This window comes from Hermetia illucens, chromosome 1 (assembly GCF_905115235.1).
Source record: "Hermetia illucens chromosome 1, iHerIll2.2.curated.20191125, whole genome shotgun sequence".
Taxonomy (NCBI): Eukaryota; Metazoa; Arthropoda; class Insecta; order Diptera; family Stratiomyidae; genus Hermetia; species Hermetia illucens.
Window position 1 is genome coordinate 140,865,534 of NC_051849.1, and position 125,575 is coordinate 140,991,108.

Below are 125,575 nucleotides of genomic sequence, written 5' to 3' on the forward strand. Positions count from 1 at the left end.
TCCGAAATTTGTTCCATACCGATTGCTATTCAAATAAAGTTTGTCCCCCCGCTTAAGTTCTACTAGAATCATAACAGAATCCTAAGTTTCGTGGAAATAGCACTTTTACTAACAAAATTATAACAGCTGAAAGTTGTCGCTTCTGTACAAATTCAAGACTATGAATGTTAGTATCACGCGAAAGTGGATACTCTCATATAATATGCATAAATTATGTGCAAGGTACAAATGGGACAAATTTCCACCCAAATGTTTTCATAAAAGAAATACACAAAACCTTTCATACCTGAAGCGTCCAGCTTCCGGTTTATCGACTTGTCTGTGCTGTGTTATGATATATTAACATATAGAGATCATTGGCATGGACCACCCTCAACTCGATATTGGTGTTTGGCATTTCCAGATTTTTGGCAAAACAGTGAATGCCAATTTAGCCTCTTGATCTACATCAAATTCAGAGCCGCAATCAACAGATATGACGTTTCCTAAATATACAAACTGATCAAAGTTTCAAATAGGAGAAGTATGAATGCAATTGCAAATAGGAAGCGTGCGGTGACCCGTCAGACTGAGAACCTTTATTTTGTTGGTATTTATCTTCAGTTCGACATTGTTTTCCCCTTAGTTTTTTTCAAATTTCTACCCTCCTCGGTCAAATCCTTAATACGTGAGTTCAGAAATGAATATTTGGCCAGTGTAGAAGAGTCGCAAAAGCGCTGAAACCTTTCTGGTCCCACATTCGCAACTCCCGCTGTCCTGCCCAGCTATCACCCCCCCCCCCCCCATCCATCAACTAAATTCTCTGGCTCCTCAGCTAACTCCCCACAATTATCTTGTGATTTACTCTGCTGCTACTTTTCCTCAGTCTATGTTCCCCTTCCTTCCTCCGAATCCCTTCCGATAGTGGATGTTGCCTCCCCAGCATCGCCTGCCATTCTCTTTCTTACCCCTATCCTTGTCGAGTACGTCATTGGCAAACTTGATGCCAATGTCGTACTTGGCTACTATCGGCTTGTGGAAAGAGGCTCTCATCATCCCCATACACAAAAGTGACGATCGTACGCTTGCCGAGAAATACCGTTCCATTTGTCTCCTCTCCTCCTGTTCCAAAATCCTGGAAAGATATGTCAGCGACTGGTTGTCCGCCCACTTTGGCCACTACATAGTGAAAGGGCAACACGGCTTCGTTAAGCGTAATTTCACTGCCTAGAACCTGCTTGACTCTACCAATTTTGTCGCCAAATGTCTTAATTCACGGTAAGAAGTACATACCATTTACAATGGTATCGCTAAAGCCTTCGACACTATAAATCACAAGATACTTTTATCCAAACTCTCGTCTCTAAGCGTTCCCATACCACTTGTTTTATGGCTTGCCCCTTACCTTTCCCATCGACTTCCCGTTCCTTCCCCCCCTCCTCTGGCGTCTCACAGGGATCTATTCTGGGCCCTTTGTTACTCTTATTTTTTATTAACAACCTTCCCCCCTCCTTACTGTTTGCTCTATGCACTCGACCTTAAGCTGTTTTCCGCTATATCGCCGCCCTTCAATCTAACCTAGACACTCTGGTTCGTTGGTGCTCGACTAATGGCTTAGCGCTAAACGTCAGAAAGTGTCACTCTATGTGCTACTCTTTAACATCCTCGCCCACTTCTTTCTCCTACTCTCTTAACGGACATTCCTTATCCTGCTTAAATTCCACTCAAGACCTCGGAGTCACTTTCGACAATAAGCTCCGCTTTGACACCCATTACCTCGAAGTCACCAATCGAGCAGCAAAATTGTCAGACTTTATACCTCGCTCCTCCTCCGATTTTGACTCCATCCAACCCTCCTTAGCTCTCTTCCATTCCCTCGTGAGGAATACCCTCGAGTACTGCTCCGTGATCTTGTCACCCTCCTGTAACTTTAATTGTCTTGCTCTCGAAAATGTGCAACGTAAATTCACCAGTTTCCTCTTCTTTAAGAAAAGCTTCCCTCGTGTGGGCTACCCCTCCCGTCTCCGCTTCCTGAACTTTCCCTTCCTACAACAGCGTAGATCCTATCTAGATCTATGCACATTTTTTCCCCGGATCTGATGGACTGCTCCGCCGCTAACGACATCACCCGCCGTCCTGCGTCTTGTAATACGCGTAGCGCAGACATTTTCAACGTGCTCTTCGCAGAGCTAGAAGTCTACTTTCATTCCCTGAGGACAACAAGTAATTGGAGTTTACTCTGTTTGTTGTCCGTTAAATTAAACAAATAACCGTTTGGGCAACAATCCAATTTGATCAGGGCCTTGAAGTGTGTTAGAGCATTTCATTCAAGACCGTAACGGTGCACTACAGTACACTCTAGGAGGGAATGTGGTCAGCATTGCGTTCGCTCGAGATTACCCTGATTTGACACAGGTACTCATTCACAGCTGAGTCGACTGGTGCCCGACATCCAATCACGATAGCAAAACCTTCTGCCACCAATGAGATTTGAACAGCGACCTTCCGCAATGGCAGCCGAGCGCTCTAACCACTTGAGTCATCCGAAAACACAATTTTGAACAATAAATCCTACAAATGGCAATCACGGCTCTCTACTTCCACTAGTTGATCTAGACATACAAATTTTCAACGACTCAACGCACCATTTCAAGTGTATGGCGTAAATGGTGGCTCGAATATTGGCTTAAAATTCATCAAAAGTCTTTGGGTTGGCCTGTCAGAAAATAGTCCAATAATGTTAAAGCGCATAATGTTGTGGCCAGCTGTGAGGGGTTTTTCCCGAAATGAATGAATCACTAAACTTTCCGTGCAATAAATATATTGTTCAATAACAATTTTGATTAACTTCCATGTTCCATCGACACCAATTTGCGAACTCACGCCGTAAACTATGGACATTGTGGCAATATCATCTTATAAAGATATACCAGGGTAGTCATGGGAGACACAATTGATCACTCTTACGAACCCCGTCCACCGGAATATCCCGTATTCATTAATATATTACCGGATTTCCGTTAGTTGATGTGAAGCTACCTGCTGCAACTGGAGTACATCAGCGCCAAAGATCTAATGTCTGATGTGTCCATAGGCGGGGCACTCACCTAGAAAATGTTCCGTGGACCCCGCATTCTCATTACATGATGGACACGTATCATTTTGGAGAATCCCTATTCTGAATATATCCTCATATCAATCAGAATGCCCACAATATTTCTGAAGTCCTCCTGATTCTCGACAGGATAAACTTTGTAGTATGTTTGTTTGGTTCTCACTAGAAAAGTTTGATGCGTTTGGCAGCATTAAAACCTTGCCACCTGCCATTATGGGAAGCTTGTTACCAATTTTTGATAGCAGCATTAGCCAATGCTATCGACACCACAATTGCTAGTTCCAGTCCGGGCAAGGAGGAAAATATACCTTCTTTTGCTAGGACATCAGAGATTTCATTTCCCTCTACACGACAATCGTCACCCAGAATAGCTCCACTGTATTGAATCTAGAAATAAAGTCCAACCCGTTTCTACATTCCTGGACGATTTTTGAAGCAATTAAAGGACTGTTCAGTATCCTCAATGCAGCTGGCTTTTCAACGGTTCGCTGCCCTTAGGATCGCATGCACTTCAGCCTGAAAAACTTTTGCATATTATCTCTCATTTTTACTTGAGAGGTAAACTTTTACTCTAGAGCCCTGTTCTGTTTGTGAACCATCGGTGTATATCCCGCCATGCATTCTTCATTCCAGGATAACTTCATATCTTCTACCAACCAGATACATGGAGACCTGAAAATCAGGTGCATTATAAAAACTGAATCCATTTTGGCCATAATTCTTTCGTTCCCTCACTTCTGTTCCCCATAGATCTAAACACTTTGAATATAAAGGAGTAATGCTTTTAGAGCTGCGCTGGACGGTGTGTTCTTTTCAGTGTGGCTAGTTTACACCAAAAACTTTTTTGTCGCACCTTAACCCATCCCACTACAGATACATAAGCGAACATCGGCCTAATGAACGTTTATGCACATTACTACCTCAAGCCTAAGTCCCAATGTTGAGAGAAGGGTCTGCCGGCGCACCCCCAAAAGCAACTCCTAGATATTTCATTTCTTCGGGGAGCTGAAGGGTTGTACCCCTCATCACTGGGTGCAGGCTGAAGTGGAAAGCATCTCTTCCATAGGTTTCTCCGTGGAGGGTATAAGAATCTGGTGAGGCTTTCAAAATGTGCCCTTACCACGTCTTGATTCCTCAAAATCGCGGTTGGATTCAAAGTCTGTGATTCCTTACCATTTTAGTAGTTACAATCCGTTGCTTCTATCTTCATGTGCTTTGGACACCCTCAGTGTAGTAGTAAATTACTACAGCCTCCCCATCGCGACATGGTGGTGCCCGAGTGGAGTAGTCACAACACAACTGACACTAGATATCAAAATCCTATCATCCGCCTGGTAAACCCTTTACATCCACAGAGTCCCACTGCGATGCGCATAACCGCAAAGACGTTTCACGAGCTAGGCATTGACTCAGAACAGGGATCGAGTGCAATTTTCTTCCACGATACAAATTCAACAATGCGCCGGGAGCTGGATTTCCTCCTCTCCCCTCACAACAGCCATTTCCACGAGAGAAATGAAGCTCCCATTCTACTTCCCAATATATGCAAATCAAACACATCTAGTGGTTGCAGAAGTATTGAACTTGTTTATTTAATGGATGATTTAAAAATTACATTTCTATTTATAAATATCAGAGACACTCCATAAAAAAGATGAGAATTTCAAGCCGTTAAAATCTGAAAACTCTATTTAAAATCAAAATCGAATGAAAACTTAAATTTCATAATATACCATAATCTTAAATATGTACGCTCGGAGCGATGGCAACGATTCAAGTGCGCTTCCGCTTGCTTCAGTGCAACATCCCCAGTGGAGCAAATCGAAGCGCAGTCATCGAGTTGCCACCACTCCCAGCTCACTCAATATTTCTTCAAATACAAAATATTCATTCGTCTTTTCATACAAAGTATCTCAAATGTATCCTTCACAATTTGTATGAAAAGAAGATCATCGACGAAGTTGTGCAAATTTTGTGGAAATTACACGATTTCAAATCACTCTGACGAGCGAATCCAAGTTAACAGTTACTCTACCAGTTTACGTTTAAAATTCCTTATACTTTACTAAGTTAAGCGGTATCAGTTTCAGAAAGTAAGAAAAACTAAAAAATCACTTATATTCAAAATATAAGAGATTTCATACGTGCATATGAAATCCGTTCGCGTCGAAGCAACTCCGTACACGAGATAAATATTTTATTGCTGTCAGGGCTGAAAAGAAATTCAAAAAAATTTATTAAGTGTGAAAGGGAGGAAAATTGAATACTTCTTCTAGCGACACTTTTTCTTGTTGTCAATACGGGTGTTAATCAAGCTGAAACGACAACTCTACCGACAACGTGCACTTTCTTCTCATATTCCCTCCGTTCCCATATAGTTTCAATTATGGCCTTTTAATGTTGTTTAAAATAATGCACGTATTCAACCCAAGCTATTGGTTTTCATGGGAACGCGAAAACCCATTTTTGGTTCTTTCTTGTCGTTGCGACTTAGTATTTCTTAAATGTGCGTCGATTCAGGTTTCGGCCGCCTCCGCCGTTCGGCTTGGATCGCATCCGATTTCCATTGTAATTCGAAACTTTAGCCGAATACTTTCCGGAGGGTGGTATATACACTCGTTGATCGGTGTTTGACTTTTGCCGTTTCAACGCCTCTGCTTTAGCGTTTTCAGAGAAGGTGATGGGCGCGTGCCTTTTGTTTACGAATTTAGACTACAAAGAGAAGCTGTTAATTCTGAGGTCACGCGTTGCTGAAACAAATCTGACTACTTACACTTTTGCGGGTCACCCACGATAATTGAATTTCTGTCTTGAAACTTGGCGGCGAATGGAACAAATCGCGGATCAACGCGCTGATGTTGGACGTCGTCTTTAATGCTGTGAGTTTCAGTTGATTCTCCTCCGTTTTCAGTTCATCGCCAGTCTTGTCTTTCACGGCTTCTTGTAGCTTTTTAATATACCTACAATATATTCACGTTAGAAGTGTAACAATAAGGAAAAGATCGACTTAATTAACTCACCCTTGTGTACCGCGGGCCAAAAACTGAAGTCTCGATCTGAAATCCTTCAGTTTAACTGGATCATTGGTAAATGCAAGGCTGTCAGGATTCTGTTTCCCAATCGTATGCAAAGCGTACAAAAGACATTCCGCATGGGAAAATTGGAATGATGGAGTGTTGTTGATTCCATCGTCGTCTAATTTCGGAAGCGGCATGTATTCCTGCAAGTTGACACCAATCATTTAACTCAAATTCAATTATTCCACCTGATTACTGAATTCTCTTACCAACAACACTGTGTAGATGGCTTCAGTTCGGCTGGATGCATTCTCAATGGGTCCGCAAAACGCACACATTTCAGCGAACACCTTAAGTAGTCGCAATTGCACTTGATCCTGTTGTTCCGCTGTAGCAATCATATTCCATGTACTCAATGGGAGCAACTTATCACACACGAATAGAATGAATGGCGTGGATTTGATCTGTGACTGCAATATTGAAAACAATAAAGGGACTTGTATTGAGGTGTTCACGAATTGAGAACATAAAAAACTAGCAAACACACCAGCCATAAGACAAACAGAAATGTGAAACTTACCGAAAAATATGGCATCGCATGATTTGCACACTGAATGAATCGTTCTACAATTTCGTCCTCTATTGTTATAGCGTCGATATCAGCTCCAAGTTCGGCTTGTTCGATTGCTAAGTTAACAAGTTCCACATGACCCGTAATGGTCGAACCTAATTTTGTTGAGCTCAAAATGTTCATACACAAATGAAACTCGTCTGCCGTGACGTCCTGTGAAATTGAGATATGGAATAAGGGCCAACTATACAAATCTCTTCATTGTTACCTGCAGAACATTCTTAATCTTCTCTATAATAAAATCCTCCACCTCTTTCGTTATTACTTCGGGCCCAAGTGCGAAAAGTTTCGTCGCTAAAAATTTAAAACACTTCTCCCTCGTTGCCTCGTCTCCTGAAGTGATTTGACTGAAAATTCCGGTCAACGCTCCTTTGGGATCAAACTGTCATGAAAAGCAAAGAATAATTATTGAAATCAGATTCTTCAACCAATGTCAACCTACTTTAAGAATTGCTTGTAGGGACATGTTAACTTGCTGCAGCTCCGTAGGATCCTCTAAAATAAGCAATTGGGCCAGCGTATCGCCGATTTTCGGCGTATGCTCTTTTGTGTCTTTGCATAGTTGCGGAAGATCTTTGATTGCTTGTCGTCGAATCTGCAAAAGATTTCAAAGAAGATTACTTTTACTTTTCAAAAAATGTTGACCATCGGATTATATGAGCGGTAAAATTATAGTAAGAGAGATGAGCGACGATGTTATCTACAACATCGTCGAGCGTAATTTCTATGTGAAATCCCACTGTAAATAACATTAACAGCTCTACAATTTTAGCTTTGAATTAATTGATAACTGAATGTTATGTTTAAAACACCAAACGGATTGTGAAAGTTGATCTTGCCGGTGCAGTTTGGGGGTTAGATGAGACAATATCGGAAAACGAAACTCCCTAGGGACCCAGGAGACAATACAAAATTAGATGAATCAAACTGCAGCGGCTTCTTCTTTCGCGTTTATTCCTTTCAGTACCGGGGTCGGCTTGCTTGGATCATTTGGACCATTTTCTCAGTCATAGGCTTGTCTTCGGCGCAGCGTGTATTACGTCCGCAGTTCTTGACAAACGCGGCTCACGGTAATTTAACGAGATCGCGAATGCATCCAAAAACCTTCATGATTTTGGATACTAACAGAATCAAACGGTAATTCTGCTGGACTGTCCTTTTTACATCTTAGGACGGTTGACCTTTTTTATCAATCAGATGCTTTTCTACCCTCGTTCACTCGTTAATGTTTACGACCAACGTGAAATATTCTCGATTTGGAGGACACAAGCAGCAACTGGAACCGCGAAGTTGACATCGGATCTTTTTTATAAATTCATGCGTAGTAGCTTTCCCTTACATATAACCTATTGCATTCAATTGAGTTCATTCAACGAGATGAGCAGCAATTACCGAACGACGCTGGTTGGAAATTGTATTATATTTACTGGTGTAGCAAATAAAATTTTGAATATTTCTTTACATTAGCTGCTGCAAAAAACTGACAAATGAAAATTTTCCAAAAATGTATGTTTTAGGTAGTGTCGGGTAATTCGCGCAATAAAGTGGATTTCAATTGGATTTAGAGGATGGCTACCTGCTTGATATTTCTTACATAAATTGTTTGTAAAATGAATCCTTGGTTAGTTTAAAAAAAAACCGGATCCACGTTCTAGAATAACTTCGACAAGAGAAAATCGAGTGCTTCATCGGTTGTCGTTCCGGGATCGTTTTAAAACCAGGGTTGATTTAAAAGAAGAGATGACTTCGTCTGAAAGTGTACGTTCATCATGGCGTCGACTATGAAAGCACTGACTCCCTGGACAAAGGCCGTCGGCCATGTCGAGTGGAGTAGGGAGCGTTGAGATCGAGTCATCTTTTCTGACAAGTGTAAATTTGATTTACACGGACCCGTCGCCCCTTTATCTAAGACGCAAAGTCGATAACATATGGCAATTGCCTACACTTAAAAGCTCACAAATAAGTTGAAGTAATGTGGGGTTGCTTGCCCCAGGAATGCTGCCCATTGTAGACCGTAGCATAACTCAGAATAGTTATAAGGATGATAAGGCCTCCCGAAGGTATTTGAATTATCACATACGCAGGATACAGCTAAAGACCATTCAAGAACTTTGGAATGCAGTACTTCAAACTGGGAACAAAATCCTGGAGGAATACTTTAAAAATCAATGCCAACACCAGGCAGGGCACTTATATCTATGAGCAGGGGCTACTTAATTACTTATTGCTTTGCACTAGTTCCTTAAAAATATTTTAATAACCAAGAAGGGCTTAAGAAAGCATCTTCCCTAGAAAATATTGCGTTTATGTTTCTTTACCGGTCTTCCATTTTCCACGGTGTTTTGCCAGCCCTGTGAGTTAGGACTTAAGAATACACTCATAGTCTTTCCTGCTTGCCATAACGGGCGACTAAAAGGAATAGGAATTTTTCGACTAAATCTGCAAATTTTGAGACTTGCTACCGAAACGTCAACATCTTGGATAGAGACTGGTTTCTGGAATGTGTGCACGCTGCTCGATAACGGTAGTGAGGGCCCCAGAATGCTCGTTTTTCCCAACTCGAACCGAAATTCCAATGACATAAGTTGAACAGTCTAGGCCTAAGCGAAGTAAGATGGTGGGACTCTGGAGGGTACTGGAGCGGTAGCGGGCGCGAATATCGTGTTGGGTTCTTTCTGATTTCTATCGCAGGATGTGTTGTCTTCACCTGACAGACTACACGATTTCGGTTCAAATTAAGGAGCATCAAAATTGTGCAGCGCTGCATCAACGGCACGGTGGAGAGGGATGCCTTCTAGGAGCAATTACACACAGTTCAGGTGAGGCTTCTTAAAGGTGACATTCAGATCACCCATCGCGACCATAAGTGATGGGTGATCTAAATGCGAAGGTGGGCTCTGACCACACCTTCCTCGGACATGTAATGGGTAAACACGATCTTGGCGAGCATAACGTTTTGTTGGAGATTCATGGATTTCTGCAACTTTCACCGCCTCATCATGGGTGGAACGTTGTTCGAGCATAGAAGCTACCCTAAGGTCAGTTGGACTATTCACTATTACTTTCAGCTGGCCGATGAGAATTTACCCAAAACATCTCCTACTCGTTATAAAAGGCGACTAAGAGAGATGGAACATTGTCAACCAGCAACTTCATTATCTTCAACTTTGTGCTTTTTCTTTGGGGAAATACATTTTCTTTCTTTAGGTTTGTAACCATTGTAAGATAAAATATGGCAACTTTGGGAATTTGTATGATGAAATGCATTTCAAGTACAAAGTGCTTATTGTAAATGCAATAAATGCGGTCATTTAAATGAGGTGCAATGCTCTGTTTAAGTATATATATACAATTAGATCGGGGCAATGTTTCAACCGTTTGAATGAAATGAATGGAAAACGTATCATCAGTGCAAAAACCGAAAAAAAAGCTTATCCCTTCAAATGAAAAGGGCAAATATTAAGTAACTTCCGTTCCGCGAAAATACAATGTGCACGATTAGGCAGTAGCATTGAACAACCAAAAATGGAAAAAGCAACGATTAAGAAACTTGCCAGTCAGTGGAGATATGCAAAAGCCAAAGCAAACGAGATAAATTCACATTTCAAAGAGATCTCCGATATATTTAGCGTGAGTTAAATCGGTGGTCGGCTTACTAGGTTCAAAAACAGATACGGAAGCCGCCACTTGAAAGTGTATCTGCAAATAAAGACGCGGGAGATCCATTCATAAGCAATTTTTAAACAAAAAGGAGGATTTGAATTTATTGGTCCGGCAAATCTCGCTTGCGCGAATGCAACGGGTGGTCACAAAATCACACCACTTGTCATTGGTAAAGCTCGGCGCACGCGAGCATGGATACATGGATGACGGCAATTATCTTTAAAACTTGGTTCTTCGAATTACTAAAAATTATATAAAACATGAACACGGATTTCAGGTTGAAGCGTTTTGCAAACGTCGTGGCTTACCGGCCAATGCCCTTCTTCTTTTGGATAACGAACCGTACCATTTTGAATTGCGAACGGAAAACGGTAATATTCAAGTAACATTTGTCCTCAAACGTGTCAGCATTGGTCCAACCTATGGACCACCATGTTATCCCCGTATGACGAAACTGCAATATCGCAATGATTTGCTGTCCACAATTGTTGCGTTAGAGAATATCGGAATAAGGGAAGCGTTAAAGAAACTAACAATCAAAGATGCAACATTAAACTAAAACGTTGACCAGAGACAATCGGAAAATATTGGAATAACGTTTTGAGATCCGATTTTACGGAAGACGACAACAAGGACAATGTCCTTTTGAGTATTTTAGCTGAAAAGTGGAGCGAAGAACAAGCGGACATCGCGATTACGGTGGATTTGCTCCTTACTATCGATTCAAATGTAATGGACTTATATTTCTTATGCAACCCTCTCACTTCTTCATAATATATTTCTAGAAATCAACACAGGCTTAGAAATCGAACTTTGGAATTTGGATGAAGCCGAAACCGACTCTAGGAATATTGGTGACTGCCAAATATTATCAGATGACGCGTCAAAAAATACCTTTTACAGGACATTTTAAACAAGGTATTAGACTGCACAGAGAGCAGTGAAATTATAACTTTTCGAAATTTACGGCAGAAGGCTGTCTTACAATCTCGAAAACCTGTTCTCCAAACAAAAATTACATCCCTTTTCCAAAGATTGTGCTCATTTTACTATATAAAATGTCGTTATAATAAAAAAAGAATAAAACTTCAATGTTTTCCCCCGTTTTTTCTTATATTCATTTTACATCTCCCTCAAAAAATTGATTCGAAATAACGAACAAGCTCAAAATAGCGAAAAAGTCCTGTTTTTTGTGTTCGCTATTTCAAGCGTCTACTCTAACTCAATAAGGTCCAATTTTGTAGCAGGTGGCTGCAAGTCACTCGTTGGTCCCGTAAAGGACACAAGATTTCTCGTGCACGGTGCCAAACATATGAGGTAGCAACACTCATCATTAAATTCTGAGATATTTTCTAATTAGCAAGAGGAGGGAATGATGTAACAGATTCCAGAAAAGGGCACCCGTCTTGAATGTGACAATCGGATGGATATTTGTGCGCTCTCTGCCGTCGCAAAGAAAATAGCTAAATTATCAGGGGCGAACCCCCCATAAATTCAGAAAGGCGTCATTAGCTTCTGAGGAACTGACAAGGCTCAAAAGATCTGCTCCCTCCCCCTATAGTTTGGTCATAGACAATCCCATGGCTAAAAATGGTCGATCGATAACTTGTAAGAATTTCCAGGAAGACTTTAATAACTTGAAGATCTATGAGGCCGAAAAAGAGTGCGAAACCTGCTTGTCGGAACAGGGAAGGAATGGGAACATGGGTTTTGACCTATATGTAACTGATGCAGCAACATTGGCTGTAGCCTCCAGCTATGCGGTAGCCTCTGGCCACTCTCGAATCAATACTGACTACAGGACGCAAACAATGACGGTCCTCTCTACTGAACTGAATGGGATAAAGATGGGCACGCACATAGCAAAAGAAAGACCAAAAAAGAAGATAGCGATAATCACAGCGTCACAAACAGCCTGCACTCTTCTGGAGAAACAAGACATCAGACATCCCATTGTCCCGGAAATAATTGACGCAATAGCGAATTCTAACTTCGAAGAGATAATAATACCTTGGCGCCCAGCTAAAAGTGAAGTTATGTTGAACAAGATGGCGCACTCAGCAGCAAGGATTGTCCTAATGAGCGGAAGCGCAATGGTTTCATCCTTTGCGGCTGAGGATGTACTATGGGTGATGCATAATAAAATTAAGAAGGACTGGCAAGATGAATACCAGGCAACGTCGAGATCAAAATACCAGATTTCATCTCAACAAATAGTGTAGCAATTGTAAAAACTTTCAATAGACGTTACTCAAGCCATGTCTACAGCAAACCTTTACTTCGGAAGATTGACAAAATCAACAATGACAATTGTCTAAAGTGTGGCGCGCAGAAAACAATAGACCACCTTATTTTTGGGTGTGGGAGGCACAGTGTGGCTAGGAACAAATTAAATTGGAAACAGTCTTTCAATTCCCTAAGAATTTTTTAAAAGAAGGAAACCAATCGATTGAGGAGTTGGAGCTTTAGGACTATCCGTCTACTCTCACGTTTCATTTCATTTACCAGGCGTTTTGTGAGAAAATGAATACCGCAAGCGACAAGGCATTTTCTACCCCAAAGCACATTCGTAGTTCATTCCATCCACCCGAAATATCAATTATTTTATCTGACATCATAGTGGGCGGGACCAGAGCACTTATCTCTCTCTGTTAATCTGCCGGAACCGCGTGGGACAACTGTTTCCTCCTCATCTACTCTTCATTGACTTTGGGAAGATTCTCGACAGCGTCGAACATCAGTAATCCAAAATGTTAATTATCGGAATGACAGAAAGGAAGAGAATAATGGCTACTATCAGAGCCACATATGGTGGTACAAAATGTCGTATATCGTTCAGAGTAACATCTCCAAAAAATCTGAAGTCGAAAGCGGATGTCGCCAGGGTAATATCTTATCTTTATATTTATCGTCAATATTATCCCTTTTTTTTTGTCAGTGGCGCTATATAGTGTCTCTTTCGAAGGACGTGGAGACGTGCTCCTAATCGAGAGTCAAGACTTTGGCCAAATGTCGACGGTAATATCGAATTCAAAGTTACCCCGACGCATTAACACCGTTTCCGTTTTCAGATGTTGGGTCGAAAAGCAGCGGGCACGCCTGTTACTCCATAAATTCTAAGAATTAATTAATAGCCCTCTCCTCTTGTACGATAGTGGTGCTCTAGCCTACACAATCGCAAATGAAGAGCTACATCGCCTTACAAAAAAGTTGCCGTAAAAACCTCGGTTAGAAGACTGAAGTAGCAGTGAAAAAGCCATACATAAAGCTATACCATGTAAAGGAATTCACTATCGTGAAGTGACCGACGAATTGATCATCCTACAAACAAATTGTGAAGGTGAGTTAAGGGAGAATACAAACTCCACGGAGGGTCTTGAAGGGTGCTGAAACCCATTGAAGTGAACCCGCAACGCGTAAGTGAAACCGAAATAACGGCAACCAAATAAAAAGCAAAATTGATAGCCGAAAATCCCATCCTTCGAACATCATGAAACCTGAGAAACTACTTGGTTAATAAGAACTCAAGAAGTGACGTCTCTCAGTTTTTCATTCTATTCAGATCCAGATCCAATTACAATATAACTGCTCAGCGGATTCACAACGCAACTAACTGGGCAGGACAGCAAACTTGGAATCAATTTATGCTGCAAAGCCACCCATTGACTTTCGTCAGCATTCAGTTGCCTATAAGACACAGATGCTTTTCTAGAGTTTCTGTCATTTTGGGGGATTCCGACATAACCAAACCAAGGCTCAAATTTCAACTCATTTCAAGGTCTCCCGTTATTTTCAGTTTTTCTTACTTTCGTACCTCGGCAAAACTTGCATACCAAGCTCGAGTTAAATCACTATTTATGTGTCGGATACTGTCGCATATATGCTTTTACCGAGCCTAACTATGAATCATTCCCGTTCCGATTCAACCCACACTTCTTTTATTAGGCTATATAGAGACTCTGCAAATGTACGAAGAACCGCCGGGTAGTGAAAAATTTGCAGCTCTAGCCCATGTTACTCAAAAGCCCGTTAAATCTACTAAAAATGCATTTTACCATTATCCGAAGAAGTGATTTGAATGACCTTAGAAGTGAAAGGTTTTTGGAGAAGAGTTTTGTAACATCAATTACCCAAGTTTTTGAATCATCAAATCCAAGTAAGCATCTGGCGGGGCAGCTTTAGCCGCTTTTCATGCAATTAAAATATCCGGAACCGGTCTAGACACTTCTGCTGCATATCTTCCGCCAATAGATCAACCGAACTCAAGCTAAAAGCTTAATCTCAACTAAACCTCAAACTCACCTGAATGTCTTCATCTTCACACAAATCGAGCTGTGCATCGATGGCTCCATCCGCCAAATTTGGAAAATGTTTAAAAAACTTCCCAATAAACTGTGAGGCTAATCGTTTCTCCTTGGACGAACCTTTCACTGCTTGCAATATTTCTTTATACTCCGATTCGTGCTATCAAATAAAGTAGAAAAGGGAAGCGAGACCACAATGAAAACTTAACCTCCATGTTAGCCCAAAGATGACATACCTCAGAAATTTTATCGCCAGCTTCCGACAATATCTCGTAGCATTTGTAAAGTTTCTCAATGCTATCCATCGTTTCGGCTTATCGACAATTCGTCCACAATACTCTTATCCAAACACTTCCGTGGCGAATACGAAACTAAATGAGTACTTGATAAACAACGCCGACAATAAGAATAAATCACCGTCAATAGCCGTTCAACCTTGTTTTCACAATTACTCTTCTTCTTGACCGATTATTGACAGCCGTGTTGTTTATCAACTCAGAACTCATCTCAAAAGATCTTTCGAAAACAGTTCTGATTTTTATTTTTTTTCGAAGTCGAGATAATATCGAAAGCAGCTTTAATAAACGAATTATATGAAACCACATTTCACATGACACTTCATTTTAAGGTTTTGTGCATTTTTTTCACCAAATATAGTCATGTAGAACATCAAATGAAAGTTTTCGGTTAGTACTTTCCGAAGCTGGTCATAGTTTTGACATTTGTTGGAAAGGTGGGGAGTGCGAGGAGTTGAAAGTGATCATTTCTTCAACGGGCCCATTATCTGCCTAAGTTTGATGGAAATCACACTATTCCTAACAAAGTTATAATAGATCAAAGTTGTTGTTTCTTTACAAATTCAAGACTATGAATGTCAATATCACCCGAAAATGGATACTGTCACATAATATATGCATACATTACGTGCTACGTATTAATGGGGCAAATGCACACTCAAATGTCTTCATAAAAGAAATACATAAAACCTCTCATGCCTGAAGTGTCCAGCTTCCGGTTTCCCGGCTTTTTTTACTTAATTGAAACAGTAATTCGTTCGAAATCTCACAAACTTGACTTGGATCAAAAAAAACTCTAGACCTATATCGCTCAGATCTAAGTTGGCTGTAGAAAGGTCTTTTAGACTAGTTTTTATATTCTAATATAGGCTTTGATTTGATTTCATTTCGAGTTTATAAGTCTCTGTGTGTAGTCTTTGTTCTAAGTCAATCTCTAGATAGATATTTTCTAGATGGCAAGACTTCGTTTCATTTATTTTTACTCTACACCGGGCCAACCATTTTGCTACTATTTAAAAGCAATTTCAAAGTTTCACCGATGTTATACTAGGATCGGAATACATACTTAATATCGCTGTATCGCCAGCAAAAGTAGATGTAGGTATATATGTAAATAAGTATTCGCATGAACTTTCCACTGCCATTTTAATTGCCCCTAACGGTCAATGCCTCTTTGTACGGCTTCCATTGTACTCATTATTTTTAACTGGATCAAAATTAGAGCGAGAATCATCAAAATCAAGGGAGGAGGAACATCTTCCTTTCAGCAATCTGCTGGGAATTTTACATACGAATTTATCTTGCTCTGCCACCATAAAGTGGAGTTCCATTTAAGTCCGTCCTCATAGGCTTTCACTTTTCCACCATGTTATTAAAATACAATGCAGAAAAAAAAAATAATGCTAACCATTTCATATACAGTGAGCGTCAAAATAAAGTGTACACTTTCAAGGTTTGTCTGCTTCATTTCAATACTTTTCAAGAAATATAGCAGATTTCTGTAAAACAATATTTAAACCTTTAATTAATTAGAAACGAAGTTTCTAATTTATTCCCCAGAATAGTAATAGAAAGTAATGCGACAAAAAACAAAATTCTCTGCATATTGATGGCATCCAAATAAAGTGGACACTTATTACAGGGACTGAATGATAGTTTAGAAGAAAAATATATCCCGTTTTATTTCATATTCCTGATGGCGACTCTTTCTTTTTCTTCAGCCTTTGTCCCGTTCACAAACGGGGTCGGCTCGTCGTGATCGGATATTCCTGATGGCGACTATCAATTTTAAAATGGTCATTCCACATGGTTTATTTTGATTCATCAAAATTTTGTGAGAAAAGTGTAAACGAAATTAAAAAAAAAATACGTAAGCAAACTTCTCTTGAAACACGAGAACTTGTCATAAAATTTCACGAGGAGGGGAAGTCGCTACGTGAAACTGCTCCAGTCATTGATCGAAGCCATAATGCAGTTACAGAAATTATAGATAAGTTCAAGCAATCAGGGAGGCCGAAGCGACTCACTGCAAAGGAAATACGCTCCTTTGTAAGAACCATTAGACAAGGCTCAACAACCAATGCGGTGAAAATATTGGGTTGGGGAAAAAGAAATGTCGTATTTGTGATCGAAATTTGTGGCTCCATTTAACATACTTAGAATTATCCGATTTAAGTCAAATATGCGCCGTTTTGTTCGCAAACTTGCTGCCATTTAGAAGGCGCAAGCCTCTTTTGAGGTCAACTTAGTAGCACCAAGAACGTTTTGCATGGACCGGAAAAGATGGTAATCACTTGGTGCCAGGTCCGACCTATACGGTGGGTGTGATAGGACATCCCATCCGAGCTCCTGTAGTTTTTGGCGGATCATTAAAGATATGTGAGGCCGAGCGTTTTCCTGGTGGAACACAACACCATTCCTATTGACCAATTCTGGCCGCTTCTGGTCAATCGCTTGCTTCAAACGGTCGAGTTGCTCACAGTAGAAGACCGAATTGAGGGTTTGGCCATAGGCCACGATCTTTTTCGCTTAAGGTTGTCGTACGTGATCCACTTTTCATCAGCAGTCACCATTCGCTACAAAAATGGGTCGAATTCGCTCCGTTTCAGCCGTGCATCGCAGGCGTTGATTCGGTCCAACAGATTTTTTTGCCTCAACTCGTGTGACACCCAAACATCCAGTTTTTTTTAAATATAATTTTCGGCAAATGGTTCCAAACGGTTTTATAGTCCATGCCCAGTTCCTGGCCAATCGAGCGAATGCTCACATGTCGGTCTACTTGGATGATTTCGACAATTTTACCGGTTTCTACAAAGATTGGCCTACCAGTACGGGGTGTATCTTCGACAGCCACTACATCAGAACGAAATCGATCGAACCAACGCTGTGCTGTATGAATCATTATATTATCGGGCCCATAAACTTCACAAATTTTTTTGCCCACCTTCGTTGCATTTTTACCTCTCGGATAGTAAAACCGTAAAATATGACGAAATTCTTGCTTGGTGGACTCCATCTTTGACGCGCTATAACTTGAGATTGAAACGTACAATCACAACACTGTCAAAGAGACACTTATAGCACAGATTATCGTCTTCCAATCGCCGTATAGTATGACCGGATGCGATAAGTACAACACAAGATATGTTTAAATGTCGCCATCTATTGCCAAAATACGACATTTCTTTTTCACAAACCCAATATCACGGGGGCTTAGAAGCACAGGAATAAAAGTTAGCCCCAGTACAATTAGACGGACGTTTTTACGAATGGTTCCGAGGAAGAAGGCATTCATTTCGAAAATTAAACAATAAAGGCGACTAAACTTTACGAAAAAAATATAAAAATTATGATTTTTCGTTCTGAAAAAAATGTGGTGTTTAGTGATGAGAGTAAGTTCCAAGTATTTTGCAACAAAACACCGCCCAAATTTTGGAAAGGAAAAAATCAAGGGTACCGCTATGTAAGCGTCTACAGTGAAGCATGATAAGGGTTTAATGATACTGTGCCAAATTGATGTTTATTGAAAGCACGAAACAAAACAGGCTACTTCAATATTTTAAAAGAAAACTTACCTGATAGTGTAGAGAAATTGTAATTATGCCGCTGCAGGACCTTCCAGCAAAATGGCTGAATTATACCACAAAACAACTGGATCAACCCTCACAATCACCCAATCCAATAGAGTATTTGTGGGAACATCTGGACAGGAACATTTTGAAAACGAACATAACTAGCATAGCCTGTCTAAAATCTAGTATAATGGATGAGTTGCAGAAAATATCACCAGCAGTAACAGCGAAGTTAATGAAATCAGTGCCGAGGAGGCTAGGGGCAATTCATAAGGCAAAAGGAAAACAGATGAAATAATAAATGTTGAATTTTAATTTTTTTATTTATATTTTTTAACTGTACAATTTATTTTGATGCCACGAATATGCACAGAATTTGGTTTTTGTTGCGGAATAAATTAAAAACTTCGTTTCTTAATAATTAGGTTTTAATATTGTTTTAAAAAAACTGAAATATTTCTTGAAATCCACTTAAAGTATTGAACAGCAATGTAATTGTCTCCCATTTTTAATGTCCGACCTATCCACTGTCACTTCCGCCTTCCGATCACAACCCCGGGCCTGTACGTCGACCAAGTTTTTCCTTTGCAATAGTATTAGGGCAGCGTACCTTTTCATGTGCTACTACCATATAGCATCACAGAAAGAACACTTGAACTGAACAGTTTCAAATTATTCTTGATGTTGACATAGTTGCAATTCCCGATTTTAGACACAGTAGCCAAAGCGGAGCTGGCGCTGTAAATGCGTCGGACAACGTTCAGTTCGTTGCCATCGTCGGCGGAAATCATGCTTCCTAAATATATAAATTGATCGACACCTTCGATGCCCTGCCCATTAATGCAGATAGGGAGGGATAACATGATTTTATTAAAAATAAAACTAGGTAACTTTCTCCTACTACAATATATTTTAATTGTTAGTAAATACGTATTTCGAGAGCTACTTACTCTCTTCCTCAGTACTTAAGCTATTTTTTATTTTTATTTAGAAGAACTACAAGCATCGGAACGATACCTATTTTAAGATGGTTTTATTGTTGTTTATCTTTAGTCTAACTCTACCTGCCTCTCTTCCCAAGTCCAGGGACATTTGGTCGAGGACCATGACTCGGTGACAGAGCAAACAGACGTCATGAGGGTAGTCGAGGTGTTTGAGGAAAGATGTTACCGTCCAAGCCCAGCGGCTTTACTCCGCTTAAGTGCATTGATGGCCGCTTTGAGGAACAGTCCGTATCAGCATGTTACGATAGGTGGCCATTTCATCCACGAGAGGTGGACCTTCACCCGATGTGACACGGTTAAGAACCAATCGTTAAAAGCTACTAAATAGAGGAAATATTCTTATTTGCATCCAGGTTACTAACTTGAAAGTGAAGTTTCTAAATTTGCTCCCATATATTTTTAGAAAAATATTTTTTTCCTATAATCTGTATTTATTAATTAAAACATCTAAAAACTATCTTAAATATATTCAAGTGAAACAGTATAAAATTACCTTTAAAACCAAGAAAGAATTAATAATTTATATTAAGCCTTTGCTGTACATTCAAACGTAGGAAGTGATACTGACAAAATGTCCGGGAGCAAAACTTCTCTCAAAGGCGAACCAACACTGTTGGCAAAGGGAGCGACTAAAAGTCAGCAGCACATAAGTCGGAAACATAGAGGTATCCTACATAGAAATTCAGGGGGGGCTAGGATTTCTATGATCTGTGTTGTTCGAGTCATAAGACGAATTTAAATTTCAAAACGTAAGCAGGGGATCTGAATTAGAAGAATTAGAATTACAGTAGTTCTGGAAACTAATTCGTTCATTTCTTTCCGATTAGCAGACGGAGTGGCCAACATTGGACTGTGAAAACGTTTGAGTTACACGTTCTACGACTTCTCCACGTATCCGAACTCCAGGACCATGGAGAAAAACCCGGGAATTATTTCATGCACCACAGAAGTATTTTATACCAATATACTCAGAAAGGCTGCCCGATTACTGACAATATGGCGAAGTTGTGGAATTTTGTGCCACATACGTTCGTACATACAAGCCGAATATGCCAGCGATTCAGAGGGAGATTTGATAGCATTCGATGAGAGTACTTATATAAGCACTTGCCAAGCAACCTGAAAGAAGTTCTTACGAAGGAACAAAGTAAATTGGTATGGTTCAGAAGGCGATAAAGAAAATGATACAAGAGCAAAAATCACTTTAAACGTACTTGTCAGCTGTAGAAAATGTGCCCAAATTCAAAACGAGCTCGATACCTCCAGTCTTGAGAAGTAGCCGGGGTAAACGAATGGAAATATTGTGGACAATAGAGCCCCATGTTTTGATGGCATTCCCAGCAAAACTTTTAAGCCAGCAGTAAAACTTAGGTTCAACATATTCACAAACACCTTCGAAGCGGCCCTTAGAGAGGGAATATCTCTTTCCAGTAGTAGCAACAAAAATTTGTGCTACTACATAAACCGATTGAATCACCGCCAGCATAGTACCGCTCCTTGTATATTGTGACTAACATGCTAACATACAAGAGCCACCGTCAATTCAGTTTCTGGCTCAAAGCTGAAATATTTATTTCTGAGCACTTCTCCGGGCTGGTCGAAAACTATCTTTCAGGGGACCTCTTGTGTATAAGATTGGTATGAATATGATACATAACCGATTTTCACGTCCCTTGTCCCAGAAAAGGGCACAATTGTAGGCTTCAAGCATGATCTAGCAATGCTTGTTAGCACAAAACAACTGTAAGATGCAAACAGTAAAAACTAATCCTGGCTGAAAAAGTTGGTTGGGTGTTGGCGAATAAGAAAACAGACAACTCGGATCATGCGATCCATACAGATGTATGCATCAACCGCATGCACCATGTCTTACTCATTATTCTTTTTAGCTGAACTTATCTTAAGATGCCACAATATTATTTTCAGCCACAAATTCTCACTCTCAAAATTTTCAGCTTATAAGAACCTTCTAGTCCTGTTCTGGCACTTTTAAAATCTCACTTTAGACAAAAATAACTTCTTAAATTCAAGGCTCATTATCGGACTTTGAGTAGTAGTAGTACTACTTAGTAAGGAACTCCAGACTTCCCGGTTTTGCGCCAAGGTCCGCCCATTCAATATCCCTAAAAGCTGTCTGGGGCCCTGACCTATAGACTTTCTGGGTAGGGTCGTTCTCACGCATACGGATTTGGTGACCAGCCCACCGCAACCTGTTGAGCGGGATTTTATCCACAAGCAGACGGTCGTGATATCGTAGGAGGCCAAAAATTCTTCTCTCGATCGCGGCCAAAAGTTCCCAATTTTTCTTGCTAAGAACCCTTGTCTTGTACAATAAGGGCTTTGACCCTATGGTGAGACGTTTCGAGCGGAACAATTTTTTAAGCTGAAATAAGCTCTGTTGGCAGCCAACAACCATGCATAGATTTCACCATCATAGCTGTTATCGGTTGTGATTTTCGACCCTAGATAGGTGAAATTTTCAAAGGTCTCAAAGTTTTAGTCTCCTATCTTTATTGTTCTTGTTTCAATATAGTCAGTGTAGGCCAGTAGTTGGGTGAACTTGAAGAGGATGATGCCTCGTGCATTGACATCTGCATCGCGGATCAGGGCGGTTAGGTTACAGAGGACGCATGATAGGGCATCACCTTGTTGATGTTGAATGGCCTGATCCTGCTGTTTTTATCTGGCCTCGCATATTGGTCAAGGTCAGCCTAATCAGTCTTATCAATTCCGTCGGGATACCGAATTTTCTCATGGCGGTATACAATTACAACCGCTGAAATAGTTGATATGTTAAACCATTTTCAGTCGCATGACTTTCTCCTTCTTCCTTTTTCTTCGATTATAACGATTTCTCATTGGAAAATCAGCTGGTAGAATTCGTATCTACCTGGATCCCCCATGAGGGCAAAATATTCCAATTTGCCTTTTCTTTCGTTGACAAAATCTCAACTTGTTTTCCAATTACTACAATATTTTATTTTCCTGCTTATCCTGAGAATATGACTATATTATCAAATTTCGAAGGCTTCAGCTTTTTTCAACGTCCTTCTTTCAGCACATATAATAACAAACAGAATTCAAAAGCGGAGTTAATTACCTACGTGGCTACGGAACACAGCCAGTACCTTTTCGGTTCTGTATTTTGTCTCCTGGGCATGATCGCAACACCGCAGGTACGTGGTTTTATAGGTTCCAATTCCTGTTTTTTAGTATCTCATGTAAACTATTTGTACAATGCAAAATGTACATAAAGTTTTTGCTTTTCTTATATTGATATTGAATTTATTTCCTTTTTATACATTATTTTTATATTTCTTAAATGTTCATTTTTTCTATTTATATTTCTTAATTTTTCTTTTTTTCTTTCATATATATTTTATTATTCTCTTTTTGATTATTTGTCCTCGTGATACTTTCATATGAATTATTGCTTCTTTCATTTTGATTTTAATTTTCTGATTGTTTCTGATTTTTATTTTAAATAGAATAACAGGAATTCCAGCTAAATTCCTTTTGATTTGAGAACTGCCTCTTTGAGCCCGCAGAACTCTCATTATGAGAGGCATCCTTCAATATGATGGCCTGAGGATTCCAAGATGGTACATCTGAGGCGGGAGAAGCATTGAGGATACGATCCGTCGTGGATTTTATCTTTTGATCGCGGCACTTGGGTCCGAAGTTGTACAGCTCCACGCGTGAAGTCGAGCCGTTATTTTTTTGCTATTCTATTTTTCAGGTTTAGTTCACGTGATGATGTTTCGGTAGGCTTGCGCTGATTCCCATGTGTGATGATATTTCAGGATCCGGCGTAAACCCACGCATCGGTAAAGGACACTTGAATTATTGTATAATGACACGTGCGGAATCGAAGTATTGAAAGGACCACCCCCCCCCCCCCACCCGTCAGCATTCCCGAGCCTGGCTAGCATAGAGATATGCAAGCACGTGACGACGGAATCCTTCGATGCAGCTTCAATATTTGTGGGCGGATCTTCACGGTCAATTTCGCCATCTTTCTAGGTTTTTGGAATAGCATTCTCCTCTTGGTCGTCTCCGGCTACACAGGATGGTTATTTGACCATCACTAATCGCATTTTGTCATTACACATTCTAGTCATATATCCCGTTACACTTGTTTTTCGGAATATATTTCTTTATTAAGAACAGGCTTCGCCTTCTGGTTCGAATATAGCGTTTAGATGAAAAATTATTGTACTCGTAAATTACTGTCGCTAATTATCATTCATTTAAAAGGACATAACTGATTAGATTATTTAGGCAATAGACCTCTATACTTTTTATGGGAATGTATGATATATGACACTTTGAACATTTTATCGCGCGCTTTTCTGATACAAAACAAAGAGTTTGGCAAAAGCTCACCATCCCTGTATTAGAAGCTTTTGATCGTATACTTTTGGCCTATAAAGTCTCGCTTAATAAGATGCAGGAGTTAGAAGTCCTATAGGATACAGATGCCCTGTCTACATGTCGAGCATCTAAGTCTAATAAGAGATTTCTTTCTTTACGGCCTTTTTGGTGATGGGCGTACACATGCCTTTCGCGAACAATTCCTGATTTTGGATGAACATATTGAACAAAACAACAAACCATGTGAAAGTATTATTGTTAAGGAGAATGTAATAACTCAATGGGATTGACTGTGCTCAAAGAGACCAATATGAGTGGCCGGAATCGACCTAGAGAGGAGAGGCATCCAAAAAACCTAAAAAATTGGCAAAATTAACTGTGAAGATCCGCTCGCTAATATTGAAGCTCCGGTGCGTGAGTAAAAAAAAAGTAACGACTCGACCGCGCGCATGGAGTCATACAAATCCACGACTGCCACGGTCTAGAGAGAAGATTCATGATGCTTCTCCTGCCTCAAATCTTCATGAAGTGCAGCCTTTGGTATTTCCACTTTGCCTTAGCACCTTCAAGCCATAAGATTGGATGATGTCCTTTATTATTAAGTTTCGCGAGTTAGAGAGGAGGAGGGGGAAGCGAGTCCTCAAATTGAAAGACCTATATTACTTGCATGTTGCTATTATATAATTCCAGAAAAGTAAAATCCAAGCAAAAAATATGGAAAAATGCAGAACCAAAAATTAAAAATAATTATAAAACTCAAGAAATATCGATACGAGATATAAACTTGAATAAGAAGAAGAGAAAATATAAATACTCAGAAAAGTAAATTGAACGGGCAACGTAAAAATGACTAAGAAGAATACCGATGGGAAATATTGAACTGTCTAAAAAATGTTCCTTCGAATTGGAAAATTTAGAACAGAATGACGTAAAATTCATTTCATTTTCGATAGTGTCAAATCTCTAGAGTAGTTTTACAGACTTTACAATTGAAAAGTATAGGCACAACACCAACGTTATAAAGATATGTTCCAAAATCTTACTTTATTGAAGAAGCCCAAATTAGCACACGTAACTGATACACGTTTTACTCATATAGCCAAAATATTTTCCGTTAAATGTGTTGTTGGTAACGAAAAGGACACTCATCATCAACAACGGCGCACCAACCGGTATAAAGTCTAGGCCTGCCTTAATAAGGAACTCCAGACATCCCGGTTTTGCGGGCTTGCGTCCTGACCTATGCCATCGCTCCATCTCAGGCAAGGTCTGACTCGTCTTTTTTTTACCATAGATATTGCCCTTATAAACTTTCCGGGTTAGATCATCCTCATCCATACGGATTAAGTGACCCGCCCACTGTAACCTATTGAACTGGATTTTATCCACAACCTGGCGGCCATGGTATCACTCATAGAATTCGTCGTTTTGTAGGCTACGGAATCGTCCATCCTCATGTAGGGGGCCAAAAACTCTTCGGAGGATTCTTCTCTCGAACGCCGCCAAAAGTTCGCAATTTTTCTTGCTAAGAACTCAATTCTCCGAAGAATACATGAGACATTGTTTTGTACAGTAAGAGTTTTGACCCTATGGTGAGACGTTTCGAGCGGAACAGTTTTCGTAAGTTGAAATGGGCTCTGCTGGCAGCCAACAACCGTGCGCGGATTTCATCATCGTAGCTGTTATCGGTTGTGATTTTCGACCCTAGATAGGAGATATTATCAACGGTCTCAAAGTTGTATTCTCTTATCTTTTTTCTTCCCGTTTGACCAGTGCGGTTTGATGTGGTTGTTTGGTTAGTTTTTGAGGCTGACATTGCCACCATATATTTTATCTTGCCTTCATTGATGTGCGGCCTAACATCTGGCGCCGCCTGCTCGATCTGGATAAAAGCAGTTTGTACGTCTCGAGTCGTTCTTCCCATGGTGTCGATATCATCAGCATAGGCCAGTAGTTACCTCAGCATCACGAATCACTTTCTCCAGGGCCAGGTTAAAGGGGACGCGTGATAGGGCATCCACTTGTCGTAGACCATTGTTGATGTCGAATGGTCTTGAGAGTGACCCTGCTGCTTTTATCTGGCCTCGCACTTTGGTGAGGGTCAGCCTAGTCAGTCTTATCAATTTCGTCGGGATACCGAATTCTCTCATGGCCGTGTACAGTTTTACCCTTTTTTCCATCACTTGCCACAGAGAGAAAATCTGATCTGTTGCTGATTTGTCTGGAGTGAAGCCTCTTTGGTATGGGCCAATGATGTTCTGAGCGTATGGGGCTATCCGGCCTAGCAATATAGGGGAAAATATCCCTATAGATGGTAAAAAGACACTATTGCTGATAAATGCACTAACCTTCATCAGCCAACTGCGATATTCTTAATCCGGCCGTTCGACAATGTCGAAAATCCCGTTATCTAACGGCACTGGTTTCCACTGAAAAATGCGTTATTGCCACTGTTTGCACTTTCGTCTGAAAATTAATGTTTTGAGGCAGATTCACGCAATACATTCCACATCAAAGCCAGCAAAGTAAGAAATTAAATTATTTTTCTTTGAGTCCGCAACCACTTGATGTCGGACCGAAACAATTGGAAAAAAATATTCTTCCACACTTGTGATCCAAGAACCTCCTTTTTTGAGCTAAATTAAATTACAATTTGGTGGGCATGTAATTCTAAACCCAAGTATACGTTGTAAGGCACATTATAGACAAACTTACAAGAAGGACAAGAGCGAGAGGAGAGAAAAACGAAATGAAAAAGTTGGTGCTGGAAAAGAATGAAGCAACGATTCTATAGTACTTTCCACCTTGCACTATTGGAAAAATGATGCAGGTGAACCTAAAGCAATTTTGTTCTACGATGCAAGCAAATCAGAGGTTCAATTTAATGGTCCGAATGATCGCAACGAAATGCTCAACAAAACGTTGGACATTGGTTTTTTTCTTGTTTCTCTTGTTCTAAGTTCTCGAACGAATGTGTTAACGACACTCCATTTGCTTCATATGTACAAAGCGCGATCCAGGATTTCATAAGTAATTTCGATTTATAATTACAGCAGCGTTTCAAATAGAAAGTAAAAATTAATCTTCTTCTTCTTTTTCTTCAGCCTTTGTCCCGTTCACAAGCGGGGTCGGCTCGTCGTGATCGGTTTCGCCATTTAGCTTTATCGAATGCCTGATCTGGGTGCAATCTCGAGGCTTTTAAATCCCCATCCAGCGAATCAAGCCACCGTTGTTTCGGCCTGCCTTTTGGTCGTCTACCATCGACTTCGATATTCAGACCAATCTTGGCAAGTGAATTCTCGTTCTTTTTCACGAGTAATTTTTTTTTCACATTATCTTTCCTTTTTATATCTACCTGAGTAGATCATTGAACATATGCCAAAGTCACCGCAAATACGAAACAACGAAAAAGAACCTATGTGCTAGATAAATGCCTTTGAAAACACAATATTGTCATACAGTCGTATGCAAATATGGACATAGGAGTCTGATGAGAGGTTATTGGAATTAATGCCCAAACGGAGAGTCAAAGACAATGTGCTGAAGAATTTCTATGCAAATTGAAGTAATGTACATGCAATTTTCACTATGTCGCTCTAAAGTGTAGAGACTAGCATTCGCAAAAGTAGAGCGGTTGGAATCTGTAATTACTCAACTGCATTGTCTCCAATTGTGATAAAGTCCCAATGATTTTAAAGTGTAAAATGTGGTAATTAAAAAATATGCAACGTATTTTACCTCAATTAATATGTTTTATTTCTTCCTTTTTATGACTTTTTCTCACTTCAAAATATAATTTTAAATTGTTTCCGTTTTTTCCGCCAGTTATTAACTAAAATTATACAATGCGTACATTATATTGTATTCAATAATATTATAATAATGTATTCGTATAATAAAATATGTCCAAATAATAAACAATGCTTAATACAAGATACACCATAATATAGATAATATCTCCTTAATGTATAAAGCCTACAAAATTTGTTGCGATTGTAAATAATTTTCTTTTTTTTTGCAACTATTAATGATATAGATGGCGTTTAAATGCTGTATGAATTGATGGGAAAATACGCAATTTAATTTGGGCAGAATATACTAATAAGAGCGTACAAAGCAAGATTAGGTTCACCTGAATAAAAACTATATTAGGAACATTACAGGAAATAATCTGGGGAGTCAAGAAAGGCATGCCAAGCTTTCAAAGTAATTAACAAAAAATCCTACCAAAACAACTTTAACGGACAAATAGCAATGGCTATAATATTCCTGTTCACTCGTCTTGCCTGAGCAGTGAGTATATCAGGGTTCCTCGATTTGCCGCAACAATTGATTTGCCATGCAGACACCTCAACCAACTTTTCCTCCACTATTTCAGAATACATAGAGATTATGATTAATTTTTATTATTCCTTTCTCAGATTGCTATCTAATAATTATACTTTAATTTTGTTTTATATAATCTGCTTTAAATTTCACATTAACTTCAAGTGTATATAATTTACCGTATTTTTATTTATACATTATAAAGTTTCATCTCATTTTAAATCTACTGTACTTTCAATTTGGGGTCAATGAATTTGAGTGTTTCCTTCATTAAGTTTTCTTATTTTACGTTTTCTTTTCTCCGCTATATTATTTCAGTGACGAATCACAAAAATGTTTGTTAGAAATCAATCTAAATGTAGCCATTTATGCTAATCTATAGTACGAGTGTCACTAATCTTACAATAATGAAAAAATCAGTTTCTCATCCTCACGCTTATCCGAACGCCCCTCATTATCCGCTTTGCATAAATAAATCAATTTATTATTTCTAATTTACTCGGTATGTTTCTACTAAATAATTCCTCTCCTTACGTAATTTCACAAATTAGTGCGTATACAAAGATTGTTTTAATTTGATTTTGTCATAGAAAGTTCTCTGATTCAAACGTAAGCAAGTTGATCCAAACGCGCCAATCTAATTTTCTAATGAACATATCTAACCAAACTGTCTAAACTTCTGTCTATTCATATTCAATTCGAATCCTTTGAATGAGAAGTTCAATCTGCTGCTTTTCCAGCCAAACGAAAACTTTCTACAATACAAGGGACTAGCACTTATGAAACATGGGAAATTTTGAGAGACTTTGAACTCCATCTTCCATTCAAATTAATAATGATTTAAATAATTATTTGCGATTTTTGCGTCACTTTTTATTTTCCAGTCAGCGAAAAATATTTTTTAAACCCTCTTCGGTCAAGGGTTCGATGAAAATTCTAAAATTTTGAAATATGGTTTTATTTCCATTATTGGAATGCTTGCTTTATTCTTATTAATTTACCTTTAAATAGAATATGTGCTATTCTTACAATTACGTATGCCTAAATATTAGAAATATGCCTAAAATTGTTGTAGCTAACGAACGAAAACTGCTAGAAAGTTCTCTTTTCAATATTTACTTAAATCCAAAAAGTATGAATTTGCCTTTGTTTTTTTCTGCATTTATTCAGCGGAATTCGCCTAATAATATATTAATGTAGTAATTAGAGTGTTTGTTGCCAAACTTCTTGAAATTTAGCTAATTTTGGTTTCCTTTTCATAAATAAGCCATTCGTTTGAGTTCCTTCATTCAGCGTCACACCTTATAGCAAAAATCGCAAATTGCTTTCAACTCCACAAAGTAAACTTCACTTTCGAATTGGCCTTTCTGCTAATACTTATCATATTCTAGCATTCATTGATAGCTTGTAAGATTTAAACAAAGTTTGATACGATGAAAACATTTCTTTCATGCAATTTATCCAATTTAGTTATTGGAAATTCATTAAAATGATTATGAAGAACTTTAGTACAGTATAGGACACACATTACAATGGTCGAAAAACGTCAATAGTCAATTTCCCCGATACCAACAGCCTGGCGAAATGTAAACATCTCTTCTTTGCCTTTCTTGGTTTTTGTATCTGAATTCAACATAAAGTTTTCAATGTACAAAGACATTATTTCGAAACCAAAAGTATGTTATGAGATAAAGAATCGGGTTCAGAAATGACCGGCAGCCTTAAAGGACCAAATTTGGGGTTTTTTTGGGTTGTCCGGTAGTTTGACCCTCATTTTTGGCAAAAGTAAACTCATATTTTACAAAATTTCACCGACAGCAATCCATCTGCACGAAATTTTCGCGACTTAAGATCAAAGCTAGACGCTTCAGGCATGAAAAGTTGTATGTATTTTTTATATAAAAATATTTGAGCTGGCATTTGTCCCGTTAGAACCTACCACGTAATAAATGCATATATTATGTGATACTGACGTTCAAAGTCTTGGATTTGCATAGAAACGACAACTTCGACCTGTTATAAATTTGTTAGTAATAGCTCGTTTTCCACAAAATTTGGCAGGATCATGCTATATATCATAGCCTACATTACTACAATTTCGTAATGCTAGGATGAACTCAAGAGGGGTTTTGCAGCCAATTACTAAAAATTATAACAATTCACTACTATTAACTTGATTTGGACAGATATCGTTATGTAGGGTATTTCGGAGCCTAGGTATCACAAAGTGGCAGCCTCTTGATTTTTTTCAGATTTTTCAGTTGGGTAATGGGGAATGGGCCCGTAAAAGAAATGACCAGTTTCGGCCCCTCGCACTCCCCACTTTTCCGATAGATGGGAAAACTAAGGCCGGTATACGAAAGTACTAACCGATACCTTTCATGACTATATTTGGTGAAAAAAAATTTGCATCCCCCTTTTCCATATATGGAGACCCCCTTAAGTTCAACCTAGAATGATATAATTCACTGTATGCGTGAGCGCTCACAGTTACCATCTCTCCACCGAATTTGTTGTCAATCGTTACTACGGTTTCCAAGAAAAATGCCTATGACAGACAGACAGTAAACTGAATTTAATAAGATTTTGTTTTGCACACTCGTGTTTGAGACCATAAAGCCATAATTTTGACTGAATATATGAGTCACGAGGAGACCATCAACGGAGCAAGATACTTGCTGACCATTAAGAAAATTAAAAGAACGTTTCGGAACGAAAAGAGGAGTATGCTTAAAAAGGGAATTTCTGACAGACTAGGATGAGCCGTATTGAAGCACCCCTGCATTCTCCTGAACTGGCGCCTTCAGATTACCATCTGTTCACTGTTTTCAACGGACGAGGGGTTAAAAAGAGGAGGAGGAGAACTGACCGAACGAGTTAACGAGAGTTTCGATCGAGGCAGGCATCAAAACATTGATGCCCGCCTGATCACCTGCATCGAAAAGAATGGCAACTATGTTGAAAAATAACTTACATATGTACAAATTTAACCATCACACTTTTTTTTTAAATATTTTTTTAAGCCTATACGAATTAGGTACACTAAATTTCTGGACACTTGTTGACGAAAGACACGCCTGACATCATACTGAACAACAAGAGGCCGACAAAGATTCAACGTCACCAGGAAGACCGAAACGATCCTCACAGCAAGTAGGCCATGGCATCAAGGCACCGAGAAAATTCTAATGAACATCATCGAAAGGAAATACCGATGCAAAGACATTATTGGCTAAAGCGAGAAGATTTTGGCCAACCTACTTTTAGGGAGCAGAGTGTATCATCTAGAGTAGTCCTTGTATAAAATAATACAATCTGATGGTTGATGTTACCAACGTCTGAATGAGGAGATACGAATATTGGGGACAGGACTACTTTCCAGAACAAGACCATTGACGTGGGCGGCGAAGGCAATATTTACTTATAATCATTGCCTACATTAATGAACTGGTTGTACTCTCAAGAAACCACAGAAAAACGACGGGGTCGTGGAAGCACCCATGTGTTTATCAGTCACGACTCGGCACGGCAGCACGCACCCACCGATGACAGGGTTATTATTTCTTACGAGTCAAGAGTATAGAGTCAGAACATCTGGCAGATTCTAAGCGATGCTTACTAAGAAACAATTCATCTTTCGCAAACGCATTATAAATTTGTAAATTGTAAAATGGGGTTAATTATTTGCATTATAATCAAAATTATTTGCGCACCGTAGAAACAATTCTCAGAAGATTGACGGTATTTGTTCATCTTTGTTTCTATCAACCATGGAACTGGGACCATGGCGGGACATCATTTGGTGATAAATTTCATTGTGATAAACAAGTGAATAACAGTTGCGACGCCTTGAAACGAAGAGGACGAGATCAAAGGAGGGCAACAACTCAAAGGGACCATAATGAATTAGGATAGTAGTGATATTTGCACAGACAATTTTCTAAAGTCATCATATTTCTCATGCACTGTCCATTATCCAAAAATTAAACTTTTAGTTTACGCATTTCCTTGCAAAATTATTGCCTACGTGATGGAACAGAGCTTATCACGCCGATGAGGGAGAACATTTACAATGTAACAGAAGAAAATGAGACAAATCGAATAGAAGATATAAATATCTTTTTAAGCTCAGTTGTACGTCTTTTGGCATTATTTCAAGATGCTTCAAAAAAGAAGATAGCGAATTTTCGACAGTCCACCTAGTTGTGCTACATTAAATAAGACTACCGACCGCAAAATTGATTTAAATGGCAACATTTACTGAATTAACCAATAAAGGACCAGATGAGATCCCAGCTAATGTTGACAATTATTTTGCGAAGTCAATTGCCGATAACGGTGGCATTTGAACATTCCTCATACTTTACAAAAGTATACCCGCAGACAGTTCTATTTCTTGAAAGGCATTTCCAGGCAAAAAATATCGTTGTCTGCCAGTATCATACTTATTTTTCTTATCCCTTCTGCTGCTCAAAGAAGTTTTATCAATATGGAATGATGAAATTTACACACAGCATCTTGCATTCATTAAATTGTAAAATTTCTTGGAAAAATTCACAATTGCAAATCCCATTGAAAAAAGAAGTCAACCGAAATTCACACAAAAGATTGCGGTAGATAACTCCGCTGATTTTTCTGATTTCAGTTAAGGTAATTTTGTGAACAAAACTCAATAAAATTGAGCAAAATAGGTCCCCTTCTGTTTTCCAATTTTATGATTTTATATCCACCATCATACACAGTATGTCTAAAAAGTGTCCGAGCAAAAATCTTATACATAAGTTCAAGTATTGCGATCTGTATGAAAACGTACGAAGCATGCAAGTCTAGCGAAAGAGTGCACGAAGTTTCAGCAGTGTTAGTTGCCTAAGAGCCGAAAACGAACGAACGTGTGTTACAAGTTTTATGTGTGTGTGTGGGAATTACAAACAACAAAGGGCCGTGATTGAATTTTGTGTCAAATTGCAAAAAGCCTTCACATCATTCAAAATGATTCAAAAGCGTAGGGAAAGATGTTGTCTCATACAACAGTGTACACGTGGTTTACTCGGTTTAAAGATGGTAAGGAATCGGTAGAAGACGGTGCAAGGAGTGGTTGACCGTCAACACAACACATGGAAGAAAGCGTTGCTGTTGTCCACGCCTGCTTAACTGCTGAGCCCCATTTAATACGTTTAATAAGTCAAGTTACACATGAAAAAACTTTTTTTCAAGATGCGAACTCAATCAAGACGACGGTGACAAAGTATTTCTCTATTCCTATCGACGAGTATGTGCATAGCTTCACAATCATTATATCGACATTTTACTGATTGTGTAGCTCGGAAAGAGAATTATATTAAAGCCTAACATAAATAAATTAATTTATTATATATTACGATTTGCATCTGTTCGAATTTTTGTTCGGGAACTTATTAGTCATACTGTGTAATTTCACCCTCTACCGTTAACTCATACATTTCACCTTTTCTTTATTCGAATGTAACTGCACGAATAACAAGAAGAATAGTGATTGGCGAACTGACAGATAACAGGTAGTCTGAAGAGGAAGCGATGACGAAGATAGAAGAGATAGACATTGGTCCCAACCAACCCTTTACACAGCTTGCTCAGAACACGCATATCGACCATTCCCTTACAGCCTCAATTGCAACGCGGTATTCAATTCCATGGGAAACAGTTCTAGTATGTAGCAAACAACAATTTTCATAAAAACTAAGTTCCAAGTTCCAACCAAGGGAAGATTATCGCATATGTCAGAATGGGATGTATTTTGAGGCCTAGATTTCGTATAGATATACCATTTTACCACTTTTTTAGATTTCCCAACTGGATAAGTTCTAAGAACGAAACCTGTTCCACTTTTTGGGACACATATTTTGAGCCCTTATTCCCCTATGTTTCCCTCAATATCAGAAATAAGGTCAGTTTCGAAAAGTACTAATCGATTCACTTCATTTGACACCACACATTATCATTCACATTCTGTGAAAAAAAATTTACACCCCTTTCGGGACTAAAGAGACTCACAGACCACATTTTCTCGCCGAATTTCGTGACGATATGTTCAGCCGTTTCCGAGTAAATCGGGTGTGACAGACATTGAATCCATGTTGTTACTTCCCCTCCATTCCCCTCTTTTTAAATTAATTCCCAGATAGACTTATCAGGATAGTATAATCACAGAACTTTAGGATTTAAAATTAGATATTGTGCGAAAAAATCATATTCCATTCCTAAAGAATTCAAATTGTTCAAGATTTATCCCATTCAGACTTTGAATTAGGCAAAATTAGATGATATTGAGATTTCGTACATATTCTTTCGAAACGAAGACCATTTTCATTGTCAAGATTCTTTTTCGTAGGTCTTGTAGGAATCACGCAATATGACTTAAACGTATTTCTCTCAGTATTTTTTCCTATAAATCTTCAGGGAGTGGATTTTCGGATTAGTGTAAAAAATCGAGCAGGACTCATTCTTAAAATAATCATTTCTCTCTAGATCGGCTCTCGGCCCTCTGTACGGCGCCTACAATAGGGCCCACGAAAAAGAACCGGCCGCTAGCAACCGTATGCGTTGATGATTCTCCTATTTTAACTTTCCGTTCAATCAAATATAAGTTTCACGGTCTGTATTCCAGACCCATTCAGTTGTAGGTTTCGTATTGTACTGAATTTCAGACACAAGAAATTTTGTAGATGAAGCAAGAAGGACTGAAGTATCCAAAAGACTCCCAGGCATTCAGGAGCCTAACTGGCATATAGGAATATAAGCGCATGTCGACTGGACATTTCACATTAACTACACATTAGTTATTGTGAACTTGCACTTTTAATCTTCGTCACTTTTCAAGTTATTGGAATAGCTCTGCCTTTGTATTTCGCTCTGGCCGCCTAAATTGCAAAGCATAATTCAAACTCCTCGGCCAAATTTCCGTCAGCAAAATGCATTTTATTTAAAGCTACCCAACTTTCCCAATTCATAAACAACGAAATTAAAAAACTAACACAATAAAAAATGGATATATTATACTTCACTAAGAACGGCGCGGTCACTGAACGGCGAACATTCAGTATATGGAATAAAGCCGCATCAAAAATAAGTCCTTAGAAAAATCCTTAGAGCAAAGCATAAGAAGGATAGATGCATCTAATCAAGGAATAAAAGTTCAAATACTTTTGCTACATAAATAATAAAACAAGTACTAGCGCGAGTCAAGTCGGCGTAAGATGCGAATGATTCTCCCGTACTACTCCTCTCCACCAGCAGCACAACAGGTGCGGCAAAGTATGTGGTTTGGAACAAGCATGTACTACGATCAGTATCCGCAGCATAGTGGAATCGGCAATTATGGAACTTTGTTGATTCTTGAAGGACAGTAAATAAAAGTATAGTCGAGAATAGGGAGAGTGTCTGCCTCAGTCTAAAGTTGGACAGGGAAGGTTTCTAATTTACTTCAGGCCGTTGTTGGGGTTAGAGCTGCTGGCCTCATACCTAAAGCTATAACTAGCTAAGCGTAACAATATCCGTAAACATCATAGATTATTGTGTTACTACTAATAAAAACTAAGTGAACTTTTGAGTATCTTCACTGACCGATATTAGTGACTTTCTAAGTCGAACTCGTACGGTGATATCAGGCATACAAAAGAAGAATTCTCTTTTCATTTTTTCAAGCTGGTCTAAGAGTAAAAGTAAATTTAAATAGGAGTAAAACTCCAGATTAGATTAGGCACTATCCGTACAACTGAAATAAGCAAGAAAGCTAGCAAAATATTTGTACAGCTGCGCATCGGGGAATAGTTCCAAAGGTGCAAGGTTGCAGTACATAACAGACATGTACAATATATCCGAACGGCAAATATCTTAGTAAAACATACAAATTACAGCCAATAGATCAAAGGCGGAGCAGAGCAAACGTACACAATTTGCGAGTAGCGTTGGCTATGACACCGAGAAAATTATTTTACGATATCAAGAGAGTAGAGTTCTTCAGCCTAAATATATGAAATTTGCCGCAGAATTTATTGAAATACAGCCATATCCGTTAACGTATTCAGCGAGTTAAGCTGAGTGTACTGTGCATTCACATTGGAATGATTCTGTCAACAAGAGTTAGAGGATTAGAAACACCTTTCACCGAAACTTAACGTTAGAAATGGACTGCAATGATGTAAATAATGACATATGAATAGCAGTAGAGCTGAGTATGAAAATTAAGTTGAATAGAGGAAGTAGTATATTTCTTCTGACAAAAAAAAACATTCTCGGGGGAATCTTATTATGTCCTTGCTCTAAAACGTCAATTACAATGTCGTAATGTATTAGACTTCATCAGTTCTCGGATAAAAACAAAATAGCTAACCCAGACACCGTCAAACCTCAACAAAAAACTCGTCGGGATATGGTTTTTTAGTGCATCATACTTTGATGCAAACCAAAGGGTGGCAACACTAAACATTAATATCAAAAACAATAGTAAACAAAAAAATACTATATACATATAAATCTAAGATCTACTGCTATAATATTATATATAATTTTTTGATGAATACATCATCTTTCATACTGAAAAATATATTTTAATAAAAACTTTACCAAATTTTCCAAGTGTTTGTAATTTTTGGCGAAGGACTGGAATTGACAGTAAACCTGAACAAACAGCAGAAGTTAATCAAAAACAAAAATCAAACATTCAATGAAATTACAACTTTCTGCCCAATAATATTGGAAAGAACATTTATATATGATAATCAGAAGGGATTTAGCAAATGTGCAGGATGGACATGCGTTTTTCATAAATCCGTCCATATCTCCCCACTGCAAAGTGGAGAAATCGGAAGCACGAAGAAGTAATATACGACTTAATTCGGTTTTTGACTGGACAAGGCGAATTCCAAACTATCCGAGCTCGATTTGCCCGATTAAAACACGCATGCGGGTAAGGTCCTCTAAGTTCTGGTCAATATTACTTTCAAAATAGAAATAACCGATCATATGGGGCAAATCAAGACTTGAAATGAGATCATACGGCAACTCTCAACGTCAGATATTCACTTTACAGTTAGTTTAGAGAACGAATCGGAAGTTTGGGGAATAGTTGATAACACATTAATAGAAGCTATACAGATAATAAGGGCGTAGTTGCAGCATGAGATATGACCCAAACTGGTGCAAATGGCCGCAAAACAAAAATCTTCATTTTTTCAGTTGATAGAGGTCAACCAATCCCAAACTTGAAAAGAAACGACTAGTCAACTAAAGCATAACAATTACTCAAAGATCACCGAATCATTGCATTGCTTGGACAAAATTCCCAAGTGTACATAGACAAAATGGTTTGGTGTCTTGTGAAACCTTACGAAAAACATCAGTTGAAATAATTGTGCACACAGTAAAACATCCCCAAAAAAGTGCACATCTAAGGGCTCTTATAGGAACGATGCATTTGATACTGTACCCCTTTTGCATACTATAAATGCAGAAAGAATGCCCCATTTATACCAACCAATTATATTATCGACCACCTCCAACAAGGTTTACGGAACCATAAATCAATATTATTAATTATTAGGAGATAATACTGAAGGCCTACAAAAGGTCTGGGAGCTGGAAAACGATCCACGTACTGGACTGAATGGAAAGAGAACAAAAATGAAATTAGATTGCAGTCACCAGATTGCAATCCGAGCAAAAAGGCGTGGGCAATTATAAAGGCAGGTTTGCGGATTAATTATTCAGAAATTTGGAATAATTCACCCCATTCCTTTTATGCTCACAGAAAATATTTCCGACAGAATATATTTGAAATCTAGACCAAAGTATACCATCTAAATGTGACTGCTTCATTGAAACATTACACGAATGAATAAAATATTGGTAGTATGGTGCGTTACCTAAGGATCCAATAATGGCATTTATGCATAATCAAAAATTCGCCTTTTCTGTTGTTTTCAGTACATTTTTGAAAATGTGCATACTGTACGTGAAAATTGTTCTAAAAACGTTGTTCGATCTATGTAAAAAGCTGCTTGTCGAGGAAATCGTTCTTCGCATTGCATTTCCCCTGTAATACCAAAGATGAATCATAATCTTAGTCTCAAAAACTTTAAAATAATAATTACAGCCACGTTTACTTCTCGTTCATGACTCCTATCCAAAAGCATTTTCAGCGAGTAAGTCATTGTTCGGCTACCAATTTCAACTGTCTATAGATTCGACGTGGAAACGTTCAGTATTACTCATAAGTAGCTTTTTAACAAAGTTAATAATTTATAGTTTGAAGTTGATAATTTGAAAGTGTTGATATCTTGTCAAGGATGTTTCTGACTAAAGTGAAAGAAATGTTTTCTCGCTCGAATGCGCAAACTAATTGATGACTTTTCTGATAATCTCCTCCTCCTCCTTTTACTTTGGATTTTTTAGCTTTAAATAAATTTGTTATGATTTCTGAAAATTCAGTATTACTTTAAATACGTTATAAATATACATTTTATCATTACTTCAGCGTTCGATTGGTTTTTTCATTTAATCTTGTGAAATGTTACTTTTCAAAAAATAAAAATCTTTCACTCTTGTTTCGTTACTTCTCTCAAATTTCTTCACATTCCATTCTCGTCTATTTACTTCTTACTTCACGATATTGCATCACGTGAACGACTTCGTCACAAGATTAAACCAAGGCAAAAAGAAAAACAAAACGTTAAAATAAAAAATGTACTTTATTTTTTGTTACTTCTTTTATTTTTAATTTTACTCGTATCTTGTTTTAACAGGAAAACAAAAGAAAATTTTGAATTTTTTCCTCGTCTCTATAGAGTAGTCGTAGTGTGTATATATTAAACTAAATGAATGTTTCTGATTCTTCGTTTGTTTGTTTCTCTTGCGTCGTTTCTTGCTTCTCCTTACAAGCAATACAATGCAATTTTTAAAAAGTAATTTGTAGTATACTGTAAAATATACAAATCCAAAACTTTAAAAATAATAAGAAAATACATTATACAATAATGAAAAAGGAAGAAGTATTTTTCAATTATAATTATTATAATATTAAACAGAGAAGAAAGGAAACTTTGTTTTTCTTTTTATAATAAAAGTTATAGTAATAAGAGAAATTAATGAAATGCAGACACATATTTTTGCTGTTGCTGATTCCCTTGATGAGTTTGATGACACTTCTTATTGCGATTTTTTGCTGCAGACGTCATTGATGCCATTGCTACCTCTTTTCGTCGCCCCTGGGCCGGTACTACTGACTTCGGAGCTACAGATGGACTTGCTACTGCCTTCGATATTGATAGCGGCACAGATGATTGCGGCGATGACGACAGTGAAAGTGACGAAGCGGGTTTTGATGACATTGGTAATGACGAACAGTAAGTAGTCGAAGTTGAATTAGGAGAGTTGAATTTCTTATGATTGAGTGTCATTGATTTGTCCAATCAAGACGAGATTTGCTTTGCAACAATGACACCCGGTCGACATTGCTTCAGGGCAGCAGCTATTGTCACAGGTGTTGAAGTTTGCGACGATGAGGACGCTGATGATGAAGCCGATGCTGTTGGCGCTGACTGAGACTGAACTAGAGCGGGTGCTGTACTTACTGGCGTCGCAACAGATACTGCCGCCACCGAGGCGGGTGCCTGCACTTTCAAAGTGCCGCTTCCAGCTACCAAATAGGTTGTATTCGAGCATGTTCCACTCACGCTACTACTATTATTTGTACCCACACTACTAATACTACTACTGCTACTACTACTACTTTTCGCCGTCGTCGATGTGTTTCCGGCAACTGCCTCCACCGAAACTGCAGGTGCTTTCTTGAGTTGAAGGAATGGGCTTAGATCAACTGACAATTGCTTCCGCTGCGATGGCTTGTTCGTCAGGGCAAGAGGCACTTCCTGCTGAACGGTCACAACTTGCGCCTGTGTTGTTACCTGCTGCTTCTTCTGCTGTTCCGTCACCCCAGTATTCTCAGCGAACAGATGATCACCTTCTAAATGCCGGATAGCTTCCACGATCGTTTCCAGGTTCTGTCGAGATGTACTCGTTAAATACATTCGACCACTGTTACCCTGCTGACTGGCATCTTTCGCATCATCTTTCAGTTTTGTCAAAGTTGCATTAATTCGCTCTACTTCCACTTTTGGTTCAGCTTTTATCGCCGCTTCCAGAATTGGTTGTAATCTCGATGGAACTTCTACATATTCTGCAATTTCTTCTTTTATGATCACTTCGTCGCGCATATCTTCCTGTATCATGTCCTCTGTTATTGTTTCAACCACTTCGTCCTCTTGAATGTCCATCACCTCTCCCAATGGCGAACATACTACCACCTGTGTCTGCCCAACTGCGGGTAGTGCATCAATCTCAACAACCTGCAATTTCAACGGATCATTGATGATTGACACTGCCATTTCATGCTCTTCACGAATGTTGTCAGTGTGCTCAATTACCTCGCCCCGATGAACAGCATATTGGTTTGCCGTTGCCGTCGTTGCAGGGTAATATTGTCCAGTCACTTGTCGTAAACGCTCTTCAGCGAGCATTCGACGTTTACGTTCTGTTTCAAGACTTGCTTTCAGCTCCGTTAGCTCCTTAGACGTTGTACTGATGTAAGCTGTTGCTGCAACTGCTGTGCTCTTTGCTGCATTGTTCAGTAACGTCACAGGTTCAGGCGACATTGAGCCAAGGCCCTCGTCTGACGAATCCGATATTGTTTGAAGAGTTATAACATTATCCGTCAGTTTTCGTTTCTTGATAGCTCCACCTTGACCAGCACACGCAATCTCGTTACCATCGCCACTCGCCAATTCATGTTGTCCCAGTGTTCGTTTCAGTTGGCTGTTTTGAGAAAGCAAATGGGTCTTTTCACGCTCCAATTCAATGATGTACTGGGACGTTTGTTGTAATATGGCTGCCTAAAAAGAGAGAAAAAAACAGAAAAGCGTGTCAAATCGATTTTTCTAAAAATTAGCAAACGTTATAATAAATTGAGCTGTGCGCGACATACGAAGCATATTTTAAAGGAGTAGAAAAGGATAGATAAGCTGATGCCATTCCATTATAAGAGAAGATCAACTGAAAATCATCGAAAGTTGAGTATAATTTTCATCGTAAAATTGCTTAGCAGCAAACTTGCTTAGTTGCGTCGTTTTGCTAATCATAATAATTAAGGTTTAACGCATACCTATCAATATTGTAGTATGTCGATCAGTCCTATAATCGACAAAAAATTTAGGATGTTTAACAATGTACCATACCATTATATCGGTACCTGGGTACTATCTGCGTCATAAGAAAAGTAGACGAGTTTTACATTGCTACAGAATTTGGCCCTTACGCAATTCCTATGCACTCGAAATTTCATCGAACTATATCTATTAGAACCGAAAAAGTTGGCTGACGGTTTCGTCCAGGGCAGAGACAACTCATCAGACGCTGCCTCACCTCTGCCCTGGGAGCAACGTGACCGAAAGTGACGACAGATGGTAATCGCTCCATCGTAGCTTAACAGTAGTGAAAGTGACATGTTCAATACATCTGTCTACAGCGTGTTTTCGATTTCTTACAATTTTAATAATAGAATTGAACTTTTTTTTTGCTTTCCATGGCTGGATTCGACCAACATTCTCAAAAGAGTCATTCCTGAAGACGAAACTTCAGTTTATTTAGGTGAGTAGAAGGTACTAAAAATGAGCCTAAGAGCGTAAAAACATTCTTCCTCAGTCGAACTTCATCGATTACAGCGAAGTCGCGCATTATGAATTTTGCCAAATCAGACAGTAAACAACGTAAATGATTTGGCGTTTATAAGAAGTTTTTGTGAAGCAATGCGTCAAAAACAAAAAGATTCATGGCCAAAAAAATGCGTGGATTTACCACCACGATAATGTACCGTCTCATGGTGCCATCATTATTTACGCCAGTAACTGATTTCACCTAATTTGGCTTCCTCCAATTTCTTTCAATTCAGTTGATTCAGAGAGCCACGTTTCAATAAATCGAAGATGCCTTTGATAGACACATCAAACATCACGTGTAAAAATTGCCTTCAAATTGCCCACCCAATCTCCCATAGCATCTAAAATGCGTTAAAATCAACGAAAAAAACTAATTTCGATTGAGGTTATGCACATACATATTTAAATAATTATTGCAACAATATGCTTTCATATAATCACTTCCTACTGAAAATCGCTATGAGAAATACCAACCAAAAATAAAATTGTCCCGCCCAACACTTAATAGAAAAATGTTATCAAAGATGAAGAGAACTAGAAAAAATAATAGAACGAAAATAGAAAATCTCTCTGCCGGTTCTTTTTTCCACTAAATACATAATATATTTACATAAATTAGCCATTGACCGATCTGAAGGCCAAGCAGCACGTGTAGCCAACTATCATGATAGTTTCCATATACACTTTTGCTAATAGTTAACAAGCGCAAACCATCCATTGATACTAAATCATCTAGCATAGCCGGGAAAATGGGAGTTTCGAACACCACGCTGTGCCTGCAGAGGTCTCGGCGAAACCACAGTTCTTTGAATCAGTTGATGAATCTCATAGAAAAGATTAAATCATAGTTTTAATCGCTTGAGGTATTTCGGTGCTAGATATTTTTTTAGTTCCATAAACAAGTTAGTGAAATCGGCGCATGTATTTCAGTGTGTAAAACCCAAATACTCTTAAGCGATTCATTCTCGAAATGGAATTCAATAGGCCGAACAATTTGCGATTGCCTACGCAGAAAGAACATGACCACGAAGAATTCGACCACGTGGGGGTTTCCATCTGATGTACCGTTTATGCGCTGACATAACATCAATGATGTTAGCTTTTTTCAACTGGCTGGTTAGCGTGACTACATAGCCATTTTTGCGTATTAGCTATGATTACAAGTTCTTAGTGAATATAAGCAAACGAAGTTGATAGAGTTTTACTTTTGATGACTGGTTCAAAACTCATTATACACCTTGGCCCGCATATATATACATATAGATGGGAAATGACATATAACTGTTCCTTGAGTATGCAAGTATGTAGTTGGAAGGATAAAGATTTGAGGAAGACAACCCTTTAATGCCGAATTCTACTTCCTGCTGATTATTAGATTAATAACAGTAATACACTAAGCCTCAAAATAAGATACACAGTATACTTCACAACGGGGTTTCTAGAAATAAATCTGTTTTTTGTAAAACGATATTAATCCCTTTAATAATTAAGAAATGCGAGTTTTTAATTTATTCTACAAAAGCAAAAACAATAAAAAAATAAGGCGGCAAACCGTAAGCTGGGCGCTTCAGGTATGAAAGGTTTTGTTTGCTTCTTCTGTGAGTATATATGAGTGTAGAACTATCCCATTTGTGCGTAGCTTTTATAACTCTGGGATAACTTAAGGGAGGTTTTACTCAATTTCTCCAAAAATATGGTAATATAATATTATTAACTTAATTTGAACAGAAATCCATCCATAGAGGCAGCTTCATGAATTTTTTTAGATTTTTCGGTTGGATAGTTTCTGAGAATGGGCCCGTTAAAGAAATCATCACTTTCCAGCCCTCCCACTTCCCGCCTTTCTAACAAATCTCAAAACTAAGACCGGTTTCGAAAAGTACTAATCGAGACTTTTCATTTGAGGCCCCACATGACTATATTCAGTGAAAAAAAATTTTACACCCCCCTTTCACATGTATGGCACACAACAAAACCTTAAAAACGTTATCTTCCTCATTACAATTTAATTTTCTGTTGGCAGATACGTATTTCGAGAGCTTCGGTCTTCAGTAATTATGTTTCTACCAAGTACCAAGTATATAACTTAGCACTGAGAAGACGGGAGCAAATCACTCCCCAAATTTTAAATAAAATTTCCAATTATGATAGGATTTGAGAAGACGTTAAGTGCATCATGCCAGCAACGACCGGTTTTGAGTCGTCTTTAATGTTCTGATTACTTTTGCTGCATATAGAATATAATGGCTTTTGCAAGGTGAAATAACTATTGATTTTTTAATCATTCAAAATTTGAGCTCTGCATTGTTAGCATTGACCTATTCATCACAGAGAAATAAGATATTCCCGATCAATTCAACCCCCCAGTCTGAGGAACTATTTCAAAACGGAGTCGATTACCATCAATAGGTCACACATTTTTTCACCACGTCGATTCAAATCGAGAATAAATTGAATTTCATCAAAACCGTAAGAATGAATGGCGTCGTTACTGGAATTTTTCCACCTTCTCCAGATGGCGACCATACGACCATGTTCAGAATGAGAGCTCTCTTGCATAAATAAGACGATATAATCCCCTTCGATCAGATTCCATGCTACCGAGAATGGTTCGTGGGCAAATGCAATGATCAATCCAGAAATCTTCGAGACTGCTTTCCCGCCTTTTAATGCCACGTACACGACGCTCCAGGTATTCTTGGGGCGACATAGGCGTCGCTTCCCCCCACAACTTTGCCATCTTAAACCCTCACCGTCTCATGGTCGTGAAGGACACAAGTTCTTTCACCTGAACTCATGCGGCAAAGATGTTAAGTGATATGGCTGGCGCGCGCTCAATCTTTCAATGCGCCATATTTCTGAAGGCGATGCAGCGACATTGATATGCCGTAAGAATGTTTGTTATATTTCTGATGCTCGTCTCGACTGTATTGCCTGGCGTCTGATGGAGTTATTGTGAACAGTCTTTCAATACAATAAACATACAAAGTGGTTGTGTGGTTTCAAGAAAAGAACAAATCTCTTCATTCAGAGCTTATTCACACCCGAGAACACTTACCCTGCAATCGGCCATCAAACTAGCAAAGAATCTGCGAAAATCCCCAGCAGAACGCTAGTAACAATCAAGAACCGTACAACGACTTGGAATTCATAAGAAATTCTTCAACGTAGGTCTTTCAATACAGCACTCACTCGATACCTGTTTGGCCATAAAAAAGTTCACTCAATCGAGGCCTGCAAAGTAAAAAACAAAAGTGGTAGGAATTCCTCAAATCGGGCCAATGTTTCGCTGGTATGTACACAAAACACAGCAGCAAATAACTATATTATTCAATCGTGGGATAGCGAGATGAACGTTTCGTGCCATGCATGCCACATTGTAAGAGGTAAAATCATGAAAAAGCTTCACTACTGCACATTTGAAGGTCGTTCATTGACTCTACGCCACTGTAGTAGGTATTCATGAGCTTATGCTAGTTTCGCGTCTAGTCGAGTATCCGATGCTTGCGGCATTTGTGTGTAATTTATTTATTTCTTGCGGATTGATTTTTATCAATGATGCTTTCTGCTTTTATAAAAAAAACAATGCGAAATAAAACTGCAGATAATTCGAAATGCTTGTGAAAAGACGAAAGGATTAAAACAGAACAGTCAGAGATGTCCTTGTGTATCTGAAAAATATGAAGAATCATCACGACGACCGTGTTCTCAATGAACAGATGGTAGTTTTCTGCGTGAAAGTTCAATTGACCATAAGAAAAAAGAGAGCTTGGAAACTAACAGGCATCGTGGGGCATTCATATCGAACTAAAATTATTACCTTAGTTTATCAGATATATTTCTTAAATACGAAAAGGGAAGCAGTATTTTCTGAATATAAATTAATATAAGTTCTCGCCTCTTCTCACTCGGTTCCAATGAAACCTTTGAAAAATGCAGCTCCTACTTATCCAAATGGGATTTGGTGCAACGAGAATCAAAGTAGATTGTTCAATTCGATTCGAAAATCTCCGCGTTATGTTATGAAAATCTTAATTGAATGATTGATGCCACTAACATTGCACATACCTCTGGCTTTATGAATGGACGCGACGGGACTGTTGCAAGTGACATTAATTAGTGCCTCACGCAGTTCTTAAAACGAATTCATTTAAATTATGCATTCAAAACGCAGCCGAAAAAGAAAAGCGCCGCCAAATTACATATGGTGCAATCTGTCATCAGAACGAACCTTGCCGACCTGAAATCTTCACTGTACATTGAAGCTGTATGCGGTTCGCAGCTTCTCTCATCCGCATTCCGCACGCAGCATCGTAATTGTGTTTCCCGATTCACTTCCACCGATCAATGGGTGGAAAAGCGTTACGGGAATCGATGGCAATAGTATTTTGATAGAAAATATGTGCACATTCTTAGTGACATAGTAAGGCCCTTTGGCATCATGCCATGCACCAGACCTAGGATAGGCTCTTCTAAAACCCGGACTGGTAGCTTCCCGCAATCGACTGAAATAAAGAGAAATTATGTCCCGCATAAGACGGTTAGATTGATATTTTCACTGTTCCTCAAGTGCACATGAAGACGCTAGTACATTTGACAAAGCATTGCTCCTTAAAACATAACCAAGAAAATCGATGCGATGGACTACAACAAAGCTACTAAAAATAAGAAACGTCCTTGAATCTCATATTTAGGCCCACAACTTTCTTTACAATGGCGCGAGGAGGCAGCATAACGGGATTATCGTAGTCTAAGAACTTGGAAACACGGTTTGACCATGATTTTATTTGAAAGTGTCTTTTAACTTCCGGATTCGAAATTGGTATTTAAAATGGAAATCAGGTAAAGTTCAACAAATTCAATTCCTTTACTTTTGTAAGTATCAGATCCCGCGTGCACGCGGTTTCGCGATAATGAAAATGCCGCGTTCGATCAATGGAGAGTACGCTATGCTCTCTTCCAAAATGTCTCTTAATTGGAAAAAAAAGTACTGCAATTAACAAACAATAAAAATAACCACACGCCAATGCAAATATTTGGAAGCATTATAATAGTGTTGCGTTTAATCTGGGTATACCCATAAATGGCAAGAGACCAATTTTTTTGATAATTAGTCGAGCATTTTCATTTTTTTCGGGGAGTTATATTAACTGTTTCATTCTAGTATCTATTTAAATAACCTTAATAATAGTAGATTGTCAGTTTTCAAAACGACCGAAAACCCCCCTTAAGATCACCCTGGGAATACCAACTTTCTCCTTTTTCCTAAAAAGCCATATCACGCATAATACTGAAAAGTTTCACACAAATCCAGTTAAATTCTAACTGTTTTATTATGAAAATGCAACTTTATTATGAAAGAATGGTTACAAATGAGTTATTCAAGGTATTCCTCATCACTAACTACAACTTTTTCGCATCTTTTCGGCAGAACTCGAAGAAGTGCCCAGAGGCTATCCACGCACCACGCTATTTTTTCATGTTTTCATATGAATGGAACTGCTGATTAGCTAGACCATATGCCACAGAATGGATCAAGTAATGATCGGATAGTGCAATATCCGATGAATATTGCAGCACCAGTAAAACTTCCCATAGTAGCACTTTCAGGTAGGATTTAACGGTTTCGGCAACTTCAGGTCGAGCATTGTAGCATCACTGTGCCTCTGCTCGTATTGTAGCCGTTTTTCGCGCAGCACTAGGCTGAATCGCATCAATTTCAACAATAACGATTTGATTCGGATTCAACAGCTCATAGTAAATAACACCGACTGGTCCTACCAAATTATATCACAGTGTGAACATTCGACCAAGCCGATGTGATAAAAGCAGGATCATCGGTTATGATGCGATGAAGAAAATCTTTCCTTTTTTGCTGCGAGAGCAGTTGTTCACAGTTGAAAAAAAAAAACGACGCCCAATACTCATTTCAAATTATAAGGACTCAGAATTCCTTGATTTTCAACCTTCCCCAACGCATGCAATTGCGGGAAAGTGAGCTCCCAAAGCTGAAATAAGCTCTTCTTGCGTTTGGCATGGATTCAAATCGAGCAATGCCTTCAATTCAGTCTCTTCGCAGGTTCAGATCTTACTTCACGTCAACAGTTGTCAAAACTGAAATCACCGTCTTTGAAAGCAGCAGCATCTCTGTAAACTTTTCAGAGCTCTCGATGTGATGACCAACACTTTCCGCAAATGACGATTATTTGGCAAAAAATCAGACATTTTCACACAACCAAAAGTATACCCAAAACAAAATCACTAATATGCCAAAACGGGGTGTTTGCTATAGCTAAGTCCCATTTGGTTTTCGCGAGCGCAGTGAATGCCGGTTCGTTTTCTTGCGAGCGTTTATCTGCCAAAACGAAATTTTGAGAAGGTATTTATTTAGGAATACTTTATATAATTGTGTGTAATTTAAAATTCGCCTCAATGTTTCAACGCGAAGCGCGATCGAAAACTGACTGTTCAACTGATGAGTTTGCTGTACTTCAATTCTAGTTGATGAAGCCCACACGATAGCTCACACCCAGGCTAATGAGCAATTGGGTGGCAATCAATTTCTTTTTACCGAACAGCTTGAATAATTCGTTGGTCGTTTCTTTAGAAGAAAAAATTCTTCGTACTTATCATTCAGAGAAATGAATCACCCACCTGTGGGGAGTTCCATTTCCGAAAAATACTGCACCAACGTCCCTTTCCATGATCTACGTGCGACGACGATATCCCATTTCAATCCTAAGCATACCACACCAGCATTGAGTAAACATTTCACATGAGCCGCACGCCCAGCTGATTTTCATCTCCTAATATTTCAATCCAAGCCTATCGAAAACGAGGGAGAAATTAATTTCATCCCATCAGCCCGCATTGACCAAATTTGCCATTCGCCTGAAAATGTTTTGACCACAATTTTTTCCTGCACGAATACATATCGTCTCGTATCTCAAGTCCCAAAAATAATCATGTGTTGAATGTGCAAAAAAGTATCACACAACCGACACAGTGCTGTTGCTTTTCGCAGTCGCCGCTACCCTCTGCCTCTCACCTCTTATATTACGCTCTACATAGCAGATGTTTCTAAAAATAAGTCGCAATTTCACATACAATACTACGCACATCCAGTAAACCTTACACAACCTCTGCACCAATCAGCCGACGAGTGCAAGAAATACAAAAAATAAATTTCCCAAGCTCTCAGGTGACGACCACGCTACAATGATTTTCACAGGGGAATTTCAACTTCACCTGGCAATGCCTTCGGCTCAGCTGAATCCGTTCCAAGCGTTTCAACCGGGCCGGGCCTGACCCCCTCGAGACTCTTCGGCGTTTCCTTCACTTGCATGTACCATGGCTACTCGCGTTCTATCTCGTGCTCGCGTCTACGATAAAGCCACACGAAACCACCGTAAAAGAAACCTTGACGGAATCATATGTGAACGCCAGTCAGCGCACACACAAACTCACGACCAACGTGCTGCCGACAGTGCCCAGTGCGCATGTGTGGTGGAGAATTGATAATTTTGCCGTCGTGTAGTCGTTTTGTGGTGACTGTACTTTTTTCCCGAATAGTATCGGGAACCAGTCATCGCGTAGTAGCGTCGTAGCGTCAAGTTTCATCGCATGCTGACGCCGACTTTTTCTGCCATTATGACTTTCCGCCTTGTAGTGGGTAAAGCGCACAGTGGAGGAAGCTAGCAAGTGACAGACCTGAATGCTCGGTACCCAGCGTTAAGTATTCCAAGGATAAAGTGACTGATGGTACCACAGTACAAGAAGGAGCAGTTCGAATTGAAGCTTGGGGTGCAAATTCTGATCTGTTTGGTGGGAAAATGTACCCGAATCCGCATTCCATCAATGAAAGCGAGGAAAAAAGCTATAACCATGGAAACGTCCAGAACGGAGTGTATTGCACAAGTTTTACAGCGAACCACTGTAGTACGCCAGCAACGCTACTACTTTTGCTCAAAGAAATTATTCTCGGTGGAAAGGTGTCGTGAGGGCAGCAAGTGTGACGAGGACGACGCCGACAAATCGAACGGAATCTGCGCATCCACTTCTGAATTGAAATGCCGACGCTGCTCGCCACGACTCCAGCCAGACGATTTTGCACATTCTACGGCGGCACGGGATGCGGGCGGTGAGCCGGCCGCTAAACCCAGCTGGTATGTATGCTATGCTGCCGCGCCCGGCTCAGCTACGAGCCTCGTTCGGGACCGTATTTGCCGGGTGATTGCGAGGCGTTGGCGGCGAACAGCAACCCAGCCGCTAGCCACGTACAATGCGAAAGTAAAGTCTATTTATGCACTGCCCGCACTGCCATAAAATCACGTGGTGTTTGTGTATCAGGGCGTCATGCTTGGCGGCTAATGTCGCTCGATAGGAACAGCTGTTGTTACTACAAGTGCCCGGGATGGCTTTCGTCAAACAACTTTCCACGGCCGAGCCAACTCTCTGCCGTGGGCTGACTCCATCCATAGTGGCGAAGGCAGAATGGAGAGGAATTCCAAATATGTAGTCGAACGAATTAAGAAGGCGAATGCTTGGCTTCAGTGCAACTCACTCTGCCGGAATTGAGTGGGCTAGTGCAAATTTCTAACGGGGCAGATATTGCAGTGGAACTATGATATATGCAGTGTCGCGGTACAGTGCAGCTGCATTCTTCGAATAAGAATTATTTCCATTCTACATGGAAGTTTTGGGGATGGGCATAGGCGTGAGCAACTCTAAGAAAATTGAAAATTTGGTCGAAGGACTTAAGACGAAGTTCATCCTTTGGGAAGTATAGTCTTTTGTGAATCTGAAGATGTTTCCTGAAAGCCGGGAACGGGCGCACAAATTCTTCGTAAAAGAGACTTGCTAGGTATTTTTGGCTTGAGTCTAAGCAAGTCAACCATAACAAATAAAGTGCACAATCTCTTCCTCTTTTTTACTTTGGTTTCTCCAGGTGACAGTCGAAAAAACAGGGCCATGTTTCTAGAAATTCTACCATAAGGGAGAGTTTTGTAGAGTTTAAGCAGCACTGGGGACAGTTTTCCACCAATTTACGTGTTGGATATGGTGTCACCATTTAGTGCTGATAGTGCCCTTTGCCTGTTGAAACCACGAAACTGAATTGATCCTTCAGGCTCCAAAAGAGCTGTAGAGGGCAGAGAACATTGCTATTTTGACCAACAGCCAAGCGGCTATCAAAGCACTTGAATCCTACCAGATAAATTCTAAGCTGGCATGGGAATACCTTGATAAGTTAATACGTTTGCATAACGTCTGGATTAGACCATATTGGATTAGAAGGCAATTGAAGCAGCGGAAGAAATGACCGCAAAAGGAGCAGGGATGCTGCTATACAGACCTGAATTCTTTTTTGGAATCGGAAAGGGGTTGTTGCTACGACGCTAAAAATGAAGAGGAACAGCTGAATGAATTTTATTCGGAGAACCTACCAGTAATGAAACAATCCAGGATGCTCATATGGGAATACGAACTAAGATGCTCGAAGAATTGTTTAAAGCTCACCAAAAAGAGCCTTAATATCACAGTTGTAATAATCACTTGTTATTGCAGGTTAAAATATCACCTGGGGATTAGGTATACTATATTTACGGACACTCTCTGCAGATTCTGTGGGGAGTATAAAGTAGATGAGGGTACCTGCGAGAATACTTAATACCAGCTATCAGACTGAAAGATCTGGAAGTGGCAAACATATTACAATTCCTGTCGATTATAGGAGGAAAGTTGGAACGATTGGTTTGCTGCAAGTATGTGAACATGCTCAGAGACAAACTCTATCGAGCGGAGAAGCGACTTCAATCATGAACGCAAGTCTTACGAATAAACCAGTAGGATATTTGACATCATCAGACCATGAGAAAAAGGCTTCACTCCAGACAAACCAGCAACAGATCAGATTACCTTTCTGCGGCAAGCTGTAGGAATATAGCCAGGGCAAAACTTGCCAAATTGATAAAGCTAACTAGGCTGACTCTGGCCAATGTACGAAAGCCAGATAAAAGTAGCAGGATCACTCTCGAAATGATTGACAAATTTGTTCTATCCAGAATCGAAAATCACAACCGATAACAACTGTGATGATGAGATCCGCGCACGGTACTTGGCAAGAGATTCATCTTGTCAGTCCTTATAGATTCCTCAAAAACTTGTGTTCTTAGCAAAAAAAAATTTGTGAAATCTTAGCAGGGTTCGAGATAATCCTCCGAATATTTTTTGGCCCTCTACAAAAGGCTGGACGATTTCGTATCCTATATAACAACGAAATCTATGAGCGATATCATGACCGTCTGGTTGTGAATAAAATCTGGTTCATTGGGTTGCGACGAACGGGTCACTTAATCCGTATGGGTGAGGATGATCCAAGCCGGAAAGCCTATGGTAGAAAAAGAAGAAAACAGCGTGGCAAACCCTGTTTGAGATAGATCGATGGCGTAGCAAAGGGGGCCAGATCGATATATTTGTCTGCAGTTCCTTATTAAGGCAGACCTAGACTGGATACCATTTGTTGCGCCGTTGATGATGATGATATTTGACATAAACAATTAGCCTCAAAACAAATCACGTTTCATTTATACAACGTTGAAAGAGATGAATTTTTTAACACATGCGGTTGGGATATATTATAAGAAATTATAATATAAACAAATCGAGAAAACGGAAGTTAGACGCTTCACGTATCTCAAAGGTTTTGTGTATTTCTTTTATAAAGAGATTTGAGTGTACATTTTACCCATTAGTATCTAGCACGTAATATATATTATGTGAAAATATCCGTGATATTGACATTCAAAATCTTCAATTTGCACAGAAGCGACAGCTTTGACCTATTATAACTTTGTTACTAATAGTGCGATTTTTAACAAATTTGGTAGGATCATGCTCTATGATGTAGACAACAGTGATTCTAGGATGAATTATAGTAATGTACTATTATTAACTTTATTTGAACAGGTATCGGTATGGAAATTATTTTGGAGCCTAGGCACCGTACAGTGGCAGCCTCTTGATTTTTTCAGATTTTTAGGTTGGGTAGTTTCTGAGAATGGGTCTGTTGAAGAAATTATCACTTTAGACCCCCGCACTCCCCACCTTCCAAATAAATGTTAAAACTAAGACCGGCTTCGAAAAGTACTAACCGAGACCCTTCATATGAAACCCCACATGCCTATATTTTATGAAAAAAGTCCATTCAACTGCTGGCGCTGATGGTATTGACATAACAGCAGGATCAACACGAAATATACAAACGCCTCCATTTAAATCGAGCAGGCCATGATCGTGGACTTCACGTTAATGAAGTTAAGACGAAGTGCATGGTCAACACTAAAAACAACATTTAACTACACTGGTTAATTAAAAACAAGGTTTAAAAATCACAATCGCACCTTTTCCGTCTTCAGTTTTCGTCCCTCTGGGTAGGAGGGTCGGCTCGTCTAGATAGAATTTGCCACTTTTTTCAATCATAAGCCTGGCTCACTATAAACGATAACAGCTTTCATGGAGAAACTCGCACACGGTTGCTGGCAACTTGACCTATTTCAGCTAACAAACACTCGTTGGCTTAAATGTCTGCTTATGTACAAGACACTGATCTTTCCTCCTTATGAACCACTACTAATTGAGACCTTTCATATGATACCCCGCACGGTGTCATTTGCAGAAAAACACGTACACAACCCTCCTCCTCTGTATAAATCGCTAACTCTCTTTAAACTACTCTGAAATTAATGACATTTCATATTTGTGATATGTCACCCGAATTTCGTTTCAATCGATATAGCCGAGAAAAGTGCGGAAGAAAATAGGATAGACATGCAAACAGTAACCGATTTTAATAAGGTTATGTTCTTCACAACACCCTAATAACCATTCGATATGCTTCTTCACCGTACTATGTAACGTGTTGAGTATGAAGGGGAACGATACGCGTTGACCCATTATTGATTAAATGTCAGCATCTAAATCTCATTGCCAGACGTTCCAATCCCGGTTAGTCATGGATGTTTGTGTTCCTTTTGGTGTTTGTCATGCTGCTGTGAGATTATTATCTACACAGTATTAGATCTGATGAATATGAAATTGAAATAACGCCCTCATGAAAGTGAAATATTAGAATAAAGATATCCTAGAAGAACTATGGTACTTCCTTTACTGGTTATAGTACATCTATCAACTATGGTATGTCAAGCAATCCTTTAACTGACAGGATTTTCATTATATTCTCTATTTCCAAATAATTCAACTTGGTGTTTGGTATTAAGTGCTCTCCCAGGTGCCTCAGTCTACTTTGCACAAGCGCCAGGCACTGCCTCAGAGCATGTGTGGAGGTTTCGTCACCCTCCTCACAGAATCTGCAGACGTTGTTCGTAGATATCCCTAGCATCCCCAGGTGATATTTTTGTCTGTAATGACCATTGAGTATTCCCGTAGATTTTTCTTGATGCGGTTTTAATAATCTTTAAAGCGATTGGCTTAGTATCCCCTCAAAGAGCATCCTGAACTGTTCCATTCCTGGTAGATTCACCCGGTATAGTTTTCTCAGCTGTTCCTCTTCATTTTTCAACGTTGTAGCTATGAAACCATTTCCGTGCGCCCCCATAAATACGACCAATTTGCCCAGAGACCCTGGAAATTGGTTTACGCGACAATGCTCAGCTCTGAACAATATAACAGCTTCATTCAAATGTATAACAATCATTTTTTCATAAAACTTCAAATTCATAGACGCTAACGGAATCCCCAAAAGCTTTCTACATTGAATCATCGCAATTAATGTCCTCGTCTCCCACTTCCTATTCAGGAAGACCTTTTTCAAATTTTCTTTATTATTGAGTTTTAATAAACTCGATGTCGATGTTATAAAATATTTAGATTTTAAATCAAATTAAAAAATTAAATCAATGTGTGAAGTGTAATTGACAAAAACGTGATTACATTGACATATATAATACATGAGGAAACTGTTCTGCTCCTCCTCACGGAAACTGCTCCCCAAGGGACTCATTAAAATCCCACATGTCTTTGAATTCCTCCAGACCAATTAACACCGAAACGTTTTCAAATGAATTTCATTCGGCTGATATTGAACCGCGCCTTAGCAAACATACTACCCCCACATGCCTATATTTCCAACCTACGTGACTCACACGGCATATATACTATGCTAGCCAGAAATCTGAAGGACATTATGTAACAGTTCAACAAATTTCCACCGGATAAGTACTTGAAAATTTCCCTTGTTCAACTCCACGAACATTTCGGGAGCTGCTTTTGCCTCCACGCGTCTCGAAGCATAGTGAACAGAGCCTCTGTTTGGTCTATATATTTTATTAATCGAATTTTTTTTTATTCGAGCGCACAATTTGCACCATTTGGTTCATGTAGCAAATAGACCCAGAGAAAAGGCCACACAGCATAAAAGCAACCAGACGGCTGGCAATGGATCGATACAGGTTGCCATGACGGCGCGCCCCTCCACAGAAAATGTTGAGAGCTTTGAAAAGCGCAAGATTGTCTACTCCCGGGTTGAAAATGGAGGAATGAGACACTCGAATAATGAAGGCATGGAAAGTTGTAGCGTACAATAGTGGGAACTTGAGAATATAATCTTCCCACCCCGGCCTCCACCTCTAATTGCAAATATATATTCCAGCTTCCATTCTCCATCAAATTTTATAGATTTCTCATTTATTTCCCGGCCAAACATTTTTATAGTACAAACTTCGTACAACTTTCAATGCCATCCGACTGGAAACATCTTAACAGCCCAAATGGAGTAGTTTGAGAACGAAGGTGAAAATTGCTATGAGTAGTGTTTTTATTCTGTCATTTTACCAGAAATTCAATCATAGTTTCTTCAATGTTTCAAAATCTATCCAAATGCGTGCTTCCTTCACTAAACCCTATAAAGGCTACAAAAACTTATATGGATCCAAGTATAGCAACGTCTCCTCCCCAGTACATTACTACGCAGGCGAGTGTCAACTACAATAGACATTTGCTTGGGACAAATAAATGCGAGATGAAATTCGTGCCTTATCTTTGCATTCTTTGCAGCACTCGCAAAGACACATCAGCAAAATTACTTTTTGCCAGTAAGCATGGATAGTACTCGAACAAATACCTGCGAGCTCTATTGCTTTCGCAAACAATCAAGCATAAGTGATGGTGTACACCAGCGAAAGACATGCTGGACTTATTAACCCGAACCAACAGGACATTCTTTAAACAGTTTGCAGCCGATTGTTGTTTTGAATTAAGAGTCGATGGGTGGGCGTATTCCATGCAAATATTAGCTAACATGTAAGATTCTACTTAGTGATTTAGGCAAGTGAATAATAAGTTCAAAGTGATTTATTTCCAATGTGCTAGTATTTAGTCAGGAAATTAATAACGGAAATGACGTTCCTTTGCAAATAAGACTCTAAAACAGGATTTGCCGGTATTTAACTTTGGAAATTTTTTGAATACTTTCAAAACCTGACGCGACAAACATCTTTTTTCGACCCCGTATAAAAATTTAGTTAATATAAATAGACTAATTAGATTTTGAACTATTTGAAGCCTTTACTTGAGAAGGTGGTGAGAAAGGCAGAACTATTTGGAGCCTTTACTTGAGAAGGTGGTGAGAAAGGCAGAAGAGTGAATGGGTTAAGCTAAATGCGGTCATTACGATAGGTATAATAGAACGGAACCAAAAATATATCCAACGTGTTGGTAATGGTTGATGTATTTTACCAGCGACTGATAATAGTGTGCTTAAGAAGTATATAGTTGCGTTCATCATTCATCTCATGTCAACCAATCATCCTTAACGCTGGTTGATTTCTAAATACATTAGCCAAAAACTATAAATGGTTAATTTATGTTTTTTTTTGAAAATCATTTCTTTTCAAAAATAACGATCATTACTTAATGATGGCGACCTTTAAAATGAAAAATATCTTTAACCCTCCAGATATGAGACTGAATCATCGTGATTATCTGATGAAAGTCCTGGGGGGTTTAACGTGAGTACCTGCCGTGAAGGCATAATCCCACGGTCCTCTTCGGACACGGATTGATTTTGGAATCACAATCAGAGCCCCGCCATGCAAGCACAGCGGTCCTGGTTTACACTGAGAGCAGGCGCAGCATTCATACCAGTGGATGCGAGGCCTATCTAACACCTCTGCCGCAACTAAGGAGTACGTCACCCGAGTTGTACAACGCAACTCTACGCTCGAGCTCCGAAGAGCTCTGCCCGCGATGTAGGCATAACCACAACCACCATGAAACTCCTACTAGGGGGCCAACCGCAAATAACCAGGCCGAGAACACATCCTCCAGGAATTCTCCTGGAGCATATGCTCTCAGAGGGCCATCCCGGTTCCCATGATACCAGGTAACCTCCGATGAGGCTTCGTGACAGAGCCACTTCAGATGAGTCCCTTGCAGACTCGGGTCTGATCGCCCTCCTCGAGTATGTGGGGACGAAACGTGATTATCTAATGTTAAAAATCTAAAGTTCTAATCATATAATAATATCCCCAATACTATTTTTTCTTCTCGTGGAGGACATATGAGCGTGGCGTCTCGCCAATTCGATGTTCCCCTGAAACGTTGTATTTCCTTGCCCTTCTTTGTTCACGTACCTCAGAAAACTTATCATTTTTATGTCATATTGCGATCTTAAGTTCCGTAGGTGATCATCTTGTCAGAAGCCTCTGTAAATAAGAGTGTCCTTTGGGACTTTTAGCTAAAAGGAATTTCAGTTCGAGTTTCTAAATAGTCTCCTTTTCCTACTATGTATCTTTCCTTGGTTTCTTTTTCTTTGGTTGTGATTCAGGGGATAAATGTGTTTGAACCATTGTTAGACCACGGGGATAGTTGCCTTGGGCTACACCTTTTACGCAATCAATTATTCACCCTAAGTCAATTCTGAAAAGGTGTTAGATCGAGCTAGTTCAGACCTCAGTTTTATAATAGTATGTAGTAATATGAATACAAACAATCCAGCAGGCACTGAAATGGTGCGACTCATATAAACTAAAACCGAAAAAACAACGTCAAAGTCGCTCAAGAATGAAGGTTTCACCCACTGTTTTTTTATAAGTGATATTCCCACTTGAAATCTCTTTCAGTGGGTCAAACAGTGAATTAACAATATTATTTAACCATTTAAAGCTTCTGAGAGGGAGGGCGCCCTTTTTGCATAATGGCAACGAATCTTCTGTCAAATTCATCCTTTGTTAGCAACTTTTTAACCAAAAATATTCTCCAGATATGGCACCCTTTGCCTGCCTATACCTCAAAAATTAATCAAGGATTGTCGGTTAGAAAAAATATACATCTTCAAAAAGACCCTTTTTTGTAGACTAAATAAATTTTGTGTCCGGATAGCTGAGTGGTTAGAGCACAAGGCTGTCGTACGGAAGGTCGCGGTGGCAGAAGGTTTTTTATCGTGATTTAACGTCGGATACCAGTCGACTCAGCTGTCAATGAGTATAATAATCTCGGGCGAGCGCAATGCTGACCACATTGTCTCCTACAGTCTACTGTAGTGTACCGTTACGATCTTGAATGAAGTGCTCTAACACACTTCAAGGCCCTGACCCAATATGGATTGTTGCGTTAACGATTATTATTATTAAATAAATTTTAATGATATTGTGAGTTTTGTTGAACGAGTCTCAGTTATATTTCAGCAAAGTGCATCTGTTGTCATTTATTAAATTACTAACACCTATTCACTTATTACTAATCATATCGTAATTCAATAATTTTGCCCAGATGCATGAAGTTCATACACGAAGAAGCACAACATCTTTTTTACAGCAAGTTTTGCATGATTTATGTTCACGTCAAAAGAGAGGCGCACACTTCTTGAGCGCCAATTTAACCAACGAGCAAAACTCTAAGTTTAGCTTGAAGCGTGATTCATATTCCACCAGGATTTTAAGAATCCGTGATCAGTTGCTGCTAGTAGAACAATATGTCCAATTGCATATTATAATACTAAATAAGGCATTCACCACCAATCACTTCGTAGAGACAGAGACTTCCCTTCAGTATGGAGCAGACTGCCAATTGCACCAAATTCCAGAACAATTAACATTTTGTAGATGACTTTAGAGGGATTGAAGGATCCAAAGGACCCTCCGATAGTCTCGGGCCTGGTTAGCACGACGCATCACTGCAGTAAAACTTCTAAAAGTTTCGCTACTTTCCAGATATTGGGTTAGCTCTTCTCCCGTAACTCTACCCGCATTCTTGTGTTAAAACACGTTTTATGGACCCGAATAAATTTATTAATATCATCGATTACTTTTACGAATGAAACTTGTACAAGGATGAAGGACCAACGGCTCACGATATGTAAACAAAACTATCAATATTTTCACTTTTGTATTTTGGAAAAATCATCAGAATACGAGAAAACTAGCTGATTTTCTCATACATAAAGGAGCAAGATCAGGCAGTTGGGGTACTTGAGGTCAACCTGGCCGGTAATATCGGACAAGCAGAAAATAGAGGATAGGAAGTTACTGCAAAGAGAATTATCTAGCACAATTCGTAACCATACTACAATTGGAAGGAATCCGCAAATTATCCGTACAAAAGGCGCCCAAGATTTGAAAGCATAAGAAATTTTGAAACGAAACTAAAATATCGGAAGGTCGGTAATAAGAGGTAGATCGTAAACACAATGTTAACATGAAACAAGTTGGGAAACCGGAAGCTAGCTGCTTCAGATATGAAAGGTTTTGTGTATTTCTTTTATAAAGAGATTTGAGTGTACATTTGTCCCATTAGAATGTAACACGTATAATATGCATATATTATGTGAAAATATCCACTTTCAAGTGATATTGACATTCATAGTCTCGAATTTGCAGAGGAGCGACAGTTTTGACCTAGTATAACTTTGTTAACAATAGTGCGATTTTCACCAAATTTGGCAGGATTATGCTCTATGCTGTAGCCTACATTGTGATTCTAGGGTGCACTTAAGGAGGGTTTTGCAGCCAATTACTAAAAATTATAGTAATGTACTATTAACTTTATTTGAACAGATATCGATGTGGAGGGTATTTTGGAGCCTAGGCACCATATAGTGGCAGCCCCCTGATTTTTCTCAGATTTTTCGGTTAGGTAGTTTCTGAGAATGGGTTCGTTCAAAAAATTATCATTTTCAACCCCCCGCACTCCCCACCTTTCTAACAAATGTCAAAACTAAGGCCAGCTTCGGAAAGTACTAACCAAGACCTTTCATTTGATACCCCATATACTATATTTGATGAAGAAAAAATTGCACCCTCCTCTTGCATGTATGGGGACCCCCCTTAAATTCGATGTAAGAGGATGTAACTCACTATATGCGTGAGCGTTCACAGTACCCACCTTTCTACCAAATTTGGTGCCAATTGCTACAACCGTCTCCGAGAAAAAAGGCGTGTGACGGACAGACAGACAGACAGTAAACCGATTTTAATAAGGTTTTGTGTTTAGACAACCTTAATAAAATGGTGGGTAAGTTCTGCGAACAGTTCACAAAAATAAGCAAAGATTATATTAATGCAAAAAGTAATACTAGAACGAAGGTTCTCCCCGTTCGAGAAAAAAATATATGAGAGGTTCTGAACAACATCTGACACATACGTACGTACATAAGTTACAGATGTGATGCATTGAAGGTCGGCAACAAAAATGGCAATAGTGACAATGTTAATAATAGAACCATCGACCGCAAACAACAATACAATCGGAAAAATTGTTCATCAAGAAAGTGATAATATTCAAATTTCTCCGATGCAATCCACAATAAAACCTCCACGTTTTATTAAAACTGAATGCTATTCTTCATTTTTAGATAACGCTTTTATGTTTTAACCACAAGAGAAAGGTTTCCTCATTTAGTAAAAATTGTATATATTATCGCTTACCGGGTTCTACATATGAGACCAATCTAAAAATCGCTCAAATAAGCACCGCCATGTCGCTGGGATTCAGCGAATTGAGTTCAATACACAGACTCCCGTTGAACATTCCAACAGAAACTCTCCTCTGTTTTCCCGTGCAAACCAAACATTGCTACATTCTTCAAATGCCATATGTACAAAATAGTCTATAGGAACACAAGCAGGTTTTTAGAGTACTAAGCTTGTGGCGACCGTCACTATTTCTGCGACTTTTCTATCTGCACACATTCAATTTTACGACCGAAGAATGGAATTTCAGTACCGTTTCTTTGCAATAGATTTATTGCAGTTTTCTCTATGCTCTTACGTATAAACCCATGTGATGATGTGTGACAACGACCGTCGACTGTGCAGCCACCGATTACGTTTTCCATTAGGTTTCATTGCAAATTCAAACGGTCTTTCTCTCATTCTATTAACAACCACGTGAAATTGTGGCGTCCAATGTTTGGTTTTCGGATTATTGCATTTATGCTAATAGATTGGTTAATGAACTTTTCCAAATATTGGAACAGCTCCTTGGCCGGTGTAAAATGCAATTGAGTTAAATAATTTACGCTAACCTAGTAGGAGCTCAGGGCAGAACTTGATGCATAAACTTTTTTCAAATCACTAAAGAGCGTTAACCGACGGTTTCTGGATGAGACGCTGAAAGAAACATACGCACCGCAGCTCATTAATATGGAATAATAATAAGTGAGAGTTTTACTACCCACAGTTTTATAAAGACCATCTAAGAAAGACTTCTTCCAATAAGTAAATATCATGCCACGTACTTGACCGAATCAGGATAAGGAGCATATTATATCACTCACTGAAGGATTGAAACGCAACACCGTCTCCGTCGCTGCAAATATCGATATTTCGGGAACAATTTATTCTCTTCTTCAGTGCTGGGTGTGACGTGTTGCCTTTCAACTCTTTGGTGAACACAAATTAACTTCTTACTGAAGACTCAATTGTCATCAATCTGGTTTCAACAATAACGCCAATAGGGCAGGATACCTCCTTCTTTATGATTACCCACATTACAATAATATTCAGTTGCTTTCGTCATTGTTTCAACAAGAGCGTTTTCATTGATAGTGATAAATCCTCATGATAAAGTTTGTAAAGCATGGATTGAGAAAAGATTTTCTAAAAAGCTAGGAAGATCACTAAGTCCTGAGATTCGCCACTTTCCCAATTGAAGACATTATATGAGGCAGTAGAATGAACACTCGAAGCCTGTCCCAGGTGCGATATCAAAATTATACTTGGAGATTTTAACAGTCAAGTAGGGACGGAGCCCCTATTCAGGCGATACGTTGGCTCTCATGGCTTACATCAAAATATAAATGATAACGGACTGCAGATTATTCAATTAGCAGTGTCACACGAAACGGTTGTTGGAAGTACCTGGTTTGCGCGGAAAGCAGTCACAAACAAACGCGGGCCTCTCCAGACGGGACCACTTTCAAACAAAATTGAGCACGTGTTGATCGAACGCCGCCACCTTTCAGCCTTGATGAATGTCAGAACATATAGGGCAACCAATTACATTGGTTGCCCTATATGTTCTGACATTCATGACTTGGATCACTGGTGGTCCGTCTAGAAAACACTCTGACAATCAGGTGAGAGTTAACGCTGAAGCCGTCCACACCACCTATAAGGGGGAAATGGATACCGCAATAACCGCATTCAACAGAGATCCTGGAGATCGACAAATGATCTTCACAATAATTTGAAGAATGTTTTCATTGGTACGGCCACAAACATACTTGGTCCAATCGTAAAAAGAATCGAACCGGCTGATTCGATGCTGAAGGTAAGTTAGCAACGGAACGGAAGAATGCTGCATACAGAGTAATGTTGAATTCTCTTACTTAGACTTATCACGAACTCTGTCGAGCAGAGAAGCGACTTCACAAACGGAAAAAGGAATCCCAGGAAAACCAACAGGTCTGTGAACTCGAAAAGTATAGGGAGCAGCTCCACCAGGCGCGAACGTTTTACCAAAAAGTCAGTAGGATGAAGCTTTATACATCTCGATGCTCATTCTGCCGGCAAAACGAGGGAAATTTGATTTCCGACAGAATGGGCATATTGGAGTGATGGATTGAGTATTTTGATGAGCTGCTCAACAACCAGAACACCGACAGTCCTGCCAACGGAAGACAACGGACAAATGCTGCCACTACCAACTGCAGAAGAAACAATCCTTGCAATTCAATCGGGTTAAAAGTCATCAGTCGCTAGGAGCCGATGGAATTACAGCCGAATTGGTTAAATATGAAAGCGACCAATTACACCAACCGGATCATCAATTTATGTTCAAGGTGTGGGACAGCGAATCAATGTCCGACAACTAGTGACGAGGCATTATCTGTCCCATACAAAAAAAAAATATCACGCAGTGCAGCAACTATATTGGTATCACGTTGCTAAGTCTATAAGATCATGTCACATCATTGGCACATTCCAAAGAGGCTTCACCCCAGCCACATCTGCAACAAATCCGATTTTCTCTCTGCGGCATCCGATGAAAACTGTGCTGGAATTTGGACATCAGTTGCACCATCCTTTCGTCGAATTTAAGATCGCCTATGATAGCATAGCCAGGGTAAAACTATACAAGGCAGAGAATTCGATATCCCGACGAGACTGATAAGACTGACCCTGAAAAATGTGCGAGGCTAGATAAAAGCAGCAGAATCACTCTCTTGACCATTCAACATCAACAATTTTCTAAGATAAAGGGATTCCCTACCATGGGTCCTTTTTAATCTGACCCTGGAAAAAGTGATGCTGAGGTAAATGCGAGAGGCGCCAATTCTGGTTAAGTCCACTCAACTACTGGTCTATGCTGACGATATCGACATCATGGGAAGAGCGACCCGAGACGTACAAACTGTCTTCATTCGGATCGAGCAGGCGGCGCACATCAATGAATGCAAGAAGAAATAAATGGTGGCAACGTCAGCACTAAAGAACGCGACATCAAATCGCACTGGTCACACGAGAATAATAAAGATAGGAGACTACAACTCTGAGACCGTTGATAATTTCTCCTCCTATTAAATCACAATCACACCGACGATGAAATCCGCGCACGCGCATCGGATCAAAGCTCTTGCTATACAAGAAAATGATCTTGCCACTCCTCATGTATTCGTCGCAGATTTGAGTTCTTAGCAAGAAGAATTGCGAACTCTTGGTCGGTGGGCGGGTCACTTAATCCGTATGGATGAGGATGATCCACCCCGGGAAATTTATAAGGGCAATATCTATGGTAGAAGAAGAAGACGAGGCAGACCCTGTCTGACATGGAATGATGGCGTAGGCCAGGACGCTAGATAGCTTTTAGGGATATCGAATTGGTGTGCCTCGGCGCAAAACTGGAATGTCTAGACCGGATACCGGTTGTTGCACCGCTGATAATGATGATGAATATTTCACTACTCGACCTGGTTAAGAGATTACTGGTATTCTATAACTTCATCCCTAGCTAGTATATATAGTAACTTCCAGATTGATTGCTCTGTTAAGATACGTTTGAGAACTCATTGAAGACGACTCTTCGGTGTACGTGAAAATTAAAAATGCTAGCATCAAATACTTTTATTCGAAAGGCATAACACCACTTTCAATCAAAGAAGAAATAGATTTACCGCTGAAAGAGTCTTCTCTTCTCCATCATATGCATGCATGCATTAATAACGCACGACGTTCAGAATGTCCCGTTAACGTCACAGCTGTCGAAATGACTAACAAAATTCCTAAAATCGTGGTAGAGGACCGAAAACTAGAATTAACTCAGATAGCCGAGACAATTGGGATATCAACTGAACATTTGCGCAATATTAACACGAACATTTTTGCATCAAGTCCTCCACTAGGTAAAATAAGGGATGCTAACCTTCGATTAGAAGCTGAACCGACGCCATTTTGGGTTAAGTTTAAGGGGCGGCTCCCAATACATGTGAATGGAGGGTACAAAATTTCTTTTCACAGAATGTAATCATGAAAGGGCTCATTTAGTACTTTTTGAAACTGGTCCCATATTTGATATCGGGTGAAAGGTAGGGGAGTGAGGGCTCATTTAGTACTTTTTGAAACTGGCCCCATATTTGATATCGAGTGAAAGGTAGGGGAGTGAGGGCTCATTTAGTACTTTTTGAAACTGACCCCATATTTGATATCGGGTGAAAGATAGAGGAGTGAGGGCTCAAAATATGACCTCCAAAGAGTGTAACAGATCTCGTTCTCAGAACCTACCCAACCGCAAAATCTGAAAATCACAGTGGTGTATCTAAACGAAATCTAGGCCTAAAAAACCCGTTCCGATATCTGAACAAATAAAGTTAATAATAGTATATCAGCATATTTTAGAAATTTAGCCGGAAACCTCCCTTAAGTTCATGCTAGAACTACAAAATTGGACATTTTACAGTATTCGGTAATAGGGAATGTTTGTTGAGCATAATATGTACGTATATCTTGTACTTTGGAAAAATATGAAGAAATATTTTGGGTGTTTAGCCATATACGAATGTAAAAATGTGCGTAGAAAGTTTTTCACTTAAGATGAACACAAAACCTTTATACTCGAAGTGCCAGTTTTCCAACTTGTTTAATGTAGCGTATAATGAATAATTAGTCATTTGATTATAGGGTATGATGATGAAATATACCACGCACCCTCCTCTCATACTAGCTTTTCAATACCAAAGCCTTCTTTTGTTGTTTTAAACCATATTTACTCATTCTTCCTCCTTTAATTATTTTAAGTACTTTGAAGAACGCTTTTGGAATCTATATACAGGACAAAGTGGAAGCATCGGCCAACTTTATAACTTTTGAATGTGCTGTCAGTTTGACCATTACCATACAGGGCTGGAAGCATCAGACTGAGGAAATGTATACCATCCACAGGGTTGGCCTTTTAACATAGAAGCATTCGGCGCATTTACTACGTCGAACGTTCGACATTCTCAGGAGTTAGGGATACAAAATCCAAATAGCTCCAAAACCACGAGGACGAGAATAAGCAATAACCCTCAATAGAAACTTTCTTCAAGTAGAAACCAAAGTGGTTGTATCCTCGAATCGCGGAAATCCTTAAAATTTAATCCCAAATCTCATCCTTCCTAGTGAAACTGTTCTTTAGTATTGTCCTGGCAAGAAGAAGGTAATTTCATATGTAGTGAGTCCACATGCTCACTTTTCCGCACAAACTTACTAAATTTTCTCATGTTTCTCAGTAAGTATCGAGGGCCGACGATGAACTAGCACGATCCCAACAAGTCACTGACCTTATTTAGAGAAACCCATGATACTACATTGCTCCCTACTTCAATCAATCATAAGTCATCGTCTGAAGCATCATCCACATCATTCAAACTCTGCAGAGACTTAATTCAATGGACGGAGCTATGGCTTTATTTATTGTTGCTGAATTGTATTCAGAGTAATTTCGATCCACTTAAATAGCGTGTAATTATATAGTCAGTCACTTGATGTGTTCCAAATGTTTCGCATGCTCCGACTGTGACTCACACTCAACAGTGACGAGCCACAGCTGATGATGCAGGCTGTGGTGGTACGATCGACAGTGCAGTCGTCCGCTCCCTCATAGTTCTTTTGTATACAATACATTACTTCATTCATATGTATGACCCATTATGGATTGTTGTTATGAAATTGGAAGTGCGCTTTGTTAGCTTACTTGAATGAATGGAATTGAATGTTTCAAACAAGGGTGGAGGCTGACGAGTGCGTCCAATGCGGTTGTGGTTCGCAAAACGCCTTCTGGGACTTTGTATATTTCGCAACTTTTCCTCTGTGACGACTCATGATAATTGAAGTTTAAGCAATTTATTTAAGAGTTGTAGAATAGTTCGGGGCAGCCGCTGCACGAGGCATAGCTTTATTAATTTTCTAACGATTCGGATTCATAAGGGAAACACGGGAAGAACTATGACAACATTCTCCAAAAGTACTAGTTACATTTGTTCGGTTTTCTAATTATAATTCCGTAACAGTACACTATGACATAATGTGGTCATATTAATGATCGCCTGGACTTTTTCCCAGCTGATCCGACTGAGATCGGACATCTTTGTTAGAACTACTAACTTATCCCGATATTATAAATAAATTACAGCAGCTTTCCACAAATCATCTTCTTACCATTTAGACGGTGGTTATATCCACATACCGACAATATCTATCAGAATAGTTCCAGCAATCAACTACTCTGCATTTTTTTAATGGTTAGCAGTGATTGGGCAACCTTCACGGTGCTCATTTCCTGTACATGTTCCACACAACCTCATCTCCTGGCACCAGGATGCATTGTAGTACGAGGGGAGAGTCTTCTACCATTTTCCTGTCGGTGTGTATTTCTTTAGCAGATGTTTCTACCAAAAGTAAAGGTGACAGATACTATTTCAATTTGACTCTGGTGGGTCTATAAATAAAAAAATTAACAAGACTGGCGTGTAAACAATCATGACATCGCAACTACCTTTCCACTGACCAGTAAAAAGTTTAATGGATGCCGAAAAACTTTCCTGTACTATATGCCATTCGATGGTCTATTTGGCTTTTAAAATAAAATTAAGTGACTTTCCAGTAATTTGCGAAATGCAGAAACGTGCTTTTAACTTCATTTGAGCAGATATTGTTATGAAGGTATTTTGCGGATAAGATTTCAAAAAGTTTGGTGAATTTTGAAAATTAACCAAACCGAATACAACCAATGTCAACATTTAGACTTGCATCGTGTAGTACTAATCGGAATCATGGTTGTATTCAACGGAAAAATTTTAAGTGCATATTTTTGATCCCTCATTTCCTCCGTCCGCAGCAACCAATAACATTTTATTATTAAAGTAAACTTGATTTGTCAATCTAAACTCAATGGGCATTGAGAGGAGGTAAGGAAGAATAGAAGGACCACTACTCTTCTCCTTAAAAAGTTACAGCACTCCAAAAAAGGAGTATTTTCATTTCGTTAATAAACCTATTGTTAAGGCAATTTGAAACGGTCATCCCCACCCCAAGTCTCTCCCTCCTACGCTCGGACTGAAAAAGATCATGTTTTCTAGAAAGAACATTGGATCTAACAGAAGCACGGAAGGTTTAATCGAAGAACTGAAGAGAAAATAGAAGAAGCGAGGGAGACACAGTTGCAAACACTATCGATTCGCATGTGGAAAGGTAATGCGCGGTTTCCCTCATTAACCAAAACAGGAGTTAGTGGGTCGTGCTAGAAGGTAGAAGTTTGATAAGCGACATACTTTCTCATTCCGGACCAGTAATAGATACGCGTTAACAATTCCGACTGCTATTTGACTCGATGACTAAAGTATGGGCAGCGGTTGTTACCCATGAAAAGCTGAGAGCTGCCATACTGTCTTTTGAACATTTCAAAGCACCTGGCATGGATGGCATCTTTCCGGCAATGCTAAAAGAGGCTATGGAGCATTTAGAGCGACCTTGCCTTCCTCTTGGCAATAGGTTAAGGTAGTCTTCATACCGGAACCTGGGAAAGATGACTATTCTAATCCAAAGAACTTCAGACAGATCAGCTTGGCTTCATTCTTGCTGAAAGGTTTGGAGAGACTGGTGATAAGTGTCGAAACACACTTAGGTCACACCCACTTTGTGAAAACCAACATGCTTACTAACGTGGAAAGTCCTGTAAGTCTGCTATTCATTCTGTGGTCACATCTTTGATGAGGATGAAACTTTGAATGGTGAGTACGCGATGGGGATGTTCGTGGACATTGAAGGGGCTTTTGACTGTGCGCCCTTTCAAAAACTTTGTGATGCCGCCAGAGCGCATGGTGTTGATGATGCCTTAATTAAGTGGATCCATGCTATGTTAACGCAGAAATTGCTGCGCGCTGAGGTGGATGTCGATCGCTACCTGACTGCAGAAGCAACGAAGGGCTGCCCCCAAGGAGGTGTGCTTTCGCCACTTCTGTGGAGTATGCCGATCGACTCACCACTATGCGAACTGAGAAATTTGCCAATACACGCCCAAGCTTATGCTGATGACGTGGCTGTGCTTGCTGTTGATCGAGATCTTGAAACGGTGTGTAGGAATATACAACGTGCCGTTGATTTGATAGACAGCTGGTGCCTAAGACATGGTCTGCCAGTTAATCCAAATAAAACAACAATTGATTTATTCACAAAAAGAAGAAAACTGGATGGACTTTATCTCCCTGAGATGAGATGTACTACCTTTCAACTCTCTGAAGAAGTGAAATATCTGGGAGTCGCTCTAAATAAAAAACTTCTTTGGAACAAACATGTAGAGGTAAAGATGAAACGAGCTCTCACAGCTTATGGGCTGTGCAGACGGACCTTTGCCTCGACATGGGAACTCAGGCCTCATGTGGTAATGTGGATATACGTTGCCATGATTAGGCCGATGGTCGTATATACATCCGTAGTGTGGTGGGTTAAGGTGAGATAAAAAGGTTTCATCGTAAACTAGCCGCACTGCAAAAAACTGTATGTCTGGGTATCACTAGTGCCATGAGCCCGACATCCGGCGCAGCACTAAATGCACTACTCAATTTGCAGCCCCTGGATATATTTATTCAAAGCACTGCAATGCAAGCAGCTCATAGACTGATTCGATTAGATCTATTAGAAAACAACGGATGTGGTGGCACTGAGCTTTGGAAGAGCTACTGAGAGAACTGAACCCAGTTCTTACAATGCCTTCCGATTCTCGTGTCCCCACACATCTGTTTGGTAGAAGATATGAAGTTACCCTGAAGCGTAGAGAGGACTGGGACGACCCAGAGGAATGCGTGGCGGGATATACGGAAGTCTTCTACACAGCTGGCTCAAGAACAGAAAAGGGTTCTGGAGCCGAATAAATATGCAACGGTTTCCTAAGTGCGGCAAACTGGGTGATTGACGAGCGGTTGACGGACAGGCGCATCGCAATCTGCAGTGACAGCCAAGCTGCATTGAGGGAATTGAGTAGTCCTTTGAACACCTCGAAAATCGTTCAGGAATGCAGAAACCGTTTGAACTCTACCTCTAGATTCAATGCGGTGGAACTACTCTGGGTACCTGGTTACTGTGGCGTAGAGGGAAATGAAATCTCGGATGTTTTAGCGAAAGAGGGGTTAATCTCCCCTATGCCGGGACCGGAGCCAGCAATTGGAGCATCAGTAGCATTGGCTAAGTCTGTTTTCAAAAACTGGGAACAAGCTTCCCATAATGACAGGTGGCAGAGCCTAAGTGCTGCTCAACACACTAAACTTTTCCTGCCAGAACCGAACATGCGTACCGCAAAGTTTATCCTGTCAAAAAGCAGGAGGACTTGCAGGTGTATTGTGGGCATTCTCACAGGCCATAATTCACTAGCTGGGCATATGTTCAGAATAGGAATTACCGAAGATGATACGTGTCCCTCCTGTAATGAGGAAGCGGAATCCACGGAGCATTTCCTATGTGAATGCCCCGCCTATGGACGCATCAGGCATCAGATCTTTGGTGCCGATGTCCTCCAATTGCGACGGGTAGCATCACATCCACTAACGGAAATCCTGCGATACGTTAACGAATTCGGAATACTCCGTTACACGCGGGTGGCGAGTACAATGGGCCAACGCGGTCTGAGTGCTCAGAAGCTCTAGCTTCTCCCCCACCATACATACACATGCACACACACATGGGCATCCATTATTACTTGCTAGAGTTTAATCGGGCGATTACTATGTTGTTTTACTTACTGTGTGTTAACACTTAAATTTCCTGTACAAGATGGAAAAACCTTTTATTTCACTATTGGATCAACATTTTCGGTGTCCGTGCCCAGATGGCTCAGTGGTGTCAGCATTAGGGTCTCGCACTGAAGATCCTATACCTTGAACATTCAAGCAGCAGAAGAGTCAGGAAATGCAATTGTCAATAATGAGCATGAGCAATAAACATTCAAATCCGGGAAGGAGTATGCATGGCACAATGGAAAACAAGGACAACCTCCACAATCACCATAATGTATAATCGTCTCACAGACTTGGTTGAGCTTATCGAATCCGCCGACAGCTGTCTTATCTCATTGCAAATATAGAATTGCCATCATTGTTGAACTTTCATTCTGTTTATTTACAATTTCATCCCACAACCACGAGTACGTTGCGAAGGTCTTTACCTTGAGACAACACACAATTGAATATTATCGATCAACGTGCAATATCTTGCTCCCCATGCATAAACATATGCAGGAAAGCGAGCAGGCAGGCATGCTACAACCAGACGTACTTGAAGACATGAATGGCCACTTAACGTATGCCGCTTTCATATAATTTATAACCCATTTTCTTTTCGCAAGATGCATCACAAAGAATACGACCGACTTCTTTCCAATTTACATTGCAAACCGTATGAAGAGCGACAAGAATATCTTCAGCTGATATTGAACGTATCGAATTGCATGGCTCGGTGGCTGGGCAAAGTCGTCGAGTAGGCGGACAGAGGCGGAATTTCAATTAAAAGCCTCACGGTCACTTAAACAGTCGAAGGTAGTGCAGTTTTTCTAGTTTGATTATTCGAACGTACTCGAGATGTGTACATACGATTGGCGAGCTTATTAATATTCTATTCTTGGGGTAGGACAGGGTTGTTTAATACTTGAACAGGCAGTAACTACTTCCGCAAGCGGTGCCGTCACTAGAGCGGTACACTATGGCGCAGGTCACGTAATGAGCAGCGGTAATTTTATTCAGGCTTCATCACATTTTCATTGCACTAGCTTTGATGGCTGGGAAAAATAAGATAATACTATATGTGTTTAGTGCGCACTTACCTTGCTCAATTTTTCACCTTCGTGGTGTGGCAATAATGATCTGAGACTTTGGAAACCAGCATTTATACTCTGCATTCGACGTCGCTCATTACTGTTTGCAATTTCTCGTCGCATACGCTTCTCATTCTCCATTGCGCTTTTAGAAATATTTTTTCCACCCGGTGGAATCATATTCGTTGCAGAGATTTGTTGAATGCTTCTGCTGCGCTGATGCCCAATTTTATCTGGATACCTGCTCTGCGAATATTGTTCTCCTCCTGAATCCTCGATTGTTAACCTGAAATTACACAAAAATATATTAAGTGTGAGAATAGGAATTTGAAGTACTGAAACATAGAAACTCGTCATCCAAAATAGATCAAAATTAAACCTTTGAACAAGTAGACATCAAATGATCTAAATTACTTCAATTTGGTACTCATACAATAAAGGGGATTTCCCAAATGTCGTGCGAAACAGAGCTCAACCCAACAAATTACTCCTCGAGGATTAGAAATTGCAGGCCCCGGGAAAAGGTTTTATCAAATTTCATATCAATTGGAGTAATCGTTTCTGAGGTATAAGGTGTGACAAATCTGTGAGGAGTGGCCAGATCTCCCATCAGGCGCGACTCCAGCTGGCAGATTGGGGCATACCTATTGATGTCTAAATATGTGTTCATGCACTTTTTTTCTGACTGTGTATGGACTAGCGTTTGCTTATCTCTGGTGCGCGGACCAAAATAGTTATGGGAAACATTCCCGGAACATAAAACCACTATAGAAGACGTGAGAAGGAGGAAACATACGGTGCAGAGGCTCGGAACCCCAGTACTAGCGGCATTTGGAAGTGCTACATGCATTTTAGATTTGGAAAGATGAATTGAAAGCAGATCGCTGGATGTCAAAAACGGCAGGAGGTACTTCAGGACCAGGAAAAGGACTCATTCAGAGCAAGTTTGCCAACTTTGAATCTTCTGCTCATGCCAAATATCATAAAAGATAAAACGGAGGGAAGGTCAATGAATTCCAAATGTGATGGACTATTTAAAAGTAGTAATCCGATTAGGACTCATGGAGAGCAGAGTCCTGATCCAGAGGAATTACCCTCTACACAGTTTGGTAGTTGTAGTTGCGCAGTCCGGGAAATCAGCAGGCACTTAAGGGGAAAAAGGCCATACAAATAGCTCCGAAAAATGGAACTAAAAGCACCAAAGAGAGAAAGCAGGTCCCCCAAGTGCGAGCTCCGACAATCATCATCATCATCATCATCAACGGCGCAACAACCGGTATCCGGTCTAGGCCTGCCTTAATAAGGAACTCCAGACATCCCGGTTTTGCGCCGAGGTCCACCAATTCGATATCCCTAAAAGCTGTCTGGCGTCCTGGCCCACGCCATCGCTCCATCTTAGGCAGGGTCTGCCTCGTCTTCTTTTCCTACCATAGATATTGCCCTTATAGACTTTCCGGGTGGGATCATCTTCATCCATACGGATTAAGTGACCCGCCCACCGTAACCTATTGAGCCGGATTTTATCCACAATCGGACGGTCATGGTATCGCTCATAGATTTCGTCATTGTGTAGGCTACGGAATCGTCCATCCTCATGTAGGGGGCCAAAAATTCTTCGGAGGATTCTTCTCTCGAACGCGGCCAAGAGTTCGCAATTTTTCTTGCTAAGAACCCAAGTTTCCGAGGAATACATGAGGACTGGCAAGATCATAGTCTTGTACAGTAAGAGTTTTGACCCTATGGTGAGACGTTTCGAGCGGAACAGTCTTTGTAAGCTGAAGTAGGCTCTGTTGGCTGACAACAACCGTGCGCGGATTTCATCATCGTAGTTGTTATCGGTTGTGATTTTCGACCCTAGATAGGAGAAATTGTCAACGGTCTCAAAGTTGTATTCCCCTATCCTTATTCTTGTTCGTGTTTGTGTTTGACCAGTGCGGTTTGATGTTGTTGGTTGATTCGTCTTCGGTGCTGACGTTGCCACCATGTATTTTGTCTTGCCTTCATTGATGTGCAGCCCAAGATCTCGCGCCGCCTGCTCGATCTGGATGAAGGCAGTTTGAACGTCTCGGGTGGTTCTTCCCATGATGTCGATATCGTCAGCATAGGCCAGTAGTTGGGTGGACTTGAAGAGGATCGTACCTCTTGCATTCACCTCAGCATCACGGATCACTTTCTCGAGGGCCAGGTTAAAGAGGACGCATGATAGCGCATCCCCTTGTCGTAGACCGTTGTTGATGTCGAATGGTCTTGAGAGTGATCCTGCTGCTTTTATCTGGCCTCGCACATTGGTCAGGGTCAGCCTAGTCAGTCTTATTAATTTCGTCGGGATACCGAATTCCCTCATGGCCGTGTACAGTTTTACCCTGGCTATGCTATCATAGGCGGCTTTAAAGTCGATGAACAGATGGTGCAACTGTTGTCCATATTCCAACAGTTTTTCCATCGCTTGCCGCAGAGAGAAAATCTGATCTGTTGCTGATTTGCCTGGAGTGAAGCCTCTTTGGTATGGGCCAATGATGTTCTGGGCGTATGGGGCTATCCGGCCTAGCAAGATAGTGGAGAATATCTTATAGATGGTACTCAGCAACGTGATACCTCTATAATTGCTGCACTGTGTGATATCTCCCTTTTTATGTATGAGACAGATTATGCCTCGCTGCCAATCGTCAGGCATTGATTCGCTGTCCCATACCTTGAGCACAAGTTGATGAACCACTTGGTGTCCGACAATCGAATCGGCAAAATCTAAGGGGAATGAAAACGGTGGATGGACCAAAGTAGTTAATAAAATGGTGAAGAAAAAGGCAAAAATGCGTATTCGCCCAGAAGCAATTGTAATTTCCAGCAAGGAAAATTTAGCTGCGAAGAAAAAGGTCAAAACTGACACCGACCTAAAAGATCTAGGCGGAAATGTCAGCAAGATTCGAAGGATCCAGAAGGGTGACCTCATGTTCCAACTTGGAAAAAACTGATGGCTTCCAAACTCAAGAGCAAGTTTGGGGAGAATGTCACTGGACGGACCCAAAAATATGAGGTCTATATACAGTGCAAGAATCTTGATAAAGTGACATCCAGAGGAGAAATTTGCATTGCCTTGATGGAACAGTTCAATCGGAAGAACTCGCCGAGGAGTCCATTATGAGATTGCGGAAATCTATGGCAATACTCAAGCGCCCACATTTTGATTACCAGTGGACGCAGCGCAGAAGTTATTGGCGGCCGGGAATGTTTGAATCGGATGGGCTGTTTGCCGTCCGAGAGAGCAGATTTCTCTAAAGAGATGCTTCAAGTGTCCGCGTTTGGTCATTTCGCGAAGGCATGTACCAGCGGCATTGATCGGTCCGATCGATGCAGAAGGTGTGGAGAGAAAGGCCTTATTGCCAAAGAGTGCAATAGGCATCCGAAATGCTTATTGTGCGAAAGAAGGGAGAGAGAGGATTAACGACATATTGCCGGAAGTGCTAAATGCCCGGAATTTAGGAAGGGGCTAACTTTAATGAAAATGAAAATAAACCGCAATCATTACAGGGTCGCTCAGGATTTACTCGAGCAGATCACCTATGATTCAATGGGCCCCAGCCAGTTGGAAATAATTCTGGCCAACAAAGGTTATAACATTTGTCAACCCTGCACTGACACGCGGTATTTCCTGTTGCGTCGGCAAGGACTACACCCACAGCGATCACCAGGCAATATTCTTTGGGCTATGAATGGAGTCACCGGGCAGAAGACCATTATGCCCGAAACCGAGAAAAATGTCAGGCTGGGCTGCTAAAACTCTGAATGAGCCCAACTTCATAGAGATGTGGCTAGCCCAACCTAATAAAGCGGCGCCTCTACGGAAAGAGAGGTCCATGTGGCCCAATGCATCGCCAAAGCACGTGATGCTTCCATGCCTAGGAGATGCTCATTCCCCAGTAGAACACCAAACTACTGATAGAATACTGAATTGGCCAGCAGCCTGCCACCGAGGAAGGAGAGCGGCTCAGAGCGTGGTAGGCAAAATCGACCAACGGAAGCCCGCAACACCCTCAAGCTCCCCATGCAACGGAGCAAGATGAAATGCTTTAAGGAGCTCTGCCCGGAAGCCGACGTAAACGCAAGGGGGAGCGTCTATAAAATCGTGATGGGGTGATTCAGAGGCCGTTAATCTCCACAGATAACGTGCCCTTCACTCTTGTTAAAAATAATCCAGGGGTTATTCCCCCACCAAAAGAAAGGCACTGACACCTTCCAGGGATCTCGGAATGTGACAGCAATAACGCTAGTCACCAGTGATAAGCTGCTGGAGATCCACACTAGAATAGAAAATAACAAGGCTCCGGGTCTGGATGGCTTGGCGAATATAGGGCCCTTAAGCTTGCCGTGAAATTCAGACCGGGCATGTTCACTCAGTTGTTCGAAGCGAGCATTTCCCAGGGGATACTTCCTGCATTATGGAAGCAAGAGAAGTTAGTATTACTGCCTAAGGCTGGTAAACCTCCAAGCGAGCCAACCACCTATAGACCTATATGTCTTTTGGACACTATGGGGAAAAGCTAGAGCGAATAATATATAATAAGTTACTCCCAGTTGTTGAGAGCCAGGGAGGCCTCTCAGATCAGCAGCACGGATTCCGATTTTAAAAGAGGTGTGCAATGCTCCGATATTCATTTTTTGAATATCCAACGAAATAGCTGAACTCTGAAGGATATGTTTTAGAAGCAGACGCAAATCCACGAGAACCAAAGATTACGGGCCACTACGGAAGAGAGACTAATAAAATGGTCAAAAACCATTAAAAATTGCGATAACACCAGCCAAGGGACAAAATGGGGAAAACCCCGAAATTACGTTAATAACAATCTACGGGACACCGGATAAAGTACAGGCATCCTAATCAATAAGCTATGAACAAGACCATAACTTCCTTTTTTATTGTGAATAAAAGGAAGAAATAACGCTTCAAACCGTTGATTCAAGAAGAGCTTCTCCCCGTTTAAAAACAATAAAACCCCAAACATTTACGAAAGTGTTAAAAGTTACTACAAATCTTCTTAAATATGTACAACGAATGCTTGTTAGAAAGTATTTTTCGGAAAATATGATAAGATGTAAAATCTCACTTTGTTTAGCAATTAGAATCCGTCGTACTTACGGTCATAGAACATTATAAGCCACATCAGGAGCCGCCCATAGAAGCACGAAGAGTCGATCCACTGGCTGCTGAAAATATTCTGACCACTATACTGACATTCAGAGAGTGCTAGGGAGCTCTTTGCTGAGACGGAGGGATTTATGTGTCATTCAGGACGGCGTGGTCGCCACCTGAGCTTCGTAATGAAAGAGCGGGTGGAGAACGATCAGTGCAAAATGTGTGGTTCCGCATTAGAGACGTTGGACCATCTCAATTCTGGTTGCACTATCATGGCACCGGTGCAATACATCAACAGACATAATGCTGTATGTACAGTAATTCACCGAAACCATGGACGGGATCATGTCCGGCTTACCGGTATGAGCCGCAAGCAGTACTTGATAGTTCTGCTTATAGCATGTATTGTGACCGGCAAGTTCTAACTGATCGCTACATACCACACAGAAAGCCTGACGTGCTGTTAGCTGACAAGACGTTTAGCTCCGTCTATATTATTGATGTTTCGTTCCCCCATAAAAGCAATATTCAACGAAAATACGTGGAGAAAAACTGGCTCGGGAAATCAAAGACATTTGTCGTCTCGAGAAAGCGGTTGTATTTACCATAACCTTGTAAGTTACGGATATTGTATCAAAATCCCTCACCACTTGATGTCCTGGGACTCTCACACAGTCTGGTTCAAACCAAGTAGAATTACACCATTCTGCATACGTGCTCGACAGATTCTCCCACTAATTACCACTGGCCGCCACCACCAGCGGCCCTTTATCTTTTAAGTAAGTAGGATCCTCCGAGCCTAAATGCTTGGCACTTTCAGCGCAAATGCCGATATTTTGGGAAGTAGCATGAAAGAAAGGGACAAAAGGGACAATAAAGCGTCAACAACGATTATGTACCCCAGTAATATCACCTCGTCGAAACAGGTTCCACTCCCTCCACGAAACGTATCATACATTGTTTCAATTATTGATTCGATTATTAGAAATACCGTGAATACAGTACAAGTCCGACAATGGACTGACGATTTGGTACCAAATATGACAAAATCAATGAAGACAAACAAAGACGTACCGCTCCATCTGTTCAACGAATAGCAAACTTTCGTTCGGCCCACATTGAGCTCTTCGGTTCCCTATACGGTTATCTTGCAATGATCCTCATCTCCCAAACTTGTAAACATTGATATTTTCCGAAATCATTCCTTTCACAAATCATTTTAACGTACTCCTTGTCAGGCACATGATGTTATATTCAAACTTCGTATCTTACTAGTATCATCCGAAGACCGGTTGTAAAATGAACACAATACTGTGATCACATATTCTACCTGCCTGCCGACTGCCTACCATCCAGCGATGAATGGGACCGCATCGTACGTTGACTCCACTTGTACAGAATTCTTGATGTTGCCGATATTAAAAGAAATTGTTGTGCTGCTGCTCAAACCCGACATTCCAGTCGAGTAAATCATACTTGGGAAGATTGGAATGTCTTGTTTTGAATCCAATTCTCCTGTTCCCGCCTCTATTCCTTCAACTTGATCATGAGACAGGTTATAAGATAAGCAAGCTTACATGGAAGACTAGACAAAAAACTAGTAGGGCATTGTATCTATCGTAGACTTGGTCTTTCAATAGAAATAATAAATGCGAACGAAGCGTAGAAACGTGTGTGGAAATGCTTTCCCTACGGGGCAGCGAACCGTAAGCTGCGTGTATCCAATTCTAGTTGTTGTGATGATGCTTTTCCCACTTTGATGTTCTTTTACCGGCTTCATTCATTAAATCGAAAAACAAGAAGATATAGAAATGGGATTTTATTTCACTCTATTTTTTGCTTTTCAAGTCAACGAAATCGAATTCGATTTTTATCAACCAACTACTTTGCCGTCCCAATTATGTACATATCATACAACTTTATAACCTAGTTGCAAAGGAGGTCCTTCTAATCAGGCATATTTTTTAGCCGAATACATTTCGCGTCAACAAATTGGTTGTTTTTTATCGCTCATGCTGTCAAAACGTGTTTGGTGAGCGTGACAAAATATTGTTTCAATTGGTAAAGTGCATATGCCTTGGGCTATCATGGACAAAGAACATAATTTTGTGATTCACTTAAATCGAACGCCACATCAGACTTATGTCAGAAAATATCAAAAGTGAAATTAAAGTCAAAGAGTGCTATTTAAGGTTTATTCGTATGACTAAACTTGCGGGAAAAATTTAATATGATTTTATTGTTCCGCGACAGGGTAAATTTATTGTCGTAATAAAATCGTATAAACAATGCTGCTGACAGGCTTGGCAGAACCCTTAGAAAATTCTTGCGGCATTGGTGCCGATACGAAGTACCGAAAAAATCGCAACCATAAACGCTCAAAATGAACCAAATCAGCCGAGGTAGGGATTCCCAAGGGGCTTTCCCTTGGGAATCCCTACCTCGCAAATGTAACAAGTCTTTGGAGTTGAAGCAATAAGAACCACAGATATAAAATAGTAGAACAATCGCTTCAAAGATGGTTGCTCATCCGTGAAAGATGGAATACGCTTTGGTAGGTCTTCAATATCCTAATATATTGTCATTGATAGAACCACCCTGGTGTTGCTGAATCTTCCAATTAAGGGGGTCATCCCGTGTGTCGGAACTGCGGAATCGATTTTTTTTTGGCATCAATTGTATCTATATATAGTGTAGAATTGTGGGTAAAGTGATTTTTTGATATTCGCAGTCGTTCGGAAATTATAGTGTTAAACACGTGATAAATCACATGCCAGATTTATGTCGATCGCCGCAATAAAGCGCGTATTTATCGGTCCGAATGACGTTCGAATGACTTCGCTAAAAGAACAAGAATTGAAGCCAAGGCAGTATATGTGTTTCTAGAAGAAACCTAAAGTTTATGGATAAGGTATAACAGATTAATGGTCAGTTAAGGTTTCCTGGCTAAAAATCGCATTCTACTTTTTATGATAAATGCGTTTTTCTCGAAACTGCATGTTGAAAATCGGCTACCACCATAGCCCAAAATCTATCCAATGAAATTCTTGGAAATTTTCACGACTTAAGTAGTGTGTAATTAAGTCTGTACATTAAAATGACGTTTACTTTTTTCCTTTAAAATTATCACAGCGCTCTCTAGCGTGGCAGAAGAAAAACGCCTTTTTTTGGAGGTGATTGTATAAATTGCTCTGTATTTCAATAACCAGCTATGCGATCGGGCCGGAAAAAATACTATGCACGCTCAAGATATTAGTAAATCTATGGTGAAAAATTCGTATCTGTATCTTTATCCAGTTCTTCACAATTTTTTTTAAAAAAAAGCCAAAAAAAACGGCCTTCACACGGGATGACCCCCTTAACATCGGAAAACCAGAACAAGTTAACATTACAGTTGGATTCATTCATTCTAATGGAAACCTGGGAAGAGCTCAGCAAATAATGTGCCAAATTTGCTGACAAATGAGTAGAAACAGCTTCTTCAGAAAAACAGTTACTTCCGTTTTTCTGAAGAAGTGATGAACCCTAGATATTAACTCATGCTCATAAGGACACGAACCAGAAATAAATTTCTGTAACGAAGTAAATCTTCAGCAATATCATAGTCATGCTGAGCGGCTTCTATGACTCTAGCGGTTAAACATGAGTATGTCCCACGCAACACTAGATTCCCCAATGCGCAGACCTATGATCACTGTTCACATATGATTTAGTGTTTCTTGAAACACAATATGCGGCACCACGTTAAAAAATGATTAATTTAGATTTTGCAACTAATCGTAACCTACCCTAAACTTTCCTAAATGCCTTTTCTTCATTAAGTTTGGTAATATTCCGGGAGCTTCTTATCATCATTCAAAGTTCAAGCAGCCAGATTCGAAAAATGTGTAAACATGGGGTTTCAACACTGCACATCTCACGATCTCGTTCATCCAGACAAATGCTGATAATATAAACAAATTTCGGAACACCAAATTCAGGTCGTGACCATTTATAATCATCATCAGCGAATTTGCATTGTCTTCGTCGATCGCCGCCTTCTATTTTTAGGAAGCTTCCCAAATCACTTGGGTGGCCGCCTAACCATCCGATTCGAACATATGATTTTCAAGGCAGCCAATAATCAAACGGGGCGAGAAGGTGTGTTGTGATTTTCTAAATTTTGATACTTTGAATGTCTCCCCACGATGCGTACGTGCACAACGGCACGGCGATGCATAAGTTCGGAGAAAGTAAAGAAAAACATTTCCAATGCCGTAGTAACGTATTAGAATATTATTGAAGTTCATTAGATTTTAAATGTTTAACAAAATACTAGGATGAGTGGAGAAAGCGAAACCACTATTCAGCTTGCGAAGTAATCACTTTGCTTTCGTATTCAAAGTTGACTTTTAGCTGGTTCAAGAATAATTCGCTTCATTCTCCCTTGGAAAAAAAGAAGCACAACAGACAGAACCCACTTGCATAGTTCACCCCACAGTAAAGAATATTTCAATCCAATTCATTTGTGTCTATTTATAAAATGTGTCGTCTGAGTATTCAGGTTACGAAAAATAAATGGAAAAACAAACAAACTAGAGTATCTGTGAGCCGGCCGCATACGCAATTCTAGTGGGGTTGCCTGAACTCGTTTATGTTGTGAAAAAACACTTTGCTATTTATACTTACGCCTAAGTAGTTCAACTAGAACTAGATAGTAGTAAAAAGTATATTTACAATCTCATTTGCATTGATCAAGTGATTTCGTAGCCTTCCATCCCCTCCATTGACAAATTCTATTCAACACACATCATAATATTTGGGTAGTGATCAGTCAATATTTGGTAAAACTTTGGCAAAATCCCAGGCGCCAAATATTTCCGCTACAGAAAATACACAAAATGAATCATGGCTAGCTAATGCAATTTATCCACATGACTTCTCGATGCCAGATAGCTTGTCATGAATACAAAAGTTTCTGACGAATCAGATACAAGTATGAGGGGATGCCAGCCAAAATTGGTCACATTTCCAGCTGATCTTTGTTTTGCGTAAATGATTTCCTCATGGTTTCATTTAATAGTGTTTTGAATTGAATTTCTTTAAAACGTTCCTAGCTTCGGAGCAGCAAAGTCATTTTGGAATACAATTTGAAAGGGAATAAGAATTCAGAATTGATATCAACCCAAGAGGGCCTTCGTCGAAATTTTTCTATCTCAAACTGGTATTTATGATAAAAGGTCTCGAGTATGATCCTGCCGCATTTATCTGGCCCTGCACATTTACTATTTTTTCGGGGTACCGAATTCTCCAATGGCTGTATAAAGCTTGATCCTGACTAGGGTACCCTATGCGGCCTTAAAATCGATAAAATTTGGTGCAATTAAGCACCATATTCCAATAGCATTTTCATTGCCTGCTGCAGAGATATGATTGGATCGGTCTTGTACGGACTCCTTAACAATAAAGTCGAACATGTCAGAAGACAGTACTATCATGCATCCAATAACACAAACGTATGCAACATAAAAGTGACGACTGACTGATTTTGGAAAAAACAACTCATCAAACGTTACTTTTCCTCTACCCTACCCATACCCACGTGTTGATTGCTCCCTTCTCATGTATGCAACTGATTGCAAACAAGTTAAATTGAGAATGCTGAGCCAAATCAACCTTTTTAGCCCTATCTTTGGGCAAAACTCGCTGTAAAAGAGCGTCTGATGAGAGAAGATGAGGCAGTGACTATGGAGTTTGAACTTTTTGAAAAGTGAATGATTTTTTGGAAGGGATTTACCTTCAAATAAATTTTTACTGGCATTCATGGTGTTTTAAAATTGCTATTTGCAGTGAATAGAGTGATAATCTGAGGACACAAAGGTATATTTCTGTCAAATATGACAAAATTGTAAGAGTCTTACATCATGATGAAGCTTGTCTGATTTGATTGGCAAAAAATAAAATCGATCGACACAACGCTCTACCAGATATTAATATCTTTCATAGTTGAAATGCACAATTTAGTCGATTTTCTCTTTACTTGTCGTGCTATCCCGTTAGAATCTAAAATGCTTTGTTGTGTCAGCACATCTCTGCAAATAGCTTCACGATAATCCCAAAACCCGACCAAATTACCTGTGTAAAGTTAGCTATATGCTCAAATTCACGTAACGTCAACTCTATTCAGCTCTTGTAAAAAGCCCCTTAAAGTAACATCTTTTAATTGAGGCTACTCATTACTAAAAAACTAACCTCTAGCACTAGGTCGGAGCAAGCCAGCCTGGGGTAACTGCATCCGCAATTTCATTGCATTGCTCATTGGACAATAATTCGCCTCTTAAATTTAATAAACGATGATTAACCATCATGTTTGCTAGCAACGTGGGCGATCTACCATATATGATATCGTTGAATCGTTTTTCTACTCACAACAAAGTCATTCATAACTTTCGCTACTATGGGATCAGCTGGCACCAACTTATCAACATTCTAGCACAAATCGGCGATGTTATTGTTTATTGTTAGTTTCGCCGGATAGAAAGACGCTCGTTCGATTGGCTTAACAAAAAGTCGCTATCTAATCTCAACTGAAGTTGAAGCGATTGTGATGGCAACGCAATGGACGGCCAATGAATTCCTTGACATCATTTCCGCATGATAACAACATGAACTCGTTTATTGCCACACTTCAACACGCCCCTCCCTTCCCGTCGACATGGAACTTCTGATTCTGACATTATTTACGACACTCATGGTCGGACGGGAATCATCTGATTTGTGCAATTGACGTAGTCATTGTCGACGTAATGAGGAGCGCATGTGCTTTAAAATTCCATAAATTGTGCATCAGTTTGTCGTGCAGTCAAACGTTGTCGTTGCTCAAGATGAAGCCTTGAGAAGGTTAAGCCTCGTATTTGCCTTGTTTTTCCCTCAATACTTTACTTGTATGAGTAATGTGGCCTCATTTTGTGCAATCCATTCAATAAGTTTCGTTTTGGTCCGATATGAATTTTGGGAAAGCTTCAGGACTATGTAAAGTCAGCCAATTAAGGAGATCTGACACAAATACAACTTTTGTCTTATTTGGATTCTTTTTTTGGTGATTTTCCTTCCAATTGTTGGCGCTACAAACTGAAGCTGGGCCTTGAAGTGTGTTAGAGTACTTCATTCGAAATCATAAGCGCCAAGTTATGCGAAAATCTCTGAGTTGTAGTCGTTAATGACATGCAGGTGTTATTCACCGGGGCGTCTCCAATCATACCACACTGTCACAAAAACAATCCTCAATTGAAACTTCAGTTTTACCAGGTAGTCCAATATAAATCAACAACAACTGGGAAACCGGAAGCTCAGCGCTTCAGATATAAAAGGCTTTGTTGATTTTGTATGTAAGAATATTTGGTTACACAATGGTTCGACTTATACAGGGTGCGGCAGCATAACTTCCTTTTTTAAAATGCGCGCCACTCAGTTAGTTGTTGTCACAGCGGAGCGCTAGTGGTCTCGTTCAAGAGGGGATACTGTAAAGTTTTGTCCCGATACGGTTTAGTCGCCATCATGCGTTGGAATAGTGAGGAGCGTGCCTTTGCCGTTGAGGTTTACTTTTCAAGCGGATGTTTGGTTATTGCAACACAACGTGCATTTCGGAATCGCTTTAATTTAGCCCCGTTGGCTCCCGTCCCAGACCGCAAATCAATTGTTACATTCAGACAAACTGAAAGTGCGACAAAAGGAAGAAAAGGCGTTCTGCGCGCAAACACGCATCTGCCCTTGGACTATCCGATCGTTCTGTGAGAAGAATTCTTCGTGATGATCTTCATTTTCATCCCTATAAGATGGCGATAGTGCAGGAACTTTCAGAACGTGACTTCAATTCTCGGATGAACGCGTGTGAGCTTCTTCTTGATGTCGTTCCCGAGGGTGCTATTGTTCTTTTTAGCGATGAAGCCCATTTTCATTTGTGTGGGTCGGTTAACAAACAAAACGTGCGCTACTGGGCTGACACCAACCCTCGGGAATTGCATCAAAAGCCTTTGCATTCACCCAAAGTCACAGTGTGGTGTGCAATTTCCTCAGCTGGAATTATTGGTCCCTGGTTTTTTGAGAAAAATGAGGTTACAGTGACAGTGAATTCGGACCGGTATGTAAACATGCTACAGAATTTTTTTTTCCCACGGCTAGAAAATTTGGATTTGGGGGACACTTGGTTCCAACAAGATGGTGCAACAGCACACACTTTAAGAGCATCGATGGCTGTTTTGAGGGAACACTTTCCAGAGCGCCTTATCTCAATTAGAGGCGATTTGGAATGGCCGGCACGCTCTCCCGATCTGTCCCTTTGTGATTTTTTTCTATGGGGTTTTTTGAAATCCCGTGTTTATGTGAACCGTCCAAGAACCCTACAAGACCAACATCCAAGAAGAAATTGCCAACATAACACCTGCTATGCTAACAAGAGTCATGACAAACGCCAGAAATCGGTTTACGCAATGGAGAATGGGGGACGTCACCTAACAGATTTGATCTTCAAAACAATGTAAATAAAAACTTTTAGACATGTACCTACATCATAAAAAATAAATAAATATTTTCCGATGCATACAATAGATTTTATTGAGTTTTGAAAAAAGGAAGTTATGCTGCCGCACCCGTATATGGATCGTATTGAATATACATTGTATATATCCAATATTTAATTTGGGGTGGTAATATCTCTTAGGGAGTAGTAATTTGACTGGAAGGGAACAATTTTGACTTACTATAACTTGGCATAATAATAATTGTAGGATTTCAAAGAAACTTTCCATGATGCTTCTTATAAAAGCTTATTGCAAATTTTACGGATCTAGGATGAATTTAAATTGACCGTAAATTGTCAAAATATAAAAAAATACTATTATTAACTTTATCTGAGCAGATATTGCAACGGTCAGTATTTTAAGATCTAGATACCAAGTACATGGACCACCATAATTTTTTCAGATTGTTCGGTTTCTGAGAACGGGTCTATTAAATAATTGTCCCATCCCAGACGTCCGCATCGTTCCCTTTGCAAATATTGTCAAAACTAATATCTGATTCGAAGAGCACTAATCTGGACATTTTGTTTGATATCCAACATGACTATATCCGTGAAAAAAATTCAATGCGATTAGGATTGGCTCTGGCCCCATACAAGGACTAGTCTCTCCTGAGCAAAGTAGAAAGTCCTACTAATCGTTTCTACCGACGGTGCACTGAACTGGATGTCGTACGATGCACTACATCCCCCTTGCTACCTTGTTTAAAATTTGGAAACGCGATCATCTTAACACTAACGTTAACTCGAGACTGTTCTGTCGTAACGTTCTTTGTGTGTTGCTATATGAGTGTAGCATATGGAAAGTGACCTCCACTGTTACCTGAAACTTCCAAGCCTTCGTCACCACTTGTTTGAGAGGTATCATCATGGTACGCAGACCTGATTCAATTCCGAACCAAAAACAGGCCAGTTACTCTGAACAATGTGATCCGAGTTTTTTCAATAATCCATGGTTTTTTAAACGTTTAATTTTTACCATTGTTTCCATATTTGTTTCATTCATCAGTTTCTTACTATTTGCCCAAAAGTACCGTTATGTTTGGTTTTACGATGAAACTTGCTACTAAATAGAAGCGTGATAGAGCATCGTTGTGTATCATTGGTAAAACAGGTGATTTTTTATTGTAAAAACGTTTGACATCATTGCAAATCGTTTGACATCATTAAAATCAATTATTAAATCAACAGATTTTAACAGTTTAACGGTAAACGGCTTAAAAACTTACGTTTTCTTCTAGTTGTAGTAAAGTCGTATAGTTTGAAGTTCCAGCAACAAAAAAGGAGACATTCGTGGTAAACGGCATAGTTACAGAGAAATTGCTCGATTAGAAGGGGTAAGTGCAAATGTAACTTCTACATATGCTAAAAATATCCGTAAAGGAAAAAGCCACCAATTCTACGGTCGAACTGTAAGATCAATCGCGCAAAGAAAAGACTGAAATGTGGTTCGAAAATTGTTGGAAAACCGCAAAGAAAATTTTCAAAAAATCCAAATAAAATTGGAGCCTATTCGAACATTGAAGCGTCAATGTGATGAAATCATGTCGTTCCACAGAAGGGCTAAAGAGACAGAGACGTTGAAATAGATTCGTTTGAATTTCGTAAAACATTCACTGCAGCTGACTGGGAGAAGGTAGGACTTGATTAAACAGTAATTTTATTTCTTCATTTCATTCATTGGTTCTTTAGCTCCCATTTAGTGATAAAGCCACTTTGAAGGCATTGACAGAGCAGTTTGTTTTCGTGTGACGAAGATCAGGAGAAAAGTATTAATGTTCTTGTGTTCAAGTAAATGTTATACATCCTAGTAGAGAACAAAATTTCTGGTCCTTTGCAGCAAACAACTAGCAACAATATTTAGAAATCTTAAACAATGGTTTTTTTGCCATTTAACCAACGAATTGAAGCAAATGGAGATTCTACAATCTTCATGCAGGACAATGCACCCCCTACATTCCGCTTTACTTTGGCCACCCAGGTCCCCTGATATCAACCCAACTGAAAATGGGTGGATGTGTTTTAAAGCAAAAGGTTTATGAGAGGCTAAACCCTACGAAGAAACCTTTAACAAAATATTTCCGAAGTACGTCTGGGCAATCCACTTATGTATCTCTTAATATATTTAATCTTCTATTCATAGTATAATAATAATAATAATCGTTGGCGCAACAAACCATATTGGATCAGGGACTTGAAGTGTAATTAAAAATAAAACTAGGTAGCTTGCTCCTACTACAATATATTTTAATAGTTAGTAAATACGTATTTCGAAAGCTACTTACTCTCTTCCTCAGTACTTAAGCTACTAAATCATTGGGAGGTTTTCCTGATCTTTAAATAAAACAAATTAAAGGTCTGTAGGGACAGATTATAAAAAGTTGCTTAAAAGCTAAAGATGGGTACAAATTCTAAAAGGTAAAGAGAAAAACGTAAAAAGGTCCACATCCAGGTAGGGATAATATTAACTTTAACTTTTGGGTTGATGGCCATCAATTATCAATAGTTAGTGGGTGGTGCGGTCCCTGTGTTTGTCAGCGAGTTTTTTGATTAGCCTTGATGCATAATTCCCTCCATCTGTGTTCATCAATTTTGCCGCATCCTTTCGCAATATTTCCAAGCTCTCCCATGCGTCCAAGGTGTGTGGCTTATTCACTTGTCGTACCAGCTCGAGATTTGCCCTCGTCACAGAATGCCCCTCCTCTATGACGTGCATCGCAACCGAAGAACGCACCGTGTTGGCTCCTCGTCTTTCTCCCTTCTCTACTTCCTTTAGGTGTTCTTGGAACCTAGTCGTGATGAGGCGTTTTCTCTGGCCAATGTCGACCATCTCGCAGTCATTGCAGCTGATCTTGTAAATCCCACTTTTTTCCTCTTCCGTTAATGGGTCCCTTTCGCTCCCTAGGTGTCTTTTAAGGGTTGCGTCTCTGCTTGATCCGACCACTGTTATATCGTATTTCCCTAGGAGGGATTTTATTCTATAAAAGTCTTTGGATAATGGTATGCTCACCCATTTTGTATCAGCTAGAGTGCTTTCTTGCTCGAACAATGTTGAATGTTGGTTCTTCCATATCTGGTCTTGCTTTCTCTTGATCAGCTTTTCGATTATTTCGACCGTGTAACCATTCTTGATAGCTGTATCAAGTATGAACATTCTTTCTTTATGGAAGCCATCTTTGTTTAGGGGGTATGTGCAGAGACGGTGCACCATTGAATTGTAGGCAGCCATTTTTTGTGTTGCGGTATGAGCCGAAGTTGCTGGTATCGTTCTTTGGGTTGCCGTTGGCTTCCTGTATATCTCGAATTCGAGTTTTCCGCTATTGTTAGTTACTCGTAGGTCCAAAAATGGTAACGATCCATGTTCTTCTTTTTCTATTGTGAATTGGATCTTCGGGTGTATCCTATTAATTTCTGTTAACGTGTTGTCTACCCTGTCCTTTTCAACTATGGCAAATATATCATCGACATACCTGAACCAAATCCTCGGCATTATCCCCTTTTCTTCGATGATTGTTTCCACGTATGCCATAAACATTTCCGTCACCAGTGGTGACATTGGGTTGCCCATGGAGACTCCCGCTGTGGTTTTATAAAATTTTTCACGAAATGTGAAATAATTTTCACCCATGCATAGTGATGCGAATTTAGTGTATTGTCTCACTTTGGCCCTCCAATCAATTGTGGTGTTCAATTTATTCAGCCAAACTTCTAGTTGGTGAATAGCTGGTTTGATCAGAGTGTTTGGGAACAAGGATTTAACATCGAATGATACCATCATTTCGTTTGTGTTTATGTGCCCTGCTTCTTGTAGCTTGCTAGTGAGTTCACCCGTGTTCCTTATTGCGTATTTGCTCAATGTGTTTCCCAGGGCTGAAAATTCGTGGACTAACCATTTCGCAATTTTGAAGGTTGGTGAGTTCGAGTCGGCGATTATCTCACGCATTTCGTGTCCTTCCTTATGTATCTTTGGCTGGCATCTGATGCGTGGTAACGATGGATTAGGCATTCTTAATTTAGTGATATCTTTGAATATTGTGCTGGCTTCTTTGAGGGCTTGATCTACGCGTTTGATGGACTCGGGCATCGGGTCCTTACGCAATTCAAAAAAGTTTCCATTTCTGAGTTTCAATGATATTGCGTCGTCGTAGTCGGTTTTCGCCATTATAACGATATTGTTACCTTTGCCCGCATTCAGGTAATATACTGGCTTATCTCTTAGTTGGCGGACCATTTTAAGATCGTCCTGATGCTCGTTTAGTTTTTTCTTTTCTGTCTTTAAACTAATTTTTGATATCCCACTTCGAATCTCTTCTTTTTTTATTCCTGCTTCGATGTTTACGATGGTTTCGTCTAATCTAGTTGTGGCTGATAACGCGTACCCTAGTCCATTGTTCAAAACTGTCAATTCTCTGGGGGTAAATTCTATCGATGATTTGTTAACCACATAGTTTGCTAGTATAGGCAAGGGATTTTCCTTCTGTGTTCTGTTTTGTGTCAGCCGAGTCCATTTAATTTTATGCGCTTTTCGCTTCTTAGCTACCACATTCGAATGCTCTCTGGATTTTTACCAACATTTTATCCAGCGGGGCTCCAATTGATGTTGCTTCTTTGGCCAATCGGAACGATAACTATTTTAACTTGAAGTGTGTTAGAGCACTTCATTCAAGACCGTAACTGTACACTACAATACACTGTAGGAGGCAATGTGGTCAGCATTGCGCTCGTCCGAGATTATTACCCTGAGTCGACTGGTATCCGACGTGAAATTACGATACAAACCCCACTGCCACCAGCGAGATTTGAACCGCGGCTCTAACCACTGAGCTATTCGGACACTATTCATAGTATGCCGGGCAGCATTGAACGCATAATTTCAAACATTAATAACTAGAGTAAAGTAAAAAGTATATTTCCTAAGAGAAATTCGTTCTCAATGGTTAGACAAATCTTGTATTGTCCGTGCGCTATTGTTCAGCATTTATTTTCCTCTGAATCTTCTAAATTTTCAGTGCCGTGGGTCAAGGGATTGCAACATACTCATTCGGGCTTCAATCACATGGACGAAAGCAAGATTTACTAACTAGCATTAGCAAAGCCATAGCAGATGAAAATTGCGTTTTTCATGTATACTAAAGCTACAAGGAATGAACTGCAGCAGGCGAAAGATAGTAATTGAGAAATCGAAGATGGACATAACCAACACCAACTGTGAATAAGTGCGTTTAATATAGGGATTATTTTGTGGTCACGGTAATAGACTTAGATCAGTCGAAGTGGATTGATTAATCTTGGTCAATAATATATTATTAATCGTTATTCGCGATTAACGCTTTCCCAAAGCTCCCTCAACTATACCCTAACTCTTTTTTCTTGAGTCTCATGATTATGACATTTCCGCCCAAAATGTACTGATCTTTGCTCATGGGTGCAATATATTTTTCTTGGTCCCAGGAGTACTTTACCTAATTCCCTCTCAATAAAGGACCCGTCCGTATGTTAGAGTATCATCTGTTGCCTTTGTAGGTTATAGCCATACTTTCCAAACTACACTGTTGCTCATTGACCCTTGAGCCTTAAATCTCCTGTTGAAGTGACCCAAGTCTGCATTTGCTTTTGGGTAGAGTTGAAAGGTGAGGAAAGACTAGGCACTAGAAACCACAAACTACAAGTGATGGCAATTGAAATCGAAGCAAGTCAACGCAAACACAGGCTAGGTGCATTCTGAACCCACATTACAAAAGGCTTCCACAGAAAAATGTGTGTACTTTCGGAGACTTGTTTCATGGGGTCCAAATGGACCCCACAGCACACTTTTTTTGCTCTAATAAGTCAAAAACTGTAAGAAATATATGCATATATGATAAACGATTTATGGTAAAAGTTAACAAAATACAGATAACATCTGTATTTGAAAACGTGTTGTTGTAAGATATATAAATTTTTGCATCACACACTATTTGCTTTTTTCCAATTGGGGTCATTTTGGACCCCTGGAACCATAAAAATCGAGGCCGGTTAAGGATTAAGACTGATTATAAAAAAATCATCACTAAACAATCCTCTCCAGAAAGTAGAATAAGGTACGTTATAACTCTCTAGCTATGTACCTTCTAGGACGCACTAACGCTCTATATTAAAACCAGCATACTACTAGTGTGTCTTAAAAAAAGTAGAATTAAAGTGATGTTAGCAAACTTCAAAACCTCAAAATCGCAGAAACTGATGAGATTTTATATGAGAAAAATAAATTAGGCCTCACTCCTCATTTTCTACCAATTCTCCGTCATATTACGCACTCAAATTTTACCCTTACCGCAGCGTTCAGACAACCCCTAATTGAAATTCCTAAACAGCTGTTTGACGCCACCTAATGAGTCCATATGGTGATATCATTGCTTGCGGCATAACGGCGTGACTAGGGAGGCGAAAATGGCGACACAGCAACATTACTTTTTTCACTCCCCGCAAAATGCTATTTTCGTATACGACTTTTAACCATCTGTAGGCGTATCGATTCCATTCTTAGTTTACATTTCACACTGCCCGGCTGCTCTGTTGCCTTCCACTTTCCTCTCCCGCTCTATTTGGCTTTATTTATATTCGATGGAGAGAAAATGCAGTTCATTCTGAACAATTGATGTAGAGCGATAACAGCTGGATATCAAGTGACCCTATGACACGGGAGCTGCAAATGTTCACGTTATTTGGGCGATTTAAATCCTTTTCCATATCTCTTCCAAGATTATGAAACTCAGAGCCTTCTGGCCCTTCCCAGCGTGCCAAAACTTATGAGGGTTCCGCAGTCTGAATGAAGCAGGCCAACTCCAATACCATATAGAGTGGCAATTGCAATCTGTTTTCAAATTGCATCGGGGCCTATGAAAACGAGTATCGACTTGAGGGGCTTCATGCACACACTTGAGCTTGGCACCACTTTGGGCGTCACAAATTCAACAGTTCACCATCATCCACATACGCTTACTTGCCGGCAATTTGCCTTCACAATATACACGGTCGACGTTTGTGGCACTTTGCTGTTGATGTAGCTTCAGGTCGTAAACAAACTCGAAAACATTAGATACTAGGGCTTTACATTCTACTCAGAGTGGAGCTTGTTGTGTAATTAATCAGCTGGGCCTGAGTGCGATTGTGTTCTGTATTCTGTTGCTTTTTTTGCAAATCGCTTGCGAATACACCGTACTTGCGATTTGCGTTCCATTAATGCATAAAGCTCACACAGCGGGAAATAGAAAATGGTTTGGGAAAGGTCTGAGATACGTTTGGCAAATGACGCCTCAAATAGATTGATGATTAGTGGGGTTGAGAATTTACGCAGTTTCCTTTCTGTGCGCAATTAGACATTGTAAAGCTGGTTTTGCCGTCCCCATGAAGTAAAGAATGAAGAGTTTATTGGGGGATCTAAAGCGAGGATAATATCCTTTAGAAGAAAGTCGAAAAGGAAATCAATAAATTATGTAGTAGCAACCTATTTGTTCTCTTTGATTAAATAATTGTAATGAAAAGTATTGCTAATGGATATCGAAAAAATGTAGACCACAAATGACAGATTTCAACGACTTCGACATCAGAACTACTTCCCTTGATGGTATTACCTCTTTGACTTGTTAAGGCGATTCGATGAAAGATTGTAAGAAACTAAATGACCACAGGAGTGGGGAGATGCACTACTCCTTTGATTTGAGCCCGGCTAAGGAGTACACTAGTGACCGGACAAATTCAATATGGAATCAGAGCGAAGTTAAAGTCACGTGTGGTTCTTGATTTCAGAGTATTTTATTGAATGAAGATAAAAGAATAAAATTTATTGAGAGAGTCAACAAATTTCTCTATTGATCTGGAAGAGTGCTGTTTTATTTCACTGGGTCTGTGAATTGCACGAATCACGCTACGAACCATCATAACGTGTACAATGTATGTTCGATTTGCCACAAACAATCCCAATATCAAAGTTACTATTACAGAAAAAAAACTTTGTTGTTGGTTCTAAAACAAAATAATTTAATCAAACAAGGAATCTCAAAAAAAGGGACAACCAAAGTCCAACTAGGTATTCCAAGTAAGTCACCTTAAGTACGTCTACCTACCGATTTATGATCTGTGAGATTTCTTTATGTCATGAGAAAAATACCCAATAACGAAGGCCGTCGAATTGTTTGTATATCTAGAAAGCATCATTTCTGCCCAGCTACAGTAGTACTAATTCCTGGGGGACGCTGAAATACATTGTCAGGAACTGATGACAATGTATTTCAGCGCATAGGTGCAGTCCGCGCACTATCCCTTACATATAGATTTATGACTATAAATTAAAAATCCAGAAACTATCGATCCTGGTTTTCTCGAATCCGCATCCACGTAATGACGGGCCGAATCAATTGGGGACTCCTGTTGGTTAAAAAACAAATTCTGGGAAAAGGCGACTGACGCTGCTTCACCTCTGCTTGGGCGTCAGATGTGGGGCAATTTCTGAAGAATTGCGTCTGTTCTGGACGAAACCATTAAAGGCAGCCTACACAAGGCAACCTGGTTGCTAATTAAGTAAAATTCATTTTCAAATCACCTCGAACCTTAATTCTTAGCTAGTGGAAATCACGTGGTAAGCAATTGTTGTTGATAATTGTTTACCGCTGCAAGCCACGATACAGACAGTAAAACATGATTCTCAACCTGAGGCTCTGCCCAAATATATATATATATATATATATATATATATATAATTCTTCCAACAGTTGCTGCAACTTGAGCGAGCAACCGCAACTTGCCCAAACCCTTTTAACCTCAATGTAACTTGCCAGTTGGTTGGCAACCAAGTTGCTTGTTTGTCTGATGTTAGTCATTCATTCATTTCATTTTCTAATTGTTTGCATGTTGAAAGAGTTCCTGACAAGTTCCTCCACTCTCAGAAACTGGTTGCCACGAACAATGATTTCATTTATGTGGAAGACTTCCCTCGACGAAGATCATCTTTAACTGACTATGGTCCATTTTCGAGACGGACGAACCAATGATAACACTATGCGTGATTTAAGACATATTTCCATGAGCCCTTTTGAAAAATTTGAAGGTTCTCGCAATTTATCCAACTTTAATATTGTACTTTCTAGAGCTGGCCTAATTTTTGACATTTGATGTAAGAGGAGAAAAGCGGAGACAGGAAAGTGATTTCTTTTAAGGACCCGTTATCAAAAACTGCTCAACCGAAACATCCAAAACGATTATCAAGTTGCTAACACCGTTATTGTTTGAGAAATTGACTGGGAGTTTATCCTAAGGTCTCCATCATCATTGCAATAATATGAGCTATATTATAGAACATGATATTACCGAGTTTGGTGCGAATCCCATTATTATTAACAAAGTCATAATAGGTCCCTTTTCTGCAAATTTACTGCACAATGAATGAATAGCCTGACATACTAAATATATAAATTAACAAACTAAGTGCAAATGGGGGAAATGTGCACTCAAATATTCTTGCATAGGAAATACATAAAATCGTTCATATTCAAAGCGCCGAGCTCCTGGTTCCCGACTTGTTTTGTATTAAGACAATCTTTTCACGTCAATTTCTTTCACAATCGACGCTATCCACGTTAGAAATGTTTTCTATCTCTTGTTCCCCTTTGTGGAGTACAGGGCATCCACATAGCCCTGTCGGTGTCATTGTTACTTTTCCCTCATAGTCAATGAAACTGCTCGAAATTTATTATCGTCAGGTTTAATGCTGTGCAAGTGTTGAGCTTTCAATTGCGGGATAACCAATAAACGAGCACAAGCATCCATTACGACTGAGATTCGAACCCGGGGCAACGAGATGGAGGCTAACACTCTAGCATCGCATCCTCCCAGGAAGATGTGGCGAAATTGGCATCTCAATGGATAACAAAGGCAAATATCAGTGAAAAGAGTCATTTTTCTTTACAACTCCAAACCTCAAGAGGCCAATTTCACGCGATCTTTTACCTTTTTGGACTGTTCAATGAAGCGCTTATAGGTCGGCGTTTCGTCGATGTCCACTTGGTAGGAGAGACATTTGTATGCCAATGGATCAAGAAACGACGGAACGGTTTTTTACTAAGGCATCAAAAAGTTTCCAGATCGTTAGGAAAAAGTTTTACCACCAAAACAGATAAATTTCTATATTTTTTTAAAATAAAGGAGAAGCGTTTCTACTACACCTTCGTGGATACATAACTGATGAATTGAATGTTCAACCGCAGCTAAGGGAGCGGTGGGGATGTTACGGAAGTGGAACGCTGACGGAAACTCATGCGGTTTCTAGAACTTTACTCCGCTATATTCATGATTAACTCCTCTTGAATGCTCCCCCTTTGTGTGAACTCTAGGACGTCTGAAGAATACATTAATGAAACAGAAATGCTCCTTGAAACCAGTGGAAGCGGTCAGTCAGCAGCTTTCCAATTTAATCCCTCGCCACACTATCAAAATTGACTTCATTTTGCCCTCAAAAGCAAATTTATTGTTATCAATGCGCAATGATTCTTTTTGTTCTCAGATGGACTATTCAAGATTCCTGTACTTTGCCTTTGATGATGCTGAGGGTCCTGAAATCTGAGATTCACTGCTGCATACCAGTGTTAGCAATTATCATATCATGGTCCTTTCCCTCCAGATAGCTTAAAAAAACTACGGCAAGTTCCCAAGCCACTCACAACATTGGAGTGTGAGAGGTCGAAAATTAGTCACCCAAAATGATTAACTATAAACACCAGCTGAGGTCCAACCTGCAGTTGAGCAACTTTCATTCCATTGCATTACCTTCAAATTCACAGAAACCAAAACCTCCCACCCATTCATTGCTGAGCGTCAAAAGAAAATAACAATTACCAGCTGATGAGCCGCCAGTAGATTGTATGAATGGCCGAGATATCAGCCCGAAAGCCGATCATTGTCGCATCCACCGTGGCTCACGTGGTTCACATCAATTCGGCCGCCGTGCGTCAGCTGACTCAATTCCGGCCATCTGATCGCAACGAGTGGAATTTCCCACACATGCTGGCGAGGCCTCTTTCAAAAGTTCCAATTGGAGTTCCGGACTATCAACAGCACAACACGTCATATCATTCCCTTCCAGTAGGCAAAAAATACAAACAAACATTCCGATCCGACGCGACAGGCTATCTACAAAATATTTCCAGTGAATTTTCTATGACCAATTTTTGGCGTGATTCACAGCACGCCTTCTGCAAATAGGGAAATGCCTGCCCCAGGGCAACAGCGCCGTACAAATTGAGAAACTGCGAAATGCCAATTGCAACCAACAGCTGACGGCTAGACTTCTTCATGTGAAAATCAGCCGGCAGGGATTAAAAATTTCCCGGGAACATGTGTGCCCAACTACTTTTTGCCTGGGAAATTTACGGCGCGTCGCATTGGCAATGCCGGAACTCATGCATAATACGCACACACTCACCCAGTGCCTATCGTACGGCGTCCGGCATCGTCGCAGCTGACAATGTGGCGACCGGAGCGTGGAGTACGTGCACATGTGTTCGAAGTTTATGGTCGATCGCCTGACAACAGAATTCCAGGAATTATTGCCCCATCCACGCCGAAAGCACAACCCAAACCCCCATCTACGTAGCACAACTGCCCGTTCTCCCCCAGTCCGGGTGCACAACTGTCGAACTATCCTCATTTTCTGCCGCCCAGCTGCTGTCGCCTTGTTTACATAGCGCATACGCCGACACAACGCCCTCGGATGCGTTTCGGGGCGCCACCGGCCTCCCCTCGACAACGCCTGAAAATCGATATCGAATGCCAGCCCGTGGACCCGCGGGTGGCACGGGTCGCATCCGCACCGCTACCAAGTGCACGGGCACTCAGCATCGCGCGCCAACTGCCTCATCTCCGCAGCAGCGGTCACTCCAGTCCCTGGTAGGCCCTCATCCCGCACCAGACCGTTCACCGCGCATGCACCACTCCTTCCCACTAGTACTCACCGTATACTATCGTCCGCCTCGTCGCTATTGTAGTCTCCCGTGTCCACGATGATTTCCTCCTCCGTTTTGCAGAATACCGCGGACATTTCAATTCCTTAACGCGCACCCGATTGTCACCGCACACAGATCGCACTCTGCTGCCACACAAAGTCACCAACTGTCACGCACGCGGACCTCCGTCCGCACTCCTAAACAATGCACAAAGTCAGAAGGGCCGTGGCTAACAAACCGCTCACGAGTCGCACGCGCAAAGGTTCTGCACTCTTGCCGGAATCAGGTGCGCCAGGCACAGCTTTCCACTCACGCCAGGCACAACACTTCAAAACACTCGACTTGCCGATTTCGGCTCTGGCCAGCAGATCTACTTAAAATTTCACTATTTTCGCCGCACACACGGTCGCATGCAATCCGATCGGCTCGCCTCTGCTCCCAGCTGAATCCTCAACGTAAACTGCTGTTTTCCTTGGTCCTGCGACACCCGCAACTGTTTTCGCGCTCCTTCGCTTCGAGTTTGTTTTCACAGATTTTTTCAAAACGCGCGCTCGGCTACCGCCTTTTCCACAGATGCGGCGGCCGCTCTTCCCTGCCTGGCTCAGTGGCGACGGACACAACTGCCTGGAGAAATGCACACAAACGCACACATCCACACAATTCCCTTTTCAGCCGTGACAGCGGCGACGGCACTTCACACACTTCCAAATGCGGCCGCAACCAGATCGACGTCAATGAACGAACTACGGCGGCTACTACGGCCGCGGGCACAGCGCTACGGGAGCGTGAAAAGCGACACACACCAGCAAAGCGCAAACCTCCTCCGATTTTCCGCTTTTTCCCAACGATTTCGACCACTTCCGTTCGCGATTCTTCCACTAATCTCACCGGGGGCACTCTACCTGCTGATTGCTTCACGAAAATCGACTTTTCTCTGGGAATTCACCTTGGAAAATTCGCAAAAATACGGAACGCACTCTCAAATCAATCACACGGCGACGCTGTACAACGCGAGATGACTTCAGCACTCTTCCGTCGGCTCAAGCAAGCGACGACTAGCCCGCTGAATGGCTGAATGACGACGGCCAGTGGCTGGTGGCGGGAAACAGCTGAGAAGCGATGACGCTACGACCGTGTACTGCTACGCGCCGCAATGAGTAAGGGCGGCAACGTGCTCATTTCCCGGCAAATGCGGAAAACTATGCGACAATGCCTGCAATCTGTATTGTACGATTTCCACTCCGGATTTTCAGCGTAACCGCTTACTTTACGCCTCAAGTCGTGAAGAAAATGGAATTTTCACCGACGCACTACTTCCGTCTCGTGTAGTAAGTCGATGTCGTGCGGGAGATTCCATCAAGGGACGCGATAACCAGCTGGCTGGATGTGGCCACGCCTCCGGTCGATGAAACTCGCTCGTGCGCTTGTGTGGGTAGGAGATTTCACCCAAAGTCCGGCAAGTGCTGAATCGTTGCTTTTGCCTGCTCCCCGCCGAGTGTTTCGTACTCGTTGTGTTCCATGAATATCGGATGTTTCTAAACTGTAAAATATATGATACGCCAACCTGCAGAAATGAGTTGATGGCGTAGTGCGAAAGCTACAGTATTGGAGAGAAATAACTGACACAGCATGTAAAGTTTTAAGAAATTAACGGATGGAAAGCGAGAGCGTCTCCAAACTACGGGACGAGCTGTATTTCAGACCAATTCCACGTAAAATATATTAAGTATTTTTTCTCGGTCTCTTTAGCTTAATTTCTACATTAAAAATGTAAAAACAATAACTGACGCCGTGCTTCAAGATATCTAATAGGCAGAAAGTACAGATTTGTAAATGATTGAGAAATTTAATCCGCACACATCAAGACCCCAAACCACACATCACAGTACATCTGAAGCTCCATTCATACCTTCCTACAGCTATCATGTCCAGCACAACGCAAGTATTCGTAATATCCAGTAGGTAGTGTGTCCAGCACTGAACGTGGCAGACACAAGAGAATTCTTCCATACATTTGCTATGAGAATATTCATATAATACTATCCAGCATGGGGTGTGTCAGACACAGCATCGGCTTGAATTCATATGGTCAAAGAAAATTATTGCGCATTTTTGTAAGTACTTTTTCATCAAATAGTGAAAAATGAATGCATGTAAAATTAGTATGGCTATTGTGATGTTACCAGTCCAATGATACTTCCCAAGGGTCGTATTTGTGCCCCCTCCGATCCTAGCCTCTTTATCTTGCCTTCTCTCTATACGAGTTTATGGAAAGTCGGAGCAGCTAAAGTGCCGAACTCCAGGCCAACCAATTTTAGGAGCAGCAATTGCCTAAACTCCACAAGATTTAAACACGTCCTGTTCAGCTTCAATAATTATGACGAACTATATATTTCTAAATTCTTGTTTCCTAATTTATACAAAATTTACATATGCTTAGTAGGCCTGTACTTTTAGGTATATATGAATGTATAGAGTATGGGAGAAAATATTATGCAATTGGAAATGAAAATAAGTACGTAGTAAGCAATGATAATGTGGTTAAGTTTTACAGTATTTTGCATTATATACAATATAACTAGCGTTTTTTCTGCATAACATTGTAATTATACGTTCATTTATCCAAGTTTATGATAAATTCACAGCTGAAAAAGGCACTTGCATTTTCAAAAGTGAAATCACAAATCAAATAGAAGTTCGCATTACACTCACAGACAAGACACCACTTTATATTTGCGAAAATTGTGCTTGAATTCTCGAGAGGTACATTTTGATATAGATTGGCCTGCAACAACACAATTCGTACAAAACTTATGCGCATCTTTATGCTTCTTCGCTTCCAATGAAATCGCTTTCCATTTCCCCTCTGCTCCGTGCGAATTCGGAGCGCCTGCTTTTGGATTCTATGAATCCTCTCTCAAATGCAAAAAATATGTTTTTCTCTCCCAAAATTTTACTACACAAGACAAACACAAACATTCACGACAATTGGGAATTTGAATCCAGAGAAAAGAGATCGAGAGGCTTTAACCTCTCAACCATCGCGCCGTCAACAAATAATTTGATGAGTGAAAATCGAAAATCAATTGTATTCTGAATGTTTTCCCTTTCCTTCCTTGTAATCGCCGGCGCTTCCGGTACATCTGCTTTCTGAAGGTACCAGCATACTCTTCAGAATAAAAGAGAAGGCGCTCATTGCCAAACAACGTCGAAGAAACTTATTTTCAAGTCTATCATAGTGCCGAGCACAGTAGATCTACTATAGGCAGTACCCTTACTAAAATGACCCCACTTGCGAATGTGCTTGCAGAAGCTTATCTGTACACATCAGAGACGCTAAACAAGGAAAATGCATAATTTTCGTCAAATCGTATTGGTAAGAGAGAGATCGGCGAGCTTTTGCTATTCTGGTACTACGGCGTGCTCACCTATATAGCAAAAAGTTGTTTCACGTATTCACTTCGCCATAAGCAAAAACTTGCCGATCTCACCAATCCATTGGCAAGTCCGGGTGGTATGTCTGACCGGATTTTCGTTACATCTCGCTCATGCTCAAGGGCAAAACAATTTGAAATCGTGTGTACTCGCACTGATTTCCCCCCTTGAGGGGCAAAGGGGAGTGAGGTAGCTGTCTAGTATCTAACTGTGGTGCCGAGTATTTTCACTTTCAGAGGACGACCATTTTGGTTTTCTCCACAGCTGAAGGCAATTTGTGCTCACCAATCTATCTATCTCATTGCATTACAATTTATAGTGTACGATGGACTTGTACGATCGAGCGTGTGCCGATTAGAGCCGCAACATTATCCGCATGCCTCAAGAGGTCCCCAATGATCGTATATTTCGAATCAACAGCAAATAATCGTACAAATTTCTCCATTGATCCAGAACAACAATAAACCCCTGGGCCCACCTTAATGTGACCATCATTCGCAATCACCGTGTAATTTTCCAGTAACCTGCATCGTTGCATTCTGAACCACGTCCCAACTAGAAGGCACAAATGCCAGAATTCGAACGATATTTAAGATGATAAGTTCTGCCCTAATAACCATTTAATAAACAAGCGCCGAGTTCTTCCCGGAAACCAGGCATAGGTTCGGTCGTAGTGAAGTAAACGCTGAAAAATATTATTCCCTCACATCAGCGCCACCGAACTCGATTCTCTGCCCCCATCGAACCCATTTCCGAACCAAAAACTTAAGCCACGTCTTCTCCCTACATACTGTATTTCTTACAGAGAACACAGCATTCTTGCGAAGAGCAAATCTTCACTTTATGTCTGGACCACAGTTAGATACTAGACAGCTACCACACTCCCCCTTGCTCCTCAAGGGGGGAAATCAGTGCGAGTACACACGATTTCAAATTGTTTTGCCCTTGAGCATGAGCGAGATGTAACGAAAATCGGATCAGCTGTGTTTGACATTCCGCCCGGACTTGCCAATGTATTGGTGAGCTTGGCAAGTTTTTGCTTATGTACAAGTGAATACGTGAAACAACTTTTTGCTATATGGGTGAGCACGCCGTAGTACCAAAATAGCAAAAGCCCACCGATCTCTCTCTTACCAATACGATTTGACGAAGATTATGCCTTTTCCTTATTTAGCGTCTCTGATGTGTACAGATAAGCTTCTGCAAGCACATTCGCAAGTGGGGTCATTTTAGTAAGGGTACTGCCTATAGTAGATCTACTGTGGTCTGGACCAAGAAGACTACACACAGGAAGAACAAATCAGGGGATACACAGAATATCATTGCGTATTCGCGGGGTAGGTGCTAGGTAGTTAACATGGCCCTTGTTGTTCATGTTTTAGTGTGGCGGTGTGTCAACGGCGCCTAGATGGTTTTTGCGATCGAAGAACGTTAAACATGTGTAACGCTTTTCTTCAACCATACAATTTCGAGTAATGCACGGGGAGGCGAATCTCCTCTTCTTGTTCTAAACTGTGCATACCCCGCCATCGAGAAGCTGCTTCGCTGATTTCTCTCAAAATTCCTAAATCCTTCCTGTATTATTAAAAAATCGATGACCGCGATTAGTTTCAGAAAAGAAAATTGTTTAACGAAAAAGAAACAGAAGAGAAAATGCAAACAGAATTTAACCTAAGTAAGAAAGATTACGTTCAGTGCAGACGGGGTTAAATGGATTCTAAAGAAACTTAGGCAGCTGTCAGTTTTCATGTACTTCTAATTTAAGTCTATAAAAATGTTGTCGTATTCTATGACTTTTTAACACCATTCTAAAGTAATTTTAAAATATAACTTACAGTTCACAATTTAAAAAAAAAACATGGTTAAAGTGAATGATAACTTAAACTTAAAATTTCCTTGGGGTTCAACTAGGATTTTCCCAAAACTGGTTTAGGAAATACTAATGATGTTAACATACCACGAAGACGAAGACCCAAAGGCGTCTTCCGTAATCATTGGCTACATAAGAATCATATTAAAGGGTTTTTGTTAGAAACAATTTGAAATTTGATAACTACGCTTACGGGAAAGTAAAAAATATAACAAGAACTACAGCAATACTGGTAGTAGAAATATTTCTGTCCAAACTGGATGTCGGATACCAGTCGACTCAGATGCGATGAGTAAACCCAGGGTAATAATGACGGAGTGTACCGTTATGTTCTTGAATGAAGTGCTCTAATGCGCTTCAAGGTCAAGATCCAATTGAATTGTTGAGCCAACGACAATTTTTAACTAAAAGAAAGAGCCATTTTCCAGTCAGACATCAGGTTTAGGGTACGAGCTGCCATATATTTTTGTCCGATTCGATGGCGCATCATTGAAAAATGGTAGTGGTTGTTCTGATAAAAAATTACCATTTCAGAAGTTTATTTTTACTTAAACGACGATATTAACAATAATAATCGTCGGCGCAACAATCCATATTGGATCAGGGCCTTGAAGTGTGTTAGAGCATTACAGTACACTGTAGGAGCAATGTGGTCAGCAGCCCGAGATTATTACTCTGATTTGGCTCAGGTACTCATTCACAGCTGAGTCGACTGGTATCTGGCGTCAAATCACGACACAAATCCCACTGCCGCTAACGAGATTTGAACCGCGACCTTCCGTACGACGATATTAACAAGAAAAATCATTAACTTGGGCTCCTGAAAATCCGACAGTAGTTATTTAGCAATTACCACATTAGTGTTATCTTGTATGAGTAGGAAATATCATCGGTCCATATTTTTTAGGTTTTGTGTGACACAAACGACTATTCAATCGAAAAATCTGAAAAAAAAAATTACAGTGGAGTATCTAAACGAAATCTAAGCTTCAAAATACATCCCGATCCGATATCTGTACATATAATATTAACCATAGTATATTAGCATATTTTAAAAATTTAGCCGGAAACCTCCGTTACTGCGATAATATGAGGCATAACTTTGGAAAGTTTGAAGGAAATCCAACTATTATTAACAAGAGAAGAAGGTGAAACTTTTACATTTTGGGTGAATTTCGTGCATTGTAAAACGTGTATGACGTCATCATACACATACACACAAACATTTTGTTTTAGTTTTTAATCATTTATATATCAATATCAATTACTCCAGATAATTCAGATAAATATATTTGTACATTGAACAAGCGGTATTCAATATACGTACTTTATATATACATATGTATACTTTCATGCACGAAGTAAATTGGAAGTACGTTTGTGATCAATTTATCTATATGCATATATAATACAGTAGAGTGAACATAATATCTACGTCTTTAAGGGGGGCATCCCGAGTGTCGGTTTGGAGAAATCGATTTTTTTTTTGCATGAATTGTATCTATATATAGTGGAGAATATGTGGGCAAAGGGATTTTCCGATATTCCGAGTCGTTCAGAAATTACAGTGTTAAACAGGTAAGGAGTTTGCAGCGCGGCTAGAGTACTCGATGAGAAAGAGCATCGAATCTTTTTTTACCTGTTAGTTTTTTACCTGAGCCTTATAAATTCGAACACAGGTATAAATATGAAAAGATGGAAAACCAATCAATTGTCTAAACTTATTTGCTGTTTGGAATAACAAGGATAATCCAGTCTAGAATGAGCACTGAAAGGCTTTCAAGCTATACTCAGGTATATTTTGTTGTAAGTATTGTGCTGTTTGTGTATTCAGTGATTTGTTTAAATGGATCGTACGAAGGGAGATCGCTTTAACGTTCAACGTCATGCTCGCACTAAAAAACGAGTATTTCATGGGAAGCGATACTTATCAGAGAAGAAAAAGGACTTCGCATCAACATCAATAAAGAAACTTTAGCAAGCATGAACATGGATGTTCCAATTGCGACAAGTTTTGTATATTGTATATTGGATTCTGCTGGAGTTTTCTCCGGTATTTCTACAAATTTCTGCAAATGATAAAATATACATGGTAGTAAAAAAGGAATGCGTAGGACATGTCGAGAAAAGAATGGGAACGCGGCTTAGAAATGCAAAGAAGAATCACAAAGGCATTGGTGGAAAAGGGGGTGGAAAACTTAGTGATAAGGTTATTAACCACCTCACTACATTTTTTGGGCTAGCTATTCGGCGATACGTAAACTCGATAGAAGGAATGAAGCAAGAAATTTGGGTAACTTTCTTCCATAAATGTTCTACAGACGAAAATCCTCAGCATCAAAATTGACCAGCAGGCGAGGACAGTTGGTGCAAATGGCGCATAGCGGAAGCTAAAGGAGAAGTGGATAGTTTCCACCACGAGAAGGCATCTTTGACTGAAGAAGTTCAAACAGTCATCAAACCAATCTACGAATTGAAATAATAAAACTTGTTGTTTCTTTTTCGTTAATATATCGGTATTTGCAAGAATAAATACCCACACCAACGAAAAAGAAACAACAAGTTTTATTATTTCAATTAATTAATCGTTGGAAACACCGCATAATTTCACTCTGACAATCTACGAAGATTTGTCACGAGATGATCTCTTGAACAGGTGTTTAGGAGCAGAGACCCAGAATAACAATGAGTCGTTAAATGCATTGATTTGGAGTTTCGCTCCTAAACACCTTCATTCTGGGGCCAAGGTCGTAGAAATAGCCACTTTTCCTGCTGTAATTATTTTCAATGAAGGACTCATTGGCATTCTCAAAATCCTAGTGACAATGGGATGTCAAGTTGGTCACATATGTCAGGTTTATGTCGACCGCTGTAATGAAGCGCGAATTTGGCGTCCCGAACGACGCTCGACTGACCTCGCTAAAAGTGCCAGAATTGAAACCAGAGAGCAACAATCGGGCTTACAAGACTTTTTTGAAGAAACGGAGGGTGCTCTCTACGGACTAGGTATAGCAGATTAATGGTGAGTTAAAATTTTACTGTTGATAATCACATTTAAATTTTCAAATGCGTTTTTCTCGAAACTGCATCTTGAAAATCGGCTGCCACCATAGCTCAAAATCTATCCAATCAAATTCTTTGAAATTTTCACGACTTCAAATTTCTACGGTCGGCAAACTAGGATAATTGCAATCGGATGGGTCGTTTTTTTTTTATTCATAAAAAAAGCCGTAAAAAACGCCAAAATCCAAAAAATTAAGTTTAAAAGCCCACCAAAAATTTACCTTTTAATATTTTCTAATTATCCTAGTTTGCGGACCGTAAAATTTTATCCACATTAAAATGCCATTTAGTTTTTTTCATCAGATGAACACAGCGCCCTCTAGCGTGGCACAGAAAAACACCTTTTTTTGGACATGGGTGCATAAATTGACACGTATTTCAAAAACTAGCTACGATATCAAGCTGAAAATTTATCACATATACTAGAGATATCAGTAAACATATGGTGAAAAAATCACGTTTCTATCTCTATCCACTCCTCTAAAATAATTTTTCAAAAAAAGGTAAAAAACGGCCTTCACACGGGATGACCTCCTTAATAGGTACTTGTATATCTTATCTATCTTGTATCTTGTAGTTTGGAAAAATATGAAGAAATATTTTGGGTGTTTAGCCATATAAGACTGGCGAAATGTGCGTAAAAAGTTTCTCACATAAGATGAACACAAAACCTTTATTCCGGTTATTCCAATTTTTTAAAATAAAAGACATTGGTGCTGCTGGATTATATTACATTATAAAAATATGGTAACTATTTGTTTATGGCTTATTTTAGATGATAAGGACGTGGAAGACCGCTACAATGGTAAGGCCAAAATAAAAAGGAAACAAAAATAACAAAATGCTATGAAGATGTTAGTGGACAACGTTGTCCGTTATTTACTTTTTTCGTGATGATCGAAACATTTTCCTTTCTCTGTTTCGCTTACAGTTATAATATTGAACTATTCAATTTGAAATATAACTTCCTTTAGTCGGCATATGAAATGAATATACAATTGGTTATACAATTTCTTTGGACTAAATGTGGGGGTCCAAAGTAAGTTGATTTTTGGTTTTATTTAGCGCTAATTTGACAATGTGGAGCAGCATTCATTATTTCAAACGAAGTAGCTTCAGAAAGTGGTGCTTCCCCCAGAAGTGCGCGCGCATTAGGTGTTACATTAGTCTAGTACTGCCTCCGGTTTCTTCCGTAGTTTTCATAATGCGCTAAGTTGCTTCTGTACAGTTTAGCCGGGAGTGTTTCGTGCGTATTTTTTCAAAATTTATAAATATCCTACCATTGGTGTACTTTCCCACATTTAGGCATTAACTGATGCACTCTACTTTCTCATTTCGAGTGGGTCGAAAACGCGAAACTCGGCCCCATAATGCCGAAGAAAAATAACAAGGTGAAGTGTATTCAGTAGAAGCCTCCTTTTGCCTTGCTTTCGGCGTATTGATTCCCTATCACCGGTTTCAATGCAGAATGGATGAAATTGATTGATTTTTATCACTTTTCGTCTTTCGCTTGTAATCCTAGATCTGTGACAGTGTCTTAATCAATGATTCAAACCACATGTCTCGTTCTCGGCGAAACGTTTGACGTTTCGTCGTCTTGCTCCGTCTCTAATTCTCTTTTTTGTATACGAAAGCGAAAGATGGTTGACAACGTGGTGCCGGAATTGCAAAATTTAAACTTAAAGAACGAGAAGGCATGGTGAAATTTTAACTATATTATATTAAAAAGCAAAGAAGAGGCTCGTGTGTGAATTTGTGCAAGTCATGAATATTATTTCGGCTTCGCTGCGCTGTTGGCAAACCAAGTCGATTCTATCGCGTGTCGACAGTGAATTAATATTCGCTGCACTTCCAAGACGGCTCACCACACACAGGAATACTTTTGCAACCTTGGTCAGTGTTTTTAAGCGCACATGTTTTGGTTCTGGTCCTGCACGGCAACCGTCTTGTAAATGGCCTGTGAATGAAGAAGGACTCACACTCCAAAACTGCAACTCTCATTGAAACTTATCGAAATTATTGCGTCATTGCAGTTCAGATAAATTAGTCACTTTCTTAGAAACTCCACACAATTTCGATAGATCTCAAGCAGTTCGGAGTGTTTTGGATGTTAAGTGAAATAAATATTGCTTCAAACTTGAAATTGGCTAGCGAGCGATGCATGTTTGATTGTTTCTGTGTGTGGTTGCCGATAATAGCTTGGAGGCAGGACGAATTTATTGTCTAATTGGGATTCTTCTCTGATTGCAGGCTTCAAAAATGAAGAAGGAGAAACAGAAACAATCTGGCGGCGGTGGTGGCGATAATAAGGGTAAGTTGACATTATTACATCAGCCTCCCTAGTTCCATTGATAGTTCTGAGTAAGTGAGGAGAGCCTTCATTAATTTACTGCAACAAACTTCGTTAGGGTCCCTATAGACCTCTAGCCAATGTGATCCCGCGTCCGCGCTTTCTTTGCATCTATCCCAGGTTTTCCAATTTTGTTATATTCTGTTAAAGAATATTCTTTTGGGCAGATTTTCTGCAGTCATATCTCTTGAGTTTTTCATCATTTCAAAAGTGACTCAATTTTTTGTCACGTTTTATCAAATCTTTACGACGAGTAGGCTCATCGTGCTGTCTCCTTGAGACAACCATTATCGTGACTTTAATTCGGATCTAGTTATTTATCTTAAGTTACTTAATTGGGAATATAATCAATTCAAGTTGATGGCTGTCGGCAAACTTCTTTTGACCCTTAGGATCCCTTTTGCCTTTGTCTCATTGAGAATCCGCGCTGTCAGACATGCTAACTTCTGCGTTCAAAGTTCTGTATTTTCAGTGGCGGTAAAAATGATAGGGCACCTCCTGTTTTTGGAGAAATCGTAAAAAAATAAGGGTTTCCGGTATAATAAATCGAGTAATTCAAAGCATTCGAAGTCCTTGAGGGTTTTACGTGAGCACCTGTCTGGAAGACTTAATCCCACGGTCTTCTTAGGACACGGAGTGATTTTGTGACCACAATCAGAGCCCCGCTGTGACAAGCACCAACGGTACCAGTCTATACCAAGTGCATGGCTTAGCATTCATACTGGTGGATGCAAGACCTACCTAAATCTCTATCGAACTAAAGACTACCACACCCGTGTTGAAACGCAACACCACGCAGAGGCCCGAAGGTCTCTTCTCGCTTGAGCATCACCACAATCCCCATGAAACTCCCACTAGGGGGCCAACCGCAAACAACCGAGCTCGGGTCTGATCGCCCTGATTAGCTCTTTGGAGCATTCGCCTACTGCATCACGGTCGGCAAGCCAAAGTGAGTACAGCGTCTCGCGGTGCCACCACCGGTTTTCCTCGGCCAGTTGGTTTTGCTTTGGCGGACAGGGTTGCCGCCTCGTCTTCCACACCGCCACCTCTGAGCACCATTTTAGATGGGTAAAAAGATCATCAACGGCGCAACAACCGGTATCCGGTCTAGGCCTGCCTTAATAAGGAACTCCAGACATCCCGGTTTTGCGCCGAGGTCCACCAATTCGATATCCCCAAAGCTGTCTGGCGCCCCGGCCGACGCCATCGCTTCATCTTAGGCAGGTTCTGCCTCGTCTTCTTTTTCTACCATAGATATTGCCCTTATAGACTTTCCGGGTGGGATCATCCTCATCCATTCGGATTAAGTGACCCGCCCACCGAAACCTATTGAGCCGGATTTTATCCACAACCGGACGGTCATGGTATCGCTCATAGATTTCGTCATTGTGTAGGCTATGGAATCGTCCATCCTCATGTAGAGGGCCAAACATTCTTCGGAGGATTCTTCTCTCGAACGCGGCCAAGAGTTCGCAATTCTTCTTGCTAAGAACTCAAGTTTCCGAGGAATACATGAGGACTGGCAAGATCATAGTCTTGTACAGTAAGAGCTTTGACCCTATGGTGAGACGTTTCGAGCGGAACAGTTTTTGGAAGCTGAAATAGGCTCTGTTGGCTGACAACAACCGTGCGCGGATTTCATCATCATAGCTGTTTTCGGTTGTGATTTTCGACCCTAGGTAGGAGAAATTATCAACGGTCTCAAAGTTGTATTCTCCTATCCTTATTCTTCCTGTTTGACCAGTGCGGTTTGATGTTGGTTGGTTGGTTTTCGGTGCTGGCGTTGCCACCATATGCCATATAGGGTAAAAAGATAAGACACTATATTTTTGCCATTGTAGAATGGAATTTAGGCAACCAAACCCACCTCATGATATTTTGGTATTTTATTGAGTCTCTATTCTTCTTTTTGCAAATTTTTATGTAATTTTTAAAGTAGTTGTTTTTAATTCATTTGGGTTTTGAAAGATGACCCCAAAAGTTTTCAATAATATTTTGTTTTGGAGGCTTGCAGAGAAACCGAGAACTTCAATTTATTTCTGCTGAAGTACTGCTTATCAATTATGCCGTGTAGGTAGTATTTCACGGTCCTTGTTGAACACAGATTGATTTGGAGGCTACAATCTGAGCTCTGCCGTGATTGGCACAGCGGTACTGCTTTGCACTGTGTACAGGTTCAGCATTCATACTAGTGCACTTCAGATGATTCACTTTCAGAATTGGTTCTGATCGTCTTCCTCGAGTACGTGGGGACGGCACCTCCAACGGGTTAACTGGAAAAAAACTTTGTAATGTCAATTCTAACATTATCTTGTTGAAAAATAATTGGTGGATCCGCAATCATGAAGCATTGCCATATTGCGGGAGGTAACATTTTTTGTTTATTTCTTCAAACCATGAAAATAACTGAAATCGTGGCTTTCGCGCATGTAAAATTACCTATTCAGGGAGAAATGATAGAAAAAGCAATATGAACAAAAATTTGCAAATTGTATCGCATTGATCCCAAACTAATAAAGTATTTTTCGACAGTCATGGAAGGGTGGCATACCACCTTGTCAGTGCGTCCATCTGAGGGTGCCAATACCGCAGAGCCCATCCGTACACGAAGGGCCATTTTCCAGGATGATTCGTTGAGTCTCCTTTGGTTTTGCATGGTATTGAATCCCCTTCATGGCTACTGAATAATGCTAAAGGATATGGGTTCGCAATCAAATATGGCCGAAATTGCTAAGTGTGAGCTGACACCCTTGATGTACTTAGATGACATTAAGCTGTTTGCTGATAGTGAGCCGATTTTTAGCCGTGATATTCGGATGAAATTTGGATTAGGCAAGTATCGAATCCAAACCTTCACACCTTCCCTTGATGGGACTTGCACACTGGTTTAAACCATGTAGAAATATACCATTCTGCATACGTGCTCGATGTTGTGGGGAGTTCTCAACGGACTCTCTCGCCAAACTTGCGACTTCCATGCTGAATTTTGAATTTCAGTTTTCTTAACAATAATATATATTAACATATACCCTTGGGAGGAAACAATTCCATCAACAGGTTTTCAGGAAGTTGTTTTGTGTTGTGTAAAACATCTTCAGAATAAGTACAGATGGCTACCGTTTCGTCCAGGACAGAGGTAACTCATCAGACGCTGCCTCACCTCGGATATGGATCAGCGTGGCCGAAGATATTGCTCCCTTATATTAATTTGCAAACACGTCATGGGTGCTAAATTAGAAGCTGAACCCCAATTAAAAGATCTTCATGTTACAAGTTAAAAGCATATTATTGCATATAGTGGCACATGTACAGGTTTTAGGCTGGGAATGTTTTCAATTCAATCGAATTGGTGGACTTCGGCACAAAACCAGGATGTCTGGAGTTCCTTATTAAGGCAGGCCGAGACCGGATACCGGTTGTTGCGCCGTTGATGATGATGATGAATGTTTTCAATTCTTTGGAAAACATCTATCATTAGAAATGTCGCAGTAAGCAGAAGTAAAATTTCTAATTAAATGAAATTTATGTTTTGCAGTGATTAGTCATTAGCAGTCATTAAAAAATGAAGTAGCCTTTCTGCTAGTTTTTTTATGTAAATGTGCAGATACCTATATTTCGAGGACTAATTCTGGATATGTAAATAAAAATATTAGCCAATCTACCGAAATACGTTTCATGCACAATGTTTAGAGCAAAACGGGAAAGCAGGTAATTGACCGCCGCATGTATGCGCTTTGAACACCAAAAGAAGAAGGCAGAACTCAGCCCGGGTTTTGTGTGCGCGACCTCTGATTAACTGCATCAGTCGAATTGAATTGGGTGTGCATATTCGACTGGCCGGAACAGATAACTATCGTAAAAATTCTAGAGAGTTGAGAAAAAAAAATTGAATTTCACGCCATTTTTGCTACTTTTCACGGCACTAACACTCTAAGCTCTCTATCGGTAACTCGCCACAGTTCTTTTCTCGAAGAACTATTTCCAGATTATTTTTTCTACCGTGGAAGCTTTGATGATGTTGAAATCTCCCCTAGTGGTATAAAAGTTATTCTCGCGGGAGGGATACAAATGTGTAAGCTAGCAACTTATCTTGCTATTGAAACGTGAAGCGCGCCTAGGGATAAATGCCGATTTCTCACTTACGACTTTGGGTATCGAAAACGTTTATTTATTAATGTGGGCATTCTCTTCAAGAAAGGTATCGGGGGCCCTTAGCATGCTTATTTCCGCCAATTTGAAAGAGATGTGATTGCGAGTAGGGGTAAGCTTTGAAGCTTCATTATCTTGACAAAGTGCGAAGAGTTCAGGGTAGCGTTTGGAAAGGAAAGCGGAAGCTGCCGAAAATAACGATTACTCTAATGCAGCTGATCGCAAATCTTTCAATGGGCCTGATTTCTGTTCTGGATCCTCTCGTACTGATCACATTAACATTCTCTGGTTCATTGTGGATCAGTGTCTGGAGTTTGGATTACCGCTCCATCTGCTTGTGGTTGATTTCAAGAATCTACAATCTGCAAAATCTTATGATTTTATTTGATATTTCAGTAGTTAGTTCCATATAATAGATGACATAAATGCCCTCTTGAGAATCACTCTAGTAAAAACATAATTTATTCAATACAGAAAATGTACTAACACATGGAAACATATGATTACAGCAGAATTTATTTGTAATTTTCAAATAAGCAGCAGCAGCATAGTAAGAGCACGAAATTTCTAGGAAATTAATTTAGATTTTCGTGAACTTATTGAGAGCCATCTAATTTTGCTCCAACCTTTATCCATTATCCTCCTCTCTCATTGACCCTGATAACGGTCTTCCATCGTCTTCAAATCTTGATGGAATCATTCTCTCTGCTTATCATGAACATCTCCAAGGTTTTCGGGAAACTTATCAAGAAAGGGAAGTTCAGGGAATGGATAATTATGTTCATCATCATCATCATCAACGGCGCAACAACCGGTATCCGGTCTAGGCCTGCCTTAATAAGGAACTCCAGACATCCCGGTTTTGCGCCGAGGTCCACCAATTCGATATCCCTAAAAGCTGTCTGGCGTCCTGGCCCACGCCATCGCTCCATCTTAGGCAGGGTCTGCCTCGTCTTCTTTTCCTACCATAGATATTGCCCTTATAGACTTTCCGGGTGGGATCATCTTCATCCATACGGATTAAGTGACCCGCCCACCGTAACCTATTGAGCCGGATTTTATCCACAACCGGACGGTCATGGTATCGCTCATAGATTTCGTCATTGTGTAGGCTACGGAATCGTCCATCCTCATGGAGGGGGCCAAAAATTCTTCGGAGGATTCTTCTCTCGAACGCGGCCAAGAGTTCGCAATTTTTCTTGCTAAGAACCCAAGTTTCCGAGGAATACATGAGGACTGGCAAGATCATAGTCTTGTACAGTAAGAGCTTTGACCCTATGGTGAGACGTTTCGAGCGGAACAGTCTTTGTAAGCTGAAGTAGGCTCTGTTGGCTGACAACAACCGTGCGCGGATTTCATCATCGTAGTTGTTATCGGTTGTGATTTTCGACCCTAGATAGGAGAAATTATCAACGGTCTCAAAGTTGTATTCCCCTATCCTTATTCTTGTTCGTGCTTGTGTTTGACCAGTGCGGTTTGATGTTGTTGGTTGATTCGTCTTCGGTGCTGACGTTGCCACCATGTATTTTGTCTTGCCTTCATTGATGTGCAGCCCAAGATCTCGCGCCGCCTGCTCGATCTGAATGAAGGCAGTTTGAACGTCTCGGGTGGTTCTTCCCATGATGTCGATATCGTCAGCATAGGCCAGTAGTTGGGTGGACTTGAAGAGGATCGTACCTCTTGCATTCACCTCAGCATCACGGATCACCTTCTCGAGGGCCAGGTTAAAGAGGACGCATGATAGCGCATCCCCTTGTCGTAGACCGTTGTTGATGTCGAATGGTCTTGAGAGTGATCCTGCTGCTTTTATCTGGCCTCGCACATTGGTCAGGGTCAGCCTAGTCAGTTTTATTAATTTCGTCGGGATACCGAATTCTCTCATGGCCGTGTACAGTTTTACCCTGGCTATGCTATCATAGGCGGCTTTAAAGTCGATGAACAGATGGTGCAACTGTTGTCCATATTCCAACAGTTTTTCCATCGCTTGCCGCAGAGAGAAAATCTGATCTGTTGCTGATTTGCCTGGAGTGAAGCCTCTTTGGTATGGGCCAATGATGTTCTGGGCGTATGGGGCTATCCGGCCTAGCAAGATAGTGGAGAATATCTTATAGATGGTACTCAGCAACGTGATACCTCTATAATTGCTGCACTGTGTCATATCTCCCTTTTTATGTATGAGACAGATTATGCCTCGCTGCCAATCGTCAGGCATTGATTCGCTGTCCCATACCTTGAGCACAAGTTGATGAACCACTTGGTGTAACTGGTCGCCTCCATATTTAACCAATTCGGCTGTAATTCCATCGGCTCCTGGCGACTTATGATTTAATTATAATTATGTTCATGTTCTCTACAATACCACGGAGCGTTACTCTCCTTATTAATTTTGCTGGAAAATCTTTCCTATTTTTCCTAATATATTGAAAGTGATCGTTTTCTCATATAAACGCTTCAATAAGTTAAATTTGAGGTGGGGTTTCTACCCTTTTAATACGTTTCCGCCCATTTCAATGTTTGGTGATTTTGCTCATATTATGTGGTATCTTTTGTCGATAGGATCGACCAATGCTTGACTTTCCATTTGAAAATTCGCCTTGCGATATTGTGTCCTCATAGTTCGTCCAGTATTTATTATTTCTTAGTCGGATCTCTTATAACATATTGCTTTTGCTTATCTTTTGATTTGATCTTTTTTTCAGCTAAAGAATTGAGCCCCTTGCCCAAGTACATTGATGATCGCAATGCGATATGGGAAAAATGCAAAACTGAATACGCGGCTTTTCTAGAAGCACAGCCAAAGACTCCAATCAAAGTAACCTTGCCGGATGGTAAACAAATTGATGCTACTGCCTGGCAGTCGACCCCGTACGATGTTGCAAAGGGAATAAGTCAAGGGCTTGCTGATAATACAGTAATCGCTAAAGTAAACGGCGAACTGTGGGATTTGGATCGAGTACTCGAGAAAGATTGCAAATTGCAGCTCCTGAAGTTCGACGATCCTGAAGCGCAAGCAGTGTTTTGGCATAGTTCGGCTCATATCATGGGTGAGGCGATGGAGAGAATTTATGGAGGGCTGTTATGTTACGGGCCACCAATTGAATGTGGCTTCTATTACGATATGTTCATCGACGGCGAAGGGGTGAGTACTCAGTATTGTAACTGAAACGAAAAGCAACGTATTCATCATGTCATGTCATGGTTTCGTAGAGATAAAGAAAGAGGAGATAAGCACAGTTCATATGGTGGTATATTTGTTGTTCGGTTGTGTCGTATCTTATCATTAATGGAATAACGAAAAAATGTTTTCCGCTTCATTGATACGTTATCATTTTTACATGTTTTAGATTTCCACAAATGATTACCCCGCCTTGGAAAACCTTGTTAAGCAAATTACTAAGGAGAAGCAGCCTTTTGAGCGGCTAGAGATGAAAAAATCCGATTTACTCGAAATGTTCCGCTACAATGAGTTCAAGCAGCGAATCTTGAACGAAAAAGTCGACACGGATACTACGACAGTCTACAAATGTGGACCCTTGATTGATTTATGTCGAGGACCTCATGTGCGACATACTGGAAAAGTCAAAGCTCTAAAAATCACAAAGGTAAAAGCAGATGATGTTTTACGAAGCTATCCATATAAATGAAATTTTAAAACATTTCTGGGTACGAATAGAATTCGTCCACCTATTGGGAAGGCAAAGCAGACGCTGAAAGCTTACAACGTGTCTATGGCATTTCATTTCCCGATCCTAAGCAATTAAAAGAATGGGAGAAGGTCCAAGAAGAGGCTGCAAAACGTGATCACCGGAAAATTGGCAGGGAGCAAGAATTGTTCTTCTTCCATGAGTTGTCACCAGGATCTTGTTTCTTCCAACCGCGAGGAGCTCATATTTACAATACATTAATGAATTTCATCAAGGCAGAATATAGGAAACGAGGTTTCCAGGAAGTCATTACACCGAACATATACAATGTGAAATTGTGGCAGACATCTGGTCATTGGCAGCATTATGCTGAGAATATGTTCTCGTTTGATGCTGAGAAAGAGACATTTGCCTTGAAGCCCATGAACTGTCCAGGTCATTGGTAAGTTGAAATGTATTTTATTCAAGGTCACAACTGATAAAAACCCATTTTATGCAGTCTGATGTTTGACAATCGTACAAGATCGTGGCGGGAGCTGCCGCTGAGAATGGCTGATTTTGGTGTATTACATCGGAATGAATTGTCTGGGGCTTTGACTGGCTTGACAAGAGTTCGACGTTTCCAACAGGATGACGCGCATATTTTCTGTGCACCAGAACAAATCAAATCGGAAATGATGGGCGCGTTGGACTTTTTACGGCATGTCTACACCATTTTCGGGTTCTCCTTCAATTTGGTATTATCTACACGCCCTGAGAAATTCCTCGGTGATATAGAGCAATGGAATGAGGCGGAGAAGGCTTTGGCTGAATCTTTGGATGAGTTTGGATTGCCGTGGAAGGAGAATCCCGGTGATGGAGCATTTTATGGACCGAAAATTGATATTACTATTCTAGATGCATTGAAACGAGCTCATCAATGTGCTACAGTTCAATTGGATTTCCAGTTACCAATAAGGTAGGGTTTTTCATAGCTTCCACGAACTTGAATAGTTAAACGTTAGACAAAAATGGATTGCAGTATGTCCATTTTTCATAGCACTTCACTAGATGGGTTCCCTGATTTTGAAAAATACCTCACTTTACTGAATTCTAAGCATTTTCTATTTTCCTCAGATCTGATTTCTAATCAACCAAAAAACATTTTTCTTTCTTTATATTCCAGATTCAATCTTTCATACGTCTCGGAATCTGGTGAAAAGAAACGCCCTGTGATTATTCATCGAGCAATTCTAGGGTCTGTGGAACGGATGATTGCCATTCTAACTGAGAATTTCGCGGGTAAATGGCCATTCTGGTTATCTCCACGGCAAGTTATGGTTGTGCCTGTTGGACCCGCATTCGATGAGTATGCGGAATCTGTAAGAAATCGGCTTCACCTTGCTGGATTTATGGCTGAAGCTGATCTAGATGCAGGCGATACCATGAATAAGAAGATCCGCAATGCACAATTGGCACAATTCAACTTTATCTTGGTTGTTGGCGAGAAGGAGAGATCTTCGGGAACTGTGAACGTCCGTACACGTGATAACAAAGTGCATGGTGAGGTTTCAGTGGACGATTTGGTTGTAAAATTACAAAAGATTCGTGATGATTTTACCATTGGAGAAGATAATTTCTAAAATGGCGCTTGGCGCCCCACTTTCGCTGTTCCTTATTAGCTGCGAACTAAATATTTATTAATAATTTATGAGGATTGAACAGTGTCGCAGCAACTACGTATTTCCCTCTTTCTTTCTTATGATTTTGGCTTTTGGATATGTCAGTATCGGATTATTTTTTAGAAAGAGAATGAAAAAATAAAATAGTAGATATTGATACTTGAATTCATTGTTTATTTGTGTAGCTTAGTTCCGCTGCTCATCATGTTAAATAATTGCTGATCTGCTCTGACACTTCACTTTAGTGTGTAAGGCCGACCTTCCACGGTTAGCTTTTTATCAGTCTGCCAAAGTCAAACCACCAAAATTGACAACATTTAGTCCGTCATCAATCCAACCAGATTCATCGGTCAAGTTATCAATCCATCAGTCATTGCCACGAACGATCAGTTTGCTATAATTTTGCCATTGTGACTGATGAAAAACTGGATGTGTATGACCATGTGAAACAGAAAGTCAGTCTATATCCTAGCAGTATTAACAATTTTACAGTAAGCTCAAATCGTGTTTCCTATAATTCACTGTGACCTAATTAATCATAGAATGCCAGTACTGCAGTGAATGTAATTGTCAGGCAAAACCCCTATTTTAAATGGGTCTTGAAAATAAGACATTTTACTCACAGACTATGACTAATGAGAAGCAGCCGAAGATTCCTTTACTTAAACATCTTTATTATTTCAATTGAAATTTAAGTATGGTAAAAAGATGACCAAATTGTGGTGACAGTTTTTGTTTTTCGATGACCTTCAAACTGATAAAGGCTACTAACTGTTGAATGAAGACCAAATAGCGCCCAGAATAGATGGCAAATCTCGATGGATGGATTTAACATGGTTTGTTGGGATTGTCCACAACATCCCTTGCCGGGTTCTTTGAGTATTGGGAGAATCAGTATCATTTTATGAATGGCTGTGAGTTCTATGGTGAGCAAAGAAATGTACGAAATTAATGGGATACATGTTCATTGGGTAAGGAGCTGCTGGGCAAAGATCACCCGTCAAATTGATAGCGTCTGTAGCACTGCCAGCTTCAGTGCATAGTTCTTACACGTTTTGGCTTTGTCTTGTTTAATTAATTGGTTTTGAAGAGGTGGTTTCGAAACTATTAAGAAGAGGATAGAACCTCAGGAAGATACTGGCATAACCTTTGTGTTGTCTTACGCCATTGAGAAAGTATTGCGATAAGAATTGATGGTGCAACAATCCAGGCCTCGAAGAGTGTTAGAGCAGTTGAAGATCATAATGGTGTACTAGGAGGCAATGTGATCAATAGTGCTCACCTGGGGTTATTATCCTGATTTGAATCAGATATTCGTTCATACCTCAGTTGATTAGTTTTCAACTGTTGCCAGTGAGATATGGACTGCGACCTTCTGCTGCGCTAATCACTAAGAAGTATGATATGTCTAACAACGTCTCTAAAGATGGGTAGTGTTTTTTTTTGGGGTGTAACCCAAATGTGTCTAGACATTCTGTTTATAGTTCTAGCTGTGGTTTAAACTTAAATTTCACGTGTTTTCTAATTCGCATATTTGAAGTAATGGTTCTTCTAGAAAATTGTTGTAATTAGTTTGAATGATTTACGTGTTTTCTAAAAGTTTGCTATTCCTTGTGAGCGTGATGATAAGTGAGTTGCAAAAATATCAGTGGAAGTCGTGTGCTAACCAAGAAATTTTTCAGGATGTCAAAGCCAACCTTCTCTCACGCACTTTTCGTGTTAAGGGTTACAGCCGTTAAGCATTTTGTCTGATTTCCTTTATTACGACATGAGGGCCGCATGTAGTGATGTATGGGATGGAGAAAATGCTAAGTCTATGAGCACTTAGATCGTGGTGGACCATTGTTTTCGACGTCCCCGTCCAATGAAATATCTCAGATACGATTACAAACCACACACGATTTCCGTTAATGGATATGATGCTGCTTGCAGTAAATCAGCAACAAAAATATGATGCTTGATGTGTCATTGGGCGGGGTACTCGCATAGTGTTGCATGAATTCTGCTTCCTCGTTTGAGGCTAGACACTTATCCTCTTTTAATACTTTCATTCGAAAGATAAGCGAAGCTAGCGATGCGTGGCCAGTCAGAATACCATTACCATATCTGCATATCATCTTGCTTCTAGACAGGACAAACTTTGCGTTCTATCTGAAATTTCATGTCGCCCAGATTTTTTGGGTGATCAAGGGGTTCCTTGGCCATCGCGCCTACTATTTTCGCATAGATCTAAACGAATTAGTCATCGAGTTGTTCTCATTGTTGTGTTCTGAGCATCAACAAGTTACAAATTGATTAGTATATCTAACGCTGCACCGAATGTTGTACTAATGGCGCGATAATACTCAGATATAAAGTTTTTTTCATAGTAAGGCTAGTTTACGGGAGAAAAGCTCTTGTTTTACCTTGACCCAGTAACTAAAAATGCATAGGTGAGCATCGGCTCAACGTATATTAATGTTTCCATATGAGACTTGAGTTGCCAGGTCGGGGCAGTTGGCCCGTCTCTAAATATCGGCTCCCTAGAAGTTCCTTATCTTGATTACTTCCCAGATCATCTTTTAAAAGCTCCCTAGAAGTTCCTTATCTTGATTACTTCCGAGATCATCTTTTGAAAGCAAAGATCTCCCATTTTCTTTCTTTTTGTAAATAATACCATCGTGATTCTATTTCGACTTACCAAAAATTAATGCTAGGAGGCTACCGCACGTCATACGTATACGTTCGGGTGTTATCTAGTAGCATTACACGGTTTCTGAAAAGGTGCGTAGCAAAAAGTTTTCTGGTGCGATGTCCGGTTAGCACAGTTCTAACTCCACAACTTGGAATCAAACCAGTTCCCAGCTTTCCTTTCTTCCGTTGAAGGCTTTCTCTGTCTTCATTTCTTCTACTGGTGCAAACCCTCATGCGGAGGCTTTGCAAATCTGTGCACAGATACATTGTTTAAAAAATCATTGGAAATGTTGCAAGTTGCTTCAGTTTTTTTTGGTTCATTTCAAGCAATAAGCTGAAACACATCCATATCCACATTTTTGAATCTTCCCTTCCTCGTACTGATAAACTTTACTATCCAATTTCTGGGTTCTGGCCTTGAAATATTTTATTGTGCGATCAAATTTGCACTTTTGAAGATCGCCCGACAGATGCAAGTATTCAATGTTTCCTGGAGCGACAAAGGGTGATGTTTATAAAATGTCTACATCTATAAGCTCCATTTTGTCATAACGTGACGTAAGACAAAGGCTGTCTTGTTTGTGTTGTACTTTTATTTTGTGTTTAGTACAACAATTCAATATTTCGGGGAACTCAATTAAAAACCTTGCCGTTAATATTTTTTACATACGAGTACAATAGAAATAAAGTGGTATAAGATGGAACTCTCCTTCGTTTTCCATACATTTTGAAACCCATTCTCATGCAAATTTCTTAGATCATCTGCCGAAACTGCCCTACTCAACTTATTCCCGGGTACGGGGTTCCGAAAGATATTTTGCTTTATTCTAGGCTTGATATTTTTTAAGGATTCTTTCGATCCAAACATAATCAAAGTGATAACGGCTACTTTTCCGAAGTTGTTTACATTTTTGCTCTATTCTATAAATCGCTTTCCCTCTGCCTATAAATTGATGGTTGGCTTTTTCAGGATTGTCTTCGCTACAGTCACCATTGCTTTTAAGTCGAATATCGGGGACTTATTGGAACGTTCATAAGATCATTAGTCTATGTATATATTTTATTTTATATTTTATTATTGTATTCGCGGTTCGTTCATTTATTCTACATCTCACCTGACCATGGGCATATTTATCGGAAAATTTAAAGTTAAACAGATTCTCGCAGAAGTTGATAGTCTCGAAATTGAAGAAACTGTATCTTACTTTGAAAAAAGTTCACAAGAATCGAGACCCTCAGGGGAATATGATGAACCGATATCGTTTTATTAGAACAACCGCCTGATATTTTATTATTTAAATCGGTATAAATTGTAGGCAGATGATCGGTTGCATTGGTTATTAGATTAGGTTTTCTTGGGACTCTTGTTTTGTGCCTTGTATTGAATACGTTTGAAAATAGAATGAAGCAATATTTTGTTGTAGTGAATTTATTGAATAAAACACAAGCCATTAAGGAGAGGAAATCCAGCATGGTGTTACTTCCGAGGCAGTACTCACTCTCCGTTTCTCGATTATCGGAGAGTGTTCCTCTGAGATAAAATGTATCTTTAGTGGGTTTCCCTATAGCTAGGCTGGGTCCAACAAAGCATCATATGTGTCAATATACAGATTGCGAGCAATATGCAAGTTTCCTGGTGCGGATTATTTATAATAAACTGCTCTTAATCGGCAAGCAAAACGAGTTTAGGGTAGCACTTCGTTGATCCAATCAGCATGATCATGAATCTCATAAAAATGTCTTCGAAGGAGCACAAAGTAGTAGTAGTTCTAGAGGCGACACAGTCGTTTCGCCTATTGTAAAAACAACCTTTGATACATTTAGTTGCATATGAGAATAGAAAAAACTACTTCTCCGATAGATAGCTATATATGACACAAATAAAGGCACTACGAGCTACAACAAAATCCGTGGACTACCAAAAGGTTTAATGATAGGCCCTTTATCGTAGAACATTATGTATGTTGCACCTAAAATTTTTTCGGGCAGCAATTTTGGCGGGATGCTTGGATTCTAAGTAGAAGAGAGTGTCTAATCTAATTTTCAATATTTTAGGGTGGTAATTCATGAAAACTAGCTTTCAAACATTTTGGGGATATATGAAAAGGCAGGAGACGCAATCGCCCTGCAGTCATGAGTCATGGCAAAGTTCGCTGACCTCAGATTACCAAGAAGGTTACTGGTCATTTGATACCATTGTTACGGCACCTGTCTGCGCAGAAATAATAGAGAAGTCATCTCACAATTTTTTCTACTTTTCTAAATAACAAAGGAAATTTTGAAGTTAAAAAAGTACGCATACATATGACTAGGGGTACCCATACACAAAATTCGTGTTATTCATGTATTATATCAGAAAGCAAATGAGTTTCTAGACGAAAAATGCGAATAGATATTAATAGATAAATAAGTTATGGAAGATTATTTTCCTTTTTAATTGTTTATAAAGTATATAAGTACAATGATTACAATAATAACTACATTTCATAATATCATGGTTACGAACAAAAGGATGGAATTGGAATGGATATTTACGCACTAATAAAAAAAATAATGACATTATTACACTGTAATAAATAGATTTATTCGACATAATTTGAATTTTATTGACTGCATTCTAATTACGTATTTAGTTACTTTTGCCGCATATACATTATGAACGGGATTTTAACACTTATCGCAACACTTCCTTGTCTTTTTTCGTTTTCAAATATGTTGCTTCCTGCAAATGTGACATGATTCTTCTACATTGGGGTTTCTTCTACACCACTCTGTCAATGTGGTTTCGCGGCTAATTGATGACAGAAACCTCTCGAGCTATCGTAATAAAAGCCTTCCTTAGGTGAGGAAAGTGCAGGTACTTTTTAGTCTTGCAGATTACACCACACCTAGCAGTTAGGTATAAAATGCAAATCCATCTATAAGAAGAAGGAGAAACTTGAGGTCCGGTACGGATAACCGGCGGGAGTCGTCTGACTTGGTGACTGGGTCGGGCTTCCGTAATGGACAACACGGCGTGGAAACCGTTAATCGTGGGGCGGTTTGACGTCTGGGCGCTACGACGGCCAAGAGCATTGCTCCGCCTGCTGCAGCTGTTTCGCAGCTTCAGCAGATTCGCGTATTTACCGGATGAAGTGGACTGAAGAAGTGAACCTCTTCATCTTCCTCTCTTACTACGAAACAACGGCGGGGGCAAGTAAAACATCTTACCGCCCCTTGTTGTAACAGAGATTCGCCAAGCGTTTCCTGTAATTCGTGCACGTGACTGTGCAGACCAGGACCGCTTTATTACTCGCAGCTGCCCATCATAATGGAGCGTGTTCGACCTGACGTCATCGCGGAAACTGGTGACCAAGAGTCGATGGGAGCAGAAGCGGCGACATTGCATTGATCCTGAACTAATAAAGTTTTTGTAGTGAGAGTCAGGGAAGGGTAGCATACTACCTTATCAGTGCGTTCATCTGAGGGTGCTAATACCTCAGAGCCTATCCATATATGGAGAGTCATCTTCCAGGGGGATTCGTTGAGTCCCCCTTGGTTTTGCATGGCACTGAACCCTTTTCATGGCTATTGAATGATGCTAGAGGGCTTTACGTGCTAAGTGCGGGCTGACGCACTTGATGTACTTAGATGACATCAAGCTGTATGCTGGTACTGACGACCAACTTAAAAGTCGGTTGCGAATAGTAGGCATATTCAGCCGTGATATTCGGATGGAATTTGGATTAGACAAATGTTGAATCCAAGCCATCCGCAAAGGTCATCACATGCCACATGCCGGAGATAGCATTGGTGACCTCCACATCCAAGCTATGACCGAGACAGACCCATACAAATACCTAGAAATTCTGCAAGGAACTCATGTTCGAGTTGATGATCTGAAGGATACTGTGCTGTCCGAATTCTTGCGGCGTGTAAAGCTGGTACTGAAGTCACATCTCTTGGGGAAGAATAAAATAAGCGTACTGAGTGTATTCGCTATCCCTTCACTGGATTATGCATTGAATGAAGTGAATATTGCCGTGAACAAAGACCGATCTGGAAAACGTCCAGCGGCGGTTACGGGCAATGTCCAAATTCCGAATGCATCATCCAAACTCGGCCGTGAAACGGATGAATCTACCTCGTGACATTGGAGATAGGGGCGTGGTTGATGTGGCGGCACAACTTCATCGCCAAATTGACTCGCTGCGCGCTTATTTTTACAGCAAAGAGCAGGCGAATCCCTTGTATGTGTGGACTGACTTCACTTAACTTGAAGGCAATGCACGGTAAACACGTGAATTGTCTTTGGCAGCCATTTGACGACTTGCGTTTGTCGTACAGAGGGCTGTGTGCTGGGGAGCTCTTTGCTGACACGGAGGAATTCATGTTTGCCATTCAGGACCGCGTGGCCGCCATCCGCCCCGATACAATACAGGAACAGGCATAATGCTGTATGTAAGGGCATCATCAAAACCCTGCATACAAGCATGGACTGATCACGGGAACAAGTCCGGTTTACCGATATGAGCCGCAAGCACTACTTGGTAATTCTGCTTACAGCATGTATTTGGAACTGGAAAATTCTAACTGATCGGCACATTCCACACAACAAGCCTAACGTGCTGTTAGTTGACAAGGGCTATCGCTCCGCCTACATTATTGATACGTGAAGAAGAACATGAACTATGAGCCACTGGCTCGTCTCGAGCAGGTAGTCGTAGTTCCCTCCTGGCTTTGGTATTAATGTTGTTGAACGCTGGTTCAATGTCCAGGAAAGCAGCTAGGGATATTGCTTGTAGCCCAACCGTGCTAATTACCTCGTCCATCTGAGGTAGGCGTACTGAGACTAGGTTAAGGTTGTCCTCTCCATCATCATCCTTAAATGGATGTCCAGCACGCGCTCTAGGGTCACGAGGTGAAGCCAATTTGTGGAAAGTTTATCGTGGACTGATGGCCGCGTATGTCCACTTTCGGCATGAAAACCGCTCGCGCAAGAGTGTGGTACGTATCCGAAAGAAATGCAGCTACGGTAAATCTCTACAAGCCAGGACACAATTCTTTCTTGCTGTTTCTGTAGCGTGACTGGCATTACGCTACCTGCACTCAGAGATGTATATGCGCATAAACTGCTTATAGGCCAGCTGAATGAATGTGCTCTCTGATCATTTTTAACTTTATATCAATATTCAACATCGGACATTTGCATTTTGTCGAAGCCTATATGGTTTTTGTTGCCATTCCGTATAGCAGTGGTAGAAAGTTA

At 40.2% G+C, this 125,575-nt stretch overlaps 3 protein-coding genes across 7 annotated transcripts; 1 reads left to right on the forward strand and 2 right to left on the reverse strand.

Annotated features, from left to right (window-relative positions):
* Positions 1 to 4,657: 4,657 nt before the first annotated feature.
* On the reverse strand, positions 4,658 to 15,174 carry LOC119661203 (apoptosis inhibitor 5 homolog). Its single transcript, XM_038070425.1, has 9 exons — positions 14,946 to 15,174; positions 14,708 to 14,869; positions 7,185 to 7,337; positions 6,951 to 7,124; positions 6,692 to 6,895; positions 6,381 to 6,581; positions 6,115 to 6,314; positions 5,868 to 6,054; positions 4,658 to 5,806 (listed from the first exon to the last, which is right to left on the reverse strand). Exons 1-9 carry the CDS (start codon positions 15,012 to 15,014, stop codon positions 5,585 to 5,587), a joined length of 1,572 nt encoding a protein of 523 aa, XP_037926353.1. The 5' UTR covers positions 15,015 to 15,174; the 3' UTR covers positions 4,658 to 5,584.
* A 23,812-nt stretch (positions 15,175 to 38,986) lies between these two features.
* On the reverse strand, positions 38,987 to 98,530 carry LOC119647176 (nucleoprotein TPR). 2 transcript variants are annotated; one of them, XM_038047984.1, is made up of 4 exons: positions 97,492 to 98,530; positions 71,826 to 72,102; positions 40,740 to 41,204; positions 38,987 to 40,661 (listed from the first exon to the last, which is right to left on the reverse strand). In XM_038047984.1, the coding sequence occupies exons 1-4, from the start codon at positions 97,575 to 97,577 to the stop codon at positions 39,726 to 39,728; spliced, it is 1,764 nt and encodes a 587-aa protein (XP_037903912.1). In that variant the 5' UTR covers positions 97,578 to 98,530; the 3' UTR covers positions 38,987 to 39,725. The 2 variants fall into 2 exon arrangements, with proteins under 2 accessions (XP_037903912.1, XP_037903911.1); XM_038047983.1 differs by having other exon boundaries at positions 38,987 to 41,204; positions 97,492 to 98,528.
* Positions 98,531 to 107,060: 8,530 nt separating this feature from the next.
* On the forward strand, positions 107,061 to 117,819 carry LOC119655382 (threonine--tRNA ligase 1, cytoplasmic). 4 transcript variants are annotated; one of them, XM_038061268.1, is made up of 7 exons: positions 107,061 to 107,241; positions 108,101 to 108,161; positions 115,049 to 115,488; positions 115,694 to 115,951; positions 116,023 to 116,435; positions 116,493 to 116,951; positions 117,159 to 117,819. In XM_038061268.1, the coding sequence occupies exons 1-7, from the start codon at positions 107,221 to 107,223 to the stop codon at positions 117,613 to 117,615; spliced, it is 2,109 nt and encodes a 702-aa protein (XP_037917196.1). In that variant the 5' UTR covers positions 107,061 to 107,220; the 3' UTR covers positions 117,616 to 117,819. The 4 variants fall into 4 exon arrangements, with proteins under 4 accessions (XP_037917196.1, XP_037917182.1, XP_037917189.1 ...); XM_038061254.1 differs by lacking the exon at positions 107,061 to 107,241 and adding an exon at positions 107,394 to 107,544; XM_038061261.1 differs by lacking the exon at positions 107,061 to 107,241 and adding an exon at positions 107,551 to 107,743.
* Positions 117,820 to 125,575: the final 7,756 nt, after the last annotated feature.

What these genes read in the sequence shown, in the direction of transcription:
- LOC119661203 (XM_038070425.1), bottom strand. Translation starts at nt 15,014, where the DNA reads ATGGATAGCATTGAGAAACTTTACAAATGCTACGAGATATTGTCGGAA. An exon ending in GTGAAGATGAAGACATTCAG is followed by an intron (nt 7,338 to 14,707) that starts GTGAGTTTGAGG and finishes AATCTTTTGCAG; the next exon opens with ATTCGACGACAAGCAATCAA. An exon ending in CCCTACAAGCAATTCTTAAA is followed by an intron (nt 7,125 to 7,184) that starts GTAGGTTGACAT and finishes TTTTCATGACAG; the next exon opens with TTTGATCCCAAAGGAGCGTT.
- LOC119647176 (XM_038047983.1), bottom strand. Translation starts at nt 97,577, where the DNA reads ATGTCCGCGGTATTCTGCAAAACGGAGGAGGAAATCATCGTGGACACG. An exon ending in GAGGCGGACGATAGTATACG is followed by an intron (nt 72,103 to 97,491) that starts GTGAGTACTAGT and finishes GTGTAATTTCAG; the next exon opens with GTTAACAATCGAGGATTCAG. An exon ending in AAGGTGAAAAATTGAGCAAG is followed by an intron (nt 41,205 to 71,825) that starts GTAAGTGCGCAC and finishes CTCTCTTTTTAG; the next exon opens with GCAGCCATATTACAACAAAC.
- LOC119655382 (XM_038061254.1), top strand. Translation starts at nt 107,395, where the DNA reads ATGATTCAAACCACATGTCTCGTTCTCGGCGAAACGTTTGACGTTTCG. An exon ending in CGGTGGTGGCGATAATAAGG is followed by an intron (nt 108,162 to 115,048) that starts GTAAGTTGACAT and finishes TCTTTTTTTCAG; the next exon opens with CTAAAGAATTGAGCCCCTTG. An exon ending in AAGCTCTAAAAATCACAAAG is followed by an intron (nt 115,952 to 116,022) that starts GTAAAAGCAGAT and finishes GGGTACGAATAG; the next exon opens with AATTCGTCCACCTATTGGGA.